Below are 117,189 nucleotides of genomic sequence, written 5' to 3' on the forward strand. Positions count from 1 at the left end.
TTTTTGAGATATATATCTCATTAAACATGTTCGTAACAATAAAATATTGTAAAACAACTTCTTACCTGTGGAACGTTATTCCCTTCTGCTTGGTTTTAACACTTCTTTCGTTCGTACACCCAAATGCAGAGCAAAAATGTGGCATTTTTGCCGAGTCTGACATGGGTCTGAACCGGTCAGAGCACCTATGGTGCCCACAGCGAACACGGTCGTCGTTACAAATGACCTCCTGTTGTTACACAGCCAGCCAATAAAAGCCTACAAGGATCCAGTGGACTCTCTGCGCCATCTTGTTTTTCCCCAGGTGAGTAAATGTGTCTGACAATAACTGTCTTTTACATTTGAACTCGTTGTCGGGCTAATGCTACTAGCTAACGTTAGCTAACGCTAGCTAGTATTTGTATCCGGTGGTCCGGTGAAACGCCGTTTTTTACGCTGTTGTCACAGCAACTTCTCCGTCGTGTTAAACAACTCGAGGCATGTTTAACACGATGGTTTAACGTTAACGCGCCGACGTTAGTTGACTCCGTTACTCTCTGATATCGCTGAAAACTCCATATTTCTTATGCTAGGAGCGAAAGCTTGACGGACGTGGCAACAGTAACTAAGGGGGCGGAGCGAAGGGTAAATTGTAACGTGATGTCATGCGTGATGTCACGGCTTTGATGAAAAAGTTCGGAAGTACACCTTGTCCAACCTACTGAGTTACCCCGTCGCCAGCGACCACATTATCTCACATTCGTGTAGACTCTTGTGAAACTTGACGACACTTCTTAGATATCAGAAGATACTGAAATTCTACTTTCAGTTCACTTCAACCGCCGACATGCCGATCATTCACAGCTGGAATTTAGCCAGAACCTACAGTAACCTCAGGTTACAGCGTCAGGGAGGACTCATCAGGTTTGGTGTGGGACTTTTTCACCCCAGTTCACTCCCTGTTAACACAGGGGAACCCGAGCGCAGTGAATTGTCCTCAGATGAACCTGTAGTAGAGGCAGCAGCTCAAACAGACTCAGAGTTCAGAAGCTTTGATAATGTGAGGTTGCTGCATCTGCCTGCCGTCAGTAGCTCTTATCTGGACTGTCTGGGTGATGACACTCAGCACAGGACACGAGAGCTGGACAGCATCTCTATATGGACCAGCGCCGAGATTCACAGCTGGGATATAGCCAGAAACAACAATAATTTTAGGCTTCAGCGTTCCGTGTGTGGTGGACACAACAGGAATAATGTAGACATTATTCACCCCATGTCACCCCTGGAGAATGCAGCAGAACCTGAGCTTGATGAATCATCCTCAGACAAATCTGCACCATCACCAGTGACTGGATCCCCATGCCATCGTCCAGCCAATAAGGGACTCTGGGAAAAGACTGAGTCTCTTGACCCAGAGTCACCTAATCTTTTTCCTTGCAAGGAAGAAACTGCTACACAAGAAGGACCTGAGCTTGATGAGTCAGCCTTAGTCAAGACAGCACCATCACCAGTGACTGGATCTTCATGCCGTCCTTGTACAACCAGTGAGGGACTCTGGGAAATTCAGAATCAGGAATACTTTTTTTTGTTTTATTTTTCTTTTCTTTTTTTGTTTTTTTTGTTTTGTTTGTTTTTTTTTTAAAAAAAAGACTGAGTCTCTTGACCCAGAGTCACCTGATCTTTTTCCTTGCAGCGAAGAAGCTGCTACACAAGAAGGACCTGAGCTCGATGAGTCAGCCTTAGTCAAGACGGCACCATCACCAGTGAATGGATCTTCATGCCGTCCTTGTACAGCCAATGAGGGACCCTGGGAAAAGACTGAGTCTCTTGACCCAGAGTCACCTGATCTTTTTCCTTGCAGCGAAGAAGCTGTTATCCAATACGGACCAGAGCTCAGTGAATCCCGTTCAGATGAATCTGAACCACTAGCAGCTCAAACACACCTGGAGTTCAGAAACCACAGTAATCTCAGGTTTCTGTGTCTGGATGGACTCATCAGGTATAATGTGGAACGTATTTGCCCCAGTTCACTCTTGGTTAATGTAGCTGAACCTGAGTCCAATGAATCATCTTTAGATGAATCTACCCAACCACCAGTCACTGGATCCCCATGCCATCCCTGCTGTGCCAATGAGAGACCCTGGGAAAACATTGAAACACTTGACCCAGGGTCACCAGATCTTGTATCTGGTAAAGAAGACATTGCTGTTTCCCAAGAAGAACCTGAGCTCAGTGAATTATCCTTAGATGAATCTGCACTGATCCCAGCAGCTCAGACAGACCGGGGGATCAGAAAGAAAAGTAATCTCAGGTTGCTGCATCCAGGAAGACTCTGTAGGTGTGGTGGGAGATGTAATCTCTCCAATTCACCCCTGGTAAACACAGCAGAACCTGAGCAAAATGATTCATTTGACGTTGAATCTGCACTGATCCCAGCAGCTCAAACAGACCTGGGGATCAGAAAGACAAGTAAACTCAGGTTGCTGCATCCGGGTAGACTTTTCAGTTGTGGTGGGAGACGTTATCGCTCCATTTCACCCCTGGTTAATGCAGCAGAACCTGAGCTGAATGTATTGACCCCAGAAGAGTTTGTGCCATCAGGAGCCCAAACAGACTCTGAGCGTAGTTGTATTTTGGGCAGTGAGACCCTCAAGAAGAAAGAAAAGAGAAAACACACCAAGAAAAGTAAATAAGAGACCCTGAGGAAATATTGAAACACCTGACCCGCAGTCACCAGGGCCTCTTAGCAGAGGAACAAAATTCATCTGTTTTCACTGAGGCTCGAGCAGCAATGTCAACTTATTGGGTTTACTCCGGGTGCTCCGGTTTTTCCCAAACATGTAAATAGATAATTAAATAGATAAATAAATTATATAAATATATATACATACATAAATTATATATACTTATATAAATTATATATTTACATAAATATATAAACATATTCTATTCATTTTGTCTCTGTTCTTTCTCTGCCATCTGTTGTGCTATAAGTAAGACTTCCTATTTTTACCATTTTGTGTTTGTTGTCAAATGCAATTTTAGGATTAGGTTTTAGGATTGTTTGACACTGTCTCAGATACTTCTGTTAATGCTCTAATTTTTCACAAACCCTCAAAATATTTACATCATGTCAGCTGGTTAAATTAACCACCATCACAGAGTAAGTGTATTTTAGTGAGATATTTAAACCTTAAGTCAGGGGTGTCAAACATATGGCCCACGGGGCCAGATCTGGTCCACCAGAGGGTCCAGTCTGGCCCACTGGATGACTTTGCACACCTAATTTGGCACTTATTTTTCTGAAGATATCTTAGACTGTTCATCGTCTGTTTTTTATAACAGGATGAAGGTTTTAAAAATGTACTTTTACTTCTTCACACTAAAGGAGAGTTATTATTTATAGGTTAAATCTGCAGTGGTTTTCCAGGTGCTGCCCACTTGAGAGCACACTGGGCTGTATGTTGCCCATGAACTAAACTGAGTGTGACAACCCTGATAAAGGCCTTAATGCATTCAGACACTTAATCCCCAACAAACACTGACATGTAAAACTGGAAACCGTTACATTAATCAATGTATTTGGACTCTACCTCACAACAGGTCACCATTTGTTGGGAACTCGTGGTTCAGAAATAATGAATAATTATTAATAATAATTGTTAATTATGTTAGTGTGACTTAATTTACATTGAATCACCTCGTGGGGCTGCATTCCTGAAAAAGGGAAAATGATTGTCAGTTAATGAAGTCACTCAACTGTCAATCTGGAACTCTGAACTGTGATTAATAATTAAATAAGTATTAATTATTATTAAATTAATAATTGCAGAGGTGATGTAGCCTTGACAAGACAACATTTCACTCATCACTGAACATCTTGTCAATCATGCGTGTACAGCGTGACAGTGACATCAGCAAATAGTTCTAGTACGGTCAGTTAACACAAAATTTCAAAATTTTTCTTGAAATTCCAACTTTATTCTGGTAATATTTGGACTTCATTCTTGAAATCCAATTTTTTTTAACGTGGCTAATTTTAATTCTCTGTTTTAAGTTTCTTTGGTTGAGAGAAAAAACAGTAGGAAGGAGCTGTAAGAGCCATAAATTAGTCATGTTTAAATGTAATATCCCACCAGGCCACAAGGGGGGGGGTTATGGTACTGGCTGAGGCCAGCCAGCGTAGAGTTAAGTTCATGCCAGTAACACAGGTGCTGCTGATGGAAGGAGACAAACAGTTTTTGACTGTGCTTTGATAAAGCTTTGTCCGGCTCCAGACACTGATGAACAAATAAACGTATGATGATATAAAGTATTGGTAAAGACTGGAAAACATTTCCTGAATACACGTCATATTTGAGGTATCTGTACTTCACTTGAGTATTAGTAGACACTTCATACTTCTACATAATATTTGAAAGAGGGTCACTGTACATTTAACTCCGCTAATTATTTGCCAGCTTTGGTAATTATTTTACAAACACAACTTATGAACTTTAAAAATGATGATGCATTATAAAAATTGTGTGTGTGTGTGTGTATATATATATATATATATATATATATATATATATATATATATATAGTTGGGTTTTTTTTTTTCAGGAGAAAATTATTGTGTTATTTAATTATCTGAATTCTGGATAATAAGATAACAGTCATCTTTTAATGATAACATAATAAATCTTATCATCTAAAAGTAGTTAAAAATATTTCTTTGAGATAAATATCTCATACCTGATAATTATCATCGTCATCTTGACGTAGAAATGTTTGTTTTCTTGTGATAATGGTGAATGATAATTGTTACGTTCCAACTTGTCTAGGAAGTTCAGGAGTAACCGTAATAATTAAATAAACAATACATACCGGAGAGGGAAAAATGAAGCGCTGGTAGGATTTACGTAAGCCAAATATTTTATTAACTAAACAAAAATGTAAACACGAACACAAAACAATCCTCCAAAAACTGAGGATGATAAGAACTAACTATAAACTGAAAACAGTCCACTCAAAAGGAGGGACGACAATGCACAATCAATACAACTCAGAAAACACCGGATCTTAGACACTAAACGGAAAATCACTACACACTGGTATTACACAAACACACTGCGAGGAGGTACACTAAAACACGTGGTGGTGAGACGGTTCCCAGGAGCACTAGCGGTCCACTGACAGCCGGCGGCCTCGGTCCACTCTCCCTTTATCCTCCACCTGATTGGCACCAGCTGCGAGGCACCATTCAGGGAACACACCTGCAACACGCACCTGTAACAAACAAACACAAAGACACCCACACACACACACAAACACACCACAAACTCTACGGCACGTAACATAATTGACTCGTTATTTTAGGGAAGCAAAGTTATTTTTTAGTGATATTTTCAGAAAAAAAACAACAATATTAAAACCATAGTTTAATGTCGAAATAACAACATAATTATTATAGCTGCTGCGCAGCGATGGGTCGGGTCCGGGCATATTTAGGCAATTCTGAGCAACAAGCAGAAGAATTGGAAGACATTTAGGAATTTAGCAACACAATCTGCCTTTTGCATAAGCTGAGGCTTGACCTCACAACCTCTGAGACTAAGAATCAATTTCTATCTCACTGAGCTAATTAGTCAGTGACAATTCATGTGTAGCTTCACAAACTGACTAAGCCAGACGTGCAGGTTTAGCAGCCGTCCATGCATGGAAAAGCAGATTTCAAACCACTGTAAAATAATTCAGTTATCAAAACAAAAATCTGAAAATATACATATTGCATCTAGACAGCATGGAGATGTTGGTAATTTGTTTGTAACAATGATTGATTTGCTCCATAAGTGAAAAACTGATGTTTAAAATTGCCATTTTTACATTGACTCCAATTGTTCACATTAGAGCAAAATTCAAAATGCTGTCAAAAATTCAGTTTTTGAGATAAAATTCTGAAATTTGCCACATGAACATTGAAGATTTATTTAGCAAGAACTTGCATGTATATGTTTACAGTATCGTTTACAGTCAAACATTTTGATGCACTGTAGGCTCAATTTTTCATAAATCAAAAATCTGAGAAATGTAGCTTTTGTAGGACAGTCTGAAGATGCTCTGTAGCAAGTTTGGTGTCAATTGAGCAAAAATTGTGGGAGGAGATAGGTTTAAGAAGTTTTACAGTTTTTGAAAAAAAAAACAGAGTGATGAACTTCATAATTTTTAATAGGTTTAAATGTACAAGAATTTCTTCAGTATTGGGGCTACAGTTTGATGAAAGTTGTGAAGTTGTAGCATGTATGGTTGATTTGTTATGAATTTTCAAAGTTTTGAACTTTAGACGCTTGCTGTAGCGCCACCATCAGGACTATTGGCTTGAGTTTACAGCTGAGGATATCTGGCATGAGACTGGACCTTTGTGCAAAGTTTGGTGAGTTTTCACCCATGGGAAGTATGATCTCCTCGGAAGAAGAAGAAGAATGTAGGATTACAATAGTGTAGGACCCTAATTATTCTGTAAGATAACAGGATATTTATCTAAAGAAATAAACATTTTGTTTTTTTGCAGGTAACAAAAAAGTTTTTCTTTGTCATCTTGGGATAAAGAGATAAACTGAACTCAACATAATGAATTTGATGAAGTCATTTTTTGTGAGATCACAATCATTTTCTCGTTATCTGGAAAAATAAAATGTCAGTTCCTTCAGCCTTTATTAAATTAACCACAAACATTTCACATATACTTTAACGCTCAAAGTATCGTCACTGTCAAAGGGCCGACACTGTTTTTGTCGTAGATCAGAAATCAATAAGAGGAAGAATATCCAGTGATGATTCTGATGTTGTTTGTTGTGCAGGTTCAGGATTTCCTGACCAGGTTTGAGAGCATCCCGGACATGTTGGAGCTCGACTGCCTCACTGTGTCCGGAGATGTCACCTTCGGAAAGAACGTCTCTCTGAAGGTAAACGTTTCGGTGGCCTTTTACACTTTTCATTGATGCTGCACTGCTGACTATAAAAAACTATAAACTAAACACTATAATAATTCTACGTATCATAGAAAGTTGAGTTTTCTTAGAGGAGCGATTCAAACAAAAGGATAAGTTCACAATTTGTTAAGTCTGTGAGAGTAGGTGCTTCTGTGGTGATCTGGAGAATTCAAGGATGAGGCCGATCACGGAGTTCTTTGTTAATGCACGTTTAATTATGAGCTCGGATCAACATGGCTACATGCAGAAGCTATGTGATGATTGTGAACAGAGAGAGACAAAGCTTATATAGGACGGTGGCACGTATACTATTACCTTAAATGGTGCTCTGACCTATTTAACTTGACCTTGGGCCAACTAAAATTAGTCCAACTTGTCCATTCATCAGTAAGCCTAGCACTTCTGGTCAGTGGAGATGTAAAAATACATACTAACAGTCTGTTTTTAAAACATGTTTAGTCTTGATTAATGAGCAATAAAGCTGTAGTTGGTAACTTACAAAAAATGACATTTTTTATATTTGCTGAAAGTGTCACAATATTCACACAGCAATACATGAGACAGATGATCTGTGAAAAAATCATATACACACAATTTTCTTTCTTTTTTTTTTTGTATAGAATATTTATATTTTTGGGTGAGTCACGTGACGGGTTGACGAGCATGGCTGCTTGAGTGAGAGCGGAGTCCACACCTGCTCGCTTTTAACTTATTTTCTTAACAAAGAACCCAAGTCTAATCAAGTGACTTTGCAGAAACTTGAAACTAATACTCAAGAATGCCGAACACGACCAGAAGTACTGCAAATCTGCCAAAAACTGGCACTAGTGGACCGAGGGCTAATGAACCGGCGACCATGAGCCAAACAAATCAGTGCGACTCACTGCCATCTGAAGTGCCTGCTCTCTGTGAACCCGCTAATGGCAATATCTCTGGTGAAGTGGCTAAAGAATTCGCAAAACTCACGGCACTGATTCTAGAGAAGTCAGAGGCCCACGATAAGAAATCAGAGGCTATAGGGGCGACAACAAGGGCCACAGACAGCAAATTAGCCGATATTGCTTACCGTATAACACAAGTTGAGAGTTGCCTGGAATTTCTGGAGGATGCCAACGAGCTACAACAAGCGAATCCCGCAGCCACAGCTTCTGAAGTGGAGGCCCTCTGACAGAAGCTGGATGATCTGGAGAACCGAGACAGACAGAACAACCTCTGCTTCATTGGGTTTCCAGAGTCCTGTGAAGGTAGCGACACCCTGGCATTTCTGAGCACAGTTCTGCCGGAGATTCTGAACCTAGACTTCTCAATGGGTCTGGAACTGGAAAGGGCACATAGGATTGGAGCGGCGCGTAAAAGTTCAGGTCCTGACTCTCCATCAACGAGACCAATCATCGCTAGATTCCTGAGATTCCAGGTTCGGAACCGCATCGCAGGAGCGGCACGCAAAATGGACAAAGTCACCTGGAAAGATCATGGTTTTTGCAGATTACTCCAAACTGGTGACTGATAAACGCACTGAGTTCAATGCGTGCAAAAAGATGCTCCACGAAAAGAGCATTAAATTCTCCTTGGACTATCCAGCAGTGCTCACCATAAGATCGTCGCAAGGTCCCCGCCGCTTTGATGACTGTAAAGAGGCACTGACTTAGCCTACGTTATTTGACTTTTCATTCGGGCTAAGGCTATAAGGCACTACTTTATTTTGATGTTGGTGTTTTGGATGAGGAGGGGCAAGCTGCTTTTTGATTTTTGGCATCCCCACCTTATAAGTAGCTATTTTTGGAAAGTCGTAAAACATTCCAGTTCTTCTTTTTTCCCTTTTTTTTTCTTTTAATCTTGCTCAGGATAGTTGATTATCTAACGGACCAACCTGCTTATTGTATGAGATGATTATTCTTAAGTCTTGTTTTAATAAGCTACTGTTAACTCAGTTTTCTCCTCGCATATATTATAGACTAAGGAGTAAGCCTATACAAACTTACGGTATATATTCTGGGGAACTTAATGTTTTTTGTTTGGATGATATTAAGGGTGTTTGTTTGTTTTCTCCTCATCTTCCTTTTTTTTGTTCTCTCGCCACATAAATTGTGGACTAACAAATTTGTTCACAATCTGGTATAGTTTATTCACTCAAATGCCAACATGTTATATTCTTAAAAATGGGGGGTTCTCTGTAGGCTAATTGCATTTTCTATGCCTATGCCGGGAGCCAGCTGTGACACCACATGCACTCCCGTGCGTTAGGCATTAGCTGGAGGGGTGGGCGAGCGGGTGGTGGGACTCTGTTCTCCGCAGCTTCAAGTTAGAGAGTCACGGACCAAGTTGTGGGTTGTTTAGTCGTCTGGTTTATTGGACGCATGTTTGTAGTTTTTATTTTATTTTTTTGGAGTCTCTTGTTTGTTTATGTTTGTGATTATGTTTCTTATGGGTGGTTGTTGTGCAATATTGGGTCAATATGCAGGGTGCACCAAGACTTACATAGTACTCAGTTTATACTATTTCAGATTACTATAAACTACGCAGAGATTGGGTCGGGTTTGTGGAGGCTTCATGTGGCAGTAACAAAAGCAGAGGAGTAGCAACTCTAATCAATAAACACCTGCAATTTAAATGTCTAAGGAAGAGTACTGATGAAGAGGGGAGAATTTTAATCATGTTATGTGAGATTCAGGGTAGCAGCATTATTCTAGCCAATATATATGCCCCAAATATAGATGACCCTACCTTTTTTGGTTTACTTGAAAAGAAATTAAATGAGATGGAGAATCATCCTGTTATTTTGGGGGGGATTTTAATGAGGTCATGGACAGTGTACTAGACACGTAGCTCTGCCTCAGCCCGCACTTCAAGAGCACAAATGGTGTTAAAAGACATGTCCAAAGCAGTCGGACTAGTGGATATATGGCGTATACAAAATCCAACATTAAAGGACTATACTTTTTTTTTCACCCCATAGTTCATTTTCCAGGATAGACTTTTTTTAGTTTCTCACTCCCTCATACCTGCTATTCATACTAGTGGCATTGGTAATAGAATTCTCTTAGATCATAGTCCTGTATTTCTCCAAATGGGGTTATCTAGTAAGCCAGAAAAGTCGACTAGATGGAGACTTAATTCTAGCCTCTTGCTAAACGTGGCCTTCAAGGAATTTATTAAAACACAAATCAATCTATATATTGAAACTAACTGGGCTACAGCTCCCTCAGCAGGGGTGGCCTGGGAGGCTTTGAAAGCCTTTTTAAGAGGCCACATAATACAGTACTCTTTATATAAAAAAAGAGAAAATCATGCTAAACTGCAGGAGCTTGAGAAGCAGATCGAAATCGCAGAATCAAATCTTAGAAAGAGCACATCCTCTGAAAATCTCACTAGGCTGACAAGGTTGAAATATGAGTATAATTTAATTATGACCCGGAAGGTGGAGTTTTCTCTCTTCCATGCAAGACAAAAATATTTTGAGGAAGGTGAGAAGGCGGGGAGATTACTTGCTAATTACATCAGGCAAAAAGAAGCTATGAGTGCTATCTCTGTAATTAGAAGAGATGATGGACATCTCCTGACTGACCCCAGGGAGATAGGGAACTGCCCATTGGTTCGACAGCCCATTGGTTCGACATCCCATTGTTCCGACCATATTAAACTCATTGTTCTGAAGTCCGTTCCGAAATCATCATGATGCCCTGTGGTTAAGGTCTGGTTAGGTTTAGGCACAAAAACCACTTGGTTAGGGTTAGGAAAAGATCATGGTGTGGGTTAAAATGAAAAAGAAAGTGACAAACATAAGCCGTGAGCCTGCTCTGCCTCAAGCCGGTCGCGGCGCACCATACGCCCGCCGCGAGCCGTTCAGCACCGCGGACAGTCGAACTAATGGGATGTTGAACCAATGAGCTGTCGAACCAATGACATGGACCCGGGAGATAAATCTAGCCTTTAGAAACTACTACGTTAATCTTTATACTTCTGAATCAAAGGTGGACAGGAGTGACATTTCTGCTTTTTTGTCTGATCTTAATTTTCCTAAGTTGTAGACCAACTTGAATGCCTGGATTCACCCATTACTATATGGGAGATAGCTGAGACCATTAAACAACTTCCCTTGAATAAGGCCCCTGGCTTAGATGGGTTTACGGCAGAATTTTTTAAGGCCTTTGCAGCGGAGTTGGTACCATTGCTTCTAGATACCTATAATGAGACGTTTGTGGAGAAAAAGCTCCCTCCCTCTCTAACTGAGGCCGTTATTACTCTCATTCCAAAAGAAGGAAAGGACCTATTGGACTGCAAAAATTACAGACCTATTAGTTTAACCTCATGCGATAGTAAGATTTTATCTAAAAGTTTAGCTAACCGCCTGAACAAGGTTATAACCTCTCTGATCCATCCAGATCAGGTTGGTTTTATAAGGTCTCGTTCATATGTAGATAACATTAGAAGATTCATAAATATTATGTGGGCAGCTCAGAATGAAACTTCTCCTATGGCTGCAATCTCACTAGACGCTGAAAAGGCGTTTGACAGGGTGGAATGGCAGTATCTGCTCTCCACTTTGCAAAGCTTTGGTTTTAGTAAGAAATTTATGCAATGGATTAGCCTTATGCACATCCTACAGCATCTGTGTTAACTAATAGTATTATATCTAGGGATGTCCCGATCCAGCTTTTTCACTTCCGATCCAATACCGATATTACAGCCTTGAGTTTTGACCGATACCAATACCGATCCGATCCAAGCGCGTATTATACATATTCACTTATTTTGTTGTCAGTCATGTTAGAAAAGGTTTGATCAAGCAATATTACTCTAACAAGAACAACTACTTAATCGGGTTAGTTAGAATGATCCACAACAGTTGATATGAGAAACTGACCTGTTTATTGTGAACAGGGTTATATAAACAAACTTTAAACTTGAACATTAACATTAAATAAAAAATATAGCTGGTTTGCTTTGGCTGCTTTGACCCCTTAATAAATAGAAAATAAATCAACACAAGAAATCTTTAAAATGTCTAACATTGAAATTAAAATAGCAGCAAGACTCCACACACTTGTGCTTTGGCCCCCTAATAAATAAAAAAAAGATTAACACCACAAGACACTGTTGACATTTAACAAGTGTCAGTCTGTGCCTGGTGCACAGGCACACAATATTGTACAACTGTTTAAACAAGCAATAGTCCATCCATGGCTCCAGTTTCACTAATTGTGCTCAAAACAATGCCATCAGTGCTCTTTACTTAAACAGTAAGAGTGTATACCAAATAAAAATATCACTCTCAAAAAAAACAGAGCAGAAAACAAATAGTCAGTTAACTAAGTTGACTGCTACTCTTCCTACCCTTCCCTTTGTGTGTGTCTGCCGTCTGCATGCTGGCCTGGTGGATTGATAGTAAGTGCTGGAGCGGATCACTGGAATAGACTGCTTGAATCGCGGAGCGCTGGGCTGGCCAGAAAACCTGGATCGGACTACGTGAAAAACTGGATCAGAGTTCTTGGATCGGCATTTTTCCATGCAGTCCGAGCCGATGCAGATGCACGTTTTTTGCTAATATCAGCGGCCGATACCGATCCGAATATCGGATCGGGACATCCCTAATTATATCATCATCATTTGGCTTGGGTAGAGGGACAAGACAGGGCGATCCGATATCACCATTACTCTTCGCCATTGCACTTGAACCTCTGGTGGCTGCCATCCGTAGGGAGCAAACATTTTCAGGCATTCAAGTTGGTGAAAAATGTCATAAATTGATGTTATATGCGGACGACATTCTTTTGCTGGTCTCCGACCCTGAACACTCACTTCCTTCCCTATTTAAAATTATTGGTACATTCTCCTCTATTTCAGGCTACAAATTGAATTGGACGAAGTCTGAGGCCCTCCCCCTTACCTCATACTGTCCCAGATTCCTCTTCCAATCTGGTAACTTTGACTGGCCTAAGAGAGGTACCAAATACTTAGGTATAACATTTACCCCACAACTGTCTGATTTAATCAAAATCAATTTTGAACCACTCTTGGACAGAATGCGGGCTGATGTTGAGAGGTGGACTCCACTGTTTCTCTCTATGTGGGGGAAAGCAAATATCATTAAAATGACCTGTGCTCCAAGATTTAACTATCTGCTGCAGGCTCTTCCAGTCAGAATCCCACTTCATTATTTTAAACAATTTGATCAAATCTGTAATAAATTTATATGGAATAATAAACGCCCCAGGTTGAGCCTGAAAAAACTACAGAGACCAGTAGAAAGAGGTGGCCTTGGTGTGCCTAATCTATTACTTTACCATTATGCATTTACTATTAAACATATGGCACAATGGGCTTTGCCCCCAGAAAGAGCCCCACCATGGTTTCATCTCGAGAGCACCATCTGTGCACCTCTTGAACCTATAAACTATCTTAGCTGGACTGGCCCCGCAAAGTTGTTTACATCCCATTATTTCTCATATCCAATGGGTGTGGAATAAAATAGCAAAGATATTTAAATTTGACCCCTATCTTCACAGGTCTGCTGGGATCTGGCTAAATCCCAAGCTTTGTATAGACAAAAAACCTTTTCTCTGGAAATCTTGGTACCAAAAGGGCATTGTAGCTCTAGGGGACTTATACCAGGAGGACACACTAAAATCCTTTGAAACACTTCAAAAAGAATTCAACCTACCACAGAATCAATACTGGCATTATCTACAGTTAAGACACCTGCTAGAGAAAGTCTTTGGCTCCCCCTCATCAGCACCACCTAGTGTCGCAACTCTAGAGAGGATTTTGAACATCTCTGGTCTGGGTCATGTAGCCTCCTCTTATTATGCAATGATTCTCAAGGCCTCTGATTCTAAAATAGTTGCATTAAAATTATGTTGGGAAACTGATTTAAAGGTATCTTATACAGAGGAGGAATGGTTGAAAATTCTCAGCAACGGGAAGAAATTATCAAGGGAATTACGAACAAGATTGATTCAATTCAAAATTTTAAATGGAACTTATTGGACACCAGCCAAGCTCCATAGTGCGGGTTTGGCTGATAGTCCTGAGTGTTGGAGGTGTCATGACAAGGATGGCGGTTTAGTGCACATGCTCTGGAACTGTTCAAAAGTTCAGAAATATTGGTCTGTAATACACACTACAGTGGAAAACATTACTGGCGTCAATATTCCATTTTCTCCCAAGTTATTTATTTTGGGAGATCCTTCCTTACTAAAAGATTTGAATCCTCCCTTAGTGGAGTGGATCCAAACTGCCTTTATGTTAGGCAAGGCAAAGCAAGGCAAGTTTATTTGTATAGCACAGTTCAACACAAGGTAATTCAAAGTGCTTTACAGAGACATTAAAAGCAACAAGACACAATTTAAAACAATAAAAACAGTCAATTAAAAAGGGAAATAGAAATTGAGAATGATAGTGATAATAAAATACAGTAACATAAAATAAAAAAATAAATGAGAATGATAGTGATAATAAAATACAGTAACAAAATAAAAACAGGCTCAATACTTTGCATCTAAGAGCAGTAAGAAGTAGGATAATAAAAGGCATAAATCAGCAGTGTGTAGTTAAAAAGTACGGGCAGTAGAATACAGCAGGTAAGTATTTAATCTACGAGTACGCTTCAGTAAACAATAGTGTTTTTAGCCCTGATTTAAAGGAGCTGACAGTTTGAGCAGACCTCAGATCTACAGGAAGTTTGTTCCACAGGTGAGGAGCATAATAACTGAATGCTGCCTCACCGTGCTTGGTTCTTGTTCTTGGAACACACAACAAACCAGTTCCAGATGACCTTAGGAAGGAGACTGCTGGTTAAAGACTGAAAAGCATCTGCTGCACCTGCGCCATCCTTGTGGTATACATCTCTTGGGCAGTTGGCTGCTTTTGAGCACCTGTCATACAGATTGTTGGATAAGGTGGGGAAATATGATTTGAAATGGGGAAAGTACCACACCTATACGTTGGGGTCTAAAAGTGTGTCCAGCTCATAAATAATTAATTGTATATTCTATGGTGTAAACTTTTAAAATGTATACATGTATGATATTGCTGCGAAATAATTTACTATGTACTCTGCACAACTCAGCACTAACCTGTTTTTTTTTGTTTTTTAATTAATTAATTTATTTTTGTTCTTATTGGTTGTAGTACATTTTTGTTATCTGCTCCTTTTTCCCCCTCTTTTTTTCCCCGCCTGTGTTTTGTAATGTTTTTTTTTTTTAATTATTTCTCGGTTTTCATAATATTATTTCAGTGGGTAGCAACATAACTGAAATCTATGCATTACTGCATTAAATGTAAAATGTATACCCTATAAAAAGAAAACACAATAAAAAAAATTAAATCACAAAAGAATATTTATATGTTTGATACTTTACGTACATTTTCTGATTATATTTACATACTTTAACTTAAGTAGCACTTTCAGTACAGGACTTTTCCTTGTAGTGGAGTATTATCACAGGCTGTGTCTGAAATCATTCACTCATTCACTCTTCCATACCCACTATACAGGGAGCTCTATGTAGAGGACTATAAAAACATGAAAGAACACTTTCTGACAATATTCTCTGCGCCGTTTATTACATCACTGCTGTCGCACAATTAAAACATGTTGTATCAAAGTCACCTGGAGAACCATCCATAACAAATTCTGACCTGCGTATTTTCCCCAAGTTGATTTATAAGGTTACAAAATTCTTTGCAGCTGTTTGTGTTGTGATGCTGCTCTGCTCACATTAAAGAAACTAAAGAAAATCAGTTGCTGATTTATTTTTATCTCTTCGTTAACACACGACAACGACAAAGAAAAACTGTTAAAACAAACTTCAACATGTTGTTATAAGTTAAACATGTACAGCAGGTTTTAATCGAGTTGCATTCTCTCCTCTCGTCAATCTCCGTGTCCGTCCGTTCCTTTGGCGCAATGCATGATGGGATATATTGCTTGGTTAGTGACCATTGATTGTACACTACTTTTCGTGGTGCATTGTGGGATATTTTGAGTCCACTATATTGGGTGTATTAATCCCCAGCACTACAAAATGGCGACCTCACAGGCTGCTTTGCACCTGGCAAGGTGGCGGCACCGAGTGACAACAGGTTCACTGCTCTGAGAGAATCTGGAGAAACTGAAGAAAACACAGATGATATCAACGAAAGTATTCAAGAATCGATAGCTGGTGCAGTTACCAAGGCAGTTGCCGACGGAACGAGTGCTTTGGCTGACGGATTGAGCAAGAAGAAGCCGACTACGTGCACCGCTCACAACACGAGGCAGTCAGTGTCAAAGGAGGCTGCTGGTAAGGACCTGAGCGTGGGCGACTTAATTAAAGAAATCGTCCCAAAAGTTATAGATGCGCTGACTCCGTTAATAAGTTCCGTAGTGACGGCGGCTGTAAATGAATCCACTAAACTCTTGCTCCAAGAGTGGGGAAAACACATGGACGTGATCAAAAGAGGTCAAGAGTCAGCTGTGAAAGCAGCGACAAAAGCTGCTATGGAGATGAATAAACTGAAGTTTGAGTGTGACAAAGTTAAGCAAACTACTCGCAAGACAAACATCATCATTAGAGGAATCCCGTCAACAAACGGTGAGAACACAAAGAAAGTAGTAGTTGATCTGGCAGCCGAGATGGGAGTGGAGATGAAAGAGCAGGACATCAGCGTAAGCTACCGTCTGTCAGGGAAGCGTGGAAGAGTGCACGAGGCTGAAGATCAACACCGCAGCAGAAACATTTTTGTCAAGTTTGTCAGGTATGAAACCAAACTTCAAATTATGAGAAATAAAAAACGTCTAAGGAGCATTGATGGGAAAAACAGAGTCTTTATTGAGGAAGACCTTACGCCTTTGAGAGGAAAGATCCTGAGACAAGTGAGGATGGATCCAGAGATAAAAAGAGCCTGGACAATGGACGGTAACATCAGTTGCATCATTAAGGACAACGATCGGGAAGTGAAGAAAATCATCTACTCCGGTGATGAGCTGATGTCCAAACTGGGATGGCCTGCAGAAAAAGCTCAAAGCGTCGGGATCTATGTAGACCTCCCCTAGGCCAGCACTGACCCCTCACTACATGCAACTTGTATCAAGGATGTAACTTGTAAAAATTCTACCGGTCGATTTAAGACTAAACAGGAGACAGATACTAAATTCCTTGGACTAAATGTGTGTTGATTACGTGCTAAATTTCAATTTGGGATTAAAGAATACATTAAAGACTATGACTTTGTTTGTTTAACAGAAACCAAAACAGATAATATCTGTAAATCAGACTGTGATAGATTTACTCCTTTCGTGCTAGAGAAGAAGAAATCAAGTTATAAACATGGTGGTATACATGGGGTTTGTCTATTAGTTAAAAATGAGTTTGCAAATTATGTTCATGAGATAAAAGACATTACTTCTGACGCCATCCTGTGGACTAAAGTGGCCAAAGCAGCTTTTGGGTTTGAATTCATCTTGGGAACAGTCTATGTGCTACATGAAGGATCTATTTTTTTCAACAAGGACTATTTTGGAAATGTCTCCCAAGATATTTCATTTATGAGCAGTAAATACAGCTTACCAGTAGTGATGTTGGGTGATTTCAATTCAAGAACTGGTATTCTGAGTGACTCTTTAAATGTTGGTGATGTAGGAACGAATATTAGAAATGGGCTGTCTTTTGATGGCGAAATGCTTTTAAACAGTGACATAAATGATTTTTCTTTGATGGATCTACAGAGGGTCAGTGAAGATCTAACGACTAATAATAATGGTCACAGTCCAATTGAATTATGTCAAAGTTCAGAGTTGAAGATTGTAAATGGAAGATTTGGGTCTGATAAAGGCATTGGGCGCTACACCTGTTTTAATTATAATGGAAACAGTGTTATTGACTATGCCATAGTGTCAGCTTGTTTATTAGCACAGATTATTTATTTTTGTGTTGAACCTTTGGATAAATGCTTGTCAGATGTCCACTGCCCTATTAGTTTAACTATAAGAGCCAATAACCTTGGTACTCATAAGTGTGAAACTCTTACAGATACTGCTTATTATGATCCTGAAAAAGATTATAGACACATGACCCATTTAATATTTAAACACTGATGGAAACCTGAGTTAAAAGCCACATACCAAGGAACCTTTAATTTAGAGATTATAAAAATGTATGATTCAATGATTGATGCAATTAATATTTCCAATACAAATCTGGTTGAAATAAATAACATTAGTAAAGGTATATGTGACATTATGGTAGATCAAGCTAAAAGTTTGGGTTTATGTAAGGCATATGGTCAGGATCTGTACATATATACATAAATACAATACATAAATGATTTGTTTACTTTGGAAGAAATACAGCGAATGGTAAAAAAATAAAAAAAATAAAAAAGCAAACGGTATTGATGATGTTATAAATGAATATATAAAAAACTGCCCTTTTGGAAGTGTTGAACATTATAGCTAAATTTTTTAATTTGGTACTGATAACAGGTATAGTCCCCACTGACTGGTGTTTAGGAGTGATAAAACCACTATACAAAAATAAGGCACCAGTAGATGATCCTGAAAATTACAGAGGTATTACTTTACTTAGTTGTATTGGTAAGCTTTTTACGGCTGTTATAAATTACAGACTAACTGCTTATATAGAGTCTGAAAGAATTCTTGGAGAAGAGCAGGCAGGGTTTAGGAAAGGCTTTTCAACCCTTGACCATATTTTTGTTCTTCACTCACTGGTTGAATGGTACTTGTATAAGAAAAAAAGACTGTATTGTGCTTTTGTTGATTATAAAAAAGCGTTTGATTTGGTAGATAGGTCATCACTATGGTTTAAATTAGTTGCACTTGGTATAAACGGAAGAGTATTAAATGTGATACATAATATTTATGAGAATGCCAAATCTTGTGTTAGAGCTGGTTATGATTTATCTGAACAATTTGTATGTAATGTAGGAGTGCGTCAGGGGGATAATTTATCACCACTATTGTTTGCACTATATTTAAATGACTTTGAAAAATATGTGAGTCAATGGTACAACGGACTTCAACTTTTTTCAACTGAATGCCGCAATGTGATGAATGGTGAAATAGGGATATATTTGAAATTATATGTCCTGCTTTACGCGGATGATACGATTGTACTGGCAGAGACTCCTTCAGAATTACAGGCCGCATTAAATGCAGTTGCTTCTTATTGTAAAAACTGGTATTTAACTGTCAACACAGACAAAACAAAGGTTGTTATTTTCTCTAGGGGGAAATTACAGATACTCCCAGAATTTAAGTTTGGTTCAAATAAATTAGAAGTTACTTTTGAGTATGACTATCTCGGAACGTTATTTAATTTTAATGGACGATTGCTAAGCAAGTTAAACTAGCTAAAAGAGCTTTATTCTCCTTGGAAAACAGAGTTACTAGATTACAGTTACCTGTTGATATACAATGTGAGTTATTTGACCAGCTTATAGTGCCTATTCTTTTATATGGAAGTGAAGTCTGGGGATTTCATGAACTTGACCAAATTGAAATGCTTCACAGATCTTTTTTGAAATGTTTACTTAATGTTAATAAACGCACAGCAAATTGTATTATTTATGGAGAGTTTGGTCTAAATAGTCTAGATTTAAAGGTAAACATGAGAATGATTAACTTTTGGGTACATTTAATTAGTCATAATACAGCAAAAATCTCTTTGACTGTGTTTACTGTTTTCAAGATTTTGTATGATGACAGTATTTTTAAGTGTAAATGGATTTCCAAAGTTAAAAATATTCTTGATGATTGTGGTTTATCGTACTTATGGCATGACACTGGATGGATGAACCCTAAGTATTTAAAATTAATGACTGAACGTAGATTATCTGACATGGAACTACAGAGATGGCATGAGAAATTACAAAGCAACCCTTTATGTGATAGTTATAAATTGATTAAAACGGATTTCACTTTTGAACCTTATTTGATTATGTTAAGACCTGCCAAAAGGATTTGTTTGTCTAAGTTTCGGTGTGGAAATCACAAGTTACCTATCTCTGAGCGCAGGTATGACCGTGAAAATGTCCCTCGGCAATGTACTCTTTATTTGACTGGCAATCGAGGAGACGAATATCATTATGTACTTGTGTGTTCCTTTTTTAACAAAGAGAGAAGAGAGCTGGTCGGACAGTTCTATAGAGTAAATCCAAATATTTATAAGTTTCAAAAGTTAATGTCATCTCGAAAAGTAAAGGTCTTGTCAAATTTGTTGAAACTTTTAAAGAAAATCCTGAATAGTTTCTCTTGATTTGCTTTGACTTGTACGTATGTACACTAATTCTGCTCTATTTATTTTGTGGTGCATTGGTTGCTGCCTGCTCTGATTTGTTAATGTTATTTTTGTCTGTCCCTTATACCCTGGGGAGGGGTCAAAAGGAAATAAATGAAATGAAATGAAAACTATATAGTGGACTACAGAGTGAGTGGTGAGTGATTTGGGCCACAGTGTGGCGTCAGTACTTCTACTGAAGTAAAGGATCTGAACACTTCCTCCACTCCACACAAACAATAAACCAGTAAAATGACATCACTGTGTTTATTAATAAAACCTTTCTACCCTCACCAGGGAACCGTCATTATCATAGCCAATCATGGCGACAGGATCGATATCCTTGCCGGAGCAATGCTGGAGAACAAGATCATTTCAGGAAACCTGCGGATCCTCGACCACTGAGGCCTTCTGGGGGAAAGCAAAGACAAACAGACGAAGCCATCTGCACCTTGAAGAGACTCAAAGAGATATTTTTCTTCTCTACACTGATGAACTATCTCACTTTGTTTGTTTGTCTGTTTTCAATGTAAAGCCAACCTGAAAGGGTCAAAGGTCAGCATCTTCCATGTTCCTCATGATGCAGACGTGATGAAACTTCCTGTTACTGAAAACAGCCGCTGCAGAGTCTGAATCCACTGTGTGTCGTCTGCTTCTGCTGTCAAACAAACTAGTGCAATATGGGTCAGCTGAGTGTCATGTGATGTTTGGACTCTGACAGAAACTCCTCACTAATTTCATATCAGAGTTTTGGGTTTTTTTAATGTCATATTTTGAATTAGATTTAAAAGTTTTCATCCTCTAGACTGTTTATTGGTCTCTGATTCAGACGGAGGATCATGGTTGTGTGAGGATTACAAATACTGACGATCACTGACAAATGAGTTACTAAAGTCCTAAAGAATAAACTTTGGAGGTTAAAGAGGGGTTAAATTACCTTGACCGTTATTGGCTGGCACCCTGAATAGATGAGCTTCTGGGTCTTAGTAGCACACTCTAAAAAATAATCCACTGGTTCAACTTTAAAAAATTAGGGTAACAGTTTGCATGCATCTTTATAAGTAGTTCCAACTCTGCCATTAATGAGTCAGTCCTTAGAGTTTTATATAATCCAACAAACTTCATTAGTTTAGTACAACCAACATGATTTGCTTTAACCCTAAAAAGAAAACTTAATTAAGCTGAATCAACTTAATATTTATGCAAAAGTTGTGATATTTTGTAGACAAATTATTTTATTTAAGATATTCTAACTTATTTATTATAATTTCATGCTAGTCAAAAATGTTTTTGATTTTGACCATCTTAAAGTAAGTTGTCAACTGACTAAAACACACTGATACAACAAATATAATCTTTTAATGCAAAAAAATAAATAAAATAAAACGTTTTTAGAGTGTAGTCACATGTGCGCTCTTTGGATACATCGGGTTTACTGTGTTTATTCCATCTTGTGAGGGACTCACTGCATGAGTAAAGTATACTCTCAGTTAAGAAATCTAAAATGCAAGTCTCCATCAAAAACAATCCAAGGCACACTGTAGGGTTTTTGATTTAAAGATGGAATATCTCTCTTAGTGTTACCACATTAAATGTGCCAGCAGACTGTCAGAAAACAACTTCCTAAAAGTTGTTACTTTCTTTGGCTTCATGTGAAGGTGATAATACATAACAGTAAAAATTGTTGTTGGCACTTTTTGAAAGTTGTGCGCAGTTCTGTGGGTTGGATGAATTGTTGAAGTTTTGCATAATGCTATTGCGTGTGTTAAATGTTGTGCATATAGGCCTACTGTTTAGCTACGCTGTTGAGATGTTGTACAGAGACAACACCCATACTTGCACTCCTTTATGTGATTTTTGTGCTGCTTCATCGCCATATTAGGCAATTTTATGACACACAAATGAAATGCAAGTTCAAGATAAGTTTTATTGCACAATTACAGCTGAAGTTTTTAGTTTGTCTCTGCATATCAGCAATAACGGCCTCCCATGGCAAGTTCTCACAGGGCATCACACCCCTTCTGCCAGAGCTCTGACAAGTAATTAACAACTAAAAATGTTCATCCTGCACTGACCCTAGTCAAGAGAGGATGGGCTGTGACCAAACTATCACTTCCCCTTCTGCTCCTCATACTAAAACTCAACGGTTGGAATAAAAAAAAAGAAAAGAAAAAAGTGTTGTTGTGGTTGAGTAGGTGCTTTGAGAAGCTTAAATTCAGCAGCCTGTTTTACCAGCAAGAAAGAAAGGAAGTGAGAGGAGGAGAGGAGGAAGTTGCTGTTCACTAGCGTAATCCCTATGGAGCGCCAACAAAAACAACACCATTAACAGTATTTAGTCATCAGGTAAGTATTTGTGCTGTAGGATGTGGTATGTCACTCAACAGAGGAATATGGAGTGGGCATCAGAGGATTCTTAAGGACTTGTTTTACTGCTTTTTACAGATTGATTAAAATGTTCTGCACCACTTTTACACTAAAGAGTATTTGGTGCATTCCTTTCAATCCAAATGCAATAGGTCTGATATGAAAGTATTATTATAGAAGCAAGCAGCAACAAAGTGACTATTAAACTAAAAGAAATGAAAGTTAAGCTGTGGTGGATTATCACATTTCACACAGAGCAAAAAAATTCAGTGTGTCTCATAAAAGTTTCTGCTCAGTTTCCTCATTCCTCAACAGTAAGTGTGCACTGGGTGAGACCTCTGTAGATTTTGGTGCATTTAATTCCATGTAACTTTGGAAGACACTTGATTTGTTGAAGCCAGACTGCTGAAGCCTCATATTAACTTCAGATACATGTCAGACAAAGTGAGAAATGTGGACTTTGTCCTCCATCACTTACACTGCAAAAATATTAGACAGGGATCTTTTAATGGGAAGTATGCATTATTATAGTAAGCATGTTTCAATATGAGCATGTGAGTGTTTAATGAATAAACGCAAATCTATCTAAGAGCTAAGAAAATCATCCAGAATATGGAGAGGAAGAAAGAAACAGAAAGGAAGAAAGGATAAAGAAGAAAGTATTTAGGATAAACTGGGTTATAAAGACAATTTATCACTGGGCTGGACCGTGTAAGCTACAAAAAACATCTCTGACGCATCAGCAAGAGCTTACTACAGTAACTCAGTAGCTCTAGTAGAACAAATACCTCGACCTCAAGGCTCCCAGTGGCACACTGTTTCCTTCCACAGGAAACAAAAGGGCGTTGCTTGGTGTGATAAGCTCTTACATCCCTGCTGACAGTGTTCTGAAGAGAATTATCACTGTCTTGCCATTTGATGTACGCAGACTTGATTTTTGCTCCCAAGAAACGTACTTTTCCCTGCTGGTATGTGCCTTTCGACATTTGCTTTTCATTTCAGTGTTTAATCATTTATGTTTTACGAGTGGGAGTGTGGGTGCTGTGCTCTCATGTAAGACAACTCAGGGCTTGTCTAAACAAAGTCTAGGAGCAACACGCTACATCATCCCATTGCTGGCCTGTGTACAACTTTTTATTCATGTTTGGTCTTGCAGTTCTTCTCTTGGATTTTTTGTTTCAGCAGACTGTGCAGATAGAAGATAAGAAGAGCCTATTAAAATGTGGGACGGAGGAAAACTGCTCATTGCTGCAATCGTTGTCACTGGTCTTTTCCACAAGGTGAGTATTTCTCTTACAGATGGCCACTTAAAATGTGTTTTGTTGTTATTTTTTGAAAAAAAAAAGTGATATTCTCGTGTCTTGAAACTTCAATCTAATTAAAGGTGACAAATTTAAAACTGCTGGACATGGCCCCAGATGCTGTGGATGACCTGTACAATGGATGCCGTCAAGAGGCCATGGAGAAGTTTATCAATTCAGGCCTGTTAGGACAAGAGCTGAACGCCAGTGCGAGATTCCAGCAAGCATGGAGTGCAAATAACCACTGTCCAAAGCTGATCCCTGGAGGAACAAAAGACCATACTGCAGCACTTCTGACATATGCCAATGCAGATGTGGGTTTTATAAAGACCTTTGACGCTGCCGTAGAGACAATGGGCGGAAATGCAAGCACCTATGAAAACCATTTCCATTTCAAGTCCCTTCACTTCCTGCTCATGGACTCAATGTCGCTGCTGAATCTAAAGAAATGCGAGACTCTGTATTTTATTCACGAAGGTTACACAGCACAAGAGGGCTCAAAGGTGAGATTTGGAAGCTTCATTAAAGTCCATTCAAGCTATACTATGCTAATGGAACTGGAAGATTGGGACGGGCAAGTCATCTTTAATATCACTACTTGCTTCTTTGTCCACCTGGGAGCGGACATTTGCAGTGAAGACCAGGACATGGCACTCATATCTCCAACTGAGGTGTTCACTGTGCAGAAAGTAGCTAAAGTGTCTGACAACATTAATGACTCTGAATACACTGTGATCGTTCTGAACCACTCAGCACGGAACAGCACACACAACTGTTACATTTCTTCACGGTAAGACATTTTCTTGATCAAAACAAACTACTTAACTCTATGATTATTAAATGATATATTAACTTGTGATTCCCCTATCTAAAAAGTGAGTGTGATCTTTGAATGTTTTATAATCATTAATAACTAGTGAAGAATTGTTTGGCGTCAGATATTTTAAATAGATACAAAGATCACACCGTTTTACCTGACTTAATGTAAATATGAACTGCTCTTCAACCAAAACAGTTTCTTAAAGGTCCAGTGTGTAGGAAATGGAATTTAATATAATCAGTGTGTTTTTTGAGCTTATAATCACCCATAAATACGCATTGTTGTGTTTTTGTGACCTTAGAATGAGCCATTTAAATCTACATAGGAAGTGGGTCCTCACATATGGAGATCACCATGTTGCGCCTCCATGTTTCTACATTAGCCCAGAATGGACAAACACAACGCTGGCTCTAGATATGGCCATTTGCATTTTTGAGATGGCCGCCATAGTTAGCAGGCCCTCCATGAAAAGAGCATTTGTTTCAGAGAGGAGGAGACCTCTGCAGATAATTACGCTCCCGCTAAAAACCTCCTGAACGTCTGGAGCTTAAGTTGTCAGAGAAAAATGGTGAGAACACATTAGCAGGTGCTGGGCTAGCAGCCCGACAGCAATGTTGCAAACAGGGTTGGAGAAACACGGATTTGTAACATGAAACTTCTTTATTCAGTGGTTTTAAAGGCTTTAATCAGATCTCATTTATAAAACAATACGTACAGACAAAGGCCAAAGATGATGTGCACCAAAAATATTCAACAATTTCTACAACCAGGCTTCTTCCTCACCATCTGCATTGCGTCTCCAAAACATTCGTAAGCATGGGTCAAAGTTTCTCTCATCAAGTCTATTTTTATAGATCACAACTTTTGCATTTGAAGTGGCTTACGCCTCGATTTGTGCGTATGCAATGTTTATAAATGAGACCCCTGGTCCGTTATTTTTGGAGAGGAAGAGACCTCTGCGGATAATTTGGCTCCCTGAAAAAAACCTCCTGAACAATAAACACTGAAGGAATTCTAACTTCAAGAAGTTTCAACTGGTTGCAATCTGTAATCCTCACCACTAGATGCCACTAAATCCTACACACTGTTCCTTTAAAGAATAATATATTTTGAAGCCCATTACCTGCAGTCAAATATATGATTAGATCTATTCTGTCAGGTTTATGCGTTTAATTTACATATAAAATTTCCATTCAGCTTACTTTAATAATGTTTGTGTAATTACTGTTGATTCACTCAAATATCAGAAATGTCATATAAGTAAATCCATAATTCTGTGTATCTGAAATACACAGAGTTTAAGAACTGCCATTACATAAGCTTTATTAAAGTCAATTCTGTGAGCTATGGTTAGAAATGTCGTAATAATCTATTGATCTTAGTTTTATTTGATTTAAAAACTACTTGACTCAAATGGATGGAAATTGTATATCTCATTGAAAGAAACAAACCTGAACATAGACCAAATAATTTCTCTAACTGTAAGATATTTATCTCTCTCTTTTTGTCTCTATCTCTCTTCTTTAGGTCCCGGGCTTATGTCTCCACCCAGTGGCTGGTGTTGGTGCTTGTGGCTTCATCTCTTTTTTTCTTTGACTGTTGAGAACAAGTGAGAAATAATGAGCAGCTCCAACTACACTGAGAGTTGTTGCAACAAAAAACTCTGCTTTGTTTGTACAGATTTGTAGTCATGTACAAATTGATTTGCTGTGATGTCTGCAATTAAGGCGTGACAGGCTTTTGTACGATCTGCTGCAAAAATCATCATCATCATATCGCTTTTTTTTTTGTAATTACTGCAACCACAATTGCTTCCTGCCTATCAGCAGAATTATACTTATATCAGTAAGATAAGGGGAAGTGCAACAAAGGTCGCATGCAGCTTCAGCTTTTTTAAATATGGGAGTTGAGCTTTACATAAACAAATAAACTGGTTGATCATGCCTTGTCTTACCTCATTTGTGTTCCAGGACTGAGCTGTGAGCAAATTTTCATGACAATTGAAGCATTTTACAAAGTCATCAAATACAGGCTGGATCCCACCATAAATATATAACAGCTTTTTTCTTAACTTTCATTGCAAGTTAATTTCTGTAGAGAGAAATATGTCTGCAGTCCAGACAACTACCTGAGGAGGACACAAGTCCAAAGATTTAGATAAACCCTGCTCAGCAGATCTTTAAACAATGGTTATGAAATGCTGTTGACACATTCTATGTTACAGTGGCGATCATTTATAAGACATGCTTTTCAGCACATCAATAGACCGACACTACACTGAAACTGAACATGCAATTTGGTTGAGTTGCTGAGTTAAGGTACATGAGATTAATGCCACTTTTCCATAGTCACTAATACACCTAATAGACTGTAAAACCTGATACGGAGATTTAATGGTATCACCTATTGTTTCAGCAGTAGCAAATACATAAGTTTTTAGCAGACATCCCAACATGCAATGTTTCAGAGTTAAAACTCTTAGGAGATGCCTCTTTTTAAAGGTTTGAAGGAAACAGACATGATGAAAACATGTTTGTCTTTAATACATGTTAAATTAAGTCATGGTTGTTTACGTAAATAATGAAAACCATGATGAAGGTGGGTATTAAATTCAGTCCTTACTCTAGTGCCCAAGATAGACATTGACAGATGGAGCAGGTGGAGCAGGTGTCATGCTGATACTCTGGGCAAAGTGGCTTCAATAAGAGCAGCCGCAGCTATAGAGACGTAAAGATTCTAGTGTAGACTGAAGAACGGACTCCTTACTCTGTAAATGGTGTACATAATTGTAACCATACAAGTATCGATTGAACGTAAAATCTTAACTCTACTAAACTTGTTATCTCAAGTTCAGTGAACTTAACTGAACTGGCTTTACATTTTCAAACTTAATCTACATCATAACAAAACAATAAAACACAAATTCACCGTAATGGCTATATAATTTGAGTTTATGTGTTTGTGTCTGCATCAAAACATCATAATATTATAACACATACAACACTTATTATATACAAACAAACATAAAACAAAATTAAATAACAGTAACTAACAACAGTCCCAAACAAGTTAATTTTAAAATGGCACATGCTTTCTCCAACTAACAAAAATGACAGCAGCAAGCACTTGTGAATCAAGGGTTGCTTAATTTCGGAGAGTCACTATAATAGATTTAATGTTGGAAGAGCAGCATTAATACTGATGCTGCAGTTGCTGAAATCCACTGAGTGGTGGTCTGATGGCATTAAATACACCATGAATAGAGCATTTAATCAAATGTGTATACCACCATATTACATCACATCACACTTAGTGTAACATTAAACCAATGTGATAATAAAATTTTCAAAGCAGCTGAAAGTTGTTCGTGATGCTGACAAAGTATTTGGCAATATCTAAAAAATAATAATAAGTATAAAAAGATGTATGACAGCTGGATGAATATGAGCTCAGTGGGATATTTTACCAATAGATTTGTTTTAACATTTTGGCAAATTGGCACCATTGAAATTATGCTGATATAGACATAAGCAGTTACAGTTTGCAGTGTACCCATGGATGTAAAGACAACTATAACTGGAGTACTTTTATCCTCCTACTATTAAATGGAGAAACCTCTGTCCCTCCGTCCGTCCGTCTGTCATCATCCGTTTTCCTCCTCACTGCTTTGACCTATTTCTCTGAACTTGCACATAAGCTTTCATCTTGGTCATGTGCAGACAGCTACGATGCCATTTTTGCATTTTTCCCACATTTCTACTGTTTATATTCACGTTTTTTTTCCCACTACCCATTCATACTGTGAGCACCATTAGCAGCGCAAGCTACGCATGCACGGAGATCACTTGGAAAACACCTGCACTGGGACCACAGTTTGGCTGGGAAGCCTTTATCTCCAACACTTACGGATCGAAACCACTTGGAAAACACCTGCGCTCGGACCACAGTTTATGGCTGGGACATGCAATTTCAAGCACCAACACTTGCTGAAGACTAAGGTAATTATTTTACTGAACGAACGCGCGTCTGTGTCTGTGTGCGCGAGCCAGCCATTACGTATATTCACTTTACTGGCATTAACCTACAAACATTACAAACTAAACATTGCGCTGTGCACTTTGCACTATTTCTTTCATTCTTTCTCCGTGTTGCATGTGTATGTGTGTACCTGTGTGCCCGTGCACGGCCCCGCGCAGGCGCGTGCCTCCATGCCGTCAGCCAAAACTGTGCTCCATGTACACTGCTCAAAAAAATAAAGGGAACACTTAAACAACACAATGTAACTCCAAGTCAATCACACTTCTGTGAAATCAAACTGTCCACTTAAGAAGCAACACTGNTTTATTTTTTTGAGCAGTGTATTTTGCCATAAAGCATGTTTCTAAATACAGTGTGCATTGTTTGTCTTACAGTAACATTTATTACACAGTGCATTTACAGTGCTCTGATTTTGCATCTCCTCTAATACACTGTTTTTGATTTCTTATTCCTCTATACATAACACATCCCCGGGTATGGACTAGTATTGAATAAAACTCAAAAACTTGATGATTCCCAGGCAAGTTCTGCAGTTATAAATAACATCTTATTTCTATGATTTTTAAGGGTTAACAAGGGTTTATGAACATTATTCGTGATGAACATGTGAGATAATAATGTCCTTGGAAAGTGTAAGTCACACTGTATCTAAAACTATGTGTGTCATGTCCTGAATTGCCTCCGTGAGCTGTGTGTCACATCATCAGAGACACTATGCCCAGACTTCAAAACGTTTACCACACCCATCAGAGTTAATTAACACTATCAACAGTCCAATCAGCATTTCTCAGCTCAATATAATCTGTTAAAATAATCCTAGAGCTGGACTGCGTCCAGTCAAGACAACTAACTGTCTTTATTATTGAGCTCAGAGTTAAGTCTTGACCTACGTCCACGAGAACAAATGCTCTTGTCCTTGCTGAGGATGCTGGTGTCGACCCGAGAGAGAGTGCACATGCTGCTCTGGTGACCCGGTCGATGTCTTGTGTTTCGGAGCTCCATCTCATCGTAGCTTGACACCTGGACAAAGGGACACCAGCGGAAAGCCCGCTTGAAGCCGGCCCGGAACCTGCGCCCAAATCAACCCCTGACATGTAATCATGCTGCTGTGTACACATACAGTACATGTGTGTTTTGGGGATGTAGGGAAAACTTATTTGTACCCACCTGCTGTTGAGGCAGCAGTAGATGATGGGGTTGTACATGGTGGAGCTCATTGCCAGCCACAGCACTGACAGGTAGACCTGCTGGATGTACTTCCATCTGCTCAGATGCTTGTTTAGACCCGTCACAATGAAGTAGACGTGATAGGGGAGCCAGCAGAGGGCAAAGGTCACCACCACGATGATCATCATCTTCACCACCTGCAAGAGGAACAACACTAATAATATTAGCACGACAGCCATTGTATTAGAAACCTTTCCTCAGCATACAAACTGCAACAGTGCTGCTATCAAGCACAGGTGTACTGTTGACCATAACAAAGTGGAACACTGTAACCAATACGGATGTCATAATTCTCTACGGGTTTGTCACTACAAGGGATACATGCCTTTCACATACATATTAATTTGATACACTGCTAACATAAATATTTGGTTTAGTGGAACTTTGAATAATTCAGCTTTTTTCCACACTGACAGAAAACCAACATGTCCATGCTCTTCAACTATAGAAACATCAAATTAAGAAGGCAAACCGTGTTTGAAGCCATGGCGGCACATTATCTCTGAAGTAGAGGGTATATTGTCTGTTTTCCTTCATTCTGATCAAAATAAAGTTTCCATTCAAAGAGCCAAAAATGGCTGCCATACGAAGAGACGGAAAGGTCAGCGATGACACATCAGACCCAGCAGGTTCCAGGTAAGATGGATGAGAGAGCAGCATAGAACTCATCAGTGCGTTGCAGGACAATGCAGAGCTGTGGGGCATTAAAAGGAGTAGGAGGCTATGATATCATCAGCGAAGGCTCATCTGTTGGATGGAGATGAAAGCGCCTTCGTCAAATCTCCGGCCCAAATGGCATCTTGTCAGTGTGGGCTTTTGAATCAAGTGTGACATTGTCCTGACATTTATGAATCTCTTTTATCTCTCATGGCTCAATTTTGCCAGCAATCAGAGCCTCTGATGATTTATTTTCCTATAAAGGAAGGCCTGTCAATGGCAAAGCTGCACCTGTTGCTGCCCCTATTTCTGTATACTGAATGCATGTGTGTGTTTGTGGTGTAGCTTTTCAAGCTTTTGTTTTTTAGTTTACATTGATGCTCACTTCATTAAACTCGTTTTGCAGAATAAATTGAGTTTAATTAAAATTAAATTAATGAGTGCAATTTGGCCATTTTCAAAAAAAAAGTTGCAATATATGCTTTAAAAAAAAAAAAAAAATTAAAAAAATCCCAATCATCCTTAATCACCGGATACTTCCACAGCTTAACCTTTGTCCGTCTCTTTGAATAATCTGTCATGTTAACCGTTTATCAATAAATTGTACTCTTTAGTGTTAATCCCGGGGGCTGTCTTGATAGATGCACGTCATGACAGCTGTGATGACCTTAATCCCTCTTTAAACCAACCCTCACAGTTGCTGCTGCAAATCACACTGCACAGTCTAGCTGATGATGTCTAACTACAGTGGAACAAGTGCCTCTGCAACTCATGTTTGCAGAGGTCTTTATACTTAACCCACAAATGTGAAGACTGAGAAAACTAAGAAACTGAGAAAACTCTTACTGACTTGGAGTAAAAGGAGGCCACGTTTAAGAACAACAAAACTATTGAAACATCCATTTGCAAACTCTTATAGAACTTGTGCAGTATAATCCAAGTCTCATTTAAACAGCTGTATGCTCAGTATTTACCAAACATGCATTTTCACTAAAATCTTACTACTTCTGCATAAGAAGTCTCTCATCCGGAGGAGTAGCCTGCAAGCATGTGTGTTTGAGCTCTACTCAATGGAATGCACGATCAGAGTTCAATCGCAAAGAATTTCACATGTGGGAGTGTTATAAATAGTGAGGTTTTAGCAGGAATGAATGTGTTTGGAAAGTACTGAGCGTACGAATAGATAAATGAAAGTTGGATTATACTGCACGAGTTGTGTGAGAGTTTGCAAATGGACATTTTGATATAGTTTTGCTGTTGTTACATGTAGTCGGCCTTTTACTGCAATTTGTAGAAGAATACAAATGGTTGGCCTGTATGTTTCATGATCCACTATACTGTTTAATTGTTCTTGCTTCTCTTTTTTATTTTCTGTCCTATTGTGTTTTCAAAGACACGTTTTCTCTCTCTGTAATTACTCCTCCTGCTCATACTGGCCATGAAGGCTAACTGTTACTTGTTGTTACTGTTGTTTTATTGATTTTATTATCTTATGTTGTTGACATCAACCTGCAGAAGGGACTAAAGATGGAAATTAGCCATCGGCTATAATCTTGCATATTTACATGTATATGTTCATTAATATGTATTGTCCCTGTTTTAAATAAATAAACTCAACTCAACTCAATAAAAACAAAACATCAACAGCCATGCTCGACATCCTCTTGAATAATATCCCCCTCCCTGTCACAAAACATTTTTTTGAAGTAGATTATTTCTTGCTTTGTACATTATTCGTACTGTTTTACGTTCCATAAATTTCAATGTATGTGACTTTAAAAACGATGTGTTCCTGTTAGGGTTGGGATCCAGATCTAGTTCTTTTTTGGAACTGAGTCCAAAGTTCCGGTTCCGGAACCAGTTCCATCACATTTGGCATAACGGTTCCTGCAAACGGTTCCTAGATTGTTAAAAAAAACAAACAAACAAAAAAAAACGTCACGTGCATTTCCATTAGAGTGCGGCACGGGCCGCATATTTCTGTCCGAACCCGACCGAGCCCGACATTATCTAATCACTAAAGCACTGAATTTGTGTCACACAGTTGTCATGGTTACAGGCTATTTAACAGCCCGGGCGTGCGCCGTGGGTGCTCAGCTGAGGGGAGCGGTAGAAACAAACAGCCAGTGTGAGTGTGTGTGTGTGTGTGTGTGTGTGTTCTGTTCAGGTGTTGTCACGTAAATAACAGTGCCCAAGCATGACTGCATATAAGCATTTTTTTATTACATTGCTGTGGTTAATTTGAGGTAACAGTGTTACTGTAGAAATCAGAGAATCACTTTTTGTTGTTATATATTCTCAGGGAGATGATACAAGCTCTAAATCTGAAATACACACCACACACAAATGTGTATTTTCATCTAATTGTACTGTGCAACAGTTAGAATAAAGTTTTTGTATTTGTATGATTGCATTTGTGTTTATTATATACTTGTTTAAGTATAGCAAGTATAATGAATATAATGTAGGAATCGGTAAGAGGAATCGGTAAGGAATCGGACCGTTAAGAAGGAATCGGTAAGGAATCGGAATTGTTAAAATCCTAACGAGTCCCAACCCTAGTTCCTGTGCTCCCTATATCCAACATTAGGTACAGTCCTAATGGCTTTTTTGTAATAAATGTAATGTAGCTATATAAATTGTTTTTACAGGTGTTACCCCAGACCTCCACACAGTGATTAAGCTATGGCAAAACGAGTGAACAGTAGACTATATAGTGATTTATTTTTCCCATAACTGTAACGCTCCTCGCCAGCTTTCTCAGTTTTTGGATTCTTCGTTCACCAACGTGGCATGCAAGAAAATTAAAGTTTTCCTCATCCATTCAATGTGACATGGGGCAAGTAATTCATATACAAATGATGATTTTTGTTTGGCCGCATGTGCAGTGGTGGTAAGGTGAAAAACTACTTGAGATTTCCCTGACTGTCCTGTCTTTACCTTCCAGAGTTTTCCAACTAGCATGTCAGTGTCTGGTTAAACATAACAGGCTGATGTGAAGCTACATTTGTTATGCAACGTATCATGTTTGTTCGTCCATGGTTATATGATACTTTTTATTGAATTAGATAATAAAAGTGCAAAAAAAAGAAGATGAAAAAGATGATTAAGTGAATGCCTTTAATACCTGCATTGCAGTCACAACAGCTTTACATGTTACATATAACTGATCAAAGCTGTAACTGGTTCACAGTGTTCTGTCTCACTGCAGACCTGATTACATTTGTTTTGGTGCCTGTGTTTCACTTCCTACTCAATCAGCAGAGGACTTTCAAACATGTGGATTGTTAATGCTGTTGGAAACCTGTGTCCTTGCTCCAGGGGGATTGTAATGCAATAATAAAAAACAAAAATACATAAAAGTCTTTCTTTTTGTTTTTTGGTTAATGTTAAGGTTATGTTGTCATTTCTTTATTACTGTCTTTATTTTCTACAATAAGGGAGCCAATCTTTAAAACATTTTTTTTGTCATTAAGCCCTTATAACATTTAGCCTGTCTCTTTTCTGTAACATGTTCTCACAGCAGCCTATCAGCTGTCCTTAGACAAGTTAAAACTGTCTTGGTAGACTACTAGTTGAGTAGAAATGTATAATCATAGCTGCCAGTTACACATCATTTTGTTGTCCTATCATGAAAACCGTTAAAGAACGCTCTTAACTTTACATTTAAACCCCAGTTTAGACCAATGATTCTCGTCGAGACGAGTTGAAACAGGCAGCTACTTGTGATGCTCTGGTCTGCAACATTTCGTCTTGTCGCAAATCATTGGTCTGAACTGGGCTTAATGAGGCAAAACCTAATGTACATAAACACACCTGTTTGCTTCCCCTCCAAAGACACACAAACATAGTGCAAATAAAAAAATGTTAATGCATTAAATAAATGTGAGTTTACCTTCCTTTTAGCCCTGAGCTGTCCATGATAGTTATCAGATGAGTCTCCTGGGATCTCTCCTCCCCACAGAGTGATGCCCACGATGGTGTAAGTGATGCCCATCACCACTAGGGGCAGCACGTAGACCAGAACTGTAACTATGATATGATACCTGTGAAAGTGGAGAAACTCATCACCAGCATATATTTTAATTGGTGGGACAATGATGAACAATGACCTATCTGGAGTTAAAGACAGACACAACCAGATGACACACTGAGAAATACACATATAAGAGACTAGATTACAGCCAAGCTTTGCCATGATGATGAAGCCTGACATAAGCTAAAGGAAAGGGGTTCATCAGTGTTCTCACATGAGGGGGTCACCAGCCATTCGGGGCCAGGCCACGTAGCACAGGGTCCTCTGGGGCAGAGCTCGGGTGGTGGAGTAGTAGCAGAGAGGGAAGGCCAGAACTACGGCCAGACTCCAGATACAGACGATAACTCCCATAGTGGCCTTTGCCGACAGACGAGGCTTCAGGGGGTGGATGATGGCCATGTACCTACAGGTCAGAGGTCACAACATTAGCCTGGGCTATAACTTTATTTAAGATTTCAAACATGCAAAACATAACAGTTTCAGCACTTCATGCAAACCTGAACACAGCTAGCATTTTGCAAAAAAGGCTGATTTATTCACTATGCTGCTCTGATGAATATTTGTCTGAAGACAAGATCATCAAACATTTTATTTAGTATAAATTTGTTACATCCAGTCTGCTGAAGTTTGTCTTTTCTGTTACATTTTTGCTAACTTTTCCTTGTCAAATAAAGGCTTATAATGTTAATATTCTTTCCAACAAAGTCCTTCACCTCCCTGCATGTTTTATAACACTGAAATACTCACTCACAGTAGTGTATGAGCTGTCCTTACCAGACTTCTTACAATCACAAATGATTGTACTCTAAAACTATGCATTTGCATTTGGTTTTCTGTTGTTACAACTGAATATTAAAACACAGAAAAAACTAAAACTTTCTGAGATAATTAGGGTCATCACATGTACTGTATATGCAGCACTGTAGCAATCTTAATTTTAAAGATGGCTGAAAGCTTCAGTGTGTAAGATATAGGGGAATTTAGTGGCACCTAGTGGTGAGGAATGCATTTTGCAACCAGCTAAAACTTCTCCCATTTAGAATTTCTTCCCTCCTACACACCCCACATTTGCTGCTTTAACTTTCGCTCTTGTCCTGCAGCGTTTCCCCCAGGAAACACTGTCCCACTCTGTTAAACTATAACACTGACCAGCCATGTATCATGCCAACGTTAACGGATGGATTTTTTGCCAGTGTCTGACGCGGCAAGTCACTGACCAAGCACTGGATTTTGACACCTTCAGAGTGAGACCAGGTTGGCGAAAGTGTGAATGGCTGAATCTGGTGGCAGTGTCTAGTTTGTCCATTCTGGGCTACTGTAGAAACATAGTGGAGCAACATGGCAAGGTAACAAAAACACAGTTCTTATTTTCAGGTGATTAAACACTAAAGAAAACATACTTCTTATATTATATTTAATTTCTGCCGATATATCCCCCTACATTTTACACACTGGACCTTTAAATAATAAAGACTTTTAATGTAGGCAACTCTTACATAGGTAAACTCACTCAAGTTAATGCATTCATTAACCAAATTACTGTGAAACGTAAATTGTAAAATACCTTAGATAGGGTTTATACACATTTTCCATTTCAAATTTCCATACTTTCTGTACTACTTCCAGACTTCTCAGTAGATTTTTCAGATCATGTTTGACTTCTGAGTACAGATAACTGGATGTTCATTATGTAAACAAATACTTTTAAAATCCAACTGTTGAAAAAGTTATTGCCAGAAGATTGTAGCCAAGACCTGAAGTGTAACATACTGAATAAATAATATCATATTATTGCTTCCCCATATTTTTAAATCTCTATTATAAATAAGAACCGAAAAAAATTGTTGGAAAAAAGACAAATAATTTAACTTTCATGGCGTCTGTGCAGCCTTGAGTCCATGAAAACGACGATGGCATGGTTTCCTTGTGTTGAAAAGACATTTCGTTTACTTTTCTGATCATTACATATATCACTGCATTACTCAAATGTTCAATGATAACACTTAATGTATGGTATCATCTTCCTCATACCTGTCGAGGGCTATCGCGGTCATGGAGTAGATGCTGGCGAACACAGCGGTGACCGGGAAGAAGTTGTGAAACCTGCAGTACACCTCTCCAAAGTACCACTCTCCGTGCGTCGCGTAGATGAAGTTGACGAGCGTGTTGAACGCAGCCATCGACACATCAGCAAAAGCCAAGTTCAGCAGGAAATAGTTGGTGACGGTTCTCATCCGCTTGTGCGCCAGAATAATCCACATCACAATCAAGTTTCCGAAAACCGCCACCGCCAGCACCGTGCTGTACGCCACCGACCACAGCGCCACGCGCCACGCCGGCTGCACGAACTGGTTGGTCAGATTCCTGGTTGTGTTGGATTCATCCCGTCCAGAGGCCATTCCTCAAGTGTCCTCAGTCTGATCTGCTTTAGCCGGGCTGCTGGCAGGCGACATAAGTCACTGTGGCACCTCTGATGCGCAACATACGCGCCTGGTTAACATGTGACCAGAGAGACGGAGACAGAGAGAGAGAGTGGTGTTGATGCAGACAGTCTGTTATCACTCAGAGATGCTGTGGTGGGTAGATTGAGTCTTATAGCCTGGCACAATCCCTGATCAGATAAATCTATCAGAGGATGTCAAACTGATATGAGCATGACATGCAGGTTATTATAAAACAACATAGTTGAATTATATATAAAAAATAATTAGTAAAATAACAGAATCTGTCAAAAAATTGTAGTAAAGTAAAAAGTACAAGGTGCCATGTGAAGACAGTACCCAAGAAAAGTGCAAGTACCTCACATTTGTATTTGAATACAGTACTTAAGTAAATGTAATTAACTACATTTCACCAATTCACATGACCAATTTTATCCAAACAAGTTATAACAAGTTAATTCAACCTCCTCCACCCTGATGCTGATACAAATCTTATCAGCAGGATTGTGCTGTAGTCATTTCTTACAGCTCATGAGACTCTACTGTTAGTCTTCAAGTCAGGACTTCAACTTCAAAACTCTGGTAAATGTCAGTATCTTATGGAAAACATTGTTGCTACAAATCATCATAAAGTAGCACTACATAACATGAAATTGGGAAAAATTTGCTTCAGCGCTTGTTTTTTAGTACTGGCACTATCAGCTTAATCATCTGAATTATTGATTTTATCCTACCAACTTTTATACGTCTTTTCTTATATTCACTTTGATCTGTATTTGCTTGTTTGTTTCTTTGTGAGACTATACACAGATCAGCCAAAACATCAAAACCACTGACAGGTGAAGTGAACAACATTGACCATCTTGTTACAACGCAATGTTCTGTTGGGAAACCTTGGGTTCTGACATTCCTGTGGTTGCCACCTGACACGCTCCACCCACTGAAACACCAGTGCAGAGCAGCTACCCGCCATTATGGCAACCGCACCCCTCAGTAGCAGTGGCCCCCCAGCAGGACAATGCACCATGCCACACCACAAAACGTGACAAAGAGCTCAAGGCATCAACCTGGCCTGCAAATTCCCCAGATCCCCATCTGATCAAACATCTGTGGGACATGCTGGTGCAGCACCTCACATCATACAGGACTCAAAAGATCTGAAGCTAACATCCTGGTGCCAGACACTATAGGACACCCTCCAGAGGTCCTGTGTCCATGTCTGGACATGTCAGAGCCAAGTCCGGTCCAAGGAGCACCCAATGTGGATCGAGGGTGCCTCTGGGGTAACAGCATGTCCCTCAAATGTTCGAACAGGTTGGGATCTGGGGTATTTGGAGGCCAGGTCGATGCCTTGAGCTCTTTGTCCCACTCTATGGGTCATGCCTGAGCAGTTTTTGTGATGTGACATGGTGAGCTGTCCTGCTGGGGGATCACTGCCATCGATAAGTGCCATTGTCTGCAGCGGTGCTCGGGTAGGTTGTGCCCCCCCCCCGTGCTAAAGTGCCCTCCTGGGAGCCAAAACGCGCGCTAAACTGCCCTTTTGTTTTCTTTTCGCCCCTGCCCTTCAAAAAGTCTATGCACGCCACTGGCCAGGACCCAAGGTTTCCCAGCAGAACATTGCCATTTTTATCCAAACAAGTTACATTAAGTGCATTCAGCCTCCTCTGACGCTGATACAAATCTGATCAACAGGTTCATGCTGTGGTCATTTCTTACAGCCCGAGTTCAAAACTCTGTTAAATGTCCAAACCGTTTCATTCCAAAGGGTCATGCATTAGAGCTGTGTGAAGCCTTGGATGACTGTGAGTATATGGTTAATCCTTCATAGCCGTGCCATCAGAAAAAAAAAAAGCTCCAGAATTTTATGTAGGTTGGTCTCTATTATGTAACCATAAGCTCAAAACAGATCAAGTGTAAAGGCCATTAAGTGACAGACATAAGGAAATGGCTTGTGATGACATGACTCTCCTGGTTCAGGCAAAGAACATTTAATTCAAAGACGTCTCTTTGTTTCATCTCCAAAATCATCCACATATTTTCTCCAGAACATCCAGATTGTTTTTAATGGTAATTTTCAATCACATTATTTTTAATGCAAATTAAAGAGGACCAAAATTAAAATTAATTTGTCAAAATAGTGGTTACACTGTGTTGTAAACTAAACTGAGGGCAGTGAAGGTATCTCCTTCCTCTCAGAGAAAATACCCAGTTAGCATCTGTTTCTGCTGCTGGGTTCAACTGCCAATTGGATTAAAGTGCACCTGCTGTGCTTGTTTTTATGAGCTGTACTGTATAATGTGCTGTTTCATGTCTACATTGTCTGGTCTGGCTTTAATAGTTTGGCATCCCCCACAAAAAATAGGACATGGAAATAGACTGATTGATTCTGAGTTCATGGCTCAGTCTCTTCAGTGCACACAAACACATACAAAGATTTGCACACTTGAAAAAAAAAAAAAAAGACCACAAGAAGGTCAGACAGTCTGTTTCCTCTCAGCAAGACCTCATTACCCAGAGGCCACCTCTTTTGGGCCACTCCCTGTCTCAAATGTCACTGTTCAAACCTCTCCCACACACGCCCTGTTCCCCCATACTAAAAAGGTCGCAAGCTATTAGGTAACACTTGATAATATCATTAGCTGCATCAAAAATTCTTTTTCCTCTGTTTCATATGAATAATTCAGGCATCATTTAATCACTAGGGAGGGACCAGCAGGGAGGATGAGAGCAGCTCTTTGTCTGGTGTCTGATCTGTACGTAACGGGATGAAGTCTGATTCGTGTAAAGCAAATTACAGTGAAACTGACTGACGTGAAGAGTTTGATACAGTCAACACAATCCTGTGGAGAAAAGCAAACTTGGAAAGATGTTTCATGTCTTTAAAGACATCACCAGCTGTGTATAAATGTGGACGACATTCAATCAGTCCTTTCAGTGCTTCTATAGCAACACATACACCTCTGGCAGTCGTCAAGGTTGGCTGCTTGCATGTCGGAGGAGAGGCTATACTGTTCCTTAGATGAGACACGAGATGTGACTATTCAGATTCTGTCCTGTGACCCAGCAGCATTATATTTGTTCAGGGAAATGTACAGTAGTTGTGAATGAACTAGAAAAAAAAAAAACACTCCCCAGGGCCCCCATGCTGTTTAACTGAGAACACTACAGACATGCAGTCTATTGTTGCATGTCAAAACCTTTTTTCCCTGTGAGATACAGCACAAACTGGCATGCAACTACTTATGGCACGCTGCTGTGTAAAGTAGAAAATCCTAAAATGTCCAACTCATAGACAGCTTGTGAGAGTGGTGGAAGTCGTACTCAGATAATTTATAAAAGTAAAAGTGCAACAAAACTGTGGAACTGCTAACAATTTATTGACATGTGATAAGCATGATTCCTGCACACTAATATCCTTGCAGCATTTCACTTTACTTTGAGTTTTCAGTCTATCAGACCGCCATCAGCGCATACATGAATCAGCAACAATTCACATAATTCTAATCAGGCAGTATGCAACACACTTGTGCACAACCCCCCACCTCTTGGGAATTGTAGTTCATTAAGTACTGAATGGAGTACTGTGAGGCATACAAGCATGGATAGAATTATGAATGGGCCTTTCAGGCACAAGCCCAGGGAACCCCGTGACCTTCACCTGCAAAATGTCACTCAAATTAGCACGTAGCAACCAGGAAGACACACAGAGAGACCACGTAGAGATGCAAAGGAACTGCAAAGAGACACAAAAAAACTAGAAAACCGATCAAAACAACTACATAAAGACATAAAATGACCCCAAAAGACTTCAAAAAGACACAAAACAACCTCAAAGAAACACAACATGACCACAAAGAGACAAAGTGACCATGAAGAGATAAAATAACAAACAAAAAGGATCAAAACAATCACAAAGAGACATAGAATGACTCAAAGACACAAAATGACCTACAAGAGACACAAAACAATTACAAAGAGATGCGACATGACCATGAAGAGACACAACGTGACAATAAAGAGACACAAAACAACCACAAGGACCAACAAAATAACTACAAAAAGGATTAAAACAAGTACGAGACAGAATACGACCCAAAAAGACACAGAATTATCTCAAAGAGACACAAAACAACTCTAAAGACACACAGCATGACCATAAAGAGACAAAATTACCACAAAGAGATGCAAAACCACCCTTTTGCATGTCTGTACCCAGGGGCCCATTGTCTCATAATCCGCCCATGCATTCAAATATAAAAATATACAAAAAAGTGTAACACGCAATCTATTTATGAGGTGTAACAGGCTAAAAGGTTTAATGGTTTCATCTTTCACTATGCATTGTATTTTATAAGCCATATGCTTTTGCATGTTATCTCTTAATCTGAACTGTAACTTGTAATTATTCATGTCAGATGAACGTATTGAAGAAAAAAGTACAACATTACCATCTGAAATGTGGTGAAGTAGAAGTATAAAGTAGCAGGAAATGGAAATACTCAAGTACAGGACAAATACCTTTGTGCTTGAGTAAATGTAGTTAGTTATGTTGTCCACTGGGGGGCAGTAATTGTCATTCATCCACTGGGGAAAACACTTACACACTTAGGGGCTGTCCACACCAACGTGGGTATTTATAAAACCGTGACTCTTTGCTCACGGTTTGGCCTTTCATCCACACGTAACCGCAGTTTTGGGCCCCTGTAACCAGAGTTATTTGTAACTGGAGTCCAGGGTGAACTTTTTGGAAAAGTCCAGTGTCAGCAGTCGTGTGGACAGGAAAACCAGTTATTTTGTCTCGTCTCCATTGTATGACGTCACAGTGTGCGACGTAAACAGAAAACAGCTGTGTTATTACCCGATCCAGTGTGTGCGAGAGACGATTTGAGGATGGACCTAAACAAAATACTGCTGCTATTTAGCAGCATATTGATATAGATATATATATTATTATATTGATTTTTCGCGCTTGTTGTTTTTCCGGTAATGACCTTTTACTGCCTTCTGATTGGCTACAATGGCCTTACAGTTATATTGCCACCTACTGCTTTGGCATGTGTATTACATTGCTTGATAGTGGAATTTGCGGTGTCATGTGGACGGAGGTATTTTTATTACACCGCTCGTATGGACGCAGATCTTTTCAAAACTGGAGGCCAAAAAAGTTCGGTTTTAAAAATACCCGTGCTCGTGTGGGCTAGGCCTTAATGTTGGGCTTGAGAGCTTTTGACATCTTCAGGTGGCAAACATGAGCGCAAAATGTGAGTGCATGCTTTATGTATACTGTGACTATCACAAATACATGTATGTGAAAACAAAACTTTAAAACATGCATCATATAAACCAGCAGCTCACACGGACCTGTTAATTGGTCCTCCAAAATTTTTTTTAACAAATTGTAGCCTGTGTTTTGAATTAAATTGTAACAGTACGGCTTTGTCATAGATATGATATTATGATATTGAGTCAAAGGTCAGATGTCAGCAGGTTAAAGGTCAAAAGAGCTCAACAAAGACAGAAATCTGCTCTGCCAGCAGGAATTCATTGTTAAATTTAGCAGTATATTTTTCATGATTTTCATTCAGTCAGAGCTTGTTAGGTTTAACTGAAATTGAAATTGAAGTGATATTAAATGCACTGGATTTAACTGAACGGGCAGAAAGAACAGGAAAATGAGAGACTGACAGAGAGAGAGTGAATGAGTGAGAGGAAGCAGCTTATGATCAAGTGACTGATCCGACAGGATTACATGTCTAAATGGAGCTTAGGACTTCCCTTCAGAGGGAAAGAGTGAGAGAAATGGAAGAGACTGGAAGGGTTATGTGGAGGGGAGAGACGTGAAATATGTGAGGTAATCAACATTTTAACATTTAGTAGATTAGTGATTCCCAACCTTGAGTTAGATACCCCACCTATAGATGACAAGATGCACCTGATGGGTCATGATGGGACATAACGGGACATGGAAGACGAAACAAAAAGTTCTTGTATACAAATTTGAATTCCTTTCTTGAATTGGTCTGTAATCTTTTTCTGTTGACCCCTCTTAAAAGGGGTCACACGCAGACATACTGCTTTATTTTAAGGTGTCGCAAGCGAAATAGTACTAAATCATGTAAGAAGAGTAAAAGAAAGCATTTTAATTTAACGAGATAAAGTGAAAATATGTGGATGCCTATAAACTACATTGTGCAGTCACTGATAACGAGGAGAAAATAGGGAGTGCTGCACTGAGTCAAGGCTCTGTGTAGTTTGTTGTAAAAAAATCAGGTGCTCTTCAAGGATACGGCAAAGAGTCACTTACAGATAAAAAACGACTGGCCAGCTCACTCAGTGTAAAAGTCCATAGTACAAGTAGGCAGTCCAAAAATGCCTCCAGGGCACTCTGACTGTAGTTAAAAATCCTTTATTAATACATGAATAACGAACATGTTTGGACTAAACAGTCGTCATCAGGGTGTTAAATGCATTGGAAACATGAAAATCATGAAATTGGCATAAATGCATACTGTATACAAACATATATCTGTAAGGGTCTCACATGAGTTCTTAAACTGTACACCTGTTTCCAATGCATTTTACACCCTGATTAAGACTCTCTAATCAAAACATGTTGGTTATCCATGAATTGATAAAGGGTTTAGTGCCTCAGATGCGCTATTCTTCTCTTTAGCTTCATTTATTTCTGTGATTTTTGTTTTTGCTATAATATCAAACATCACAGCAGTTTTGTTGAAACTTTTCTTCACTTTGAGTCGATGTGATCAGTGTCTGATGTCTCACATCTGAGTTTCAAAGTCATGAAATAAACTGGACCTGACTCACAGCTGACCGATCACATTAGCTCCAAACCTGCTTCCTCATAACATTAATAATCATTATATCAACTTGTCATAAACACAAAAAGAGGTGCATTTCTTGTTAATGTCAAGTTGCCATGACAAAGGCATCTTCTGGTAATGTCAAGTTGTCATTATAAGGACATCCCAAACAAATTTAATGTCAACTTGTCATGACAAAGACAACTTCTGGTAATGTCACTTTAATTAATGTCAAGTTGTCATTATAAGGACATCCCAAACAAATTCAATGTCAACTTGTCATGACAAAGACAACGTCTGGTAATGTCATCATGGTTAATGTCAAGTTGTCATTATAAGGACATCCCAAACAAATTCAATGTCAACTTGTCATGACAAAGACAACTTCTGGTAATGTCACTTTGATTAATGTCAAGTTGTCATAATCAAGACAACCCAAACAATGTCAACTTGTCATTACAAAAACCGAATGACACTTAATGACAGCAGTCATAAACGTTTATGACATGTACATAATGTTCATGACAAGTTCATGACAGTGTAATGTCATAGTTATGACAGTGTCATGTCACTCTTATGTAGATACCTTCAAGTAAAGTGTTACCAAAATATCTTCTACAAGAGACACTTGGCCAAGGCAGCAGCCAATCAAAACACATTTCAAATGCAACAAATACAAAATATAATACAAAAATCCACAATAAAACAACAACTAGTCAAACATAGTGGCCTCTCGAGAAAAACAAGCACATGTCTCTGTCACCACATCCTCTATGATGTTCTTAAATTCAACAATGGATATAGGTGTTTCTAATTTTAGATCTTTTTGAAGACATGATCTTTTGCCAAACATATCCGTGTGATTTCTGTGCCTAAACCTAACCACAGGTTCATCACAGCATTGTTGAGCAATTTGAAGTTTCAGTGAATCAGCTAAAGAAATACTGCACAAATGCGACATATTTGTAAAAATTTATGAAATGAACAATTTCATTTGGCAACTGTGTTGGGTATTAGTATTTCTATTTAATTGATTGATTGGTTGGTTTTATTTGATAAATTAAAATACAGTACACAAATGTGCATACAGCACTAAAATTAATCAAGATATTGCAATAAAGTCACATGATTTATTTCCATTGTGGTCCTGAGGTCTAGGCTGTATGCTACTAATATCCCACTTTTACACTACCTAAAAAACGATATAAAACATTAATCTTATACAGGCATAAAAAACAACAAAAAACAGCCAAACTCAGAAACCAGACCAGAAACATAGGCGTGTCCTAGAAAGAATGTTTCACTATCAGCATCCATTTTTTTTTTTTCAGCTGTTTTTTAAAAGCCTAGCGTTTAAGAAAAGAATTTGAGGGCTTCCTCCACCACTGTCAGCCTGTTAGGGTTAATTCGAAACAGGGTCTTCTCAATAAATCAAGTTCCCTTATGAAACACTCCTCAGCTGCTGTGAACCTCTGTGGCTCCCGCTTAGCACTAGTGAAGATGTTTAAACATGGCGTGTACTGTAGTCTTGTTGCTGTTGAGGCACCTTAAAGTTACACCCAGACCACAGGGCACTCAGAGCGGCTCCTGCTGGTTTGTTAGAAAATAACAGAGCGACTTCCTGCTACAGCACAAAATGTCCAACTGCTTGAAATATGAGCTGAAGAACATAAAGAGGAGGGCCGCAGAAGGAACACACGCAAGGCAAAAGGAGGGCCGGTTTTGAAAGTCTGTATATAATGATGTGGACTGGTTTGTGTTTGACTCTGCCTTTATTGCTGTCTGTGTATGTGAACGGTGAACTGCTCTGACTGGAATGTAGCTTGCAGAGTGCCTGTATAGCTTTGCCGGCAGATTATGAAATACTGCAATAATATCCTGATACAAAGTCCCTCTGAGTTCGAAGGTTGCTGAAGTCCAGTGGGTGCTGAACTTTAAAAGAAAGGTAAGATGCACAGCTTCCTGGCATACTATATTTCATGCACATTTTGTTGGAGGGATTGATTTACATGTTCATGTTTTTCTCTCTGGGCTGATCATGTAACCTGAACCCTACAAAACAGCACTTTGCCCCTAAGATACAAACAGACAGTCAGTTGTACTTTGTTCATCCATGCTTGTATATTTACTGGATATTATCAAATCAATAAGGCCACTGCTGTATCTGAGTCAGCCGATTTTTGGATGTTTCATTTCCCCAAATGTGCCTGTTTTGCATGACTTCTGCCGCACTTTGAATTCTAAAGTCTTGTCTAAAAGACATCCAGATGAGGGGTGTGTCATGCAACAGAAAGTATTTCACATGTCAGAAATGTTGATCAATTTATCAGGTTATAAGAAATGCTTTGTGTATCAGGCATCAGTGTAGTTGTAAGCATGTGTCAGGGCACTTTAAGTATTTATTTAAGGTCCAGTGTGAAAGATTAAGGAGGATTTATTTGCTGAGTTGCAACCAGCTGACACTTCTCTGGGTAAGAATTCCTTCAGTGTTCACTGAGGAGGTGTTTACAATGAGCCGAATTATCCACAGAGGTCTCCTCCTTTCCAAAAAGAAACGAACCAGCTGTTTAAACCCAGGAAAAACACTGAGTAAAGCAGTTTCACATTAAAAATCAGTGTTTCTCCTATGCAGTTTGGTATTTCACAGATGGGCCACTAACCTAGCGCCTCAAAATGTGTGCTCACCTTATTTCTGATACAAACAAATTATCCACAGAGGTCTCAGCCTCTCCAAAATAAACAGAGGTGGTGAAAAAAGCAGTTTTAAATTACAAATCAGTGTTTATCTGACACTGTTCAGCATGTCAGACATAGGCTACCAGCCCAGCTTATGGGTGCTCACCTTTGTGTCTATAAAAACTTAAGATCCAGGGGCCACATTCATAAAGCTTCCGAGTGCTAAGTGTTGCTCCTAGTGATGCAATTCAAAGAAAATTCTTAGAATTGCGATGCTTTCTCAGAATTTCCCCTTAAAGTTAAGACTAGGTTCTTGTAAAGATAAAAGTTATTCACAGATTCTTAGACCTTAAACATTAAAAGGCTGTTTCTCTGACACAGCTCCACAGTGGCCAATGCAAAATTGCGAATACATGAATGGCTCTTTCTAATGCCAATGTTTGCTTATCCATTCTGGACGAGGGTAGAAACATAACAGAGCACCATGGCAATCTCCGTAGACGAGGACCCGCTCCCTATGTAGATATAAACAGCTCATTCTAAGGTATCAAAAACACAAGTCATATTTTCAGGCGTAAAATAATACACTAAAGAAAACATACTTATTATATTATTATATCCATCTCTGCCAATATATCTCCCTAAATCCTACACACTAGACCTTTAATGTACAATATCTTTCCACAATTATCACCTCTCCTATATGACATATTTTAGATATTTACATCTGTGTTGTACTAAATTGTTAATCACTATCTGCCTCCACTTCTGTGTTGCCCACCGGAGGCGTTACAGTTGTTGCCAGCTACATGACTAAACACTTATATCTGCTTATAGCTACATTATAGTGTGAGTATGTAGATATCAAATGTTTTTAAATGTTAAATGGGAGGGTTAAAATTAAGTGGTGCAACTTCTTCTTTCTTCTTTTGCTTTCTGCTGATGTTGTAAAATGCAGATCCAGCTGTTTGCTTGGCATCATGTCAGAGTAAACAGGGACAAGACTGGAGTGTACTGGCGGTCACTGAAGCAGCATCCCTGCATAGCTTGTTGTTGGATTAATAACTGATGTGCTTAAAGTCAGATAATCATGTTTATCGTTTATTATTGAAAAGAAAATATGTATATATTAAATATCATTTAATTTAAGTTTGATAAAGGGAGTTTTAAACGAGGTGAGTGAACAAGTTTTCCCTCCATGAGCTGGGGCCTCTGGCAGCAGATGTGTGACCCCTGGGGCCATATGCACAAAGCTAACTAAGATAATTAACCTACCTTGTAATAGATTTCTCCTGTGCACATAAGATAAAAAAAAAAATCACTTTTAAGGACTTTAGGGGCTCTGCAGTTTTCTATTTATTGCTTCAATTCAAAAGCGAATTCAACTTGAGAACTAATACTGAGGATTTCTCAAATGAATCATTAAGTAAATGCAAACACAGTATTTGCAATTAATAAAACCTAACTATCACTCAGAACAGCTCTGACAAGAATAACTGGATACTAAAATGACGTATGTGAAGGTGGTGTCGTAACTGTAAGAGGAGAGTTGAGTATCTGTCTTGTCTTTATGCAGCAGCTTTTAAACTTGGGGGGTTTTCTTTGACTCTCAGTCACACATTAGGCTGCAGTGACCTAAGAGCAACAAACTACAGACATTCACCCCTCAGTGAGTATCTTGTGACACAACCATGAGTTAACACTTTTAGGTTTTCGACTTCCACTAAACCTAACCCTACAATAAGTCAGGGCTAGTGGACCTGAAGCTAAAACAAATACACAAAGTAAATGGACAACCACAGTTTGTTGTGTAAAGGAAGACGTCTGCAATCATTCACAGAACATTCAAGCAACAGACTCTCATGTTGTATTCTAATCTTTACAAAATGTTTATCTAGACTTTAACAGACTTGGTGTCTTCTCTAATGTGTCTACAACTAGATTAGTCACTTATTAAATTAAATGATTGAGTGACCCTTTAAGGAATACTCTTGCAATTGCAGTTTCTGACCAGAGACTGAACCTGATTTCACCATCTGGTCCCAGGTTAGACTCAGGTCATAAAGAGTCAGGATGAACTAAAGACATGAGAAAACTTAAAACAACCTCTTTTTTCCTGCCAACAGATGGAGCACGTCTCTTTCTCGCCGCTGTCCCGCGTTGCCATTTGCGGTGGCACCCATGGAAATGAGATGACAGGGGTGTATTTGGTGAGAGAAATGCAGAAACAGAAGGTAGATCAGACTGGATCTGTTTCTGTAACTACCGTCCTATCGAATCCACGGGCTGTGGATGCTTGCAGGAGATATGTAGAAAAAGATCTCAATCGCTGTTTCACAGCTGCCCTGCTGAGGTAAGTTTGAAAAAGAAAAAGTTGCAAACTGCCTTGCAGTACAAAACTAAAAACAGCCAGACAAGAGGATTCATGTATTGGAAACTCATTAGCCATGTTCTGGCTTCCAGCTCTCCCATAACAGACTCTGCACCCTACGACCTGAGGCGAGCCCAAGAGCTGAATGCTCAGCTTGGGCCCAAAGGAAGCCAAGAGGCTGTGGATCTGCTTTGCGACCTGCATAACACCACTGCCAACATGGGCATGTGCATACTCATGGACTCCTCAGACCCGATCCCACTGCACATTTACAAATACATACAGGTAAGAGCTTCAAGGAATCATCCAGACAAATATTTTAAGGCATATATAACTTGACTTCAACAAATTAGAGCACAGAGCACTAAAACTGCAGATGTCATAATGTTGAAGTCATTCATTCATTATTTTCCATAGCCGCTTATCTTGTTGGGGGGGGGGGGGGGCTATCCTTTCTGACACTGGGTGGGAGGTGGGGTACACCCTGGACAGGCTGCCAGACCATCACAGGGTTGACACATAGAGACAGAAAACCATTCACTCTTACATTCACAGTCACACCTACCGGCAATTAACCTATCTATCTATTAACCTGTCTTTTGACCAGTGGTTCTCAACTGGTCTATCCTCAGGACCCACATTTTTCTTCAGTCATTAAGTCGTGACCCAAATTTTTTACTCTCCTCTCAAATCTATTTCACAGACACTTCCTTGAAATTTTATGACTTTTTTCATGAAATACAATAGTCTTGTGGTGCGTATTCATGTCTATTAATCATCTTTGCATTGACTATTGTATGTAATATACAGACTAACATTTTGAGAATTTCTAGAAAACATTTCTAGAAAAAAAGTTGCAAAATTACATGAACAAAGTTGCAATTCTTTTGCAAAAAAGTTATAAAATTTTACAAAAAAAAGTCAAGAATTTTTCGAAAAAAGACGTACAATTTTGAGAAAGAAATCATTAAATTTTGAGAAAAAGGTAAGATTTCAAGGAAAAATCATTAAATTTTGCAAAAAAGTCAAAATATTGAGAAAAAACATTACATTTTCAGACAAAAATCGTAAAACTTTAAGAAAAGGTCATAAAATTTTTAGAAAAAAGTTGTAAGATTTTGAGGAAAAATGTCATACAGTTTGAGGAAAAAAGTTATAATATTCCACAAAAGATTTGTGAATCTGTCAAAATGACCTGTGACCCACTTTTGGGTCCCGACCCACCAGTTGAGAACCACTGCTTTAGACTGTGGGAGGAAGCTGGAAAGAAAACCCATGCTGACACAGGGAGAACATGCAAACTCCGCACAGAGGGGCTGCGCCACACCCTCTTGCTGTGAGGCGACAATGCTAACCACTGCACCACTGTGCCGCACAAATGTTGAACCCAATGAACTTTAATTTGACTGCAAATACTGCATGCTTACATGCCGGTGTTAAGCAGGTATAATGCTTACCATGCTCGCCATCTTGTAATAGCAAGCTAACATTTGCTAATTAGCACAAATAAAGTATAGTTTAGGTTCGCGTTTCAGGTGTTTAGTTATAAATTAAAGTATTGTGAAAATAGAAATGGTGGCACAAGAGGCACAATAAACTGTAAGTGGACTTGCACGTGCATGGATCCTTTCTGCCTCTCAACCCCTCAAAGTGTTTTAACACTGCATGTCACGTTCACACACACACCTTCATACACTGGTGGCCGAGGATTTGACACAAGGTGCAACCTGCTACTCAGTTAAACATTCACACGCAACCACACATAAGTCCTCCAGTCCGCATGTCCAAGTATCCTTGGGCAAGATACTGGATAACCCACTCTCTGTCCTGAGCCACAGGTGCCTAAGTACTTTGTGGACCACAAACGTCTGTACAAAATATCATGGCAGGCCACCCAGTAGTTGTTCAGATATTTCACTTCTGACCAGCTGTTTTTGTTTTTGCCCCTGTTCAAATAGTCTTTGTTTAGGTTTTTTTCAAAATTCCTGCCCTGCACCAGTATTATTGCACAGTATATATAGTTTGTAATCCATAGTAATCATGGTGTCAAGTCAATATGAAGCTGAATCTGTGGTCATCTTCCAGGATATACTGTATTTGTATTGTATGGTAAAGCTCTAAAGACTGAACTGAAGCATGCAGGGCTGTAAATATTTGACCTGTCTGGTTTTCAGAGTAAGATGACCTCTGCGCCTGTGAGAGCAATCCAGTTGGGTCGATCACATTCTGAAACATATTCCCTGGATTCAGTGGGCAAACATGGCTTTTGTAAGTGTGTGAATTTTTCTGCCTGCATTTGAATAATCGGATTAATAAAAAGGTAAGATGCTGATGTTTCTCTTGTTCTCTGCAGCGATAGAGGTCGGTCCTCAACCACACGGCGTGCTCAGAGCTGATATCTTTAACATAGTGAAAGGGGGAGTGGATCTCATGATTGACTGGCTCCAGAAATTCAATTCTGGTAAGAAACAACCTCTGGTCAGATTATTTAAACAGGTTTTCTGACTTAATGTTCAAAACTTGTGATGGCCCACTTTAACATTTTCTCTTTTCTTTAATTCAGATATTTAATCAACTGATTATCGTCTTTTTTGCAATTAAAAAAATGCTCATTACTACTTATTACTGTCCTTTGCCAACAGGAAGTACTTTTGAAGGGGGTGACGTGGAGGCATACTGCTACGTGAAGAGTGTAGACTACCCAAGGGATCCTACAACCAATGAGATTACTGCTGCCATTCACCCCGATCTGCAGGTAACAGACAAGAAGAGATCTTGGAGACATGCACAGGGTTACTCTGAGTGAGGAGTCTACAGAGAGTTACCCACACAATGTGCAGCTCCCCTCAGCTTTGGAGCTTTAAAGCAAGCTTCGGCTCATTGTTAAGCTGTCATATTGTCATTTTCGGATGCAGCACGCAACTACCTCCTGCAACAAAGCGCTAAAAATCCACTTTACACTACCTGAGGACACAGTTAGCTGGTGAACATGGTGGAGCATTTAGTGGCTAAAGCCCCCAAATTAACACCAATGTTTCTCTGTATCGACTACATGCGTACATAATCAACTGTTTGCCGACAAGTTCATTTTCTGTATCGCCATAAAAAGGTGGTAATATGTCAGTGATCTAAGTGGTAAAACAGTTTCCATTGCCCCCAGGTGGCCACAAAATCAGTCATTGCACCCCAGTCACCAGAAGAAAATTTTGGTATTGTACTTTTTAACAAACAAATATGGCGGCACAGTTTGCAGTGGTTAGCACTGTCACCTCACTGCAAGAGGATTCCTGGTATGAGCCCAGTGTGAGGGGTTCGAAACCAGGATGGTGAAGCCCTTCTGTGTGGACTTTGTATGTTCTCCCCGTGTTATTGTGGGTTTTCTCCGGGTGCTCCGGCTTCCTCCCACAATCCAAAGACATGCTGGCTGGGTTAATTGGTGACTCTATATTCAATGTGAGCGAGAATGGTTGTCTGTCTCTATTGGTGTGTTCATTTTGTACTCGGAGGTCGGAAATTCCCAGTTCCCAGTCGGAAGTTTAAACTCGAACGCATCCTGAGATCGGATTTCCAACTCGGAGCAACCGCATCGACCCTGACTTACAAATTCAAGATGGCTGCCGGTCACATACATAGTGAGTAAACACTCTGCTAAAGTACTGTTTATAGCAATTTTATCTTATTTGTTTTACATTAGGTCAGCCTCATCTGTGGCGTTCATCAGTTGGAGTGCATGATGGTTTTGAAGTTGTCTATACTCCGAAAGTGCAAGGGCATCAAAGGCTTTCTTGCGGGCGTCCATGTTTTTTTCCGACTTGTCCACCGTTGTCAACTAGAATACAAAAACTGTTGTCAACTCGGAGGTGACGTCATTCCCACTTCCGACTTCCGACCTCTGAGTACAAAACGAACGCACCATATGTGTCAGGCCTGTGACAGTCTGGTGACCTGTCCAGGGTGTACCCTGCCTCTTGCCCAATGTCAGCTGGGATATGCTCCAGCCCCCTAGATGGAGAGTCTCCAGCTGTATGCGAAATGGCCGCCAAGGTGCAGACCACTGACCAAAACCAACAACACCAGTCCTTTTTTGGTGACCAGTAGCAATGTTTTAGCAGCACATTGTGGCATTTCCCAGTAATGGTTAGGACTGAGCCATCCCGACTTTTCCTGCAGCTTTTGTGCCACCAAATGTGGGTGTTTTGTCCCAAAATATAATCTCTCCGTAACTATAACCAAGTGATTTTTGTGCCTAAACCTAACTGCACCTTCACCACACTGTTGTTGAAAAATGTTATGTTTCAGAATATCCACTACCAAATAATGTGCAAATTTAACTTATCCGTGGTACAATACAAACATTTTCTGTGGCGAATGGGTTGGTTATTGCAGGTGAAGCTCTTGGCAAGAAAGTGACCAAGCCTATTTCCCAAAACATTGAACTAGTCCTCAACAATGCTGCATACGTCAGTCCCATTTGCAGTTATATTTACATTCATGAATCGATAAAGCCCTGTTTTAGGAAGCTATGACAGGAACAGTAAATGCCATATTTGCATTTAAAAGCTGCCCTGGTGCATGATGACTAATGTGTGAGTGTTCTCTGTCTTTCTCCAGGATAATGACTTCAAGCTCCTCCGACCAGGCGACCCTGCGTTCCTGTCATTTTCTGGGGAGACAGTGAAGCACGAGGGAGAGGAACTCTACCCTTTCTTTGTCAATGAGTGTGCCTACTATGAGAAGAAGATCGCTTTCCATTTAGCTACGAAGGTCACCATGACCATCCCGTCTATAAGTGTGAAGAAGGACTAAGAGTACAGAGACAGAATGAGACCAACATATATACAGACACTTTGTTATAATCAAAGAAAAAAATAATGTGTAAACTTTGTGTGCAATCATGTTTAAATCATCTGAGATGAGCAAATAAACACTTATGCAATGATGATTGGTATTCTACAGGCGGGGAGCACTATGAGATGATACCTCCTCATCCTGTGTCTCAATCCAGAACAGCAGCTCTGCAACACTACAACCTCTGTGAGGCTGAAAGAGGAGGCTTGTGTGTAAAACGAGTTGTTTTTACACTGAACTGAATGATATTGCACAGGTGCTGGATTTATAATCCTCCAACTATTGTGTATTAACTAGAATTGGATCTTTTTCATGCTGTAGCAATGATGCAAAACACTATATTTGAATAAATGAAAACATGGATCACTTTAAACAACTAGTCTGCGTTAATATTTAATGTAGTTTAGCATGTTAGCATGCTAACATTCGGTATTTAGCACTTAAAGCGACACTTACCTTTCTGGAAATTTTACGCTTTTCTTTGTTTCGGTTAAAATGCTATTAATAAGCTGATGGCACACTAAAATGTAAGTGAATTCCACCAGAGATCAAAACTTAAATTATACCATTCTCATATGGTTCTAAGAAAACTCTGACCAATTGTTGCATTCAGACCAAATGCAATGATTGGCCGAGCGTCCCGTCTGTCTTCCCCACGTGGAGGCCTCCGACAGACGTAACCGCTTGCCTAACATCCCTAACGTTAGCCTACTGTAGCGTAGCCTCTGAAACATTGTTATCTTCCTTGTGTGTTTCCACTTACTAGTAACGTTAACATTACTATCTAACGTTAGCACTGTAACCTTATTCTAAAACTCATCAGTCATCACTGACTCCGGTTGAGTTTTAAAACTCCAAGGTTGTGTTTGACTGTCTTGGTTGTAACGTTACACTCGCTCTCCTCTTCCGTGTATCTAAAGTTACCTTGCCAACGCCTATGCCTACGTAATGAGGACGTAATGGAGGAGGGGGGAGTAGGCCTTTGGAGGGAGGTGGAGTTGCAGGAGGAGGGGGATGGGACTTTGGAGGGAGGCGGGAGTTGTGGATGTTCAAATTTTTTCTATGTGCTGTGTGAAATGCAAGAAAGGTAAGAGATGCTTTAACACAAGTCCACCTGAGGCTGATGGGAAGGTCATTCGTTTTGCAGGTGTTTGATCATAGACCAAAGTACTGCACAGCTATCAGAACCATGTTGCTAACGTGGCTATAAATAGCAATAGCCAAACATTTCTGTAATCTTTATACGATAACACTAGTGAGGATTGATGATGACATTGGATCACACAAAAGCAAATAGTCAGAAGTGAGCAAATGCCAAATTTATCAATACAGAAACGAGGACAGTGTGCTTCAGAATACATAAAAACATTTACAAAAAGCCAGAGTGTGAACACGTCAGACAGGTAACAAAACATTGTGACACAAAAACATCACAATTTGTATTCTGGTGCTAAGAAATTAGTTATTTTGGAATTTGACACACAAAAAATTAACAAATTCATTACCTTTCCACACAAATGTTGAGTGTAAAGACATAACAGATTCATGAGGTTTTCACTTGCAAAATACGAGTTTGCAAATTCAATTGTTATTCAGTATACCAATCCCTTTCATTTTAGAGTATCACCAACAAACATTTGAAAGGCTACAACTAATGTAAGAACTGATATTTTGCTGGCAAACCAGTCAGTTAACAACTGATGAAACTGAGCTCTAAAGCAACTTAAAATAGTGAAACTTCGCTACAACAAATTTAAAATGGCAGTTGTATTACATCTATAAACACAGGTGATAATGGGAGATGAGTGGTTTCAGTTTTAGTGATTGACACTGAGTCAACACATACCACAGACTCAAATCAACAATTAACACAGATGACAGAAATGTCATCTTAAAAGGCATGCACAGAAAATGCTTGATATTTAGTATTAGGCAAACAAAATAGCACAAATAAACATTAAAAAACAAAGACAAATAAAGGCTTTCATAATATTATCCATGCACTAATAGAGAAGGTTACCCTGTCTTTGATAACTGCAAGTCTGAAATTTGTGTGCAAGTTTGTAATCTATAAACTAAATGATTTAAGGGCAATGTGGTGAAGCAGCTTTAGAAACAATGGCAACTGAAAAAAAGGCATTAAAGTACGGCACACCAACAGTTAACACCAGAAATAACAAATGATCCACAACATCTGGGTGTTAAAAAAACATCAAAGAACATGCTTTCGATAAGATACAAGTTAAAGATGCTTGAAAACAAAGGTGATGTAACAACTCAGAGGTATAACACTACTTTTTATGAGCACTTATGATGATTAGCTGCAAATCGGTGTATTCCTGCCAAGGTTTGTGATAGTGTTGTTGTTTTAGTACAGTCCTTTTCTAACTAGAAACCATTTTTTTTTTTTAGAAAATGCAGAGACAAGTAGGCTGTTTTAAGGTAAGTTGTTGTTGTGGCAGTCTCTCTTTAAGCTACCCTGTAAGCAGTCATACGGGTGTAGTTTTTGCGGTGACTCCTGGCCGCCCACAGGAACAAAGCAGCTGCCATCATCTGCAGAGGGAAGGAGATGAGGGCGAGGTAGAGGGACCAGCCCAGCGAGCCCTCCAACCCTTCTGGTGGTGGGGAGTACTGTTTAAGCAAATCCACCCCGGCCAGGAAACAGCAGACGGTACCCAGAGTGCAAAGACCTGGTAAGTCAGAGGAGAAAGATGGTTTAAAGTGAAATTTGAAGCACTGCACAGTAAGATAAAAGAAACAGTGGAAATTTAAATGTTGCGTTAGCCCAAACTAAACAACGACAACCGAAGGTCAATACTGAAGCAAATAAAATCTAAAGCCCAGCTCAGACAAAAGATTTGCAACCAGACAAAACCGCTTTAGAACTTTACAGAGGAAAGCTGCAGTGGTGTGAAGGTTGATGATGTCACCTGCAACTCAGCTGGTCAAATCGCAGGTGGCTGGTTTTAGCACGTAAAGCACCTGTTTCAACAGCCAATCAGCTTGCAGTGAAGTCTGCTGGTCAACTCCAAATGACCACAGACAGCGTGTTCGCCTGCTGCGTCACGTGCTCCATCCTCATCAAGACCTCTGTTTCTGTCCTCACTGTGTCCCAGTGTTGGACGGTGGGTCGCTGCTGCTGCTGGCTGTATGTGCTTATGCCACCCGCCCACACACATATTCTTGTTGGCTGATTAACTGGCACTAATTATTTACATTATTGTGGCGTATTTATCATGAATACAGTCCTTCTGAAGCTTGTTTTGTTTCTGTTTTTCAGTTTCATCACTACTACAAATGCAGCTGTAGCCAGTATCTCACTATCACTATCCTCATAGATATTTTAAGAAGCTACAAATTGTATTCAGCCACAAAATAAGCCTGAAAAGCTGAAAATCAGAGCGAAAGTACACAGAGTTGTTGCATAGAGATGATACACCGTCTCATCTAGTTGTATTGGTGTGAACCAGCAGGTTTTTAGAACGTTGCTGAACAGTGCATTGCAAGTCGTCGTCTGTTTCAACTCGCCTAGTTGTGAATCTTTGGTCTGAACTGGGCATGAACTGCAGTCACACACACATCTTCAATGAAAATACAAATGTATTAATTTACCACAATCAGGATTTTGTTAATACAGCGCATAATATCAGAGGAATAAATACAGAAATAAAAACCAACCCTGCTAACATCAGAAGAATTTACTAAATCTTTCTGAAATATAACATTAACCTTTAAGGGTAACTGCGTATATCACATAATGTAGCAACGCCTAAGTATTTAAGGGGTGACAATAGTGAAAACAACACAGGATAAGTGACGTGATTTATCACATTATATGTTTGCTACATGGTAATGAATCAAAGCAAAAGAAAACTTTGAGGTTTCTACGTTCAGGAAAGTAAAAGCAGACTGGTGGGAATGTATGAGGAAGAACTCACCTTACAAGAAGACGGTCACAAGATGGGCTGGGCGATTAATCATATTGTATTTTCAAATACAATGTGGCTTCCAGCGATTATGAAACAAGATAATCTAGATAAAACGAATATTGTGCTGCAGTCTGTTTTAAAGGGATGCTCTCGTTTTGTCTTGTGTTATAAATTCAGCACACCACTTTCAATAACAACAGTGTGCTCAGTGTTGGCAACTTTCTCGCTGGCAACTTTTCAGACTCTCTGGTGACTTTATTTCTAAAAATATCTGCCACCACGACTGCTGCAAGTGCAGCCTGTTGAGCTGTCATAATGTTACCAGGTGGAACTCTCAGGATGGCTGCTAACACTTCACTTCAGACAGCATCACTCGGATGTGTCTATTAGCAGAACAAGACACACACAGACTGTAAGGTGAGTCCTTAACACAGCCTTTACTGTTTTCCTTTTCAGTATCAAGGTCGTCTCTCTTACTGATTGATTATCTGTTAAAGTTTTGATTTAATAAACAAAACAAAACAGATAAACCTTATATTCACTGGCACATCCAAGCTACAACACCTTGACTTACTGGTGTGCTCAAACTCTGCACTGAGTTGAAGTTAGTACAAGCCAGACATGTACTTTAATATCAGTTGATCTTTTTCAATTACTGTTTATGTTAAAGAAGAGCATGGCAGCAGCTCTGCCTCTCTGCTCCTCCATATACTGTTCATTTGAAAGGATTTTTGTTTCACCGATGAGTCTCTGCCTATCACAATCAATCATGGTGGCTGCTACAGTACTTGCCACCACCCCTTGCCCTCCATTTGTTTTCTTGTTTACATAATTGCATAGTAAGAGGAAGAGAAACTTAAACCCATATCCCCCCTTCTGAAGTCTGTGGGTATTAACATCACAGATTTTATGTCATGTCCATTTTTTCTGGGGTTTATGGCAGGAAAGGGGGAATATGCATGCTCTTAACTCACCTGCAAGTAGATGGAGCACTCCCACGCCCAAGGTGGGGGTGAAGCTGCGGCACAGGCAGGCACAGACCCCAACAAGGCCACCGAGGAACACCAAAGCCAGAGACACCAAGGGCAGGAGAAACTGGCACCTCCACAAGTCTGCATAAAAAGGTAATAAAAAGGGTTTACTAAAAAAAAATTCTAGACAATAAAGGGATGGAAACAGTAAGATTATCACAATTTGACAGACAATTTGAGGCATAAAGGCATTTGTTGGACAGTAAATTAAAAAAATTTCTTTGACAAATTTTCCTGATGCAGATAAGCATGAGCCGATAGCCAAAGCTAGTATCTATAGCAGAAAAAGAATATAGTTCAGCTAAACATCACTTCACAAGAGAGTCTCTATTTTCTAAATTGTCTGGGGAATTACTGTGACATTGGATATGTTAACGCCATGTAATTTTTACTGCTACGTATTTCCTGATTTCAAATATTTCATCCATAAAATAGCCCATTTGGCATTATCAAATAATTATCTGTAAATGATATCGTTACAAAACGTTCACAATCGTTGGCAGTGGCCTTCATGTCTGGTGAAACTGGGTTCAAATGGAAGCAGGAAAACCAAAAACCTTAAACACAACCTCATGTAAATCTACAGACACAAGGGGAACAGACAGGGTAGACTCACATGTTCTGAGCAGATCTTCTTCGCCATTGATGTTTCCAGAATATTTGTACTTTGGACTAAACTGCTGAGGAAGAGTGAAGCTCACACACTGTGTCTCCATCTTTGGATCTAAAGTCACAATCAGAGAGCGAAAAATTCAACACAGCAGTCATCCCTTACTGACACACAGAGTGTGATGTAGGGATGGGCATCATGAGGATATACAGTACACCACTAAACAACAGGAATGTGTAATTTCTCCTCTTTAATACTGAGGTAGCTATACCTCTTACTGTCAGTGGTTGTCTATGTGCTTTAATGATATATACCAACACTGGACTCACAGGTAGGGATGCTGCGATTTAGGCTAATGCTTCTTTTTAACTTTAACCATCAAGTAACTTTTAAAGTTTGACAAAACATTTTTTTTCTTTTCTGTATTAAAACATCAGCTTGATGTAGTGTTTTACTAAAATTCAAGACACCAATTTTTTTTTTTATTGCATCCACATTTTTTTTTTTTAATGAAAACTTCTGGATGTTTTTGTGGTGGCGAAAAGGCCTAGAAATACTTAGTCTCTATATACAGACTCTGCATTCAGTGAATGTAGAGTCTGTAGGCAAACCCTGGAGATCTTGCCTCTGGAAGAAGAGCGGAAGAGCCCTGGTTTACGGTTGTAGGCTGTCTGTAGTCCGTGTGATATTGACCAATCACGTTTCAGCCGGCTGCAGTTGTTGCCAGGTTCAATGGTCCGTGCAGTAAACTAACGAGGCAGAACATAATTGGCGTCACTGCAAACTCTGAATCCATCTCAATGGTTCAGCATATTTACTTATATATAAACGGAAGCCGGAAACGGAAATTTGTCTCCTCCGCCCAAATCAAACCGGAACGAAAAAAAATCGGGGGTCTGCCCCCAGAGGCTGTATCACCATCTGCCGGATGTCAGACGCCAAATACAGCTGATGGGTTCCAAAAATGAGAAATACTTGACCCTTAAGGTCAAGTTAGAAGCAGAACATGTTTACTGAAATTGAGCAACCCTGAATGATGTCACTCTGGGGAGAAGTATTTGAAGTCTTGACCTTAAGGGTCAAGTATTTCTAGGCCTTTTCACCACCATATATTCTCAATCACTTTTGATCACATTTTTCCTGTAATGCAGCCAAGAATATTTGGTGTCTTGGAAATGTGTGACCTTGACTACAATTAATATAGTTGTATAACTCTAATAAATCATGGCAAGCATAATCTTGCTTTCATAACGTGTATAAAGAGAGATCTACCTAACAGTGTGAAATTAAAGATGTGAAATCAAAATAGGAACACTGTGACAGCTGTGTGGAGAGGTCATATTTTGAACGGGAGGTCATACCTGGCTCTTTGAACCAGTATGACCGGCTCTCGCTGGGCACCTGTATGCACCTCCACCACAGTCCCAGGGTGCCGTTCAGACGGAACATGGTCTGGCTGAAGGTCTTCTCATTGAACTCTCCATTGATGAAGTCGTCTCTGAGCTCAGTGGCGTTGCTCCCCTCATTTTTAACTGGTGGGCAGCTGTACTGGTACCAATGCTGAGTTCCCACAGCCACAGAGAGGTAGACTGTGGCCAGCAGACTAAGCACTGAGCCAATGACAAGAGCTGTGGCATAACGGTTATCCACCATGATGACCAATAGCTCGTTTAGAGCCTGTTTAACAAGAAACTACTCTTTGATATAAAAATGAAGTTTGGCTTCCACTGTGTGATGGTTACAAATGATATGTCCACTTTGTGTTTAGGCACCACGGCATGTCTGTTAGCATCTGTCAGGTAGTATGACAGTGTCAGAGTATCTCACCATGATACTCTACTTAATGATATTGCTACTGTGCTGCATATTGTCCCAAACACAGATGAGTTCACAACCTGCCGAAGAAGGAAACATACTCACAGATTAATGTCGAGCTATTTGTGTATTGCACCCTGTTTGACTTGTCACTTAACTTCGCTAGTAAGCAATTGACGACAGCAACGTGTTGTTAGCTTGCTTGGACTGTTACATTTACTTGTTTCACACAGCTAATATAATAATAACAAATGTAACGTTAACTTCCGCATCTGTGCGACAGTTAGCATCTTGCTAGCTAGCTAACGCTAATTAGTAATTACCGTTGGCAACAGCTGGCCACATCAGCATAAATATATTTAACTGACAAATACACGATAACAATTTCATTCTTCTCTCTTTCTTTTACCTCATAGTTGCATAATACTTCCAAATATTGGCGTTATTTCTTTTGCTCATTAAATTTCCAGCTGGCCTCCGTCTTCTTCTTCTACGCTATGAAGTTTTCTTCTTCTTCTTTTAATTTTTACTGGTTGGAAAACCAGTGCGTTATGCACACTGCTGCCACCTGGTGCAGAGTGTACAGATCGAAACCATAGACAAGGGGTGTCAAACTAATTTTATTCCGTGGGCCACATCCAGCCCAATTTGATCTCAGATGGGCCGGGTCAATAAAACCATCACACAATAATCTATAAGAACCATCAGCTCCAAAATGTTCCTTTTTTTGTGTAAAGAATTACAAGTACGTTCTGTAGATGTTCATCCGGTCACAGTAAATATTCATTGTTCATCAGAAAATTGTGGTCAGGGTGGACAAGCGTCTGAGGCAGAATTTTACATGAAGTAGGCAACCTATTGTTTAGTTTGCTCCTGAAACCTGGCAACTCTTAGTCCAGCCATCCAGTGGGCCAGTTGGACCCTTTGGCAGGCTGGTTCTGGCCCATGAGCCATATGTTTGACACCCCTGCCATATAGTCTGTGTATCAAACCTTGATCATTAAAGCTCTTTAATGAGGTAAATTAAAAAATAAATACATAAATATAGCCGCAAAAAGCCAACAGAAAGAAGTAGTTAAATTGCCAAATTCAAAACAGTAAGCAGCAGTAAGGGGCGTTCAGGCACCCTCAGTCTGTGGTGGAGGTGCACGTTTTTTTTTATTCTCTATTTATTATCTAATCAATCAAATCTAATCTGTTATTAATTATTAAAACATTTTGTTCTTCACCACATCTCAGAGGGGACTACTATACTTTTTCTATGACATTAGACTCTTTAAATCAATCGATTCCAGGCATAATGGATGAGATCAAAGTATAATATTTCCACCTGAGATGTGGTAAAGACCAAAATGTTTTAATAATTAATAAAATCAAAACAACGTTTACAGTTTACAGAGTGAGTTTTACCTCTCAGGTGCTGTGTTCTGGTGTAATGGCGCCCTCTGGTGGACATAAAAAAAAACTACAAGCAACATATAAATGTTCCCAGTTTTTTCTTCTAATTTTGTAATTTCACTTTGAAGGTATTTATCTAATGACCTACGGGGTCACTGGACTGTCATACATTTTATTTATTTATTTATTAAACCTTTATTTAACCAGGAAGTCCCACTGAAATTGAAAATCTCTTTTACAAGTGAGACCTGGCCAAGGTAGCAGCAAATCTAAACACATTTAAAATGCAACAAATACAACATATAACACAAAAATACACAACAACACAACAACTATTTAAACATAGTGGCCTCCTAAGAAAAATAAGCACATGTCTATGTCACCACATCCTTTATGATGCCTTTAAATGTTTCTAATTTTTGATCTTTTTGAAGATTGTTCCATATCTATTCTATTTATATGAATGACACTCGCCAGATATATAGCTTTTTTTTCTGACCATTATTTGTTGTTTATCTTATGCAAAAACTAATTTATAAAATGAGTTAATCTTTATACTGCAATTACAATAAAGTGTGCACATTTGTTTAAATCACATAGATACACTAAATTTTAAGGACAGAAGAGATCATATTAAATATGAAATCCAAATTTAGCAGCAGATTTAATGGTACATTTGATAATAATTTGTCAAGTTTATTAAGAAAAGTTGGAAGTTCTACACTGTACAAATGCACAGTTATACACAGCCTTGCAGCGCTGTTATGAATGGTGGGTAGTGTCACACACACAAGTAAGCATGTGGCCTAGACTTTATTTTTGTGTAATGTAGGAATTAGTTGTCTTTTCTTGTAACTTGTGAGAAATAGAAATTGTGCAAGACTGAAGAGATTGATTTTTGTGTCCAGAACATGCAGTTGCAGTATACAGCATAATGATGGTGATTCCATTATCTCAAAAAACACAATGAAACCTTGGTATGTTTAATTTTTAATACAATAGTACAATGTTGAGACTACAGCTGGATACGCACTCAAGGCTACTAAAATGAATACAAAATTAATAATAACAAAATACTCATAGAAAAAAACAACAACAACAACAAAACACCAAGACTTGTAATGGCAGTTTTGGTACACCTACTGACGTTAAACACACTAAGGCACCTTGTGACTTGAGCACAATAATATCATATTGAGGTAAACCCCATCAACACATACAGTATGAAAGAGTACGCTAGCATATTTAAAATCAAGTCTTGCAAATACTGCAACAAACCTGCTGGAACAAATTCTTCGCTCATGTCTGACGTTAACTAGGAGCCGAGTTACAAAAACACTGATGACTTTGTGGGACTTTATCTCATAAATAAATTACATCTATAAAGAACAAACACAGAGACAATATGATTATTTCTCATTTTTGCAGAAGCATTTGTTTGATAGCTATGCATTTGGTATCATTATGTTACTGTCTGGCAGACAGCGCTCTGAAGGTGGCGTCACTCCTCTCGTGTGCTCTGTACCATGGAGTACTTCTTGCAGGGGTTCTTAAGGCAGGCGGGAGGCCAGGTGATGGGCCAGCTGTAGGAGCATGGGATCGAAGTTTGGACGTTCCTCTCCATGAAGTTGAACAGTGGGTTCCACCAGGTGTTGGTGAGGTAGTTGTTGGGCGAGCATTTCAGAGTCTGTCAGGGAAATAGAAGTTATCCATTATCAGTAATTTCACACAAGAAATGCAGCTCAATAAACATTTATTTTTGTCATAATGTGACTGGTTTATGTAAGTCATGGTCCAGTGTGTAGGATTTAGGGGAACATATTGGCAGAAATGGAAAGTAATTAGTATGTTTCTTTAGTGTATAATCACCTGAAAATAAGAATTGTGTTTTCGTATCTTACAATGAGACATTTATAGCTACACAGAGAGCAGGATATACGGAGATCACCATGTTGCACCACCATGTTTCTACAGTAGCCCAGAGCAGACAAACCAAACACTGTCTCCACATAGAGCCATTCGTGTTTTTGCTTTTTACCAATTTAATTTAATGTATGATCCTTTAATTTTATTTTGGGTGTCCAGGTTGTGTACTCTTTTTTTTTCCTTTGTTTTTTTTTCTATTGTGTTTTTTAAATGTAAATCCCAAAAGAAAACAGTCTGTATCAGTTTTGTAAATGCACTAATTTACAAAAAATTAGTTTTTGTAAATTTTTGGAGAGAAGGAGACCTCTGCAGATAATTTGACACATGGAAAAAACCTCTTGGATCAAGTGAGCAAGCTAGCTGTCTGTGACATGCCAAACAGCGTGGGAGAAACACTGATTATTAATGTGAAACTGCTTTATTCAGTGTTTTTACTTGTTTAAATTACAGGGTCCGTTTGTTTTTGAGACAAAGAGACCACTGTGGATAATTCAGCCCCTGCTAAAAACCCACTGAACAATGAACACTGGAGGAATTCTAACCGGGAGAAGTTTCAGCTGGTTGCAATCTGCAGTCCTCACCACTAGATGCCACTAAATCTCCCAAGTCTCACACACTAGATCTTTAAAAGTTGATTTTGGTGTTAATACTCGTAAGATATTTCTCATAATGACCTAGCAGTGTGAAAGTTAAATCAGAAAACAACAAAACAACCCCCTTTAATAGTCGGGACAATATACATCTCTTAAATATTCCCTTCTTTATTTAACTAAATAATCTTAGTAGAGGAACTGGAAAACAACACCACATTTGGATTGAAATCAGCAGCTAAGTTTGTGACTTTTATTTATCACTACATTGGTCAACTTCATTGCAAAATTATGGCGAATGTGTTTAACATGTTAACAATGTGATTAATATTTTCACGTAACTTGAAAAATAATTTTGCATGGACCCATCCTATAACTGTCTGTTTAGTTTTTGGCCAGTAGAGGGGGTAATTCACCTGCTGGGAAGCTGAGAACTGAATGACACCCAGCTCTGACACATTCTGACACACAGTCTTAAAATAAACTTTGCTTACTGTAAATACACAATTATATGTAATATATAGACCGTTCTCTTTAAACATCAAGTGTAATAAATTCTTGTCTTGGCATGTAACTCTTAGCTGGTACACTTCTCCTCCACATATAATGATTCATGTGGGTTCAATGAGAGGGGAACCATTGGCTCTGGAAACCCTTTTTATACACTAACACACACACAAACAGCCACCCAGTGTTCAGCTCTGTGTTCAGACCTGTAAGTTGGCCATGGTGTGGTACCACCAGAACAGGCGCGAGGTGATAAAATAGGCCACGACCACATCCACACTGTAATGCTCATGTGCCACCAAGATGCACACCACACCCACGGCGCTCAGCAGCCAGCACATCAGATGGTACCACCAAAACGACCGTGGCGAGTCTACAGAGAGAGAGAAGGGAAGACAAGAGTGTTGGGGAAATTTATTACAACACATTTGTGGTCTGTTCCTCCATGTTTTTACTGCCGAAAAGAGACAGTCTTTAGCATTTCAGTACAAGAACAGCAATTTTCTGCAAACACACAGCAAATATATGGACTTTGCTTTGTTTCTGTTCAATCATGTATCCAGCAATATATCTAGGAATATACATCTCTGCAGTCCATCTTTAAATTATTAAAACAGCAACAGCGGCAACACACGTCAGTCATTTTTATCGTATTAGTTCCTAGAAGGCCCAGGTGTAGCCATACAATAAAATACAATGGGCTATATGGGATGAGAATGGAAGCACACAATATAATTCATATATTATTCATGGGTATATCCCATAAATTATTCAAAACAAAGCAAACAAACAAGTGATGCTTGGAGTACTCACACTCCTTGATGAATAGGTAGGTGAGTGTGAGCATCACGGTGTGTCCGCTGTAGAGGAAGTCTCCGCACAGGAGGTGGGAGTTTGTAATGGACAGACCTCCACCTGAAATCAGCCGCAGAATTCGTTGGATTTTTGCTTGGGAGTCTCCGTGGAGCTGATGGAGAACAGGAAATAGAGAGAGAAGCAAACACTGGATCAGCAGCAACATTAGGATTGCAACTAATGATTATAAGCATTGCAGACAACTAAATCACTACACTTTTTTTTAATGAATCAGTAATTTAATACACAAAGTGAAAAACATTTGCTTGTTCTGACTGACCCAACAGTTAAACAGACTTCAAAGATTCAGTGTGTGAGATTCAATTCAATTCACAAATGTATTCACAAAAACAGATAAAGAAAGAGCACATGTACAGTTCATAATGGAGATGTGACATGGAACATCCCGATAAGCTATCGAAAGCTTGAGAATAGGGGCCCAGACATGAAGCAATATTTAAAATGTGTTAATGAACACGTTGTCTAGATTTAAGGGGAAAAAAAGGTGCATATAATATACAGTAACATTTATAACCTTCAGAAATCCTAAGACTGACCAAAAACCGAGAGACTACACTAACCTAATGCTAACTACTAAATGGTCCCAAGCAGTGGTGCAGTGGTAGTTGATGAGGTGGGTGTACTACTAAGTGGACAGGCAGGTTAGCGTGGAGGAAGTGGGTATACTCTCCTATATATATTACAATGGCTTTTTGACTGATAGGTGGGTATACTGTAAATGGCCAGAAAAAGAAGTGGGCATACCCCGTATACCTGCCTATATCCTCCACTACACCACTGGTCCCAAGACATTTATTCCATCAGTCTAAACATGAATAGAAACACATGGCACGTGGAAACCACACTAAAGCTCGTACATTTAAGTTTACGTTTTTTGCCCTTCGTAAGATGCTTTCCTCTAGTCTCATATGTGTGAGAGGAAGCCTCATGGAATAAGGTCACAGCATCTGTTGTTGAGCTTAAATTCAACATTATACATTATACAAGCACTAGACGCTACATTCAGTGAACTTTAGAAGAGCTGTAGGGGGACCATGGGGTGATATATTGGCAGAGATGGAATATAATATATTACATGTGTTTTCTGTAGTGTATAATCACCTGAAAATAAGACCCGTGGTGGTTTTGTTACCTTAGATTGACACGTTTAGATCTACATAGGGAGCGGGTTCTCATCCAAAAAGTCCGTCATGTTGCACCGCCATGTTTCTACAATAGCCCAGAATGGATAAACCAAACACTGGCTGTAGACTGAGCCATTTGCATTTTTGTGCCGGCCTACGTAGCTAACAGCCCCTCTGCCACAAGCAGCGTCATGTAAATGATGTCACGTCACTGATTTGTGACTTGAAAGTGCTTTATTCTGTGTTTCTACCAGTTTAAATCACTGGGTCCATTTATTTTGCAGAGAAAGAGACATCTGCAGATAATTTCGCTCCCAGTAAAAACCTTCTGAACAATGGACACTGAAAGAATTCTATCGTGGAGAAGTTTCAACTGGTTGCAGTCTAAATGCCCCTAAATCATACACACCCATCCTTTCAAATTACAGTGATCACTGATTATCAAAACTGTTGTCATTTAGGTGATGCTTGTATAAGAGCATTCAATCATATTGGTACAATACCAAAAACTGCAAGTACATCAACTTGATCACACTGGTTGCCTGGCAACTGTAACGACTACAGGAAATCACTGCACCCAGACAAGGAATTATCGGCAAAAAAATGCCTTAAAACTGCACTGGGACAGAAGCAGGCTAGCTGTTTCCACCTGTTTCTAGTCTTTATGCCATGCCAAGCTAGGCTAAGCTAAGCCTCATATTTACCATACAGGCATGACACTCTCGGCAAGAAATAATTAAGTGTATATCCCAAATTGTCTGTTGATCTTTTCAACACTAGGCATCAGAACAGGAATTAGTATTTGACAGGGATGAGAAACATGCAAACAAAATGAAGAGGAATTGAAGGAAGTGAAGCAAACATAGTTTAACGGTATCATTAACTAGTTTTGATCAAATTTTATGCTCAAATTACTGATAGCTCACTTCCCATTAGCTGCAGGCTTTTATACACTGTCTGAAGCATTTCAAATATCTGAGAACAAACCAACTCCTAAACTATCCAACCTCTGATCTTATCGCTCAACACAACCCATCTGACAACAACCCAGAGCACATGTTTCTGATCAAACACTGATGCACCTCAATATTGTCGGTGTCCTGAGGCGGTAAAAAGTCAAAATGGCTTTTTTTATAGCTGCCTCTCTTATGTGGCTGCGCAAAATGAGTCCCAGAGGGTGCACAAAGAGTACACGGTTGAGCGGCGACAGCTGATGCCTGCTCTGATGTTTGCATGCTACTCACCTTAGGAGCACAAGTCATATGCATGCCAGGCACAGGCAGGGTGGTGATGTACATAGTGACACAGCGGTACAAGTACAGGGTGCCAATGAGGAAGAAGAACCGCCTGCTGGCTATTGACCTGCAAACAGACAATATGAGAGAACAGTGGAGTGAGTGCAGAAACGTTGTGTGATTTTTCTTTTTGCAAACATGTTAAATGCACACAATTCTGGAGATTGTCTTGCACAGTGTGATTAGTCAACATGCTGTCAATACCAAGGCTCCTGCTCAGCCAGTCAAATTGAGTTTTATTAACCAGCACACATATTGACAATAGAAATCCTTCATAGGATGGTAATTGTTTTTGTTTCTATATCTTCATAGGCAAATGGCCAAGTGTAAAAGACTTGATATAAAAAGCTTAACTTAAACATTTTCAGCAGTCTGTAAAACTTCATTTGTGCAGGTCTGGGTTTGGTGTCAGCTCTATAGAGCAAAGACTGCTTTCTAAACTATTCATTTTTTAGGGATTCATTTTATCACACCCTGTAGAAAAGGCCAACACAATTTCATCACTGATGGCAGCCTCAACAGACTCTAACGTGATGCATTTCCTGAGTAATGAGAAGAGGCATACAGAGCATAGATATGTTACAACACCTAACCACAAAACAGTTAACTATTTCATTGAGCAAATGCAACACTCGAGCCTGTTGTATACAATATGATATCCCTTATTAATCAATCGACACAAGGCAATTTTTACTCAAGGCCATTGAAATGTATCTCTTCCCATATTCCTCCTTTTACAGACACCACATGCACCCAGAGTGGTGCTCAATGGTACTTAAGCAGTGCCTCTCCAGCTGCCAGTTCACACTCAATACTCGGTCCGTATGAGGGACTTGAACCAACGACCCCACGGACTGAGCTACTGCTGCCCCCTAAACCTATGTACACCTTTATATAACCAATCTGTAGCTATATAACCTTTCCTGCAGTACAATGACATTTTACTCTTTGAATTTTCCCTTGAATTTATTCAAAGACAGTCTTAAAATAAAGGTGCACCTGTTGTAATTCTGTATTTTTCTTATTCTCAACAAATCTTGTAAAAAGATCAAAACCAATCACGTGTTTTTAATAGTTTTTTCCGAAGTACAATAACGGCACCCATGGCAAGAAGGGAAAAAAATCTATAACAGGCTTTTGACACACAGACAATATTTATTTAGGATCTGTTCACTGTTTGAGTTGGCCTTTGGTATTACTGGATTTATTGACAATAAGAACCAGAATTACCACCTTGAAGTTGTATGCCTCTGCTTCACATCCATGTTTGTTCAGACTTATATGTAGCTGTGACAGCTGACGAGGCTTCAAATATGGATGTTGCTGCAAAGAAGCTACAAATTCTAAAATTTGGATGCTTCACACACATTTTCAACCCGGCAGCACTGGAGACCTATCGGCACAGTTTCAAGGTAGAAACCCAAGATTAGTGTCACCAATTCAATATCCAACCAAATGTCTCCCTACTGTGCCTGAGTTATGGCACTGAATAATGACCAAAAAAGCCATGTCACAGTGAGATGACCTTGGACCTTTTGGATATGAAATATCATCACTTCATCATTTTTTTTCTACAAGACATCTGTGTTAAATTTTGTCAAAGCTGGAATACACATTTTTGGCCTAAAAAGTTTTATGTGGTCACACTGACCTTGACCTTTGACCACCAAAATTGAATCAACTCATAGTTGAGTCAAAGAGGACGTCTGTGCCAAATTTTAAGACATTTCCTGTGGTGTTTCTGAGATATCTAGTTCATGAGAATGGGATTGACGCAAGGTCATGGTGACCTTGACCTTTGACCACCAAAATTGAATCAAATCATAGTTGGGTCAAAGAGGACGTCTGTGCCAAATTTTAAGGCATTTCCTGTGGTGTTTCTGAGATATCTAGTTCATGAGAATGGGATTGACGCGAGGTCATGGTGACCTTGACCTTTGACCACCAAAATTGAATCAAATCATAGTTGGATCAAAGAGGATGTCTGTGCCAAATTTTAAGGCATTTCCTGTGGTGTTTCTGAGATATCTAGTTCATGAGAATGGGATTGACGCGAGGTCATGGTGCCCTTGACCTCTGACCACCAAAATCGAATCAAATCATAGTTGGGTCAAAGAGGACGTCTGTGCCACATTTTAAGGTATTTCCTGTGGTGTTTCTGAGATATCTAGTTCATGAGAATGGGATTGATGTGAGGTCATGGTGCCCTTGACCTTTGACCACCAAAATCGAATCAACTCATTGTTGAGTCAAAGAGGACGTTTGTGCCAAATTGTAAGGAATTTCCTCAAGGTGTTTCTGAGATCTCTAGTTCATGAGAATGGGATTGACGTGAGATTATGGTGACCTTGACCTCTGACCACCAAAATTGAATCGGTTCATCCGTTAGTCCAAGTAGAAGTTTATACCAAATTTGAGGAAATGCCCTCAAGGCGCTCATTCCTGAGATATTGAGAATAAGACAGACAGTTGAACAGATAACCCAAAAACATAATGCCTCCATCCATCGCCAGCGTGGAGGCATAAAAATATAGAGTATTAACAGATTTATTCCTAAAGCTGAAAGAAAACATCTTGCACAATAAATAGAACCAAAAGTTCTTACCTGTATCTGAAGAAGAATAACTGGATCATCCAAATAGCCAACAGCACCATGCCATTGATCTCTGTCACTGTAAATGCCCATTTGACCCTGTCAATATAGTCAAAAAACTTATCAGGAAGAGGCGGGCTGCTTTCTTTGGGCGGGACCCTCTCGTGGACTATAGTGATGACGACTGTTGTCAAGACCAAGTTAAAGCCAGCATAAAAGAAGACCACTGCTGTCTTCCACCACTCCATAGGCAGACGGTTGATCTTGGACTCTGGCACAGAAATCTTCACGTAGTCATTATGCCTGCTTATGCCTTTCCGGAAGCCCCTCTTTGTATCCTCTCCACCAGGTTTGTGGACAGGACAGATTTTACCATTGCTGGGTGCAGCACCACCCTCCATTCCTGGGTTTAGATTATCATTGGCAGAGTCTCTCGCATCCACAAGCTCCTGTGACGCCATGGGTGCCTGCACTGTCCATCCACAGGCACCGCTCCTCTAGGTTGAGGCTTTTTAGCTGCCATGAGAGAAAAGACATGGTTGGGAACGGCCAAACTTTACATTTGAAGAGAAAAAGCACAGTATCGTCATTCACATAAGATAGAACAGCACTAAGGTAAACAGATACTCCTTGGTAGGGATGTCAAATCACCATGATGAGAAACAGGGAGGAGATGAACTCTGGTTTACTTTTATTTCTACTCTTTATATCCTAGGGATTAGCAAAGCAAGAGATGAAGCTTTTATTGATGCATAGCTCTTGATTCCATCCGCTGAAATGTCCACTTTAGACTGAAAAACTATTTTTGAGTTTATAGCAGCCCGTTATTCTAGATGTGGCTATATAAGTTAATGCTGTGTGTCACATTTTCCCTCTCCTGGACATTCACCAGAACCACCGTGACAGGATTCTGTTTGGACGTTCAGTCAGACTCTTGTTTTGGGCCTTACAAAGTCTTTCCGCCGCACTGCTTTGGTTTTGTGATCTTGTCCTCAGCAAGCAGCTGCCATGGTCACATTGGCGGGTTTCATGGTTAAACATCGTCCGTTGCAAAAGAGGAATGCGTATGCTTATTATAAAAGTTTCAAGCTGTATGAATGTAAAAGTAATGAAGCTAAATTAAACTAAACTTGCTGAGATTGAAAGTTCATTTTTGACCTTGGAAACAGTAGTAGGCAAAACCATTTCCCCACCATCATGGTCCATTTAGTAGCTGTTATGGAGCTTTTGATCGTATCATACCATATGTCTCTGCAGAAGGATTTTGCTCAGTTGACTTGAAAATTTAAAGACTTTCTGTCCCTGGTCAACACATTCTCACTCTGACCTCGCACATATTGGCGTTTGGTCATGGACTTTCCACGTCCAAGACCAGGCTCCACTGGGGAAGCGCCATCTGATGAAGGACGTGTGATACAACTGAAAGCTCTAGCTACTTAAAGAAGTGTCTCACTGCTGGATAGATGGACTTTTCATAAAAGTAGGCTGCAGAAGACAAACGCAAATACTTTTGAAACTGGTGCTACATGACCAGAGAAACAGAGGAAAGGACTGTGGCATTTGCTTTTGCTCAAGAGGTAGAAAACCTACATACAAACCACCAGTGCAATACGATGGTGGGTGATGTAATGTGAGGTTGGCCGTATTGACACAGGCGACTATATGACAGCCAGCTGGTAACAAACAATTTCAAATGACAGTTAAACAGTAAGCTACAATAATTTTCTGAATACATTTTAGGGGATAAATAAGCAATAGGCTACTGTTACAGAATCTTGTTTTTTTATTTGATCAGCACTGCATAGTTTTACAGTCTGATTGGAGTTCGGTCTGTGTTTGAGAGAGTTTGAGAGAAGGTGACTTTCTCTCGATCTGCTTACATGATTTGATATGAAAATATGGAAGCACAAGACATGAAATGCGTCATGTGGCAATTTAAGCTGAGAGATGAGCAGGGAGATCTGGGTACTGGTAAAATGGACGGAAATCTACCACAGTTCATTTGCACATACTACCCACATTGTTATGACACAGAGCTGGTTAAAAAAGTATCCCTTTAACAGCCTTTGTATGACATTGTTTGGTTGAACTAAACTAATCTAAGCTAAGCTATGCTAACATAAGAGAAAGTAGAGCAAAATCAAAATAATGGATGGACTTTTTGGGAGGAAAATTTGAAAGATTACTAATGACGCCCATATGACTAACAAAGCTGGAGACGTGCTAGTGCAATGTTTGTTGTTGAGCTCTTTCCAGTTAATGACTTGATAGAGCACTACAGCAATGACCATTTTCATTCTTTCATGTCTAAAAGGCTTCCAGTCCCTTTAACAGCTCCATTAATGGATTTGAGGATTCTGCAATCAGCCCTGAAATACATCACAATAAATGTCATCTGGGATATACACAGAATGGTATGTTTTCTTGGAGGCAAACCTGACAATGGGATAAAAGAGGGGATAGAAATGGAATATGGCTGGATACAAGGGAGCTGCTGAAAGTATCAGTTTCCTCGGAATCAATTTTTGGGAAAATATTATTACAGTGGTGAGTGGCTTATTGTAGAATGCCCTCTGACTAACCCATAGGAGATTCAGCCTCTGTTATGCAACTGATGGATTGCTACAGAACACAACGTCTGACAGACTTTGAGGGGGTCATAAGGTATATCAATACTGACCAAGACAGCAAATAAGATCAACAAGAGCAGACAAACAATATAAGCCAATTACAAAGCCATGTCCCTTTCGTTATGAGTGAGATTATGTTGCAGCTCTGTGGTTAGTTATACTGCAAGTTGTGATCCTTTATGCCAGGGACACTCCATTGCTGGTGTAGCAAATTGTTGACATCATCAATGAGAGAAATTGTGAATGTTTCTTTTTGGCTGTGGAATAAAACAAAATTGACATATTTCACTTTTCTAACACTGACCAACTCAGCAACTCGTGAACATGAAGATGTCTGTTCATAAGATAAACATCAGAGAGACAGACAATGGGACATTGTCATCTACAGATGAATCCCGCTGCTGCTCCATAGATTCTAATTACTGAAACACTATGTCAGCACAGGACATCAGTGCCCAGCATTGAAAGATGTTTGATAATTATCATTTTTACATGATAATTTTGCTCTCTGTACAATGTACGATCAACAATACAAATAAGTGCCATAATGTACAGTATTTTGACAATTATATGACTCTCACTTGTGGTTTCGACTCGGGCATAATAATTTTCATCAAAATACTTTAATTTGAAGCCTTTGGTACCATAGTTCAGCATTTCCCATCTGGCAATGCTGTCAGTGTCTGACATTGCTGCTGATGCTGAGAGTGGTCAGAGGTGTGTTTTAGAGAGGGCAGGAAAACACTGCTAGTAAGCCTAGCACTACATTCTCAAAGTTAATTTTAACCAACTAAAACTACTTGGTTGGGGCGTCGGTAGCGTCGTGGATAGTGCCGGCGCCCCATGTACAGAGGCAATGCCTTGCTGCAGCGGTCGCAAGCTCAAGTCCGGCCTGCAACCCTTTGCTGCGTGTCAGTCCCCGCTTTCTCTTTGTCTCTCCATTTCAAACACTGTCCTATCCATTAAAGGCAAAAGCCCACAAAATAAAAGTATAAAACTACTTGGTTAAGGTTAGGGAAATATTATATGGACAGGCTTAAAAAGCAAACTGCTTGGTTAAGTTGGATGAAACAGCCCCAACTCAAGATCCACTTGCTGGCTAACACAGATAAGACTGTGTGATAAGGCTGAAAGCTCCAGAAAAAGGTATAGTAAGTCGTCTTTGAGTTGGGATGGTTTTGTCAAACTACAATTTCGAAGGTCAAGAATGAGGATCAGGTCACTGAAGGATTTTGGTCATGATTAGCAGAAATTATTTTGACTGTTGATAGAAGCAAACCAGTCTCACTCTGAAGTCGTCAAAATCCGGCGCTTGGGCAGTGACTTGCAGCGTCAGGCACTGACGAAGAAAGCCAACTTTCACCCGGGAAAACAATGTTCACGTCTAGTAAGATTATAAAACCAAACCCTGTTCTTTTTTCCTAAACCTAACCACGTGTTTTTGTTGCCTAAACCCAACCAACTGCGTTACTTGTTGGAGGGAAAAAAAGTCCATTCACACTATTGTACTGACGTGATGCGTTTATTTTCAAAGAGACTGTATGTAAACGTTAAATTTCCTGTGAAAACGGAAGCGTATTTTGAAAGAAGACAATGCATGTAACAGGCAGAACTTGACACAACGTCCCAGAAAGTCAAAACCAATGCACGCAGGGTATCTTTCACATCCATATGTGATGAAATCAGAGTGAGTGTGTTAATAGAAGACACAGCCCAGTCAGCAAAAGTAAATGTTGGCATTGCTCATTTCTGCAAACCATGAATATGTTACATTTGTACATTTCATACGTACATCCACATTTCTAAAGTGACATAGTATATGAGCTGACTCTGTCATGGGAAGGCGGATGGGATGGTGGAAGGCATGACACCTAGGCAAGATGCTTGCCGACCACTATTCCACTGTTTGTTTGTCAGTGAGTTGTGTTTCCTGTGAAATTTTAGCCCCCAGACATGGATGTTTTTCCACCAGGGATGGTGCCACAAACAGATTTTTTTTTTTATTTTGTAACTGCTACACAATAACATGCACATGTATCATATCCATGGTTTGCATAAAGGTACAATACCAACATTTTTTCCCAGCAACTGAGTTGGGACACAAAATGTAAAGCAGTCTCTGGTGTCAAATTTTTTTACAGAGCTACATGAGGTCACTTGTTAAAAAAACAAACATATTTTTAGGTTGCCCCAAATATTTGAAGAAATGGACAACGCTGTCATTTTTCTAAATATTGACTTTACTGTCCAAAACTGTTGGAGAAGCACACTACTCTGTGTGCCTTAAGAAAACTGTGTTTATGATCTATACTTTCTTGTATTTGTGCATACTTGGTCACGGTCAATACAATGGACATGAGAGGTATTTATTTGCTAGCATTCACTGGGAGACTGTCTGCTGTACATGTACATGGGAGGTCAGCAGAGTGTCTCCATTAGACTAGTTTTCCACTGGTCCCCTCCTCCCCAGTGTACACTACACAGTGTTTTCCCACCAGCCAGAGCACCCAGCACTCTAAAGGGATGGGTGGTGATGGAAAACTGGCAGAAAAACCTATTCCACATGGTCACAGGCCGTAATGGATAACTTGGCCGCCTCTACTTGCTCAGGCTATTTCAAGAGAAGCCACCCAGTTGCCTTGAAGGCTGTATTTTACTCCAGGGGAACCGAGGCTGTGACTCCATTTTGGGACCTTCATAATAACACGCTACTATTGCTGTCCACTCATTTTCTCCTTCACATCATGCGGATTGTCTCCTTCAAAGGGAGGGTAAAAATAAGTCCGAGGTGGCCCAGCCCTGTAGGACCTGCCGACAGTATGGAGAGGACTACATATATGTTCTAAAATTTACTCGCTGTAAATCAAGCCTGGAAACTGTATGATCAGCATGTTTAGGTTTGTCTTCCCACATGTTCAGTTTCAGAAACAGATGTGAAATGTATAGTTCAAAAGTCTCACTGAGGAGGATGTGATTGAAGTATCTGACACGTGTTTGTAGGCTGCTGTTTGAGGATCTGTGATACAAAATTGTGATAAAAGAAAAAAGATTATGCCTCTGTGCTTTGAGAAATGACAGGGCAAGTGTGCTAAAGATAGTTATCAGTAGTAGCAGTGTGTAAGAAGATCAGATCCTCTATTATAAAATATAATGACACAAAGTAAAAGCCCTGCTTTGAAAATGTTAAAGTAAAATTAGTCTTTATGCATAAAAATTAGCCCTGAGTGTCATATTTTTATGTATTTGGCTGTTGGATCGTCCTTTGCTGTTGTAGCTGGTTTAGTTGAGCTAATTCTACTTTATATTGTAAATCATATGTTTTCTACTCTAAGTACAATGTTTCTCTCCAAATTAGTACAGTAACGTGAAATGGAAGTAAGCCTACAAGTATGTCAAAGTTTAACTTAAAGGGAAACTACACCCATTTTCAAAATTCATAATGTCATTCCTATGGTCCAAGACAGTCAAAAAATAGTAAACCTAAACAATTCTCTCAAAAATCCAAACGCTAGAGGGCTAAAACTTAAATTTGTGATGTCACAGGGTATAAAGTCCAGAGCTGCTCCATAAACAATGAATTAGGAAAGATACTGAGAGCACTCGGGGGGATGTCCTGAGTACATGGGTACATTTTGTGTTTCAGAACTGAGATTGCTACAGTATAATAAAGCTCATTTAGGTATAAAAAAAGAAAACAAACATTCTGTGGTTTCACAAAATCAGTCTCCCATTCATTGTCTGTGGAGCAGCTCCAGACTTTATACCATATGCCAAGTTTGTACTTCTCTGGTTTCTGGCTTTGAAAGAGAGGCTCATGCTCACAAATATTGATTCAACTTGCCATGTAAATAACATAATTGGAATCCTGATTTATTCTTAGATGAATAAATGCACTTTCTTTTTATTATTATTAGTAGTAGGCTAGTAGTAGCAGATGGATATAGTAGAAGTACAATTAGAAGAAGTTTATTTGTAGTAATAGTAGATGTCTACATCACAGTGGCAGAAACATTGTCACAGTTTTAGTTATATTCCCACATATCCATGTCATGGTAATAAAGTGAATGACAGAGAGCAACTATCTGAAACCTTTGGTTTTACCGCAATGATGTTCGCTACTTGTACATGACTACTGTATGAGATTAGTTCACTGTGCAAAACTGTTCATCAAAACACACAAATGCATATTCTTTGCTGCCAGAACAAATAAATTTTGTTGTTTTTCTGAGGAAGACACCCACTTTTATAGCGTACAAGCCAAAATGGTCACACAGAGCGTGGATCCATTCCTAGTTTTTTGGGTGCCGTAACCACATGTGGGGTGGATCCTGGCAGTAATGTCAGGGTCAGGACTGGGTGCCTCCCATGCCTCCCATATATTACAGGGCAGCAGTCTGTCACATGCAAAGCCAGTTTTGAAGTTTACTTTTGGGGTGTAGCACAGTGGCCCCCCACACACAGTGTTAAGCACCATGTTCCATATGAGGCTACTGGGTGGGGCAACAGGTCTTTGCATATCCTGTAATTAAGCCCTCTCGTTTTCAGTCAAAGCTGTTGCAGTTGGGAGCTGACAGCTGAATGACTCTAATGAGATTAATGCAGCTGCATCACAAGCATGCACAGTGTGTGTGGTGGATACAGCCCACTGTGTAATTCACTGAATAAATAAATGTTTTTAAGCTTATGTGGCAACTTGCTTTATGTCTGTGCGTCACGTGATGCATTGCCCTGATAAAATGCTGTGTATCACTGACATCATCACACCGTATACACGTAGTCTCACCACTCATGTCGACTGATCCACCGAATAAAACTTTTTGCATGAATTTAAGCCGACATGAGCCCTGTGCTACAAATAAAAAAATCAGACATCGAGTATGTCTATGTGAATTCATATCCACAGTGTTTCTCTATCTGTGAGCAAGACTGATTAAAAAAAGTTAAAATATCAGGAGTACAAAATCCAGTCCAGCTCATAGCCAGCATCCTACTGAAGATCACACATCAATTTATCACATGAAACCCGACACGATAGGATGAAGATCTGTGTTTACATTCACATGTTGCTCAGTTTATAGCATCCTACCTGCCTTGCTCGGGCCTCCTAGCGCCTCTTCCTGTAGTTGCAGTCCCTTGAATCCTCTGATGCTGCGCCCTGCTCGCTGCTTGGTCGCTGCTCTTCAGGCTGGACTGCTACATTACCCGACAGTGCCGCTCGCTTTTGAGGGAGCGCTCCTCCCCGAAGCCCCGCGTCTTCTCACATCCATCCAGCTTCTGTGCACCCGGCCTCCTGCCTCGCACCCCCTTTAATTCAGAGTCACCGTCCTGTAATCAGGCACAAGCATCGCCCTGTAACTCTGTCCGTGGAAAATAGGTGCTCTGCGGGATTCACATCTTAAAGCAGTTAGGTGGAGTCGCACGGTGTTTTATTAATAGAATATCGTGTGCGTTTATTATGCAGGCAAACAATATTCTATTGTGTTTTTTTTACCCTTTTATAAAAAGTGAGCTTAAAATGTAATACAATTAAAACCCATTTAAAACATAGCCATGAGTCATCCCTATTCTTTCAAGTAGCTCACAGATTTCCAGCCATGTCAGTAATAATACAGTTCTCACTTTCAATATATATACTATAATAAAAAATAGAAATAAAAATATTCTATATAAATTCTATAAATTGAAATTAAAAAATCGATTAAAAAAATATTCTATTCTATTTTATTGTAATTTTACTGTAATAATACAGTTCTCACTTTAAAAACTATTTAAAAAATATTAAAAATAATTAAATTAAATCTCAATAATTTTTTTTCTGCTTGTAACGACGAACCTTTTAATTTGTAAGTACTGGTCTCAGATCAGTTGAGTCATCCAGCCCGTTACTGCGCTGACGCACGATGACGTAGAAAAACTGACACCAGATCAGATTTGTTTCTCTGCTTCCGCCCACCGACTGAGGAAGTGCGTCACTCTCTCCGGTGACGTGGCTGCTGGGAAGCGCTTCCCGGTTGCCGTGCCAAGCTCCTCCGGGCTGCTCCATTCACTGGAGATAACTGTGTGTCTTTAACAAACACGACATACCTGAGTTAGCAAAACAAAGAGCATAACGGTTTGCCGTTGTGTTTGCTCTTAAAGAGGAAGCCGGTTGAACTAGCAACCGTTAACTGCCGCCTGCCATGGAGACGTCTGGCAACTCGCACAAGAAACAGAAGCTAGGTAACGCTACCGAGAACTGGGTGAGTTTTTTTCTTTTGCCAAGTTATGTTGACTCAACACATCGATTCATCACGTCTGGCCACCTCCGCTAACCAGCTGCCAATGAGCTAACGGTATAACTGGACAGACAGGTTGCTAGTTAGCTACATACTGCTAATACAGTTAACGTTACAGTTATGCTAGCTGTAACGTTCCATTTAAAACCTCGGTTGCTAGCAGCGCCCGAGACTGAAAAGTGGCTAATCTGATAACTGCTAAATACTGTACAGTAAAGGGTAGGGTATGAACTGTGTTGAATCTGATTTAAATCTGTGATAACGTTGTCCTTGGTAGGTCCTCCATCACTGCCAGCAAAATACTGTTTGCTTTTGCTACGTAGCCTCGAGCTGCCTGCACAGATTCCTGCTTGCTGATTAAATGTACACTGTAATGCTAACTGAGCTGCAGTATGTACAGTCAAGGACAAAAGAGTTACAGCTATATATTGTGGTCCTCCAACATACATCAAAAAATACTTCCAAACAGACATATAGAGCTGAAACAATTAGTTAATTAAGCAATTAATCAGTCCATAACAGTTTATCAAAGGTTGAGACATTTTTCAAAGAAGTCCAGCATTCTCAAATGGCAGGATTAGAAGTCATACGTGACGGTAAACTGAATATTTTTGGTTTTGAACTGCTTGTCAGGTAAAAACAAGCAATTTGAACACATCACCTTTGGTTGTGATAAGATATAATGTGTATTTTCCACCATTTTCTGAAAGCATAGAGGCATAAAAGTGTATTGATGAGTAAAGCAAGAGTAACTTTAATCATGTTCAAACCCAAGGAATCAAAAACAGGACAAACACATCTCAAAGGCAGAGGATAAAAATGGGTCTTTAAGTGCATTTTGAAGGCATCAACTGGCTCAGCCTGTCTAACAGCCTCCAACAGGCTATTCCGGAGCTGCTACAGAAAAAGCCCCCCCCCCCCCCCACAAACTTGGCATAGCTAACATGCCATGGTGGGCGGATCTGAGGGGAGTTGTCAGTGAAAATAATTAGCAGTAGTTCTACATACGTGTTCCAAGCTTTCATCGTGAGAGCAGAACAGAAACCACATTTTCAAACTGCTTTGAAGATGCTTTCTCGTGCTAAGTCTTTCCAAAGTCCTAATATGTTAATGGTAACTTTGGCTTTTTTTAGAAACTTGTATGAAACTGGGCGGCAATTGGGCTGAATTAACAGTAACTCTGTATCGTTTCAGGGAATGCAACGCGCAACTAATGTCACCTATCAAGCCCATCATGTCAGCCGAAACAAGCGTGGGCAGGTTGTGGGCACAAGAGGAGGGTTCAGAGGATGCACCGTTTGGCTGAGTGGTAGGTTGTGTTATTATCAAAATGTCCTCTCTGCATCTGTATATCATCTCTTAGCTGTTTTATAATGCAGTTGTTTCCCTCTGTGCCAAGGTTTGTCCGGTGCAGGGAAGACCACAGTGAGCATGGCTCTGGAGGAGTACCTGGTGTGCCACGGCATCCCCTGCTACACACTGGATGGGGACAACATCCGTCAGGGGCTTAACAAAAACCTCGGCTTCAGCCCAGAGGACCGTGAAGAGAACATTAGACGCATTGCTGAGGTGGCCCGGCTTTTTGCTGATGCTGGTCTGGTCTGCATCGCCAGCTTCATCTCTCCCTACAGCAGGGTGAGTGGCTCTCCAAAGACAGCATCATAGGTTGAATGAAAGGGAAAGACACGGATGCCCACAGGGATAAATGTGGCTGGAACCCACTGATACTCTATTAAATTTGTCTCTCATTCTGTTATACAATATGTATTGAACCATATTTAAATACTCCCTGTTCTCTAGTTCTTACAGCATTGTAAATTTCACATCTATTCTTGGCTTGCTTACAGATCTCAGGCTAATAATGATGTTATTACTGATCATGTCACTGTCCATCATCATTATCCTGCTGAAATTGATGATGCCAGTTAGATTGGGATAATACAGTTTTGAACAAAGGGTTTTAAATGTTCTTGCCCTGATTTTTAAACATACTAAACTCCCTATTTTGAGTTATTATTTAAAAAATGACTTTACAATGTAAATTTTGAATGAAGAAAATAACCTTGATGGACTGCTGTGTGATTAGCAGCATATTTGTTTTTCCCATTACTGTCTGTTATTGGAATGAATAATGTCCTTTCTGGCAGCAGAAAACAAACATTTTTGTTAGGTGAAAACCAAACTTGATGTGACCTTAAAGGGATAGTTTGGCTCTTTTGATGTGGGGGTGTATGAGGTACTTATCCATAGTCAGTGTATTGCCTAAAGTGGATGTCAGTCACTGTGCGCCGAGTTTGAAGAAGCAGGCTGGAGTCAGGCACAGAAGCTACTGCTGTGGAGGGATCAGCAACAAAACCTATTTAAGCCACCTAAAAAAATAAGTTTAAGTGTGTGCTATATTCAGAATATTTTCTCAACTTCACCATGCTCTCGGACAGCGATAAACGACTGGGAACTGAAGCCATTATATTGCTCTCTTCCAAGACAGACTCCATTGAGAAAAACAGTGATTTAACCTCCAGAGTCACACAAAAACTAAATAACTGATCAAGGCAATGGTAGAGCAGCAGATCCTTTGCTCAGCGAGCCTAAACTACTGTTTTTGTCAATGGAATCTGGTGGCTTTGGCAAGAGCATAGACAGGGAATTAAAACCGACTTTCTTGTCGAAATGGGCTGTCTGACAGAAGGGCAAAGCATTGAAAATACTGTCACTATGCGCACACTTAAACTGCTTAAGATTTTTTTGGTGGCTAAAGTACATTTTGCGGCTGCCCCCTATCCATAGCAATACATTGCTTAGCCTCTGTGTCAGCAGTCATGCCGCTTCTCCAAACTGGGGGCATGCCAACTGACATCCGCTAATTCAGTTGATAAGTACCCCACTTCAAAAAATCAGAACTACCAGTTTAATAACATGCTATGTTACACCAACTCTTTAAACCATGCATGTACCTCACTGTATTTGGTTTTGTTTATCAGGATCGCCTTAATGCCAGGAAGATCCATGAGGCTGCGGGGCTGCCTTTCTTTGAGGTGTTTGTGGACGCTCCACTGGATGTCTGTGAGCAGAGGGATGTCAAGGGGCTGTACAAGAGAGCCAGAGCGGGAGAGATAAGAGGTGAAGTATTGTTTAATACTGTTTATATGCAGTGCATCAATAGAGCCACGGCCTGTGCTGGACTTATATCTGTTATGTGATCAAGACAGGGTTCATACTTCATACTACCGAGACACAGTGGCATCTGTTACATAGTAACCTGCATCTTTTACCTTAATGAGATGCAGTCAGATTTTACTAATGGCAATTCTGCTTTACAAGAAAAAAGCTGATGAAACAGATGCGCACAGATATAAATATCTGTGGACCAGAAATGCATATGTTGCAAAACCCATGAGTGGCCACAAAGTGCCCACATGTACAGGCAGTGAGAGCTGTTTTACAGAGAGAGACCAGATCAATCAACTCATGAGGTTGTTTTTATGCAGCAACACGTTTATCAGCGTTGATGCTCTTGATGTATGATAACACAGATAAGGGCCTACTTTTTGTCCACATGATTGAGGTTTGATTGCTCACTGTGGTAATTTTGGTGCTGCTGCTCTAAGTGGATGGAGTCATTGGCAGAGCATATTCTGTAGGATGGTGAGTTTTAAGATGGGAGCTGGGAGATTTTTGGTGTTTCCATCTTACGTCCTGACTTGTTTATCACACAGCTTACAAATGACTTAGTTCACATTCCCTGGCTCTCCTTTTTCACCAAATATATGCATTTGCGTACTTTTAACTGATGAGAGTGGATATTTTTTCTTGCTGCACTCTAACGGTGACTCAGGGATAATGGTGCAGCCACACTGTTGCTTTGTCACTTACAGTGTGAGCACAGCATGGGCTAACTTTACATTATCATGATAAATCATTATGATACTTGGTTGTTAAACTCAAACCTGAGGACAAATCTACAGGAGTATTCTGTAGCTCAGTATGAATATCTACAGCCCATTTACATTTTCATCAGTAGGACTTCTGCTGTCTAGGTTACGTAAAGTACCTTAATTCCGCAGACTTTGCTTCCTGCCACATTACACAGAAATGACATGACAGTAAACCTGATGCATCGCTATCAGAGGAAGTGTGTTTATCACATTGTGGTGCAACATGCTGTTTCTTTGCAGTGATAAGATCTTGACCCAGTTTCCTGAGTTTTGTGTGCTGATTGGCCTTTGTCAGAGTCTCTCTTCTGTCTTTAGTAGTTGAGTTAGTCCTGACTTTGTTCTCAGAAGCTCCACTTAATCCCCAAGAAATACGAAGAATTATAACTTGAATCACTGTTCTCTGATTACTACACTGCTAAACCCACTAATGTAGTAATTTTTGATTCTATGGTTAGGAGTTTTGATACAGTAGCTATTAGTTATGATCATTGATTTAATGGTATTTTAAGAGAAAAGGTTTACCAGTGTTGTGTTCATTTCAAAATGCATACAATAATGGAAACAGAGCAAACATAAGCTGTTCACTTTGAGTAGCTCAGACTGTTTTAAATCCCTTTATCTTTTAGGTTTCACTGGCATTGACTCAGAGTACGAGAAGCCAGAGGCCCCAGAGCTGGTGCTGAAGACCGACTCCTGCAGTGTGAATGAGTGCATACAACAGCTTGTGGACCTGCTGCAGGAGAGGGTGAGGGGGGAGAAATATCCTGCTTTGACATGTTTAATATGTTAATTATGTAAAGAATCAGCTGCTGTTGGTTTTTATTGTCCATTTGAACGAATATCTGTCATCACAGAGACAGTTAAAGGCTCACAGTCTTGACTTAAAACCCGTGCCGTCATCCCTCTATTGGCCACAAGGGGGCAGTGAAGCCTCATGTTTGCATGCAAGTTGATGTGACTCCATCTACACTGTATTATGTATATCAATATTTAGTAAACGTCACCAAAGTCTTATTTATCCAGGATGTTTTCTAATGATTTCATATTCTGTTTGCAGGATATAGTCCCTGTTGATGCATCCTATGAAGTGAAAGAACTGTACGTTCAGGAGAACAAACTGGACCTGGCTAAGGCTGATGCAGAGACTCTGCCTGCTGTACAGATTGGGAAGGTGCTTCTGATTTTGATAAATCTTAATAAATAAATGAAGCTAGATTACTGTTGATAGCCTTTGTATATATTGTCCAGTTATTAATAATTTATCTCTTCACCGATACATGCATATATAAGTTGTTGGTCTGTATGTAAACCTAATGTATATGACCGTGTGTGATCCTCAGGTGGACATGCAGTGGGTGCAGGTGCTGGCTGAAGGCTGGGCCACTCCTCTGAATGGCTTTATGAGAGAGAGAGAGTATTTGCAGTGTCTTCATTTTGACTGTCTGCTGGATGGTAAGATGTCATTTATGTTTTAAGTAGAAGAAAATCTTGATATTTCTTTGTAAAATTTATGTTGCTGTACTCAAAGATGCCACTAGATGGAGATGAGTGCTCACAAAATGGATTATTGAGAAACAGTTGATGGCTTTGTTTGGATATCAGCACACATCTCTCCCACCCAAACTATACCTCCATATATACTAGAAGTTGAGCACTGTCAGCACCAAGAAGTCCTCTCACTTAACGTGTCCTTTTAGCTCTTAGCCATAGGGTTAATTTATAAATGTCTGTCATTTGACATTAATGAATTTATGAGTTCTGTATAATTTTGTGAGTTGAATCTCAAATGTCTGTCAGCTGTGCAGGGTTCCCACGGTCATGAAATTCCTGAGGAGGTTATGAAATTTGTAAAACTGTTCCCCAGACCTGGCAGTGGTTTGGAGTTAGCAGAATGTTTTGAGAAATTTTTGAATATACATTGTTTTGGCTAATGTTTAAAATATGTCAGTGAAGAAGCCCAAAACATGTCAAAACTTACACAACATACGTTCCTCATATTACTTTTTTAAAAACCAGTGCTGCGCCCTTTTTTGGGGATAAGAAACAGTCATATACGGAGAGAAACAGGAAAATGCAGAAAAACTGTTAACAGTTAACAGTATTGCGTTAACTAAGGCTTTCACACTGAGATTTGAGGCACATAAGATGTGTAAATATTCACTGTCAGTTTGCTAAATTGCTAAATGATGCTGGTGACAATTACTGTTGATGAATAGCTTGAGTGGGAGGCTGCTCCATCACTAGGGTCTCTGCAAGTCCTCATAAAGTCTTAAAATGTCTTAATAAATGTCTCTCTAGTCAGATAAGTCTGTAAATCTCTGTGAAAGTCTTTAATGTCATAAAATTAATTTTACAAATATCACGCCTTAAAAGTCATTAAATGGTCTTAAACTTTTTACTTTATCCACTTTTTAATGTATTTTTGTCAAAATGAGTCAAGCTCTTTTGTGTTAAATTCCATGTGTCTTATGTTTCAAACCTTTAAACCTACCACTGACCCGTATACTGTCTTTTACTTGAATTTTAAATGATGTTAATAGGTTTTCAATGTAGTGAGTCTCTGTGATCTACAGATGGTCTTTAAGGGGGTCTGAAAATTAAAAAAATAAGATCAGAAATCTGAAAACTTTAATTTACAAAACCATCGACTATATTTTATATACTGTCGATATACAAAACATTGTACACATATCACATCTTGAGGTCAGTATAAAGGGCACCAAATTTGACCACCCACTATCAAGTAAATCAAATGTGATATATGATTATGATATGATAATCCATAAAAATTTAAATAAGCTATTATATAAATTTAATGGCTCAACATTTTCAGAAATATGCTTATTCTCTCTTTTTCTGACAAGAACTGTTTTGTTTTCCTTTCCCTCATTGAGACTATGATCAAAATGGGATCTCATCTTTGCTGAGATATGTAGCAGAGATATAGAAAAGGGCAGTTATTGGTTATTTGGTTAAAAATTATCTTAAAAAGGTACTCAAAAGCATTAAATTTAAATGTCTGATTGATATCTGTAGACACTCTGAGTACAGTCATACAGTATAACAGCATCAGACTGTCGAGTCCAGCTAAATCTTAGCCTATAGATCAAACAGTTGGCTATTAACCGGTTGTCTTTTTACAGACAACACTAAGTTTAACGATACCTGGTGATTCAGTCAAAGGTATCATGATCTAGATATCTATACATGTGTAGATGTCCGGATAAGTAATATCGGGCCACTGTGTTGGATCATTGATCTTAGAAAAGGGGAACAGTGAAGGGACATGAGTGGGATCAACCTAAGCCAACAAATGTCAAATTGCATTTACATCTACAGGATCCTGGGCTTTCTATCCCCCAAAAAGGGGTGTGGCCTTGACATTTTGCTGAGACTCGTATGTGCCGGTCTGATCTATTGGCATATGTGCCTAGTTGGCGGCGGGAATGTCTAACAAGCGATAAAGATAGCAAGTTCTAGCAGTTTGCTCATCTGCAAATACCTGGGAAGTGCTTGTTTAATACTGGCCTACCTATTTTAAGCAGCTTCAATAAAGTCTTGGAAATGGAGTAAAATATTATGGACAAAAAATTTTTAAAAATTCATTTGTAATAATGTTAGGGGACCCTGGCTATAGCTCTTTGTGTTCCCCTCTAACATTTTTAGAACTTTAATATTCCAATAAAAATTGAGCACTGATCAAATGGAGCGTTAAATTAAATTAACAAATACTCCCTGCATGTGTCCCTGCAAACTGCAATGCATATGTTTTACTGCTGGATGTGCTAAGAGGCTTAAATTAGCTTTTTTCCTGCAGGCTGACATGCTTAAGAAGTGCTCCATTATACAGCAGTGATGTACAGCTTAGCCAGGTGTCAGAATGACAGATTTATATACTCAGGAGTGATTTAGATGCAGAATTTTAAGAATGATGATGTTGTATATCATGTTGGTGAAGTAATAAGTCCAGCTGAAAACCAAGTCTCAGGAATGTCTTTGCTTTTTTGGCACTTTGCAGAGAACGAATATCACATTGGGTGTAGAGTCTCTTGGTGTAATTACAGCAATTTCTCTTGTATTGTTTGAAATTCCAAGAAAAAGTCAATTTACTTTTATTGCCCATACGACCACTCAGACCTCAGTTGTGTGTTGTGACGCCAAATATTTTGCTACACTTGCAGTAAAAGGAAAAATACATAAAATAAATTGAAAGTTAACATAGGCTGTATTTCATTTTTCAGATTTTGACAGGTATATATTACAACTGCTGTCCTCACTGAAGGATAAAACCATCAAGTTCTTACAACTTGATGGTTTAAGGTCTTTCCTCAGAAACATAGCTTGCCTGAGAAACTGAACTGTCTGGAGAGACGGAGGCAAAAATATATATTGATGCGAAAAGTCTTGATTCCACTTTTCCTGTTTGTCCGGAGGGAAAGGGACGCAGAGGAAGAGGCTTGTGTATTGATTGACACCACACACCACCATTTGTCCATTTTCACTTCCTTCCAGGGATTTGACAGTGCAAGAATGATATCACTGTGAAAGGACTGATCGCAGCCTAACACTAAAACTGGTTGGGAAGCAGAAAACTTCATGTTTGACTAATCAAATAGTCTGAAGAAATAAACAGAGACCAAAATCCAGGCTTGTGTGTGTCTCTCGCCCGGACATTTGGCAGTCTTGGTTGTGTGTGTATGTGTGTGTTTTATTGGAACCAGCTGTAAGCTCTACACTGTGACAGAGGGGACGAGAAGAGGGTCCAGGGGTAGGTGGGGGCAGAAACAGTCAGCCTCCCCTCCTGTTTCCACTGCAATTGATCTGATGTGAAAAGCGTGCCGGTCCAAACGTTTTCATCAACCTGGACGGCAAAATGAACGCGCCAACAGAGCGCTGTCACTGCAAGAGGGTCAAGCTCCAGCTTAGCTTAAGAGGGGATTTTTCTCCTCTAGCTTCTTAAATTGCAGCCTTGAAGACTCACTGTAGCCTTTGGTTTAGCTGTATATCCCACATTTAGCCTGAAGGGGTACAGAATGGAAATTTGATCAGAATGGTTGAGCTGTTTTGTCGAGTAACCTTTGAACGTTTTAACCTGCTTTTTGAATGATGTCTGCTCTGTGTGCCTCAGTGCTTTGCATCGGGATCCTTTATGTTCTTTTCCTTGGATCGTTTATCCAATATTAAAGGCACCCTGTGGATTTGTCTTGTAAACAAGCACAAGTTATGTTTACATTTAGTGTTCCCCATTAAAACACATTGTGTCCATCCTTGAGGCTAAAAATTGCATTGAATGCATTTCCTTTCATTTCCCTCACATTCATGTTTGCTGGTTTGCAGTCATTTTCTTCACTTAATGTTAATGTCACCAACAGGCAGTCAGTAGCATAGCTTAAAAATAGTGGCAGGACTGTGTTGCTTCATAGCAGAGCTGGGCTGTGGCTCAAGAGGTAGAGCTGACGTCTTCTGAAAAGAAGTTTGGTGGCTTCATCTCTTGCCCTTGTAGATTACATGTCGAAGTGTCCTTGGGCAAGATACTGAACCCCAAATTGCTCCCGGTGGCTGTGTCCTTGGGCAAGATACTGAACCCCAAATTGCTCCCAGTGGCCGTGTCATCGATGTGGGAGTGTGTGTGAATGTTTAGGTGGTACCCTCAGCATCCAGTTTATGAATGTGTGTGCAAATGAGTGAATTATGCCTGTGTTGGAAAGAGCTTTGAGTGGCCCCTTAAGGCCCAGACACACTAGATCGACATCACAGAGCTATTGGTGACAAAGGCTGACTGTTGGGTTGTCTTTCGTTGTCTGTATCTTGGCCAAAAAGACACACTACAAAGACTACAGGCATTGGCCAACTATCACGTATTCTCTGAACCTGCGTGAGAGGGAATAATTCCATAACAGCAGACGGCTGTAGTCTGTATTTCTTTTCATAAAAGAGAAACTGAAGACCAACAGGACGAATTCAAGACACCAGTTAGCCAGTTAGCACATTAACAACAGAACCCGATGTTGAAAGAACAAAGAATATTTTTCGTGCAGTGTCAAAAAGAACAACCAAAAAACATCATACTTGTTAAGTTTGTTTTGATCTCATGCCCTTTTGACTTATTTTGTTTACTTTCCTCACTTCTGTTTCTCTTCTTGTGAAATGTGCCGAACTGCCAAACAGAATAATTTGATTCACCGACAGGCTCCACCATCTCTGACGCTGATTCAACATACTGAATTGGCCGGAAAAAAGCAGACAAGGGTCAATTAGTGCCAACAGTGGCGGACACACAGCAAAAGCTAGGGCAACAGATGCTCACAGACAGCCTGACATTTGCCAACGGCTGACCGTTGGCTTGGCGTGTCAGGGCACTAAGACTGGAAAAGTGTTATATAAATGCAGGCGTCATCAGTATAAATGCAGTGTCAGTAATTTTTCAAGCGAAAATGTCAATATTCTCTTGTTTTAGCTTCGAAAATGTGAGGATTTTACACGTTTTTGTCATACTTAGGGTAGAAGGATTTTATTTATTTCGTTTTACATCCCTGAACTAGTAGTGTAGTGGTAGTTTGAGTTTCTTTGGGTATGGACACTTGGTTGGACAAAACAAAACAAGCAATTTAGATATGCTACCTTTTGACTTAAGTAAACAAAATAATAGCAGGCATTTTTCACTATTTTCTGACATTTGTTTGACAAAATGGTGAATTTATTATTCAGCAATTGACCAGCAGAATACTTGATAATGCAAATAATAGTCAATTGCAGCCCTGATGTATTTTCTCTCTGCATAAATGTGCCTTTTCCCCTCATGGAAATGCTCTTGGTTTTCCATTGTCCTAGGCGGCGTCATCAACCTGTCAGTGCCTGTGGTGCTGCCAGTGTCTACTGCAGATAAAGAGCGTTTAGATGGCGTGACAGCTATGGCCTTGGTCTATGAAGGCAGACGAGTAGCCATCCTTCGCAACCCCGAGTTTTATGAACACCGTAAAGAAGAGCGATGTGCTCGCCAGTGGGGCACCACCTGCAAGGACCACCCCTACATCAAGGTAAATTTTATTCTCTGCAAACTGAATTTACTATGTAGAATGTAGTATGTTAGAAATTTTATAGAAAACCCAAAAGTTCAACTGTGGTCAAAGTACTGAGCAGCATCACAGAGCTGCAGGCGGTCTGTCTCAGTGTACTATGTGATAAACACTCTGCATGCGAAAGCAAACGGCCTCCCTGGCTTCGGCACTGATAGAACACAGATCCGAGCTGGCCTCTTCACATTGCTTATGGAAAGACTGAATAGGTGGCGGAGTGGAGCTTTTCTCACAGTCTGTCAGGACGCCCAGTATAATCACTTGATCTTTTTGGTCCACCCTCATTTTGCAGGTGTTATATTTGGATGCTGAGTCTTTCGCTCAGCCTCCACCAAATGCGTTCTGAGATTGTGCTGCTCAGCCCAACAGGCTGTGGAATCCCTGCCAGCTTCCACCTTTCCGCTCACCCAACCCTTCTCCAAATATACCCGGGAATTGTTTCCATCTGTGTCCTATCGACTGCTGTGGGGCTCAGGTAGACTCAGTGGCGAGATAACGTCCTGAAATGATCCTGCACACCCTGCGGAAAGTGGCACTGGCTTGTAGCTAGAAAAGAGTGGAGCGGTCTGGTGTTACAAAGATAGTTGTCAGATTGCCTTTTTATAAATCCATCTGCGTGGACTGGGAGTGCAAGGTTACTTTTAAAAGTTGCTAATCTGTCTGGCTAATTTAAGTCCCATTGTTTTCAGGATTCAGTGTTTCCTGTGGAACAAAGGATTGCCGTGGGGGGCATGTTTGCATGCGGGGGCAGTTATTCCATGACCTTTAAAAGAAATGTAGTATTGAAAACTGCAGATATTGTTTTAAATAGTTGTATTTATCTAATATTATTTATGCACACAAAATGGACCAGTCAAGTAGGAAGCAGGCACCTCCTAAAATCAAGTACTATAAAAACCACCAGTTGATTTAGAAAAAAAAAAGGTTTGCACTTAGTGTTGCAACTATAGTTTCTTACTGGGAGACAGGCTACATCTTTGCTGGGAAAGAAGATTTACCTTGCTTTTAACAGTTTATTATGTTATGTAATAGTCCGTTATTGGATTTCTTGTGGTGCAGACTCCATCGTGCCCAAAAACATTGGTGTTTTAGAGGAAATTATTCAAGTATCCCAGTGAATCCAGCCAGACCCCTGGAGAGAGTTCAGTTCAGTGTTCAGTCTAGTCTCCTATCAAGTACATAAGGTAACTGCTGTTACTGCTGATCTACAGTAGGATGTGTGATTTAGTTCCAGCTCTCGATTGGCACTTAGCGCTTCCTTTCAAATGTGGAGGTTTGGAGGCTTTTTAATCCTCCTTCAATGTTTGTTTCAATATATGAAGTACACTGCAGACTGGATTCTTTACTAACAGTTACAAACGACTGACTCATATTAACGGATGCAGTGCAGGTTGACACGCATTGGCAGGTCTGCGCTGTAGGCTACGTGTCTCTTGTATGAAATGTCTGTATCCTCACTGTGCATCATTTTTATAAACTATGATAATCTGTCAGGATCCAGGTGCCATCCCACTCCCTCTTCTTGTACTTGCAGCATCGCAATATGCAATATTCTACTTGATATCAAACAAAAGCCAGAGACTGTATCACATTAAGCTGCTGAGAGCTGTAAATTCACGACTTCTCAGCAGAAGGTAGAAGATAATATTATCTCAGAGCCTGACAGGGCAAAGCTTCTCTTCCTCTGGGCAGCTGCCTCTGTCTCACTCAGACTAATGCTGAGTCTGAGTCCGCAGCTGCCTGAGAGCAGTGCTAAAGCGAGGAGAGCTCACCCTGCAACTAAATCTGGGAACTGAAACGTCCCTAGACATACACTGCACTCTGACTGACACACACTCAGCTGCTCGATTTGGATAATCTTAGTTGAGTGAGGGGTCTCTGACTGATGATTAAAATATTAGACTTTACAGAGGCAGCCCTAAATAGTAACCAACCAGGTATTTAGTGATTTCAGTCCCTGGGGTCAGATTTACCTTAAACCTTATTGGCTCATTTCAAAGCCTTTTGCTGCTAAAAATTCTGGATGGAGATTAACTTGAGCACTCGACCGCAGCTGTCTCAATATTTCATCCCACTTAGCAGTCATTTTTCATCTCAGCAGATATCTTTTTTTGTCTCACCTTGTTCGTTATTAAATCTGGCTCTGTTATATGTTTCAAGATGCAGGGCGCTGCCAGATTCATAAATTAGTATCACAACTCTACAGTGTCAACACCTGATGCCTCAGCGCTGGCTTTTCACTCTGTATTTTCACAACTGTCATTCTTTATCCACTCTTAACCTGCCACAGCTGAATATGTGTGTTCAGCTTGCCATGATTAGGGTGTCACTCATTAAAGAGTGTGTGTATGTATACATAAGTGTATGTTTAACTCCTCGCGCCGGAGCCAGTCTGTCAGCACACCTCTGCGCGGGTAGCTACGATTTTTTTTTTTCCTTTCCCAACTAGAGACGACCTGCTCCATATTACATGTAGTTAATCCACTTTTTCCTGTTTACCTGTCCGTCAGTCAGACAGGAGCCCCCTTCATCGGAAACCATGGTGTAGTGTGTTTATTTGGCCAGGGCCCTTTTCACATGCAAAGTCCTGGGGCACTTACAACGGTTAAACAGAGCACATGTGTACGTGTAGACCTGCTCCTTTGATGTATCCATGCAGACATTATATTTTCCATGCACTTATGTTAGGAAAATAAATTGCGACTCGTCTATGCCGTTGATCTCTCCAAAGAAAAAGACTGTTAAGCATCATGATGACTCTTCTTAGGCCAGCAGCGGACAGGTTGGATTAATTGAGTGTGGAAAACAAATCACGACATGATCTTAAAAAAGTCTGGCGACGAAGCCAAGTGGTTATTGATCACATCACGTAGACACCACTGCTGCTGACAACTTTCTGATTTTTATGGAAAGCTTGCCAGATCAAACTGAAATCAGTCTGTAATGTATGGATATCAGAGGGTTTTTTTTGTATTTTTTTAACATGATAAATTAGATGTTAATAAATAAATGACATCTTTTTAGCAACTTCCAAAAATGTATTTTTACAATGCTTCCACACTTTATGTTTCTTGGCTTTTTTAAGTTCTCTCTGTCTCAGTGCTGGAGCTGTGCTCTATTTATTGCCTGTAGAGAATTGTCACTTTTTATCACATTAACATCACACAGGCCAGTCTTTTCAGTAACTCTAGCTATGGTCTCATAAATGCCACAAGAGGCAGACGAAAGATATCGCCTGAAACAATAGCAGCCTTCGCCTGGATCCTGAGCAGCTCTGTGACATGATTGTTGGATTAATCTCTTGAGAGGAAAATTTCTCTCCAGACTCATCACCAGGTTTTATTGTGGAACACAATCTGTTTTTTTTTTGCCTGTTATTGAAATTAAGGTAGCAGACAAAGCCAAGTGCAGAGGAGAGGCTTTGCCAGAGTTTTGTTGACTGTTTAATGACACACGGAGACTTTGATTTATGCTGGTGTGGCCCTTTTGCAACTGGGTAATAACTTGAGAGTTTTATAAGAATTCACGTTGGCCTGGTTGCAGCACAGTGACTTTTTTTTTTATGGACCACAGTGTCTTAAGTCTGGATTGTGTTTGAGTTGTGTTCCTTGTCATGATCACTGCGACTTCTATTTCAGATGGTGATGGAAAGTGGGGACTGGCTGGTCGGGGGAGACCTGCAGGTTCTGGACAAGATCTACTGGAATGACGAACTGGATCAGTATCGACTGACACCCACTGAGCTCAAACAGAAGTTTAAAGAAATGAATGCAGGTATGGGCCAAATTCTGATGGCTCTGTTTATTTTCCGCCAGAAGTAAATTAAAATGGCGGCGGCATCTGGAATTAAGGTCTTTTGGGGAGACAGTCTTGTCACAATATTTATAAACTGCTATCTTTTATTTTCTTAAAAAAGGAGAAGACACAATGGGTAGTCCACTCACTTCAGTGCTGTAATTCTTTGTTTAGGCTTTGGTAAATAAGGGACACAGAGTAGGAAAGTCGTGGCAGAGAAAGCTCTGGTGTGATTCAGTCCCTCATTGTATGTGGTTTCAGTGGTTGGGCACTGAGCTGCTTGATTATCTCTGGGTACATTGTGGCCTTTTGTTTGTTTTGTACAGCTGTGTTCGGATGAGTTTGGTCGCAGTTTTACAAACCCTTCTCACCCTGCCTCTTTCTCTCTGTTTAGATGCTGTGTTTGCCTTCCAGCTCCGCAACCCAGTCCACAACGGCCATGCTCTTCTGATGCAGGACACCCACAAGCGTCTCATCGAGCGAGGCTACCGCCGGCCTGTCCTGCTGCTCCACCCACTGGGAGGTTGGACCAAAGACGACGATGTGCCGCTGCCTTGGCGGATGAAGCAGCACGCAGCTGTGCTGGAGGAGGGCATCCTGAATCCAGACTCCACCATTGTTGCCATCTTTCCTTCACCCATGATGTATGCTGGGCCAACTGAGGTAATGATTATCAAGAGGGCTGTATTTGCAGTTACGTGCTTTAGGTTTATTTTTATGTTTTCCTCAAAACTGACAGGGAACAAAAAATGTGAGTGTAGCTCTGGGAAATGATAACAGACACAGGGAGGGCGACTGTCATTTACTTGTTGCCTGCAGATTTCTGGGAGTGAAAAATGGCAGGAAAAGGGATTTGCAATTGTCTTGAGGCGCTCTGTTAAGTGTTTCCTTGCCATACACGAAACCTCTTCGTGTGACTGAGCGTAGCTGTGTAGCTGGGAATCTTTTAATCATTCACTTAGGATAATTGGAAAACTACAGTGCAAATTATTGAGAGCAGATTGGAGGCTGTGTGTGGATGTCAGGCAGTGAATTTGCTCAGCTTGTAATTCTGAATGGGAGGTTTAGGGAACCAGACTCAGCTCCAACTTTAGTATCATTGTTCTGACCTTGTTTACTCATTAAAAACAACATGTACCCTTAGCCTCCCCACCGAAAACTACTCAAAGTGTCTCTCTAGTGTTCATTTTGCCACAATGTCCTTAAGCAACACAATAAAACCTGCCACTTCCATCTTGAGATCCTTAAAATATACAAACTGCATGGGCAAAAACCCAATGACAGTAGCATAAGTGTAACTAATTTTAAAGTAAAGAAATTGTTGTGCCTGTCGAAGAGTAATGTGGAGATTTATGTTATTGATAACTAGTGAATAGAAAGCAAGATATGAAGGTATAAAAAAGTAGATACCGCCCCAAGCCTATTAAAATTAACAGTCTTTATTGTACAAAATACATTGTAAAACATTAAAATGCTATTACTCGTCACAGCCTTACAAGAATACAGAAATTCCACACTTTTCTAAACTTTATTCACTTGTGTTTATAGTTTTTCTTCCTTTTTTCCTCGTCCACAGGTTCAGTGGCATTGCAGAGCTCGAATGGTGGCTGGAGCCAACTTCTACATCGTGGGCCGTGACCCTGCCGGCATGCCCCACCCTGCCACAGGGAAAGACCTGTACGAGCCCACTCATGGCGCCAAAGTCCTCACCATGGCTCCAGGCCTCATCACCTTGGAGATCGTACCTTTTAAGGTCGCTGCTTACAACAAGGTCAAAAGAGCAATGGACTTTTATGACCCCAAAAAGTGAGTACTTGTTTATGTTATGCTCAATTTTTTAAAGCCCGTGTCTCATCCTGGATCCTATGGTCTTTAAGTTTTATTAAGGTCATGAAATCCAAAAATAGTTTGAGTCTGAAGTCTCATTGCTCACTCACACTAAATTAAATTGCCTATTTGTTGATTTAGAACCAGCAGCCTAAACAGAAATTACATTCTCTAAATTAATTACTCATTAGCCTTGTCTTGTTTAAAAAAAAAAAATCTTTCATCCATTTTCCGTCCTTCTTCTCTTCTATCTTCAGCAAAACACCAAGCCAACAATAACAGGAATTGTTTTTCTTTCCTATTGAGTTAAAAGGTTTTGTGGATTAGTCCGTGCTTTGATGTTGCTCAAAAATTACAGAGACCTGCCATTAATTAAAGTCTGTGTATGAACACCGCACATGATGACTAACAAATATCATGCAGTTTCACTGCCTCTTGTCCGGATTTGATGCAGCCTTCACCATCACGTTATGCAACTTCAGCTGTGTTTAGTCAGGAATGCTAAAACTGAATATGGCCAGACTAATCAGAAGATTTGCTTTGTTTTCCATGATGCATATTTGTGACGTTGGGTCCAAACTGAACTGTTGATTGAGAACATTGAGTACATTTAGTGCTACTTAAAATATGACTAAACAGTTTTTTAGCTTCCTCTCACTTTGAGATTGTGACACAAGCAGATGCGAAGAAAAGAAAAAGTTACCTACTCTGAGTTTGAAACTTTTTAATCAGTTCATGATGAAAATACCTGGTGTCGGTTAAATGTCACTTGTTTTCTACATAGTGATAAAAAGTTTATCATGTATTTATAAGGGAGGAGGGATGATCAAGACTTTTTATGGGGGGATATTCTGTAACAATACCAGTAACTGTGAGTCTGAATTATTGACAAAAGTAAATCATCAGCCTAAATTCAAGGATTCAAAGCTTTTTTTTTTTTCACATACACAGGCAAATGTGTAGTGAAAGGCAGTGTGGTATATTCATGAGGACTAGTGTGAAAAATAAGGATCTAGAAATTAGGGCTGGGTGTCCAAACGTCTCCAGTCAAACAGTGCCTGTATACAATCTTTTTTGCGCCACAAGTGTGATCCTGGACTGTTCCGACTCCCCGCTGGGTCAGCAAACTTTCTGTTGCTGCCATCGCTGGGGCTGCTTTCCTCAGGGCAAAGAGTCGGCTCACTGTCTGCCCACTTTGCATGTGCTAACACAGCGGCAGCGGCTAACATCCAACACCGAGCCACTAAATGGTCTCAACAAACTCACAGTGACACCGACACGGCTCGCCTCTGTCATAAAACCTGACAGGAACTGTTAGGATAGCCGTTTGATGCTATCAGTTAGCCCTGCCACTGTGTGTGAATGGCTGGGCGGACCCTCACAACTGTCCCTGACACGGAGCTTAAAGTTAGCTAATGTTATAACCCATACAGTGTGTGATGTGATAAGGTCGAGCGCAGCGCGTTTGATGAAGTTCAGCATTTGAAAGTATTGCTGTACAACATGCCACTCAATTCACATTATGGGTATCGAAGGAAGTACTTTATTGGTATCGGTATCACTTTACAGGTACAGGTTTTTGTACGGGTATCATAATTTCTTGAATGACACCCAGCCCTAATAGAAATCCAGAAAAAAAAAACAGTTATAAAGGATGCAAATTCAAAGACAGAAAACCATAAATATATGCAGAAAAAAATAATGTGTCACAATTGCAGGCAAACTACAAAATAATTTAGTGCAGGTTCGAATGCAGATAAAAGGCTTATACTGGCACACTGTGTAATCTGCTTTGTAGTTGTATCAACACATGAACAACCATCCCATTGGCCTTCACTGAACTTTCAAACTTATTTTTAGAGTGTTATTCAAAATCAGTAAATCCTTCCCTCCAGTAAAACACACTATACTGTATTTTTTATAGAGTCTCATTGATCCAGTGGCTTGATATCATCTTCAGGCTAAAGCTAGAGAGAGAAATGCAAGATGGTTACTGGATTTCCAAAGTCTGTAGTCGTCACTCAGTCTAGATTTATGGCATTCCATTCTCTCATGCACGCTGACAGCGGCGTGCCAAATTTCAGGAGGAATATGGATGCTTCTCCTAATCACCAGCAATACCCCTCAATCTTCCTCCAGAGCGTAATGGCTCGGATCACAGCAAGCTGTTTCTAATTGGACACTGTATAAAAATGTTCTCGGAAGAATTTGCCTGGAGCTCTTTTACCTCACGCCATGTGAACCGCTAGGTCTTCTTCACAGCTTCAGAGCAACACAATGTGCTCCGTCATGTGATAGCAATTAGAAATGGGACTTCATAATCAGCAGGACCCTCTCTGACTGTCAGCTTAGTGGGGATAAGTGTAAATGTCTGCTAACAAGATGTCTGAAACTGTCTTGATTATCCCTGACGGTAATTTATAGACCAGGCTAGTGAAGATGTGATGAACTCGTGCCAGCGCTCCGCTCAGCACCGGTCTAAGATGAAGAGTGTCCTTTGGCTGCTCGCTTCAAACAAAGTCGTTCATATCTTTTCTGAAGTGAACGTGCAGAGAGAAGCAGTCTATCATAGAGGGAGGATGGTGGAGACATAGGGATATTTGAAAAATGTTCGGTGAGGGAAATCTAAAATCTGATTATCGGAAAGAAGCTTTGTGACAGTATTTGAGTTTCCGATCAGTGCTGAATGTGAAGTGTGTCACGGCATGCAGACAGATAGTTTGGTCGTGGTGATGTTACACAATAGTGTGTGATTTCCTAAAGTGATATTACAGATTTTTTAACTAGCAGTCAGGGTTTTGTCTGTTTATTGAATAGCGGTTTTGGCTGTTTTCTGTCACAAAGAATTAGAACAGAGATTTTCTGCTTTTAAAGGAAAACTGTGCCTTAATCTGTCGGTAGAGTGTGGCATAAATATTTGAAATCTTGGCACTTAAGTGTATCATATAAAAATTAAAATCCTTTAACAGATATGGGTTGATTCGTTATAAAAACACATCCTTTAAAATTACTTCTTTCCTCCTCCAAGAGCACCAGCGAGTGTAGGGGACACTAAAAGCCCTCCTGTGTATCATTGGTCACGCTGCCACAGATGGCCTGCCTGCCCACCATCTGCAAATGTGTGCTCACCTTTTTTATCTGATAACTTAATGTGTGCTCACCTTATTTCTGATCCAGACATTCAGAAGCCATTTGCTGAATTGTCTGCAGAGGTCTCCTCCTCTCCAAAACAAATAGACCTGGTGATTTAAACTGCTAAAAAACTGAATAAAGCAGTTTCACGTTACAGATCATTGCTTCTGCGATGCTATTTAGCATTTCATGTTAGGCTGCTGACCTAGCACCTACTAATCTGTGGTCAGCTTTTTTCTCTGATAATTTCAGCCCCAGATGTTCAGGAGGTTTTTACCCAGAGCTACATTATTCACAGAAGTCTCTTCCTCTCCAAAGCAAATGGACCCTGTGATGTAAACCAGAAAAACACTGAATAAAAAAGAGCACCTTAAAAAAATCTGGGTTTTTCAGATACCTCTTGTCACGGAGTGGCTGCTGACTGCAGTGGCTGATGTGAAAATGCAAAACCACAAATGGCCCAAGCCAGTGTTTGGTTTGGTGGGGCTACTGTAAAAACATGGATTTGAATGTGGCTATATCGGTAAACGAGGACCTGCTCCCCCTGTAGATATAAATGGCTCATTCTGAGATAACAAAAACACAACATTTCTTATTTCTAGGTAATTTTTACGTGAGAGAAAACATTAGGGCAGTACCTAATCAGCTGAATCAGATTTGTTGGTTTAATCACAATATTTAATTATTCTTTTTTTCTTTTCTTTTTTCATTTAAAGCTAGAACGGGGCTCAGTGGGACGTTCAGTGTGACAGTGGCATTCGTGTAATAAAGTAAACAAGCTAATGGCGATAACAAAGGACCGGAAATGTGCAACAACATTTTGGTGACACTAGATATTAAACAAAAGCCAGAGACTGTCATATTAAGTATCTGTCAGCTGTAAATTCACTTCTTCCAAGCACAAAAGGAGCCTTATGGTGGAAAGTTTCTCCTCCTCTGTGCTGCTGCATCATGTCTGAAAAATTTTAGTTTCTTCACAAAATGTAAGGTTAAGTGATTCCAGGATGTTTTAGTGCCATTTTAAGAGTTTAAGCATATTTTGAAGGTTATTGTGATAGTATTGTGAATTGTTATTTTGGTCAGGATAATCCTGACATAAAATCTTTCAGATGGTCTCATACTCAGCTGATTCCTACTGGATTGTAAAAGCATCTCTGCAGCCACAGAGTGATTTGTGAGGCATTACTTATAAAGCAGATGCCAGAAATGGCCAGCACATGAAATGTAGAGTATACTGATATATGTATTCCCACACATATCGAGCGGGATTGGGCTCCGATCCAGGCGTTGCTGGCTAAAATCAAGATGATCTGTACTGCATTTTACTGTGTTTTCTCAGCCTGCTATTGATGCAGCGCTGCTCTCCTTGATGGCAGACGTGTTGTCACTAGTCAACATTATTCTGTGAGTGATTTGATGACAGGTCAAAATCAAACATGTCTGGCAGGTTTATGTGCTCTCTGTAATCAGCCAAAGATCATATGTGCAGGAAAGAGTTCCACTCTGTAACACCACTGTACAACCGTGAGTTTTTTTTAGTTCCGATAAATCCAACAGGGATATATGTCCTCTCTCTCGCTGATGGTATCAAATTCAAGATCTTTGCAGGTCCTTAAAAAGTCTTGAATTCAGAAAGTTTAAATTCAGTAAAGTCAGTTTCTTATATATTAGACCTTGACAGAGTCAAGTAGTCTTACAATTTAATTGGTGAGGTCTTAATTGCTACACACATTTTATCTAATTTCATTTATTCATCATTTTTTAAGTCCACATTTTCTTTTACCTTATACCTGAACTTACTTGTAAAAATGTAGATCAAGCTAACTCACCCTAACAACCGTATTCCAACATAAAAACTCTCTGCATGGGCCCACATATGTGCTTGACTTTATACTTACCTGCAGTGTTTGAATAATACATAGATGATTTGTCCAAAAATCAGTCTTAAATTTGATTAAAAATAATTTTAAAAAGGTCTTAAAAAGCATTAAATTTAAGTGTCTGATACCTGTAGACGTCCTGGTCAAATTAATTCAGGAGTTGCATTCCCCCAGTTTAACTCCTGTTTATATTGTACCAGAAACTTTAACCTATCAGTGACCTTCGGTATTTGGATCAAGCAGCTTACAAAAATAAGGCTTGCCAAATTTAGTAGTCTGCAGCTGTTTTTTTCAATGAGTCAAATACATGTTTAATGAACATTTAGGTTAAAACATCTGATCAGGACATTCCTAGCAGGAACGTTCCAAGAGCTTCTTTTGTGTTTTGAGACTTGGGATTGTGTTTGCATAAATACTAACTGGCCTGCTCTCCTTCGCCTCGATGCAGTTATTGTTGGCTCACATTTCCTGTGCTGATGATACGCATCTTTTCATTGATTGAAATATGTCTGTTACTCAAGCCTCTCTCTCTCTCTTTTTTTGTTGTAATTGCAGCCATCAAGATTACGATTTCATCTCAGGCACACGTATGCGCAAGATGGCTCGCGAGGGAGAGAATCCTCCTGACGGGTTCATGGCGCCAAAGGCTTGGGCCGTGCTGAAGGAATACTATAAATCACTGGAGAAGGTTTAAAGGTCGAGTCTCGGATCCAACAATAATGGAAACACGGTGATGTGTAAGAGGATTAATGTGGGGACCACTCATCTACTGTCAAAAAAAACGCACTCTGGCTTCTGTCTGTGTCACTTTTACGCACAATCATAGGCCATTAAAAGTGGGCTCAGTTGTTTTTAGTCTTATAACATTAGTGTTCTAACTGTATGTTCTTTATTTAACTCAACTCACTCTGATTGTGAAATATAGTAGGAGAGGTCAGTATACTGTTGGATTGGTACTTCAAGTGAACGAACAAAAGCACTCTTACGTAGATGTTTGTATTTCTCACTAACTTTATAACTGTATATTCTGATGGTGACTGCTTACAAAAGGATTACGTACACTTTGAAAGATTATGACTTGTATGGAAAGTACTGTTGACCAGTACTTGGACAGGCGGGAATGAATGTTCAGTATTGGTGATGTCCAAATTTAAAAAGTTACTGCACCTGCTAGAGTTCTCTTAACTCACTACTGAAATCAGAACATGTTACTTTTTACTATATGTTTGCAAGCGGCAGTGGCAATTGCTCCAAATTTTGTGTACACAAGTATTTGATGTAAAAGTCGAGTGCCTTGGTCTGCAGAAAGTGAATTCACATGATGTCTTGTTTGAATTAGGACACACACACACACACACACACACACACACACCTGCTTCTTGTCTCACTTGTCTATATGTTACACTGATACGGTCCAGTAGTTGGAGAAACGGTCTGCAAAACAGATCAGCATTAAAGATGTTTTTATTGGGATATGCAACCCTAACCTTCCTGAACGTCTAGGAAACATTTTTATTTGTCATGTTTAGTCTATTTATTCTGTCCTAACATTACGTTTACTCTTTTTAATCGTCTTGTCGTGCATGTAGTTTTCGGTGCTTTAAACTTGTCTCTCGGCAGGCTTGATATTTTCTTATGTTTTTATCATTTGTATTTTTTTTTCTCCTCTCTCGGGTTGCTAATATTTTCCATGTGGTAATTCATTTTTAAGAGTTGGCCTGTATAATCAGATGGATGATGGTTACCATCAAGGGATCAGATTTGTAATCTTCCTTGTCCAATAAAGCATTTTTAGCAAAAAAAAAAAAAAGAGAACAATTTGTTTACTTTGCCTTTCTGTAATCTTTGAGTTTGTTACTCACGGTATTTTTTTCTTTTGCAGCACACCAAAGAGTTTTTAATACGTAACATATTCTCAAACAATTCCACTTAATGTTGAATGACAGCAATGAATTTCATGTGTTTCACAAACTAACTCACATTGATGAGATGTCATCAACGTTAGCTGCCTGTGACAGCTCAATAGCTTTCAATCTCTTCATGTCTTCATGACTAACTTGTTTCAAGTGCATTTTGTCATCTACATGAGCGGAGCAATCTTCAAAGTTTAATTTCCACGATTTCGTAGGCCCTGCCTGTTGGAACTTTTGTGACCTACCAGTCGGTCAATCAGCTGCATATTGAATGAGACAGACCCTCCAGTGACCCCAATCAGACTCAGACGCAGTCGCACACTGTATACAAAGAGCTGCAGCTGGCTCCCAGATGCAGCGGTGAAGTGAAAGTGGAACATACAGGGTTAAATCCAGACTGAGGAGAGTGGCTCTGTCAGAAAGACCCTGGATACATCATCTAATCCAACTCCAAGATATAATGAAGAGACCTGCCAACAGCAATTCTTTCTACCTTTCACCAGATCTTGTTCAATCTCAAGTGGTAATCAAGCTGGGTCCTTACTACAACTTCAAAAGAAGACCAGTTTTTTTTTACACAGAGAATGATCAAATGAGTTTTGAGAGTTTGCTTTATGATTTTTCTTGTTCTTTAAACTGTCTGGAGGAGATCAGATGCTCTCTAGTTAATGCAGGTGTAAGTTACTATGTGTATCCGTAACCTCTTGATGTTATCTCACTTGATGCATGCACCGTGTATTTTTAGTTCTGGGTCCTTTTTCAGCTTGCTCGCCACATAATCAGATCTGCTTTGAAACTCTTTATACGTCTGAGGTTGTTGTTACAGTGTGGCACCCTGCCAGAGGAAAAAAAGCTGAAGGTGCCAGAAGAATTTGTAGGCTACTGTTTACATGGCTTCTGCCTTCACTCACCTGCACCACCTCATATTAGTCATAAACAACAACACTGATCACAGACGATGATGAAACAGAATAGATAGATAGATCGATAGATAGATAGAACTCAGATAAATGGTGCTTTACTCACTATGTGCACTGCATTTGTCTTTTGTATTATTTGTACCATAGTTATTCATGTAAAATGTTCTTGGAAATTATTAAGAAATTATAAAATCTAAAATTAAGTTACCATTTAAGAGAGACACAAATAAAACTGAAGTAAATGTTTGCGCCTTTCTCCTCTATACATACACTGCTCTACATGCATGCAACGTCGCACATGCTGTGATATCACTGCTGTCTCATCCCATACCACCAAAAGGTTCAGCTCTTACATGGACTCCAGCTGCATTTATCTCCAATTTCCTTCCATCTGGTTTGAGTTCCACTCAAAGCCAGTCATGATAAAAACCGGCTTTACTCTGCAAAACGCAATAGAGTGATACAGGACATGGTTAAAATTCAAGGAGAACAGTGTCAGTGATGACTCTAAGGTGTGTGTGTGTTGGGCAGAGTCATTGCCCATCAGCAGTAATGAGTTTTTGTATTCGTCTGGACCTTCATGATGGCAGTGAGCGGAGCTATTGTTATACGAGCTCCTGCAGACACTCATGTCGGTTTTTAGGAGGTTCTGACATATGGTTAACATACTGTATTGTTAGGGGCAGTTTGATCCTGAAATACACTAAAGAAATTCAGCCACTGTCTGAGAATGTTAGATTGGAAAGATTAAGACGTTATAAAAATGCGTTCACCAAAAATTTAATATTTATTTGGTTCCCATCTGACGAATGAATCCCACACTGACATAAGACATTTTACGCTATCTTTATTATAAACAGTCCAAACATACTCTTCACTTTCTGCTCCGAAATTATGAAATACAGTGTCTTAGGAACTTGAAAATATACATTTATTGATCATAGTCATTTACTGATTTACATAATATGACATATACGGGGTCCAGCTGATGTATCATGGTTAAAATTTAATTGTATTTACCTGATAATATCATTGGCTCATGTTGTAATTGGCAGCCAGCCCAGAGTGCATAGCCGTACAGATGAATACTTGTATGACAAACACTCGGTCCTTTGATGCTCACACACAAACATGATGGTAGCCAGATAATATCATTAGTCATGCCACCATCATATATGTTACACTTCTTAATCACACATGCCTTTGATATAGGATTCAGGAGACACTCATTACTACAAGATTACCAGAGCTTGATAAATCCCTCCGCTTTATGATTCTCTTGTCAACGCACCATGTCAGATTGAGGCTAGACAGCCCCGGGAACATTACCTAGAGAGCCAGAGGCTCAATATAAAGAGATACAGACAGAGAGAGATCATGCATCAAATGATGATTCGTGAGCACATCAAAGGAAAGCATCTGTTTCATAACCTTGGAGAGCACTGGAAAAGAAGGATTTCAGGCTCCTATACAACAGACGCACTGTCAGGCACAACAGGTGGGCTGTAAGTATCCTCCACAGGTTGTATGGCCCTCCTCAGCGAGGGTCCCACCAACAGTATGGGCAACATCTGAGACAGAGGAAACAGTATATCTGTAGCTGACAACAGCAGAGAGGATGGATATGTACCATGTCAACAGATACAAATTACAGAGGACATGACAGGGCAAGACATGATCATTTTTAATTTTTTCTTTTTTGTCCACGAGGAAGTGAAACTTGGTGCCAGAGGAGCCAGAACTGACATGATGTGAACAAGATGTCAATGTGAAATATTACTGAGGCATCACTTAAGTGTGGCATAAGCTTTTATGCAACTAGAGGCATGTAAATGGAAAACAGGAAGGGGTCTAAAATTGAACCTTGAGGAACTCCACAAGTAATTTATGTTAAGGAAGAAGAGGAGTTTCCTATTAACTCATGTATTTGTCTTATAATCCTAATCTGCCAAGTAACAAGTATCTATAATTCATGTAGAGAAGTAAAATCTATAGTACAATAGTTATATAGTAGTACAAAAGTAAAACAAATTTTATGAAATCAAAGTTTACTTGAGTAAATGCACCTTGTTACTTTACACCACTGACTGAATGTCTATAAGATCTAAAGCTTGGAGTGCTTTTTTTTTTGTTTTGTTTTTTTAAAAAGTGGTAGTAAGTTATTTTAATGTTGGGGAATGGAGATACAACAAAAATAATAAATATATTCAAAAAATTTGAAAAAAAAAAAAAAATCAGAAAAAAAATATGCCAACAAAATATTGAATGTTTTGGACTGTCAAATTACTATGACGTAAATACCGGTAAGCTATCAGTAATTCACATAACCTACTGTACAGGACAGCAACATGAATACATTGAAAAAACATGTAGAGTGCATGTATCCGTGTACCCCATGTATGAGTATTTATCTGTATATGCACACATGTAAATTAATGAAACAAAGAGTGGTTCTTGCTGCACACTTGTTGTCACATTTAGTCTTAGTTCATGTCAAAGTTGATTCTGGCATCTGAGGAAACTCCTCTTTTTTATCACTGTCAATCATTTTTTCATGCAACACCATAAACTTAAAAGATGCTCCTTTATTTTTTTCATATTGAAAAGGTTTGTTGCTGTCACTGTATACAGTGAAGCAGTCTTTGAAGTGTATAATAAGAGCTACATAAAATCATATATCACCAAATCAATGACTGTTTCTTGAAATATATAATAATGATAACTTTATTTGTTTAACACTTATCTAAACATGGTTACAAGTGCTTCACAAAGTAAAATAAAACAACAATAATAAAGTTACAGTTATTTAAAACAATGTTAAGAGCTAAGAAAAATAGTGCACAGAGGCAAAACAGAACAAAAGGAAATAAAACACAAACGTTACAAATCATAGAAGTATAAATGAAGTATAAATCAGGTAGCCTATCAAAAGGAAAATCTTTTCTATAAAAAATATGCTTTAAGCAATAAGCAAGGTCACCTTTAGTTATCAGCCTTGAACTGAGGACGACTAATGAGAGTAGGTTTGAGGATCTCAGGTCAAGACTTTGAGTGTAGGGAGTCAGAAGCGAGGCTAAACCGGTTTGAGCCTTAAAGTTATTAAACAAATCTTAAAATCAATTCTGAAGTTAACTTCTGAAGATATATTCTGAAGTTACATGTCTAGAGCGTCCATTTTCCGTGACAGAGCAGCTTGGACAAACATTAGCACATGTCACATCATGGTTCATAAATAGCAGATTCACTTTGAAGACTTTGTGCTGATACAACGATCAATAATCTTTGCTATCAGAGTCACCATCTGTGTCTGAGCCACAGACATTTCGATCTGTGTCCCAAATTCTTTTTATGGAGCAGTTCAAGGTTTTGTGTCTTGACTGTGTCATAGACTGTCATCTCAGCTACTCTGGTTTCTATCTTTGGGACAGAGTGTTTAACTTTTAACAAACATTGGATCGGACCTGGGTTAATATGGAGTAAATTTCCATCTTAGGTGGGTTTTTGGATGGACTTTAACCTGACTAAAACTCTGTCAGGCCCTTCAACATGAGTCCTTTTTATTTAGTTAGTCATGCCAATTCCTATTTAGGATTCAATGGTTTATTGAACCTGGAAAGTTTATAACAGTCAGCAAGTTTCTTGGTCCAACCAAATCTACAGTATGTGTGTTCACAGGTGCAGTTTACTGGAAGAAGGAGAGCACAGCTGGCATAAAACACCCCACTCAACAGATCACATTGTAGGCAGCTGTTTTGCAGCCAGAGAGTGTAATCCTGACACTGCCAGAAGTACAAGGTAGCAGAGCAAAGCTGGAGGTTTAACAGATTTGTGGAACCAATGTATGGAGTGAGGAGATGTGCCATGTGAGAAATGCACTGAGCCTGTAATGTCTCAAAGTAAATGAACTTTGGAAAACACGCAGTGCAAATCCACCGCAGACACAATAAATAAAAAAAAAGGGGGAGAATGTTGCTTTGGATAACACAATGATTACTTCTTACATTAAAAAGTTACATAGATCCAGATATTCAGTGTGTATGTACAGCAGCTTTAATAATTGATTTACCTTTACTGAATAACAACTGATGCTGGCTTAGAATATGGTTGTGTACAGATTACTTTAGTACATTTATTTGATTTAATTAATTTAATTTTTGGATTTTCAGATTTTTTGGACATACTTTTTCTAGGCTGTCTAGATCTCTGATTACTGTCATCTGACTCCACCCAAATGCACAAACTTATTTGAATGAATGTCTATAAGCCAATCACAGTGTTCCACATCACCTAAAGTGGACTGCAGTAAAGCCACACCCCCTTTTTCAACAAGCATGGCCGACCGAGAAGCAAGGAAGAAACGTAAGGCACGTTTCAGTCTATTAATCATATTGTATAAGTATGTAATTTGGTTTTAACTGTGTTTAAAGTAAACATGAAACATTATATCACTTACAGTGTCAAAGTATCATATAAAAAGATTTAGGGACCGCACACATGCCGTGTCTTTAACTGTCTGGAAAATGTGAGGTCAGGCGCTAGGTGCTACTACTGAGCCTTTTCTGTGAGAGCTTTCCAGTGTGCGGTGGCAGGTTGTGTCTAAGCACCGTATCACAGCCTATCTACATGAAATCCTGAGTGCAGATCTGATCTTCTTGCAGGTGCTGTTTGTGCGTAGGCCTATTGTCCGTGGCACAGATGTAAAGCTCTAGTAGCCCTGCACTAAAATTCTTAACTTAGCCATACTTACCACAGTCTGACATGTACGGATGAAGGGAATCTGTTGGCTGTGATCGGTTGGTCCTTGTCACATGACATGGAGTGCGCACTGCTGCCTTCAAAAAGTTGAACTTTGTTTATCTCAAGGCGTGGCTGTTATCCTCTGAGATCCCCTGAAATTTTTTTAAATCCATCCATTGGATTGGTCGAGGGATCTCAGTGTCACCCAGGAATGAATAGGGAGATACTGCTCTGAACAAAGAGACGACACGGACGATATTACTCACTCAGCTCCTGCAGGCCTGGGGCGTTTTTTCCAGTTTATTTTAGGAACATGAAAAAATGTTTCAATCACGCCAGGATTAGTGATTGCTGCAAAGTTCCAATCCCATTCTGTGCAGCAAAATGATTCCACCTCCGTAGGCATAGGTTGGCAAGCCCCGCAACTACATATCGATCATGTTGTCTCAATATGAAAATGATAGAGAAAGGGCATAACTCCCAAATCGTCGGAGTATTCTTTTAAGTTGGGTTTCATCCCAATGTAGCGAAAATTTTAACCACATTTTCAAAATTGGGAGTTGATTCATAGATATAAGCAGTAGGTGGAGCTAATTCATTAGTCAGGTGCCACAGCAAAAGTAGAGGGTGCGATGAGATGATGTGATTAAAATAATGCCAGTCAAACTTCAAATGAACACTGGATGTTAAATAAGAAGAGCACACGGGACAATGGTAATAGAGAGCTTTGAACAGCTAATAAAACAAGGACAAAAGAACAAAGACAGTTCCGGTATCAGCCCTGTGTGCATACATAAGCGTGTTTAAAGCCATCCAGTGATGACGAAGAGAGCTTACATTGGCCTATATGCAATGACGGTACATCACGACTGTACATATTTATTCACTCAATCGGTTTAAATTGCACTCAGTCGTGTTTAACTTTTAACTCCCTTGTCTGACACTTCACAAGTAGAAGCTCAGTCAGCTGAAAAATCTAGTGGACATTTTATGCTCCTTCAAATTGCTGCACATCCCTATGACAGTAGGTGTCAGACGTAACTGTGAAGACTATCCTGCTATGTGTGTGTTTCAGGTTGCAGTGAAGCTTTGCCTGTCCTGAGGAGAGTGTGGGTGAGCTGTTGTTTTACAGTTTTATCTTGTGCATCAAAACAGTCTCTTCACATAAAGCATGGACAAATATCGTCCACACATAAAGAAAGTTTAATTATAACGTAGAGCTCATTATTTTTGTCTGATTCATGTGGGCGACAACAAACTTAAAATAACCGCCCTATTTTGGAAGGCAGCAGATAAAATTTGGAGCATAGCTGTTTGTCCTTTTGAAAACAAGTGAGACGAGAGCGTGCTGCTGAGCAGATGAACCACAATGCACAGTGTTATATAAATGTGCCTCACTGGAGTGACTGGGACACGGCAGCATCTGGAAATCAGTGCCTGTTTTCCCAAAAAGCTGCAGGGAGGTCTGCACCTCCTACCCAGCAGGGCTTACAGAGTTTGGAAGATATAACTACCTTAACTTCCTCAGCAGCGTTTACCAAAAGGTTTCTGAACAAATTAAATAATTGTGCTTGTGGTTAAATAAATCGGCCTGTAAAGGAGTGTTTTCAATTTTACAGGAGAAACTAACAAAGGGATCCAAAAAAATATTAGAGTTGGAAGAATAAAAGGCAGAGGGGCATGACGAGGTCAGACCACTGGGTAAATTAACGCTGAATCAGCAGTGGAAGTACAAAGATCTTTTACGAAGTAAAAGTAACAATATTGCTGTGTAAAAACAGTCTTTTATAAATAAAAGTCCTTCATTAGAAATTGTACCCAAGTTAAAGCACGTAAGAATTGGCATCAAAATTTACTTGAAGTCTCAAAAGTAAGCAGAAAGGATGTTATCAGAATAATATAAACTGGGTTATGGGATTGTGCATTAATGTGTACATCACTTTAATATAGCAGAGTAAAGGTAGGGCTAATTACTTTATGTTCTGCTGGGTAGCTTAACCCATAATTATATAATTTCTTAGTTGATTCTAAATTTTGTGGTAATTTTTTCAATCGGCAAAGCTTTAGAATAAATGTGGTGAAGAGAAAAGTGAGTAAATCAGGTACTGTTAAATTCCACTACTGCCTTTAAATCTGGCATAGGCAGTTGGCAATGGGATTAGCAAAAATCCCATTATAAACTTTGAGCATATTGTAGTTCAAGTGGTCTGAGAGAAAACTAGACTTCTGTACCTGCTCTTGGCTCTGTTTTCAGACTTTAGAAAATCTAGGCCGTGATGTAAGACTCTGGCAAATCACAGGTCATTTCAGAGAGAGAGAGTGATCCTATTGGCTTTTCTACAAATGCAGAACTGCATACACATCCCTTTGTTGAAAACTTGATTTTATAGTGGAGAGTCCTGCAGAGAAAGTTGCTTTTCAAGCATTGGCAACAGCTGCCCACATTGCAAAGCAACCCCCCAAAAGAAAGATGGACTTATAAAACAGAGGGTCTTAAAAAAGGTCTGACAATAAACAAAACACAAGTCGATATCGGCGAAGAGTTTCAGAGATGGAGAGAATATATTGCTTATAGTTTCGCCTTCTGCTAACCAGAGCTCAAGGCTCACAGCTACGGCTTCATGTTAATGTTCATGTAGCTAAGCTAGAGCCTCGAGTTGCATGGTGTCCTCTGCATCACTGCTCAGTGCTACAGGCACCAGGAGGACAGCGGCTAGCAGCTCTGGAGATAAACCCCCTGTCAGCAGCTGCAGCAACCCAAATCCAGCCAGTGCAAATGTCAGCTTTCTGTTGCTGCTGTTACACGGGGAGCTTTAGACCTGGTACTGCTGCTAGCCACCAGCCACCTGGCACTAGGGAGTTTGTGCTGGAGGACTGGAGCTGCTACCGCCACCGACCGAAGCTCCGTCCTACTTTGGAAGGGATCCACAGTGATAGAGGCGAGGTGGGGGGACCGTGGGGTGTTTAGCTAGTTATTTCTTGTGTTATTTATGGTCTGATGAACAGACCATAACTTGCGAATGAGCAAATGAGCTGCTCCCAATAAGATTAAATAAGTCAGTGTATGGGAAACACTGGGTTACTGTATGATGTGCGTGCATATGCCAGTGGTTGTCTGGTGGGAGGGGCTTAGGACAGAGAGGGTGGAGCTGCAGGAGGAGAGTGTATCTCCTAATTCAACCAATTTGATTTGCCTTTCCAGTTTCTGCCCACCCGAGCTTTACTATAAAATTTTAGGTCCACTTGTGTACCCTATGATAAGCCCTTTATTCTGGCTACATTCCATTAGCTTACATGATATGAGTCAGCACTAAATAAATTACATCTGGCAGAACATGAATTGAAGCATCACCCTGTGCTGAGTCAGCTGACAGCTGGCGTACCACACCCATGAAGGCCCACACACTGTCACTCACTGTGTACTGATGTTTGCTTGTTGCTGTTGGCAGGAGCCTCCTTCACCACAGCCTCCACCTGCTTTTGTTTTCCCGAGTTGCATAAACCTTGGACTGTGTTTACGTCTAGATTTACATGCTCCCTGTTTGTTGTTTATGTTGTTGTTATGTATTCCATGTTTTTTTTTTTATGTCACAAAAGGGCGCATACCGCCAAATCAAAACACACTGCCATCTCCATTTTGGAAATATATTCGTCACTGACCACCAATTTATGATTACATTTTTCCCCCATCTTTTTATCTTTATCCATGTGTTCTTACTGCATTGTTTCGTGATGGATACATAAACATAGACAACCCAGTGAAAAATATTACTTCATCACCAAATGTTGGAATTGAAGTAAAAAGAATAAGAAAAGAATATCTGCTAACAGAAACCAAATGGTTGTCTCATTAAGCCTAACCCTTTTTTCCATTAACATGAATCCCAATGATTGTATGAAAATTGTTAAATTTATGCAAGACTATACATTTGTTTTTGTGAATGGCTGAATGGTACATCACCTTAATTGTTGCTACTGCAAGGAATTGTGGGGCTGCATTATCTGTTTTGCTTTTGTAGACGATGGTTGAGTGTAACCTATGCTAACAAAAAGCATCAAAGCACCTTTCCTCAGCATTTAGAGAATTTGTCCAGCTATTATCATGGCTACCACTTAGATACCTCATTTCACTCAATAAGGAACCTTCCTAAGCTAAAAAGACTATTCGAGCCAAGCCCTCAGGAACAGCGCCAGTCTTTTAAGCCAGTTTTACACATTGCCCAAATGTGGAATTGCAACGTCTAGGTCCCTCACGTGATGCCATAGGGCCCAAAAAGACTTTTTTCAATAGACTAACACTGTAAAAGAAAAGTCTGTAAGTCAGCAGATGCACTTTTTGAAAGTCACTATTGGGATTTGATTCATTCGCTACGATAAAAGTAACTGAGTTGTATTTATTCCTATTCAAGACAGTGGAGCACTGAACTGGATGTTAGCTGCTTGACCGTCCCAAGTATCGAGTTTGCTTGCTCTATGGGCCACATGATGTGGAAGATCTGGGTGATTTCATACTGTGGAAATCAAACTTTTTTTGGCTTCATGTGCTGCTGAGCAACTTTCATAGGAATGAACAGGACTATCCAGTATCCAGTTCTCTTTATACATCCACAGTCTCACTGCATTCATGATCTCACCCTCCTATGCACCTGTCCTATATGTGTTAGATTACATAATATAAATGTCATGCACTCTTGTCATCTGTTGACTCTGTAATATGGGAATAAAATGCAGGGTTGTTCTGTGAAAATGTAACCGGCGACCTCCGTTTATTCCTCACAACAGGTAAAAACAGAATCCTCCGTCAATTACAACCGTATAACTCGAGCCCCTACACAAGTTAAGTGACACGGGAATAGGTTAGTATATTACACAATAAGTTTAGGCTGAAAAATGAACTTATAAACAGCTTAACAGCAATAAAACATGGAATTTACCATGAGAGCAACATTGCTCACCTCTTCCATGGAGTACAACAGCAAAAGTGCAGAGGTAAGGCAGGATACACCCCTTTATAGGTGGGGTACCCCCAAAGGAGAACGTATGGGTACAAAAACTGAGTATCAAATGTTCCACATATTGAGTATGGAGGCCTAAGCGTGTCAGGTACTAACAACTGGAACAAATTTTGTGTAATTATAATACTTAATATTAGAAATGTACATTTGATTTTGTTACACACATTGCTGCTGTATAATTGACCCTGTTACACAAAGATTGGCAACAGGTTGTGTTATTATAAAATATCTGTAAAAAGGTTTTTGAGAAATTAGGAAATATGTGTTTTTAAAATGCAGATCTAAAAAGAATTTGTCCCAACACACATCAGTATTACAGCTTTTACTTATATTTTCTTTACTCAAACACCTCATGGCAGCCGGTTCGTATAATCCAGCATCCATATGCTGTTGACCCCATATCATATTCTGTGAATCATAAATCACACGCTGCAGTTCACTCTGAGGTCACGAGGTCGACTCATACATGAAGACATAATGAGTACCTGTGACTGACTTCCAGCCGTTTTTCCCTGCAAAAAAAAAAAAAAAAGGGTGGTGTGTTTTCAGCCTCTCCCTGGCACGGCTCACTCAGGCAATCTCAAGTTCCCCCATATCATCAGATGTACTGCTATCCGATGCCACGATTGTATTTGTCTTGGACATTGTTCTAGCTTTGATCATAAATTGCAGTAATTACTCAGGGCCTTATCCTTCCCTCTGGAAACAATGCGTGGAACAGGAGAAGCCAGTGCGTACACAAGAACCGACACAGAGGCCTACAGTATGTGGGAGCACCGGTGAGAGGATAAATAGCCTGATTAAATGCAGCCTTTATGTTTTTCATCCACAATGCACTTCACAGCTCAGCTACCAGTGTGCAGCCACTTAGCAGCGGATCACTTAAGTCCGGATGTGCTAACGAAACAGGGTGTTCTGTAATTGAAGCAGATCTCTTTCTGCCTCCTCCCCCGCCTGCCTTTCCTTTTATCCGTACGTCTCCAAGCACAAATAAATAAATGAGCAGAACCTGAGACGTGACTACAGGGAATTGTTCATTATGGACTCTGGAAAACAGCAGCAATCAGGACTAACAACAGGCTCTGTGACTCATTTTGGTCCCTGAATAGTACAGGGGCCACACAATTAACCCCCCACTTGCCACATGGCCTTTCATCTGCTTCACACAAACATGGTGTCTTTTGTAGCCTCCCCTCAACAGGAAACAAACATGTTTGAATTCCAAGTGCTGCGTGCATACCATGATAAAATTTTGTAATTAGAATTCCTGTCATACTAAACTGTAACTTCCTGGAATATCATGAACTTCTGTCTCTGGGAATTAAACACCCGGCCGCGGTGGAACCTCAGTGCGGTTATCCAAAAATATGGTGACAGAAATTCCAAAAATTCTCTATTTATAACCATAAAACCTTTAATGATGTGAGATCTAACTTCCTGTGGTGTTAGGATATGGCTTTTTAAGCCAGAGAGGATGTGAGAGAGCTGATGATCCGAAAGCGATCCAGTTTTCCTTTGGCGAATCAGACAAACAGGAACTGAACATTTAACACTGAACTTTATCAGGGTATGTGTTGGGATTCACAGGACCACAGATGTATGGCATATTTTTGTTCATAATGTTTAAAATAACATTTCAGCATGTGCCTCAAAACAACACGTTTATATCCAACTGACAAAACTTTCTAAAGGCTTTAGAAAATTATGACATGAGCAAAGGATTAACTCGGGAGACATAATTATAGAGCAACAAAAGTCTGCGTTAGGAGTAGGCATGGATGAATGGATGGGTCAGACCATCATATCAGCATTTGTAAAGTGATGTAGTTTACAAGCTGACTTTGTCATCAGGAGGTGGTGCCAGTGGTAAATGGCGTGTCACCTAGGCAAGACGCCTGCCACAACAAACCGGTTGTGTTTTAGCAAGTAACTGCCATGTTTCCAGCAGATTTTCAGGCTCCGAACGTAGGTGTTTTGTAGCAACCTGTTGATATGTTTCCATCGGCTTTTTCGTTTCCAAACTTGGATGTTTTTTATCAACCCATCTTTGTTAGTCCAGTTGGGATAGTGCTGCAAAATGCATGGGTTTTTACCAAGACATCGGCGCTTTTCCATCTGGGATTGTGCCCCCTAAAAGGGGTTTTAAACCAAAATCTGATCTTCTCCGAACCATGACCAATGGGTTTTTGTGGCTAATCCTAACCACATGTAAACCACGGTGTTGATGGCATGCACAGTTTCAACGTATATGCTACATAATAACATGCAAATGTAACATTTCTGTGGTTTGCAGAAATGTACAATGCCTTTTTTTCCCGTTAGCTAACGAAGTTTGTGGCAGTTAAAGAACGGTCTGTAGCCCTGCCACTGTCACTGTGATGAGCATCATTATCATTATTATTATCATCATTATTATCACTATTATTAAATCCACTCGCCATCATTCAACAAGTCAGCTGCTGAGTGAATAAGACATATCAGACCTGTCAGTCTAACTCAATCAATTCAATTTTATTTATAAAGCCCAATA

At 39.7% G+C, this 117,189-nt stretch overlaps 6 protein-coding genes across 9 annotated transcripts; 3 read left to right on the forward strand and 3 right to left on the reverse strand.

Annotated features, from left to right (window-relative positions):
* The first annotated feature begins 23,407 nt into the window (after window positions 1–23,407).
* On the forward strand, window positions 23,408–26,658 carry si:ch211-145b13.6 (ecto-ADP-ribosyltransferase 5). 3 transcript variants are annotated; one of them, XM_050044613.1, is made up of 4 exons: window positions 23,408–23,562; window positions 23,780–23,874; window positions 23,979–24,685; window positions 26,243–26,658. In XM_050044613.1, the coding sequence occupies exons 2-4, from the start codon at window positions 23,815–23,817 to the stop codon at window positions 26,316–26,318; spliced, it is 843 nt and encodes a 280-aa protein (XP_049900570.1). In that variant the 5' UTR covers window positions 23,408–23,562; window positions 23,780–23,814; the 3' UTR covers window positions 26,319–26,658. The 3 variants fall into 3 exon arrangements, with proteins under 3 accessions (XP_049900570.1, XP_049900571.1, XP_049900572.1); XM_050044614.1 differs by having other exon boundaries at window positions 23,444–23,562; window positions 23,777–23,874; XM_050044615.1 differs by having other exon boundaries at window positions 23,454–23,562; window positions 23,751–23,874.
* Window positions 26,659–29,061: 2,403 nt separating this feature from the next.
* On the reverse strand, window positions 29,062–37,127 carry LOC126390339 (neuromedin-K receptor-like). Its single transcript, XM_050044606.1, has 5 exons — window positions 36,705–37,127; window positions 34,888–35,076; window positions 34,533–34,683; window positions 29,921–30,117; window positions 29,062–29,822 (listed from the first exon to the last, which is right to left on the reverse strand). Exons 1-5 carry the CDS (start codon window positions 37,070–37,072, stop codon window positions 29,600–29,602), a joined length of 1,128 nt encoding a protein of 375 aa, XP_049900563.1. The 5' UTR covers window positions 37,073–37,127; the 3' UTR covers window positions 29,062–29,599.
* An 8,439-nt stretch (window positions 37,128–45,566) lies between these two features.
* LOC126390343 (N-acyl-aromatic-L-amino acid amidohydrolase (carboxylate-forming) B-like) lies at window positions 45,567–54,206 on the forward strand. The gene is made up of 7 exons (XM_050044610.1): window positions 45,567–45,880; window positions 48,738–48,964; window positions 49,075–49,267; window positions 51,157–51,250; window positions 51,336–51,443; window positions 51,625–51,737; window positions 53,594–54,206. Exons 2-7 carry the CDS (start codon window positions 48,738–48,740, stop codon window positions 53,786–53,788), a joined length of 930 nt encoding a protein of 309 aa, XP_049900567.1. The 5' UTR covers window positions 45,567–45,880; the 3' UTR covers window positions 53,789–54,206.
* A 928-nt stretch (window positions 54,207–55,134) lies between these two features.
* Window positions 55,135–61,746, reverse strand: LOC126390346 (claudin domain-containing protein 1-like). The gene is made up of 5 exons (XM_050044616.1): window positions 61,625–61,746; window positions 60,762–61,295; window positions 59,407–59,514; window positions 58,734–58,871; window positions 55,135–56,520 (listed from the first exon to the last, which is right to left on the reverse strand). Exons 2-5 carry the CDS (start codon window positions 61,051–61,053, stop codon window positions 56,300–56,302), a joined length of 759 nt encoding a protein of 252 aa, XP_049900573.1. The 5' UTR covers window positions 61,054–61,295; window positions 61,625–61,746; the 3' UTR covers window positions 55,135–56,299.
* A 1,859-nt stretch (window positions 61,747–63,605) lies between these two features.
* sgms2a (sphingomyelin synthase 2a) lies at window positions 63,606–80,111 on the reverse strand. Of its 2 annotated transcripts, none has more exons than XM_050044608.1 (7): window positions 79,988–80,111; window positions 79,245–79,479; window positions 71,537–72,040; window positions 68,881–68,998; window positions 66,450–66,603; window positions 65,843–66,009; window positions 63,606–64,300 (listed from the first exon to the last, which is right to left on the reverse strand). In XM_050044608.1, exons 3-7 carry the CDS (start codon window positions 71,983–71,985, stop codon window positions 64,115–64,117), a joined length of 1,074 nt encoding a protein of 357 aa, XP_049900565.1. In that variant the 5' UTR covers window positions 71,986–72,040; window positions 79,245–79,479; window positions 79,988–80,111; the 3' UTR covers window positions 63,606–64,114. The 2 variants fall into 2 exon arrangements, with proteins under 2 accessions (XP_049900565.1, XP_049900564.1); XM_050044607.1 differs by having other exon boundaries at window positions 79,241–79,479.
* Window positions 80,112–80,166: 55 nt separating this feature from the next.
* On the forward strand, window positions 80,167–103,888 carry papss1 (3'-phosphoadenosine 5'-phosphosulfate synthase 1). Its single transcript, XM_050044600.1, has 12 exons — window positions 80,167–80,393; window positions 81,624–81,738; window positions 81,829–82,064; window positions 83,411–83,549; window positions 84,991–85,109; window positions 85,422–85,535; window positions 85,705–85,816; window positions 91,196–91,401; window positions 95,079–95,214; window positions 95,630–95,898; window positions 96,812–97,041; window positions 102,630–103,888. Exons 1-12 carry the CDS (start codon window positions 80,334–80,336, stop codon window positions 102,766–102,768), a joined length of 1,875 nt encoding a protein of 624 aa, XP_049900557.1. The 5' UTR covers window positions 80,167–80,333; the 3' UTR covers window positions 102,769–103,888.
* Window positions 103,889–117,189: the final 13,301 nt, after the last annotated feature.

This window comes from Epinephelus moara, chromosome 5 (assembly GCF_006386435.1).
Source record: "Epinephelus moara isolate mb chromosome 5, YSFRI_EMoa_1.0, whole genome shotgun sequence".
NCBI classification, from domain to species: Eukaryota; Metazoa; Chordata; class Actinopteri; order Perciformes; family Serranidae; genus Epinephelus; species Epinephelus moara.

Excerpts from the sequence above, each read along its gene's own strand:
- sgms2a (XM_050044608.1), bottom strand. The coding sequence starts at position 71,985 with ATGGCGTCACAGGAGCTTGTGGATGCGAGAGACTCTGCCAATGATAAT. Across the intron at positions 68,999-71,536 it reads TTATTCTTCTTCAGATACAG|GTCAATAGCCAGCAGGCGGT; the intron begins GTAAGAACTTTT and ends GTCTGTTTGCAG. Across the intron at positions 64,301-65,842 it reads ACACCATGGCCAACTTACAG|ACTCTGAAATGCTCGCCCAA; the intron begins GTCTGAACACAG and ends TTTCCCTGACAG.
- si:ch211-145b13.6 (XM_050044613.1), top strand. The coding sequence starts at position 23,815 with ATGTGGGACGGAGGAAAACTGCTCATTGCTGCAATCGTTGTCACTGGT. Across the intron at positions 23,875-23,978 it reads TCACTGGTCTTTTCCACAAG|GTGACAAATTTAAAACTGCT; the intron begins GTGAGTATTTCT and ends ATCTAATTAAAG. Across the intron at positions 24,686-26,242 it reads AACTGTTACATTTCTTCACG|GTCCCGGGCTTATGTCTCCA; the intron begins GTAAGACATTTT and ends TCTCTTCTTTAG.
- LOC126390339 (XM_050044606.1), bottom strand. The coding sequence starts at position 37,072 with ATGGCCTCTGGACGGGATGAATCCAACACAACCAGGAATCTGACCAAC. Across the intron at positions 35,077-36,704 it reads ACCGCGATAGCCCTCGACAG|GTACATGGCCATCATCCACC; the intron begins GTATGAGGAAGA and ends TCTGACCTGTAG. Across the intron at positions 30,118-34,532 it reads AGCTCAGGGCTAAAAGGAAG|GTGGTGAAGATGATGATCAT; the intron begins GTAAACTCACAT and ends TTCCTCTTGCAG.
- LOC126390343 (XM_050044610.1), top strand. The coding sequence starts at position 48,738 with ATGGAGCACGTCTCTTTCTCGCCGCTGTCCCGCGTTGCCATTTGCGGT. Across the intron at positions 49,268-51,156 it reads ACATTTACAAATACATACAG|AGTAAGATGACCTCTGCGCC; the intron begins GTAAGAGCTTCA and ends TCTGGTTTTCAG. Across the intron at positions 51,738-53,593 it reads CCATTCACCCCGATCTGCAG|GATAATGACTTCAAGCTCCT; the intron begins GTAACAGACAAG and ends GTCTTTCTCCAG.
- LOC126390346 (XM_050044616.1), bottom strand. The coding sequence starts at position 61,053 with ATGGTGGATAACCGTTATGCCACAGCTCTTGTCATTGGCTCAGTGCTT. Across the intron at positions 59,515-60,761 it reads ATACTGGTTCAAAGAGCCAG|ATCCAAAGATGGAGACACAG; the intron begins GTATGACCTCCC and ends TTGTGACTTTAG. Across the intron at positions 56,521-58,733 it reads AGTGCTCCATCTACTTGCAG|GTCTTTGCACTCTGGGTACC; the intron begins GTGAGTTAAGAG and ends CTGACTTACCAG.
- papss1 (XM_050044600.1), top strand. The coding sequence starts at position 80,334 with ATGGAGACGTCTGGCAACTCGCACAAGAAACAGAAGCTAGGTAACGCT. Across the intron at positions 91,402-95,078 it reads AGGACCACCCCTACATCAAG|ATGGTGATGGAAAGTGGGGA; the intron begins GTAAATTTTATT and ends CTTCTATTTCAG. Across the intron at positions 97,042-102,629 it reads GACTTTTATGACCCCAAAAA|CCATCAAGATTACGATTTCA; the intron begins GTGAGTACTTGT and ends TTGTAATTGCAG.